The sequence below is a fragment of the Haliotis cracherodii genome, unplaced genomic scaffold, assembly GCF_022045235.1.
Source record: "Haliotis cracherodii isolate W230 unplaced genomic scaffold, xgHalCrac1.p SCAF_11, whole genome shotgun sequence".
Taxonomy (NCBI): domain Eukaryota; kingdom Metazoa; phylum Mollusca; class Gastropoda; order Lepetellida; family Haliotidae; genus Haliotis; species Haliotis cracherodii.
Window position 1 is genome coordinate 22,283,972 of NW_027266266.1, and position 144,179 is coordinate 22,428,150.

The following is a 144,179-nucleotide window of genomic DNA, read 5'->3' on the forward strand; positions in this document are numbered from 1 at the left end:
AAACTTATTTAACAATCGATTAATTGACTCAAGTGCTTACCAATAGCAATATATCGATATTTCAGTTTATCGTGACAACCCTAATGAATACCCCTGTCAGACACATGTACTATTTTATTATTCCCTTATTCCACTCTCCTGGCAGAGGGTCTATCCACTAGACTACGGAAGCAGTCAGCCTAAACGGTTAATTGGATGAATTTTATTTTACAGATTTTCAATGTGCCTTTGTTTTGATCAGTGACAGAGAAAAGTACAAATTACGTTATACGCTCGGATGAGCCATACTGAAGTTGCTCTCGCGTGTAAACAAACACACAAGAAGCATTTATGAACAAACTAACAAAAATAGAAATCCTTGTAAATTCACGATGACACCATGTCTTCGCGAAACTGATGACTATTTCCTGCACTAGCGAGAGTACACGACGTCACGACAGAAGCTACGATGCAATATGCTTACGTCTAGTTTTCATGCTTAGGAACAATAACCTTAAACTGTTTCGTTGTAGGCACCAAGTGATCCTCCATGTGAGGGAACTAACGGGATCGGGTGGCCAGACTCACGACCTTGGTTAATGAATGTCCCGACTGTGTAGCTCAATACGCATGATAATAATCGCTGGATTGTCTGATCCTGACTCGATTATTTACAGACCGCCGTCATATAGCGGGCATATTGTTGAGTGCCACATAGAACAGCAAACACAAACGAATATATCTATGTACCTATAACTAAGACCAGATATAGCAATGCCAACAGTGACCTTACATTACATGCACGATCACAATGTTCCCATCGTGGTTAAATTACGTCGCAGAGTGACAGAGACACTATTCTGGAAGTCGGTTTTAGCATTCAATACACGCATTAGTGACATAATAGCGTCGCATCAACAACATGGACAATGCCCTGTTCCATAAAGATGTCTACGACTGTCCTCGATTTTGTTCAAGTATGGGTGAGGTGAAATGGGGTTTAACGTCGCGTTCAAGATTATCGAATCATACAGCGACATGCATGTGTGTGTGCGTGTGCGTGTGTATGTGCATGCGTGTGTGTTCGTGTGAGTGTGCGTGCGTGCGCGTGACTGCCTGTACTAGTCCTGTCCTATGCCGATTTAAGGGGGCACGGGTGGCCCAGTCGTCTCAGGCGCCGCGATTCGCTGTGTGGAGTTAAGTCCCTTGGGCACGCCAGAAACCTATGATTGTGGGTTCGAATCCCGGTTCGCCCCGATTATGTTTCTAGGTTTGTCAGCACCATACCCGTGCTCGTGGGTTTCACAGAAGTGGTAAACGTCTCATACCTGCATCACTTCGGGTTTCCTCCCACATAAAGCTGACACGCCGTGATATAACTGGAATACTGTTAAAAGCGGCGCTAAACCCAACTGACTCACTATGCCGATTTAATAATGCTAGGCCAATGAAATGACATGACGCAGTTTAACATGGATACCCCTCTCAGTATACTGACTCTGTGCCGGCTTGTTCAAGCGCCATACAGAGTAACAAGTACCATATTTTACTGTCTAAACCAGGGTATCGAACCACCGACCTTCCGCTCTCCGGGCAGACACTCTATCGTACAGTAAGGGTGTTCGCTTGGAGAAACAGGGTCACAACTATCTGACAGTGCACTTTTATACCAATTGTACAATGACGTTAAATGTAACTTTACATATTAAGTCGGTAAGAGACAATTTCAGTCTAATTTTCATGTCTTCCAAGGGCAATGCTATTTTCGAGTGCAATATCATTTCAGAAGCTTTAGGTCTGCCATTAACTGCCCCACATAGAACATCAGGGCAGGTCTTTTTCGGTGCTTTGAGGTACAAATGTAAATTATAGAAAATTCGCTTCGTCATGAGTGTCGCGTGGTGACAAAAATGATCTTAATGTTATATTTTCTGTTTATACTTGACATAAAAAAACGTGTATAAAAGTTCTTTGTTTAAAACGTTAAGCCGACAGGGTTTGTACGTCCACGAGCTTCACAAACTGTCATCGGAGGGATTCCAACATGCACCTTTAGGACCCATAAAAGATACATAAATCTTTCATTTAGTGTATTACGAGTACAGTATGAGGTTAAATATGTCAAGGCATTTGAACACCATTTCCGTTCATATTGTAGGTACCAAATCCACCTATAGGCGCTATTTTAATTTTTTGGGTTACGATTCAGCAACTAAAAATATAACAATTTTGAAATATAAGTTCTCAATAATGACTAATGTCCCAAGGTTCAGTAAAGAAACCATTTGACTTGTCATGAAGTAGTGTTTCTTTTGTATCTGATAAGGTACGCAGTGTCAGTATCTCATTTAACAAGTTATGTTGTACTTATTTCCCGTATGACGAGTGTTCATTTGTCTTTATATCAAGTTCCGTTGTTTTCATTTTCTTTCTGACAAGTTACTTTGTGTTCACTTCTAAAAAGATGAGTTGCGTTGTGTTCATTTCCTACATAACAAGTTATGTTCCTCCATATTAACAATTTACATTCTTTTCATTTTCTTTGAGACACGTTACTGTGTTCACATCTTAAAAAAATGAGCAACAGAGTGTTCAATTCCTGCATAACAAGTTACACGTGTTGACATCTTACAAAATGAGTTACAGAGTGTTCAATTCCTGCATAACAAATTACACGTGTTCATATATTAAAAATTGAGTTACAGTGTTCAATTCATGCATAACAAGCTACACGTGTTAACATCTTAAAAATGAGTTTCAGAGTGTTCAATTCCTACATGACAAGTTACTATATGTTAACATCTTTAAAAATGAGTAACAGAGTGTTCAATTTCTACATGACATTTTTCGATGTGTTCACAACTTTAAAAATGAGTTACATAGTGTTCACTTTCTACATGACAAGTTATGTTGTGCCCAATTCCTACATGACAAGTTACTGTGATCACATCTTACAAAAATGAGTTACAGAGTGTTCACTTCCCACATGACAAGTTACGTTGAGTTTTTTGAATTCCCATATTGCACCACAGATGTCAAAGTTCCTTTAGACAATCTCATTGTTCAACACATGAAAGACAATACCTACAGGCGTTGATCTTAGTTCGATGACTGGCCCTTATTTTTTGTGTACGGACACATGAATGTATGCGCGCTGAATGCCAAAGTCCCGCGGATGATGGTTGTTATGGTGAGGTGAGGTGAATGTGTGTGTGTGTGTGTGTGTGTGTGTGTGTGTGTGTGTGTGTGTGTGTGTGTGTGTGTGTGTGTGTGTGTGTGTGTGTGTGTGTGTGTGTGTGGATTTTATAGTGCTAGCCCATTGAGGTACCATGCCATGCCGTGTGTGTCTGCTTGTTATAGCCCGTATAATGTATACTGACTCCAAGCCGACCTTGTTTTAGCCCCTTAATGCCGACTGGGTCACAACAAGTACAATCGTTTAACGTCTTTTGGAATGAAGCAGGCGGACGCTTTACCATTAGACCACGGTTGCATGTTATGGTATAAACTATAAACAAATGGCACGTACAGTGTAGATGTACACGTTTAAGTTTCTTTCTTCATGTTGCCTTTACAGGTACTTCATTTGGCGCAGATGTGTATGTTTGCGCAGGTTCAACATAAGTAAAATAAACCTATATAGACCGTTACAAATTTGACTGAAAAAGTAGACAAGGCGCATCAGTATAAATGATTTTAATTTCATAGCAAATGACAATTTGTTTCAAGAAACTTTACCACAAAACACGATACCATCGGGTATTATTTGAGTGGGTAGATTAGTCTGCCATTGCAGCTACTGACCACAGTGAGTTTAACGCCGCTTTTAACAGTATTCCAGTTATATCATGGCGTGTCAGCTTAATGTGGGAGGAAAGCCCGAAGTGATGCAGGTCTCAGACATGTACCAGTTCGATGAAACACACGAGTATGGCGCTGCCAAACCTAGAAACATAATCGGGATGAACCAGGATTCGAACCCACAATCATAGGTTTCTGGCGTGCCCAAGGGACTTAACTCTGCACAGCGAATCGCGGCGCCTTTCCCGTGTCCCCCTACTGACCATATGTGACCATGTACGTTGTTAAACAGTCACACAAATGCCCTTCATGTGCATCTGACATGACACAAAAGGTCATAATCCGGGTCCTGGGTAGAATATGTCCCCAGCACTTTATTGCTTGGCGACTAAACTGGATCAGTTGGTCAGGTTTATTGCCTTGGTCAAGTGTTTGGGACGATGCTCACAACATCAACCTCTTGTTTCTTTGGCCCTGACTCATTTACTTACAGACCGCTATAATATATAAGAAAATTGCAGACTTTGGCAACACATGAAGATAAACAAATAACATGAAACAATTTTTAACGTAAGTACACATGTAGGGTCATTTCTGTGTTAAGAAAGAAAGGCATTTTGATCAAACGTGTTGATTTTTTCCCCTTTATTAGTGTCAAGCAAAAAAAAAAAAAGATATTGTATGCAGAATCACAAATCACGTTTACACAATTATTTAAATTATAACGAAGTCATGAATCATTTCCTTGTCATTCGCCTTTAATATATATTTTAAGCGCGATCTTAAATCAACATGACATGTCCGTAATGATATTTGCGATAGAAGATGTTGATAGAAAAATCATGAAAAAGTAATTAATTGTGAATATATTAATTGGCAAAGAAACATTATCTGGGAAACATGTATGTGCTTCAATACATCCATTTTCATCATCCCGCACTAAATGTTAGTGAAATTTATTCACTGCTGAGCTGTTGCAGAATTGCCTTGCAGAAGTCAGGGAGGTCCTGTGGTATTCTCGAGGTGATTAAATTCCCATCAACCACAACTGGTGAGTCCTCGTACACAGCGCTGAAATGACAGACAGGACATGCAGAATGTATTGTAAAGATTTCCATGTCTTCTCATGTCATACGACTGATTTAATCGCAGAGAGCCGTGAGAGGACATGACCACTTGTTAGTGAGTTTGATTTACGGTCATTTGGTTGAGGCATCGCAGTTAATTCAAGGTGGTGAGGTGAAATGGGGTTTAGCGTCGCGTCCACGGATGCGGTCAGTTACTTCAAGGTCTGTCACGAGGAGGGGTTGAGGTTTGTCCCTTGGTGAAACCTTCAAGAGCCCAGTGGCGACTCCGGGAAAGAACATCTGTCCCCAGAAACCCATGCTTGCCGAAAGAGGCGACCACATGGACCGGGTCAGGCTCGGCTTAGTTGATTGCATGTCATGGTATCCAAATTCCGTAAATCGAAGCTCATAGTGTCAATCACTAGAATTTCTGGTCTGGTCTCGATTATCAACAGTCATACAGCTAGAATATTGTTGAGTGAGACGCAAAGACCAACCAGACACGAAAGCTACAAGAATAGGTGGTTCCGTCAAACCATGCGTTACGCTGCGTTATCTTAAGTTGATTATTATCATGATTATCATGGCTTTCAATGTTATTACAATGTGTATGACTGACCAGTGCTGATGCGACGGTAAATGTGAACTTACACTTCAAAGCGTGGATCATCACAAGATTTTATTTCAGCAATAAAATTAAAATTGCACACCTTTGCTTTGCTTGTATGTTGTTTAACGCCGCACTCAGCAATATTCCAGCTTACGACGGCGGTCTGTAAATAATCGAGTCCGGACCAGACAATCCAGCGATTAGATTAGATCACAGGCCGCGTCATACCAAAGATGGTACTTGTTTTTTCCCTGTCTGACGCTCGGCATTAAGGGAATAAACAATGACTGGTCGGCTCGGAGTATACTGTCTGATTGAGTTATTCATGTTCAACTGCGGCATGGGATCTCAGTGGGCTAGCACTATAAAATCGGCATCAGTCCGGTCTTGTACACTGAATATGTGCGACGTTAAACCCCATTTTACATCACCTTGTAACGTTTAGCGTGTAATGTATCTCGGGGCTCGCGTGCTACAAACCATTAAACATAAATTCCAGCTGACGGGAACACGTATCATCTCCACTTTGAGTGCTTTGACCGTGTCTAATGTTACCTCCTTAAAGGAACAACTGGCCCAAGACTCAACATAATGTTCTAATGACTGAAGAGTAAACACTCGAGATAGTATATCCGGGTCTGCACAACTGGTCGACTTAAACAGCATATATGCCATTTATAGTTTGAATGGACATTATGAAACATACACATGTCATAGCAATACAATAACACATAGCTTGGACATAAAGCTTAGTTAGGGCTGTGCCGTTACACTGGTGTAAGGTTCATGCATGTATGTACTGACTGGTCCTCAATCACATATTGCTTGTGAAGTGGTGAGTGGAGAGAGGTTTATGTCAGTTAAGAAACATAATTACCTATGGCTGTAGACGTTAATGGGCAATATAGGTGACTTTGAACAAGACAATTCAGTGATTGATATGAGCAGTTGGTGCTCACACTTTCTACCCATTTTGGGAATCGAACCAGGTCTTCGGTTTGAGCCAATGATTAAACCACCAATAGGCCTTCAGCAACCTATGATTGTCGTAAAAGGCGACTATGCCTGACGTAAAAGGCGACTAACGTGATCGGGTGGACAGGCTCACTGACTTGGTTGAAGCATGTGATCGTATACCAATTGGGTGAATCGATGCTCCTGATGTCAATCACTGGATTGTTTGGCCCAGACTCGATTATTTACAGACCGCCGTCATATAGCTGGAATATTTCTGTGTGCTAATTTGGTAGACAAGGCTGGAAAAACATGACAGCATGTCATTTGACTGTGGACCGCCCCCGTGGTCTAGTGGTAGAGCCTCCGCCCGGAGAGCGGAAGGTCCGGGGTTCGATCCCCGACCGCCTCATACCAACAAACGTTAAAAGATGGTACTTGTTGTTACCCTGTATGGCGCTCGGCATTAAGGGGCTAAAACAAGGACTGGTCGGCTTGGAGTCAGTATACTGTGTCTGAGTGGGGTATTCATGTTAGACTGCGGCATGGTATCTCAGTGAGCTAGCACTAAAAATCGGCATCAGTCCGGACTAGTACAAGCAGCCACACACACACACACGTACATGCACGTCGCTATGTAAGTGCAATAATCTTGGACGCGACGTTAAACCCCATTTCACCTCACCTCATTCTACTGTGTCTAAAACCAAGTGTTCCCTTTTTTATTTCCATCAGTATATGTCAGCCGTTCCAGTTACGAAACACGGGGATGAAAAGAACTTATCAGAACACATTTATGACCTTAGCTTGTACTGTGATGACACGGAGTAATACATCATTCATGAAGTGAAATGTCAAAATATTAAATATGAACTTTCATTAGAACAGAGCAAGACACTTTGTACTACACCTGGATACACCCCTGACGTGACTTATAAAGCTGAGAACAAGTATGTATGTATGTCAGTCTAAATGAAATATACCTCGTTTGTGAACTTCTGGGGTCCTTGTTCTTGTATCTTCCTATACGTATTCGCGGCAGGTGGAAATGTGTATTTTTGAGGATTGGGTACGAGGGAGGAATACAGACGAATTAATATGCCACATTTTAATGTTAGGTCCCCGTTCAACAAAACCTGTATTGAGGGGAGCACATTGTTTACGGGAGAGGGGGTAATACGAAATATTGGAAAGGGGGTGGGGGAGGGGGAGCGCGGGGGGGTCATACAACGAGTATTGTTTACGAGAGAAAGAGAAGACGAGTATTGTGTACGAGGGAAGGAAAAAACGAGTATTGTTTACGAGGGAAGGAGAACACGAGTATTGTTTACGAGGGAAGGAGAAAACGAGTATTGTTTACGAGGGAGGGAGAAAACGGGTATTGTTTACGAGGGAAGGGGAAAAAGGGTATTTCGTGCACGAGGGAAGGGGAAAGCGAGTATTGTTTACGAGGGAAGGAGAAAACGAGTATTGTTTACAAGGGAAGGAGAAAACGGGTATTGTTTACGAGGGAAGGGGAAAACGGGTATTTCGTGCACGAGGGAAGGGGAAAGCCAGTATTGTTTACGAGGGAGGGAGAAAACGGGTATTGTTTACGAGGGAAGGGGAAAAAGGGTATTTCGTGCACGAGGGAAGGGGAAAGCGAGTATTGTTTACGAGGGAAGGAGAAAACGAGTATTGTTTACAAGGGAAGGAGAAAACGGGTATTGTTTACGAGGGAAGGAGAAAACGGGTATTTCGTGCACGAGGGAAGGGGAAAGCGAGTATTGTTTACGAGGGAAGGAGAAAGCGAGTATTGTTTACGAGGGAAGGGGAAAACAAGTATTGTTTACGAGGGAAGGAGAAAACGGGTATTTCGTGCACGAGGGAAGGGGAAAGCGAGTATTGTTTACGAGGGAAGGAGAAAACCAGTATTGTTTACAAGGGAAGGAGAAAACGGGTATTGTTTACGAGGGAAGGAGAAAACGGGTATTTCGTGCACGAGGGAAGGGGAAAGCCAGTATTGTTTACGAGGGAGGGAGAAAACGGGTATTGTTTACGAGCGAAGGGGAAAAAGGGTATTTCGTGCACGAGGGAAGGGGAAAGCGAGTATTGTTTACGAGGGAAGGAGAAAACGAGTATTGTTTACGAGGGAAGGAGAAAACGGGTATTGTTTACGAGGGAAGGAGAAAACGGGTATTTCGTGCATGAGGGAAGGGGAAAGCGAGTATTGTTTACGAGGGAAGGAGAAAGCGAGTATTGTTTACGAGGGAAGGGGAAAACGAGTATTGTTTACGAGGGAAGGAGAAAACGGGTATTTCGTGCACGAGGGAAGGGGAAAGCGAGTATTGTTTACGAGGGAAGGAGAAAACCAGTATTGTTTACGAGGGAAGGAGAAAACGGGTATTTCGTGCACGAAGGAAGGGGAAAGCGAGTATTGTTTACGAGGGAAGGAGAAAGCAAGTATTGTTTACGAGGGAAGGGGAAAACGAGTATTGTTTACGAGGGAAGGAGAAAACGGGTATTTCGTGCACGAGGGAAGGGGAAAGCGAGTATTGTTTACGAGGGAAGGGGAAAACGGGTATTGTTTACGAGGGAAGGACAAGACGAGTATTGTTTACGAGGGAAGGAGAAAACGAGTATTGTTTACGAGGGAAGGGGAAAACGAGTATTGTTTACGAGGGAAGGAGAAAACGAGTATTGTTTGCGAGGGAAGGAGAAAACGAGTATTGTTTGCGAGGGAAGGAGAAAATGGGTATTTCATGCACGAGGGAAGGAGAAAACGAGTATTGTTTACGAGGGAAGGGGAAAACGAGTATTGTTTACAAGGGAAGGAGAAAACGAGTATTGTTTGCGAGGGAAGGAGAAAACGAGTATTGTTTGCGAGGGAAGGAGAAAATGGGTATTTCATGCACGAGGGAAGGGGAAAACGAGTATTGTTTACGAGGGAAGGAGAAAACGGGTATTGTTTACGAGGGAAGGAACAGACGAGTATTGTTTACGAGGGAAGGAGAAAACGAGTATTGTTTACGAGGGAAGGGGAAAACGAGTATTGTTTACGAGGGAAGGAGAAAACAAGTATTGTTTACGAGGGAAGGAGAAAACGAGTATTGTTTACGAGGGAAGGGGAAAACGAGTATTGTTTATGAGGGAAGGAGAAAACGGGTATTTCGTGCACGCGGGAAGGGGAAAGCGAATATTGTTTACGAGGGAAGGTGCAAAAGGTGAAGCATATTGCTTATGAGGGTCAGCCCATTGTTTGCGAGGGGTAGCACACACGGACTATTGTTTAGGAGGGGGCACAAACAAGTATCATTTACGGGTGAGGAGCACACAACGAGGACTGTTTACAAGGAGTGGGAGGTGGGGGGGAGAGTCCATTTTGACGTCTGGCCCCGGTTCAACAAAACGAGTTGTGTTTACAAGGGGGTGTACAAAATGAGTAAGCGACTTACAAGAACAGTAAGCACACTTCACTTTCTGTAAGGTGAGCTTATAACACCATAGTAGATCGAAGGCAACAAGATTTACAAGTCTCACCCAGCATTCTCCACGTCGTCTTTGATAGCATGGAAGCAAGTTGCTCGTTTCCCTTTCAAGATCTTGGCCGAGCAGAACATCCAGGCACCGTGACATATGGATGCCACTGGCCTCCCTGGCAAAGAGAAATAGATTTATTAATAATCTGTGCCGGATTCGAACAATGACAAGCGGATCCTATGGCGTTAAGAAATATAACTCTAATCAGCGACAACTTCGCATAAGTCCACTTGACACTCATTTTCTTTTTCAGTTTGAGTAAATACGCGACACGACTTTTTTGGCATAGAATAATGCATACACACTGTTTGTTTGTTTGTTTGTCGTTTAACGCCGCACTAACAATATTCCAGCTATATGACGGCGGTCTGTAAATAATCGAGTCTGGGCAAGACAATCCAGGGATTGATATCATGAGCATACATCAACCCAATTGGGATACGATGACATGCATCAACAACGTTAGGGAGCCAGACCACCCGATCCCGTTAGTCTTACGACAAGCAAAGTTGCCCTTTACGCAGGCATGGGTTGCTGAAGACCTATTCTACCCCGGATCTTCAGGGGTCTGTGCACATATAAAACAATAGTCTATACAGGTATAGGGAAGTATATTTTCAAACTGGTGGGAATTCCTGGTAAGAATTTAGATCCCAAGCAACTATGCTTGTCGCAAGAGGCGACTGAACGGATCGGAGGGTCATGTCGGCTTCGTGCTTTTAACACAAGGCGCACTTTTGACACTATATCTGTCATCACACGGCTAGACCACATATGGGTCGCGTGGTCAGGCTCGTTGATTTGTTAATGATGTCAATAACTGAGTTGTATCCTATAAAGCCTTAAAAAGGCCGCTTTATGTTGTCAGAAAGTTGATTAAATGTGAAATTACTACACACAATAGGTCCCTTTTCTGTAAAATATTACTTAATCTTGATAAGTAGCTCTTAGATAAGCTGAGAAAACTTGTCCCCTTTGTAGACACCATGTACCAAGTACAATAGCATGGATCAAGGGCCATAACTCTGTAAAAAATAATTTACAGCACTTATTTTCGAACTCAGTCTTGACAAGTTTCTCTTACATAAGTATGCACACTTTCATTCATGCAAAGTCAGTTTAGTTTGTTTGTATGTTGTTTAACGCCGCACTCAGCAATATTCCAGCAATATGGCGGCGGTCTGTAAATAATCGAGTCTGGACCAGACAATCCAGTGATTGACAACATGAGCATCGATCCATGCAGCTGGGATCGATGACATGCATCAACCAATTCAGCGAGCCTGACCACCCGATCCCGATAGTCGCCTTTTGCGGCAAGCATGGGTTGCTGAAGACCTATTCTACCCCGGATCTTAACGGGTCTGCAACGTCAGTAGTTTCTGTGAAAAGTTGTCCCCATTTTACACGGTGTGCACTTAACTGAAAAGCATGGAGCAAGGGCCATACCTCTGACAAAAATGAATGTACACCATCAATTTTCGACCTCAAGTTGAAAAGCAATGAGCAAGGGCAATAACCCCGCACAAAAAAATATTTGGATTTTCGAACTCAGTCCTGAGAAGTATCTCTTACATAAGCATGAAAACTTTCATTCAGGGAACTTCAGTAGTTTCTGAGCCAATGTCCCCTGTAGTTTTCATTTAGCTTCTAAAGGGGTATATTCATTTTTCGTTTCTTTTAAGTTTGCAATTTGTAATATTCCCTTTTCGTTTAAAGTTCTAAAAGTTGTATTAACTGGTCTTAAGCTACCCTTCCAAATATATAACAAGGAGAGGTAAATGCTCTGGAGTCAGGTTTCCAAGCCATGTGGTCTGAGAAGGCATATGTCCAAGACACCAAGTCACCAAGTCAAAATGTATTGTCTAAAACAATGGTAAGCCAGTTTAACAATTTCACACCAAGCCTCAAGCTATTAAAGTAAATGCAATGTTACATTACATATATTATGCTAAACTTTAAGTTATTCTCTGCTGTGTAGAACTGATAATTGTTTCACCGTGTGTGTGTTAGTTCATCTGTAGAAGCTCGCCTTATCATACTTGCCCATGAAGTTCAAATGTGAGCCTAGTTCTCTTTAAGTTAATTATCGTTTAAAACGTATAGACATGCAACTGTTTTTTTTGTTAAGCACTGACACATCTTCTCATCTGTTTCAGTCAATCTGTATTGTGTAAAAGAGCAAAATGAAAACAGATAAGAAAGAATGAAAGAAACCAGAATAAAGAATTAAGAGCGCAGTGTGCACTAAACTGAAAAGCATGGAGCAAGGGCTATACCTCTGCAAAAAAATGAATGTACGCCACCAACCTTTGACCTCATTTGAGATCGTGAACAGTAACATCAGAGTGTAAAATTATTTCGAGGGAACAACAGTTAAAAGGTTTTTAAAGATATATTTATTCAAAAGCAAGGAGCAGGTTAAAACAGCAACGACATGCACTAAATTTCATCATTCTTGTTAAAAAAATTCATATCCGTCGAAAACAGTTCCCGTTTGCCGAAGAAGGCGACAACGACATTTGTCAAGTTCAACTGAAAACCCCCCAACTTTCTTATACAACAAAAACCGTGTGACAGATGAGGTATGCCCTCTTGTTAAAATATAGGACACCTGTCCGTCTAGGTCCGCCTCAAAGAGATTGTTTATTCATTTCGGGACACAGTCTAAGGGACAATTTGGTTAGCTTATGAAATAATTTAGCACTGAAAACGAGGTGTTGCCATAATCTGGACAGGAGGATGGGCTTTTACAACTGTACCAATGAGGGGAATCGAACTTGGGTCCTCGGTTTATCAATCACTCGTCCCTGGGCCATTTGTTGGAGATTTTCTCGGAGATCGCTAAAAAGACGTACTTCTTGTATGTGGTGGAAGGGGTCGACCAAAGAGAATGTGTTCAAATGGATTTTAACTAAAATTGGGTCTTTCCTTGAGTGAGTGAGTGAGTTGGGTTTAACGCCGCTTTTAACAGAATTCCAGTTATATCGCGGCGTGTCAGCTTTATGTGGGAGGAAAGCCCGAAGTGATGCAGGTCTCAGACGTTTACCACTTCGGTGAAACCCACGAGCACGGGTATGGTGCTGACAAACCTAGAAACATAATCGGGGCGAACCGGGATTCGAACCCACAATCATAGGTTTCTGGCGTGCCCAAGGGACGCAACTCTGCACAGCGAATCGCGGCGCCTTAGACGACTGGGGCACCCGTGCCCACGTCTTTCCTTGAACCATGACTGACGTCAGCTGCACCACGTCGGCCTGCAACTACAAGACGGCCTGCAACTACACCACGACGGCCAGTAAGTACACCATGAAGGTGTTGAGCAACATTTTGTCGGTCGGCAACTGCATCACGACTGACGTCAACACCACCACGACAGCCGCCTGTCAGTACACCTCGACGGACTACAACTGAACCACGATGGTCTGTCACAACATCACGACGTTATGTAACTCTATAATTACCGTATGCAACTACATCACGATGGATTGCAACTACATCATGACGGCTTGCAACTTGGGTCCTCGGTTTATTAATCATTCATCCCTGGGCTATTTGTTGGCGGGGATGTCTTCTCGGAGACCGCTTCAGAAGACGTAGTTCTTGTCCGTGGGAGGAGTTGACCAATGGGAGCGAGTTCAAATGGATTTACTGAAATGGGGTGTTTCCCTGAACCACAACTGATGTCAACTTCCCCACGACGTACTACAGCTGCACCACGACGGCCAGTAACTACATCATGACGGTCTGCAACTACACCACGCAGTCTGCAACTGCACCACGACTGACGTCAACTACGCCGCGACGGATTGCAACTGAACCACGATGGTCTGTAACGTCATAATGACGTTCTGTAACTCCATAATGACCGTATGCAACTACACCACGATGAATTGCAACTACATCACGACGGCTTGCAACTGTGCCATGGAAGCCAAGAACTGCACCACGACTGACGTCAACTACACCGCGACGAACTACAACTAAACCACGATGGTCTGTAACTCCACAATGACCGTATGCAACTACACCACGATGCATTGCAACTACATCACGGCGGCTTGCAACTGTGCCATGGCAGCCAAGAACTGCACCACGACTGACGTCAACTACGCCGCGACAGTCTGTAACATCATCATGACGTTCTGTAACTCCACAATGACCGTATGCAACTACACCACGATGCATTGCAACTACATCACGACGGCTTGCAATTGTGCCACGACAGCCAAGAACTGCACCACGACTGGCGTCAACTACATGTACATCACGACTTCCTGCATAAAAGAGTACCACGGATTTTCCGACACTATAAACAGTTGGGACCTGAAGAAGACAATGAATTATTGTTTGATCTGTTGTCTGTTTTTCCATAGATCATTAGATTACTAATACAGTCTGATAAGGTATATATCCCGTTCTTCCTTTACTCTGACACAATGTTAAATCGTCCTTGCACCTATATCATGAGACTTGTCTTGAAAACTTACTGCCCGGAATGTTCTTTATATTTTGTGAGATCAAAGCCGAGTTCCCTAAATATTAGTGAGTGGGTGAGTTGGGTTTAACACCGCATTTTAACATTATTCCAGTTATATCACGGTGTGTCAGCTTAATGTGGGAAGAAAGCCCGAAGTGACTCAGGTCTCAGACGTTTACCGCTTCGGTGAAACCCACGAGCACGGATATGGTGCTGAAAAACCTAGAATCATAATCGGGGCGAACAGCCACAACTTCATACAGTCAATATTTCACTATCACCAACCATTGACACGTGCGAACTAGTTATTTGGTAAGTCCTCAAAGAATATTGAATTCACTCATAGATGTGCGCGTGATAATTATGGACATTGCACAATAGGAGCCTAGAAACACAATCACACGTGCGCCCCATATGTGCACGTGCATAATGAAATTGACAAGATGTCTCATCTTTTTTTGTTATCAAAATGATTTATTAAAACATCTACACTGTACTTCTGTTGCCCTGCTATGCTCTGTAAATATTTCTTTTGACGCTGGTAACATTAATGACGACAATTTGAATTTAATATCATCTCTTCTTTTTCACCGACAGCATCAAACACTGAGTAACAGCTGACACGAGACTGCGCGTGAATGGTGACAACGTGTGTGAATACGCGTGCAGCACGCGCTTTGCTTTGTGATGATAATGATATGATTTCGAACAGTTGACGCGCGTGCAGTACGTGTTTATTCTGTTGTTCCGTCGTGACAATGACAGACATTCGATACTGTGTTTTCTCAATGTAAAAAAATACGGGATATATTAGATTCCTATTCTGTTAAATTAAATTGAACTAGGTTCTGTTAATTAAGACAAGCACGGGCATTGTGGCACATGGGAATATATTAGGTTCGTGCGAGTGCAACGCTCACGCGCACTCGAACAAGCCGGACCAATGTTTTTGTCTCGCATATCATACAGTTAGGGGACAACCATTTGATTTTCAGTGAGTGAGTGAGTGAGTGAGTGAGTGGGAGAGTGGGAGAGAGGGCGAGAGGGAGGCAGTGGTGGTGGTGGTAAAATGGGCTTTAACGTCGCGTTCAAGATTATTGCACTTATATCGTGACGTGCAGGCGCGCGTGCGTTGTTGCGTGCGTGCGTGCGAGTGTGGCTACGTGTACAACAGTCCGTTTGGCTCCAAATGAGGACGATGAATTGCACAACAACTCAAAATCGGGAATAGTATATTAAATGTCAATATGGCACACGGCAATAAATACCCCGTACCCAACAGCGCAAACACGTACTGCACGTGCTACACAACGGTACAGGGAATGGCAGCATAAGAGGGTTCGTCTCGTGATAATTTTAATGTCACAGCCCTCGTCGTCCGAATAGCTTGTGTCACGACAGTCACTTGCTTTAGCCCACCACTTGACCAGAAGCTTGACTATATCTCGCTGCTATGTTTCTTTCTACCTTTACCACTGGTGTTATGGTCAACCATATACGAGGGGTCAGGTTTGTTAGATTTGATGATTTCACTGAGCTCTGGTTTTGCCGACCTGAAAGCAAAGGTCATATTCATCCGTTGCGGCCACGTCACACTCCTTGTAGACAGGGCCTTGTTTTCTGGATCCTGCAATTTGTGATATGATGCATTGTTCATGATAATAAGGGTCTTAGCAGGCACAGTAGGGACCAATGTGACGTTCACCTACTCCAGAAGTACCTTGCCGTTCATTTCTGTGTATTAGTCCCTATTGTCCTTGGCCTGGGAGAACACCCTGACGAACACAACCAGCATGGGGAACGATAAGTCTTTCACCTTTCCCATTGGTAACTTTCTCCCAGACTCCTTCCAGTTCCCACTGGGTACCCACTGAGTGCTGGCTATGTGAGGGGCACATAATTTACCCACGTCTCATCAAGGAAAACATGCTCATATCCTTCATCTAGGTTTCTGCTTGATAGTTAGAAGATGTCAGATCCTTATCTTTCTGTATCTGTATCCAAATGTATGCAAACGTTGCCATAGCTTGTATTTTGTCACAATTAAATCATGTTTCAAGGTATTGTCTTAGTGAAAAGTGAGTCTTAGTGACATGTACTTATTTTCTGAATGCAGTTTAACAATTGATTAAGTTAAATTGATTAATTGCACGTCTGACTTGATTTTTCTGAAAACTCTCTAATTTATCCACCCAACATGGTTTTGATATGTTCCCGCACTGCTTCGGCCATCTGCTTCGAGTCCTGTTGACAGATAACATTTTTCAGCTTGTCAGGAGACATACCAAGAGCTTTAGAAGTTTGTTTCAAGTATTTATCAATGGCATACAATGGTGTTCCATACACCTTAAAAATCAACTGTTTCACATCAGCTGAGAAGCGCATCTTGTCAGTCAACAACGACAATTACTGTGTAGCACGTGCAGTACGTGTTTGCGCCGTTCCTCCGTTCAAGGTGTCAACGTGTGCACGTAGCACATGATAGTGTCTTAAAGAACTTTCTCCAGTGATGGGAATAAAAATGACAAACAGCGGATATAGTCGAGTACAGAGTATTCATTGTCGTTTACCGTATTGACACATAATAGACTTTCCCCAATTGTTTAGTTATTTTGTAATTGATCATTTCATTTGGAGTCAAACGGACAGAATACCGATTTTATAGTACTAGCCCACTGAGATACCATGCCACAGTTCAACATGAATACCCTATTCAGACACGGTATACTGACTCCGAACCGACCAGTTCTAGCTTTAGCCCCTTAATGACGAGCGCCAGGCAAGGTATCAAGTACTATCTGTTAACGTTTTTTGGCATGACGCGGCCGAGGATATCCGCGCTATATGACGGCGGTCTGTAAATAATCGAGTCTGAGCCAGACAATCCAGTCATTGACATCATGAGGATCGATCCACGCAAATGGGATACGATGACATGCATCAACCAAGTCAGCGAGCCTGACCACCCGATCCCGTTTGTGTGTAGTCCTGTGCCATGACAGTGGAATATTTTACTAAAAGCCTTGGCAAGTCTTGATTAAACTAAACCAAATCTACTTTAATTGACTCAACAAACAGCAGAAGAGGAAAGGTTCTTTTGAACTAAAATAATTATAGTTATTTAAAAGAAATGTTTTCATAGACTAAGAAAATCAACCCAAATAGCATGTTAAATGCGCTTCGGGAATTATGTGCCCCCCGACTTTTTAAAAGCCGCCTCCGACCTTGGTGACATTAACGAACTGTCGACGATCTGAATCGAGACGAATCATGGATTCGAGCCCTCGACATTCGAATGCTTGCTAGTAAGGGAAGGGAAGCAACTCTTAATGTTGCGCATTTGATCACGTGACCATATGCCTCCGCATACATAAGAAGTGCTTAGTGCACATGACTTGGTGAGCAGTTTTCTTTTCCTCCTGGAATATTAACAAGAATCAGTATCGGGACTATTTTAGGATTCAAACCCACGATCCCAGGATTCTGGCGCGCCTACGGGACGCAACTCTGCACTTGAGTTGTGTCGTTTTAGATGACTGGAACAGCCGTGACCCAACATTTTTCCAAGGTTTAATGACCTCATTGGGTAGGTGTCACGAGTCGTCATTATCAGTCACGCAACTTATGGAATGAACGCCGTCATATAGCTGGAATATTGCTGAGTGCGGGGTTAAACAGCAAACAAACAAAGTTAATGGAACGTCTGGGCACACCCTTCGTTCACATGGGACATTTTGATGTATTGAGTGAGTGAGTTTTACTCCGCTCCAGAGGGGGGGGGGGGGGGGGGGAATGTGCTTCACACGGTGTAATCACGCGGCAACCCCCGAAATAAAGTCTGTATCAGGGTTAAAAAAAAGGTCATTATGGAGCTGCAAAGAAGATGAGCACAGGATGCTGGGGATGAGGAAGGTTGGTTGCTGGTTGGTTTACTGTTTAGCGTCGCACTCAGGAATATTCCAGCTATATGACGGCGGTCTGTAAATAATCGAGTCTGGACCAGACAATCCAGTGATTAATATCATGAGCATGGATCCACGCAATTGGGATACGATGACAAGCTTTAACGAAGTCAACGAGCCTGACCACCCGATCCCGTTAGTCGGATGAGTAAGAGATGAAAATAACGTGGAGTGATTATTTCATAAAATATATGCTTCTTTGCTTCGGACGCGACCACCTGTGGAGGTGCCCTCGGATCTTAACACAGAGAGGCATCGTATCGGAGTCACTGTTTTAATGAGATTGCAAGTCACAGAGATCCCCAGCCTCTTCCACCCCTAGTTGTTACGAGATACCAACCTCTGCAACAGTTCACATCTATGTATAGTCCGTCACCACTTCAAGACATACCAGTAGTTGTTCGAGTTGTTTGTGAATATCCAGTGGACAATATTTTGTGACTGTAAAACCGGAGGCAAAACGAATTATTAAAACGTCAAAACCTCCAATCCCTCAAAACATGATACCAAATGGTCGGTCATTCACATGCTCTTTATCTGAGACCGCCTCCGTGGTCTTGTGGTAGAGATTCCATCCAGGGAGCGGAAGGACCGGGGTTCGATCACCGGCCGCGTCATACCAAAAGACAATACTTGTTGTTACTCTGTCTGACGCTTGGCATTAAGGGGCTAAAACAAGAACTGGTTGGCTCGGAGTCAGTATACTGTGTCCGAGTGGGGTATTCATGTTAAACTGCGGCATGGTATCGCAGAGGGTTAGCACTATACATCGGCATCAGTCCGGACTAGTACAAGCAGCCACCAAACACACACACAGACACACACAGACACAGACACAGACACACAGACACAGACACACACACACACGTGCATGCACGTCGCTACATTAAACTCCATTTCACCTCACCTATTCATCTTAACTTCATCTACACATTATGAGGGGCAGTGCACATTAATACTGTTCACTGAAGAGCCTTAAACACAGATCATGTCTAAAGTGATAAACACAAATTGAATGTAAGGCATAATGTGGTAATATTCCAATTCGATCTGAGTGCTAACAACAATTTGACCACACAGTAACCCACAACCAACACCAACCATTTCACTAAAACATGTTGGTAGAAAGAAAATAACGAGATACGGATAATATAAGAAGCAATGAACTGCATGAAATCATCCTTGAACGCCCCGTGAAGATCCGGGTTAGAATAGGTCTTCAGCAACCCATGCTTGCCGAAAGAGGATATGCTTGTTGTTGGGAGGCGACAAACGGGATCGTGTGGTCAAGCTCGCTGACTTGGTTGATGCATGTCATCGTAACCCAATTGCGTGGATGGATGCTCATGAAATCAATGACTGGATTGTCTGGTCCAGACTCGATTATTTACAGACCGCCGTCATATAGCTTACGTATTGCTCAGCTACACAACAAACACACAAACATACGTGAAGAGTATCAACAGGAGGCCTTGTGGGTTCACATTAGGTTCCCAGCACCCGTGACGGTCGTCTTCAAAGGGTGGACGGGCTCTGTAACTGTCTGACACTGTGTCCCGATGGCGTGGTGAAATGATTATGCTTACAGCCCACTCACTAAGTATGAAGGTTATTCACCTTCAGGGGTTTTCTGTTTTTAGTTTGTAATGATACCTGTTAAATCAACGATAAAGCACTTAAGTCCCTTATAAACATCCCAAAATAATGATACGCATAGTTTAAACGAATGTAATCAGATAAAGATATTGGATTAGTACGTATGGTTTCAGGCCTCGTTTAGCACTATTCCAACAATAGCATGAGAAGGAACACCAGAAATTGGCCCTATAGATAATAATATATATAAAACGTCAAAGACAGAGACTGTCTCTCTGACGAAATAGATTCCACTTGGCGTTTAAGGCAAAATAGCAATGCAAATTATATGAATGGATCACTGAAAATCAGTGATGACACCAGGTGTTCGGGAAAAGGGTAAGCATGCTCTGTCTTACCGGTAGAACCCGCCACTCACACAATAAATAAAAATAGATTACAGGGTGAGCAGGTCTTAGACGTTTACAACTTCCATGAAACCCGCCGATGGTGCTGTCAAACCTGGAAATGTCATCAGGGCGAATCTGGCTTTTGAACCGAAGTTAGGTTTGTTGGACGCTTTTGTTACTGTATCTGCACCCACACTGCGGCGCCTCAAACGGCTGGGCCACCTGTGACAGTAGCGTACCTAATCAACTGATGACACACAATGTACATACAGACCAGCCTAATTTGGAAGTTTACTCAACTTCAGAGTGTTTTTTATTTGGCTTGGGATACCTCTTGAGTTAACGATAATCCCGTATAAACATCTAAAAAAACCCTCATCTGATAAAGATAGTGAGTGAATATGATTTTACGCCGCTTTTAGCAATATTCCGACTATACAACGGAAACGAGCCTTTCAGACTCCATTGGAAATGGGCCCTTACAGCCAAAGACATGAAATATGCAGCTACGCCGTTCTAATGAGAACTCAAATCGTTTTACAAACGGCATCAAATTACCGTAAATATACCTGCATGGCTGCCATCTATTCACAACACGGTGTCACAGTGCCCTAAGTGACCTACTTGGGATGTTTACCCAACCAGGAAACCAAGGTATAAATAGTTCCTATATCGCAGTGATCAAAGTTGACGTAAAAGGAAAGCCAGTACAGCGCGTGTACATCGGTTGCACGCCCATGTACGTCACAGACAGATGCAGCTGTGGCATGCCAATTGCATTCACTGTCAATGTCAAAGGGAAGAGCATTGTACAAACCGATAAAACTTGCGAAGTCATCCCTTGAAATGTGATTGAAATCTGAGAGGGTTTCTTTCTGTGGCCTTTTTCGGTCATTGTGTCTCCGCATTCAAATCACGCACACACAATATAGGCCCATGGCAACGTGCACGTTGTTCAGTTATTTTCTGTGTACATTTTTAATTGGCTTCACTGAGGTTTCTTGTGGTGAGTCATTAAGTTTGAAAACTCACAAGTCTTATTTAAAGGGGAAGGGAAGTAGTCCCTTCACGACTTTCTTCCCTTTTACACTGCAGTTGTGGATGCTGTACTAAAGTGCATTGTAGACACAAACATAAACCAAAATACACCTGAATTGAAATAGTGAGTGAGTGAGTGAGTTGGGTTTAACGCCGCTTTAAACATTATTCCAGTTATATCATGGCGTGTCAGCTTGATGTTGCAGGAAAGCCCGAAGTGATGCAGGTCTCAGACATTTACCACTTCAGTGAAACCAACGAGAACGGGTATGGTGCTGACAAATCTAGAAACATAAATGGGGCGAACCGGGCACTAACTCTGCACAGCGAATCGCGGCGCCTTAGACGACTGGGCCACACGTGCCCCTTTGAATTGAAATAAATCAAGGTTTAAAATGTACTGAAATACCAATAAAGGGACTTCCGACGAAGACACATCTGGATACTTTAGTGGTCACATGGAAACATGTAAACGCACGCACGTACGCACGCTTTTCTACCAGACTTCGCACGCACAAAGCGACGTTAGCCTTAACACCATCGTAACTCACATACTTTACCATAGACGTCCAATAGTCTTAGCCATAAGTATGCATTTTGCAAGTGAGATTGTTGCTTGCTCCTAAGTAAGTTGGGTTTAGCGCCGTATCGAACAGTATTTCAATGTTGGAGTAAGACCAAAATGATGCAGGCATCCAGGTTGTACACGTTTACCAGTTTGTGTCAACCGACGAAAACGTCTGTGGTGCTGATAAACAAACGATTCCTCCATATGGCGAATCTTGGATTCAAACCAACGATCCGAGGGTTCTGACACGCCACCGGGACATGTAGGAACCATGTACATCGAGGTGCGTCGCCTGTGACAACTGGAATACCCGTGACCCGCATAGCTCGAGTGTTAATCATGAATGAGTCAGTTGTGTGGGTGTTGCGAGGCGTTGTAATCAGGTGCAACTGAATCACAATGTGATGAAAGTGGACCAGACCGTACCGGGTGAGACCATATCAGTTCAGGTCACATTAGAGTCACGAGATAAAGGAATGTGAGGGTACACCCTGCGTTCTTACCTATAGGATATGTTACTGTATTATTTATTTGTTTGTTGTTTAACGCCGAACTCAGCAATATTTCATCTATAAAATGGCGGTCTGTTACAAATGAGTCTGGACCAGACAATCAAGTTATTGACATCATGAGCATCGATCCACATAAATTGGAATACATTTTATCCATCAACCAATACAGCGAGTCTGACCACCCGATCCCTTTGGTCGCCTCTTACGACAAGCTGAGTCGTCTTTAACGGCAAGCTTGGATTGCTGAAGACCTATTCTAACACGGATCTTCACGGGTCACTTTCGCAATGTTCGGGGTTCGATCCCCGGCCGCGTCATACCAAAAAGCGTGAAAAGAAGGTCCTTGTTGTTACCCTGTCTAGCATTTGGCATTATGGGCTAAAACAAGTTCTGGTCTGTTCGGAGTTAGTATACTGCGTCTGAGTTAAGTATTCACGTTAAACTGCGGCATGGTATCTCAGTGGTCGGGCACTATCAATCTGCTTTAGTCCGGACACACACACACACGCACGCGCGCGCGCATGCACATCGCTATAAGTGCAATAATCGTGGACGCGACATTAAACCCCATTTCACCTCACCTCACCTTGTGGGTAAATATTAGGTTCCCAGCAACCATAACGGTCGTAAGAGCCAACGACTGCAAAGGAGATTGGGTGGACGGGCTCTGTGGCTGTGTGACACTGTGCCCCGATGGTGTGGCGAAATGATCGTGCTTGTTCAATAAATCAGTCAAAGACTACATGTTCTTGAATTTGAAATTGCAAACATGGGGATTGATGCCTTTAATGTGAGTGACAGACGACAAAAGTTTCCCAAAATGACCCACAATATTTCAAATTTCAGGAACCACCAATAATTTCATTTCTTATACGAACGCCATTTCATCCAGATTGTTTGATTATGGGAACGTGTTGCAGAATGTTCACTTGGCAGCTCATGGCAAAAATCCACTATTTGTGGCCGCCAAGGCTCATCATCCTGCTATCAACCCCAAGGTCATATAACAACAGGTGACTTCTCTATTGTTGACAGGAACAGCCTTCGTCAGTTATTCAAATATGGACCAAAATAAAGAGAGCAGCCTCCAACCAATTAGGCTGAGTGAGTGAGTATGGTTTTACGCCGCTTTTAGCAATATTCCAGCAATATCACGGCGGGGACACCAGAAATGGGCTTCACACATGGTACCCATGTCGGGAATCGAACCCGGGTCTCGGCGTGACGAGCGAACGCTTTAACCACTAGGCTACCCGACCGCATCCCAACCAATTAGGATCACAGCTTAAAATGATTATGGATGCTGTCGAAACATATGCAAAAAAGTAGCCCAAAAGAGAAGAGGAGCCTGTTGAATGTCTTTCAGAATTGGATTCGTCATTGTGTGATGTTGTCATTGACAGAATTCACGAACTAAAAATATTGTGAAACGGAATTGGAATAAGCCCACTCTGTCCCAGCCAGCTGTCATCCAGAGTCTGGCTGCCCTACATGAAAGGTTGGTAGTTGTTCCCACTGACAGACACCATAACCATTATATGTTAGCATCACCACATTAATTGTTTCATCAAAGAACTTGGCATAAATGACATATCAAATAATGCCACATATGTTAACTGGGGACGAAATCTGACAAACTTAAGGAAACACTTCATTCCTTGATCCATGAGGCTTTTGTTACAAAACGTGGTGAACACGGATACAGTTACTTACCTATTTCCAGAGCTCGAGGTTCAGGACAATTTGTAAAGAATGAAAGCAAATGTTATCTGAATTTTACTGAAAAACAATATGTGAAATGTTGGACTTCCTCAATGATAACATCTATGTACATTCTGGGTGTAAGACATTTAGGCAAGCAGTAAGCATCCCTATAGATACCAACTGTACTGTGCTCCCTTGCGGATCTGTTTTTTTATGCATATGAATCAGAATTTCTGCTCGGATTGGCAAAGTGAAAAAAAAGGCAATTTGGCCAAGAAGTTTAAATTAAGCTTAAGGTTTTTCTATGATCTAACATCTTTCAATAATCATCAAATAGCCAATTCCATTCCACTGATTTTCCCACCTCAACTAGAAATAAAGGAGACCAATGAGTGAGTAAGTATGGTTTTACGCCGCTTTTAGCAATATTCCAGCAATATCACGGCGGGGGACACCAGAAATGGGCTTCACACATTGTACCCATGTCGGGAATCGAACCCGGGTCTTCGGCGCGACGAGCGAACGCTTTAACCACTAGGCTACCCGACCGCCACAGGAGACTAATGAGACCGCCTCTGTTTAATATTTAGCTCTATGCACAAAGATTCAGAGTGAAAACACACACTCCCCACAAGACTGTTTGTCAAGGGGGATGACTTTAACTGTCCAAAAGTCAAGCCTTATGTCGAGCAATATTCCAGTAGCTCCAGACATCGGTGTTTATATTTCACAACATTTGAGATACAATCGAGCATGATCTTTCTACCACGATTTCAAAGAACGTTATACAACTCTTTCTCACAAGTTGTTTGATGAACGTTACAACATTCAAGGCCTCAGAAAAGCTTTCAAAATGTTTTATGGTGGACATGTGGATGCATCAGTGACAAAAATGATGCAATTCCCTATTTTGACTTGTACCATATGTTTCAGTGGGTTTTTTTCAGGTGAACAATTGACTTGCCGTTGCATGTGTTAATGACGTGTGACCCCGATTGGGGCAGGACAGGGTCACCTTTTCGCGAACAACTGGTTGATAAACACTATTTGATAAACACATGCTCATGATATAGTCGGATTCGTACAATCGACTTTTCCCCCATTTACTTGTCAGCGATATACAGTGAAACATCGTTAACCTGGACGATCATCGAAAATATGTCGAGGTATCGGTAGTTCGAGACAAGCGAGTATTGGTTCAAGGACGCAAGTTAACCCTTCGTAGATCGGACCTGCCTCACCTTTTAGCGAACACCTGGTATCATCACTATTTGATAGTGATTCATAAACACATGCTCGTGCAATCAACTCTACTTTTAGAAGAGATTTCTATTGAATATGGAAAGGGGTTTTGCGTTTTACAGCTGGAATATAGTGCGGCGTTAAACAACAAACAAACAAACAAACAAACGAACGAACAAACAAACAGGTGAACATTATCAACAGTAGCTAGGCGGCATTGTGTGTATGAGGTCCCTAGCATCTTTAACGGTTGTCAGAGCCGACTGCAAAGGAGATTTATATATTGGGTGAACGGGCTCTGTAACTGTGCCTCTATGGCGTGGTGAAACGACCATGCTTACAGTCCACGCACCCACTAGCCCCTTATGTATGTCGTTTATAGTATTCCAGATGTTTTAATAAAGAAATTTATCAAAGTTCGAGTTATATCAAGACTATTTCAACTGCAATTCCATTAGCAATTCCATGTTAAAAAAACGCCACGATCAGTCTCGATTATCCACCCAAACAGATTCCACTGGAAGGAAGTGGCAAAATAGCAATGCAAATTATATGAATGGATCACTGAAAATCATAGATGACACCAGATGTTCGCGAAAAGGGTAGGCATGACAAGCCCTACCTGAAGCACCCGCAACACTCAATTTGGGGAAAAGAAATACAGGGTGAGCAGGTCTTAAGACGTTTACCACTTCGGTGAAAGTCACCGATGGTGCTGACAAACATGGAAATGTCACCAGGGCGAATCTGGCATTGGAACAGACGTTCAATCAATGATGACACCGGGTATCCGTGAAAAAGGTAAGTATGCCGAGCCACCCAATAGCGCAAGCCATACAAACAAATTCCATGACGGTGAAACTCGCAGATGGTGTTGACAAACCTGAAATGTAATCAGGGCGAGTCTGGATGTTTTTATTCGAACGGACGTTCGTGGGGTTTATTGCACGCTTAAAGGACTGCCTACACCCGTGCCTCTGGCGTATCTAATCAAATCATAACATATAATGTAAACACACAGCAAGACATCACTTCAACCCTCATAAACAATTTATTGTTTTCAAAATACTAGTTTAAACGGATGTAGTCATTTAAAGACATTGAGTGAGTACGGTTTCACGCCGCTTTTAGCACTATTCCGGCAATATCACGACAGGGAACACCAGAAATGGGCTTATGAGTGAGTGAGTTGGGTTTAACGCTGCTTTTAACAGCATTCCAGTTATATCATGGTGTGTCAGCTTCATGTGTGAGGAAAGCCCGAAGTGATGTACATGTAGGTCTCAGACGTTTACCACTTCAGTGAAACCCACGAGCACGGGTATGGTGCTGACAAACCTAGAAACATAATCGGGACGAACCGGGATTCGAACCCACAATCATAGGTTTTTGGCGTGCCCAAGGGACGATGAAAGAATCGCGGCGCCTCAGACGACTGGGCCATCCGTGACGCCCGGCTTCACAGGTGAACACACGAATGTGAACCTCGGCCGCTCTCATGAAAACGAGTCTTTTTTAACAACCGCGTCACATTACCCTATATATACCTGCTGGCATCGATTCAAACACCCTTTGTGACCTACCTGGGGTGTTTACTCGCACATCGCCTGCACCACACCCATGTACAGTCACGGACAGATGCAGCAATGGTATGTCAATTGAATTCTTTGTCAATGTCAAAACCACCAGACAAGATTTCAAAGGAAAGAGCATTGCACAAACCGATAAAACTTGCGAAGTCATCCCTTGAAATGTGATTGAAACCTGAGCGGGTTTCTTTCTGTAGCCTTTTTCGGTCATTGTGTTTCCGCATTCAAATCACGCACACACAATATAGGCCCATGGCAACGTGCACGTTGTTCAGTTATTTTCTCTGTGTACATTTCTAACTGGCTTAATGAGAGTTCACTTAGGTTTCTTGTGGTGATTCATCAAGTTTGAAAACTCACAATTCTTAATTTAAAGTGGAAGGGAGGATGCCTCATCACGCCCTTTCTCTCTTCTACACTGCAGGTGTGGTTGCTGTACCTAAAGATCATTGTTGACCCAACCATATACCCAAGTACACGTCTTCCGACATACATACACACACACACACACACACACACACACACACACACACACACACACACACACACACAGCCGCCTTCTCCCGGCTATATATATATATATATATGGGCTTATATATATATATATATATAAACACACACACACACGTGTGTGTGTTTGTATGCGTGCGTGCGTGCGTGCCTCCGTGCGTGCGTGCGTGCGTGTGAGTGTGTGTGATACAAACCATTGACTTGTGGCTTCAACAACGACATGCGCCATTTGGGAAGGAAAAGACAGTCATTAATTTCTGAAACTACACAGCGATATTTCAATCGACTTGTTGCGCAAACTTACCACTTCATCTGAAACTCTACGACTAAAAGATAATCTATTTAAATCCCACTCGAGAGTGAAGTGTTGTGTTTCATCTGATATAGTCGCTGTGTGACTGTCAATCAATGTCATCAGTCGTATGCATTAGGTACGCATACGTCATGGGCGGACAGATATAACATCCGATAACTTCTTCATGTCACGTAGACATGTACATGTGCTTTCAACGTGTCACTCAAATTAAAACTAACAAACTGTCCTGTGGTTTAGGAAATAATTAAACTTTCCTTGTGTTCATTGAAATACCTTCATTCTGATCAGCTGAACTGGTCACGTGTTATTGCATTCATTTCGCAATGAATACAAAAACATAAGCGACTACTCTTATAGTGAGTGAGTTTGGTTTTACGCCGTTTTTAGCAATATTCCAGCAATATCACGGCGGGGGACACCAGAAATGGGCTTCACACATTGTACCCATGTCGGGAATCGAACCCGGGTCTTCGGCATGACGAGCTAACGCTTTAACCACTAGGCTACCCGACCGCCCCGGCTACTCTTATAAGTACGGGATGTCGGGGAGTCGCAATATTACAGTCGAGGGAATTCTCTTTCTGCTCAAGTGTATCGCCATGCACAGGGCATTTAGCGACATTCATGCATATTCATTTTCCTACCCTTTGAAACCGAAGGCCGAGCTAACATGCGGGCTCGCTCGCCTCTTGTTTTCCCGCTCGCATCGGTTCCACATTAATTTTCAAGTCTTCGGGTTTCATTTCTGACTAGCATTTTTTTGTGTCTTCCCGTTCTCAGGGAACTAATGTTCGAATCTGGCGGTAACTGACTAGATGTCATTTGAAACAGCCGCCTTCTCCCGGCCATATTTGTTCTGGCTCGTTACAGTCTGACTGTTGCAGTTCTTCTCGCCTCTTCCTTGATTGGCAGGTCCTATGAACTTCGTTTTGATCCTACTCTCTGTTGATTGGCTACTGACTTTGTGGGCGTGTCAAGTTATGTGCAATTAAAAAATCACTCGATTCATGTCACGCCACGGTAAGTATTCCTCACCTGGAATGTTTATTAATCTCGTCATTTTTGTCTTGACAACTGGCCAATTCTTAATTGAGTTAATTGGGTTTAACGCTGCTTTCATCAGTATATAAATTATACGGCGTATCTGCTTAATATTGGAGGAGGGTCCAAAGTGACGTTTACCACTTTGACATTTGACACAATTATTGCACATGAAAGGTGTTGGGTTAATAAGAATTGAAAAAAGACGAAATTTTCTGAACCATGTTTCATAATGTGACCTCTTGTGAACTTGACCTTATATAGAGGTTGCCCAAAAGGTGACGCCAACCAGACTTGGCCTTAGAGATTATGATCAAGTTTAGGTTTCGTCAAATTCCATTCATCAATACAAAACTTATCTTGTTCTCAAGCTAAACATTCCAGCCAAACAAGTGCTCTGACAGACCTTGACCATCAATATCATCCAAACACCAACAAGAATTTTGCTGATTGCGAAGGGCTGGTGTAACAAATATGAAGTGTCCATATCATACTGAGACACCTTACATGCCATTTCGAAACTGAATTAAGTTTTGTTTGTTTGTTTTTTAACACCACACTCAGCAAGATTCCAGCTCTACGATGGCGGCCTCAAATTAATCGAGTCTGGACCGGACAATCCTTTGATCAATAAGCCAGTCTGACCGCCCGATCTCGTTAGTCGCCTCTTGCGACAAGCATGGGTTGCTGAAGACCTATACCTACCCAATCTCAATAAATTAGATCTTAGGTCCCTCTATAGCTAAACAAAGATCTGAGGACATCCCATTACGGGTCACGTCAGAACGACCTTTCATGCGACCAATCAAAGCGTCGCTTACCAGATCGTGAAAGTGACAGTCGGAATGTGTTTTCTAATCATGCAACCTCGAAAACGTTAACACGGGGTATTCCGAACGACAGTTACGACCCGTACGACTAATTCCGTCAAAATTATCGTCTGTCTCTCGTTTCCGTGGGATGAACATTTGAACGTAGGAGGCGTTTGCTCTGTACGTGGGAAGCACTGCCATACAATCTCAACCATATGTTTAGACATTCTGTAATGTTCCTTTGTTCAGTTTTTGAAAATCTCAATCAAGAACTGTGTAAACATATTTTTCAAGCGTAGTCTGAAATGGAAGTCGCCTGGTTGAAACGAGTGCCGTGAAGCTCGAGAAAGCTGCCTTCTAATTGGCTGATGTCGACTTCTTGTTAGTCATTTCAGTTGTCGGTCAAAGTTCGCGAAAGGTCGTTCTGACGTGACCCGTAATAAGATGTCCTCAGATCTTTGTTTAGCGGCAGCAAGAACCTTGATCTGATTTTAATGATTGCTTCCAACCCGGACCTTCACGGAGAAACATTCAAAATGGCGGTGGTTCAAATTTGACCAACCAGAAGGGGCTGCTGAGTAATCCACACCGCCACGTGTACACAGTCAGCTTGTAACAGGTCACACATTGTAAGCACCCGATCATCATATTCGGTCGCTCATCCGACAAGTTTGGGTACTGGGGATCAATTCTCCCCGGGAACCGATAACCACCACGCGCTAACATCTGCAACTTCAGATTAAATTACAAATGTATCAAACGTTGGGATTCGAGTTAGATTTGTTTGTTTGTCTTTTGTTTCACGCCACACTCAGCAATATTTCAGCTATGTGACTCCGGTCTGTAATAAATCGAGTCTGGACCAGACAATCCAGTGGTTGATATCATGAGCATCGATCTACGCAATTGGGATACGATGACATGCATCAACCAAGTCAGCGATCCCAACAAGCATAGTCGACTGTTACGGCAAGCATGGGTTGAGGAAGACCTATTCTAACCCGGATCTTCGGGATCGGGTGGTCGGGCTCGGTGACTTGGTTGATAGCGCCTGCCCACTGAGATACCATGCCGCAGTGTAACATGAATACCCCACTCAGACACAGTATACTGACTCCGAGCCGACCAGTCCTTGTTTTCAGCACCTTAATGCCGAACGCCAGACAGGTTAACAACAAGTACATTCTTTTAATGTCTTTTGGTATGACGCGGCCGGGGATCGAACCCCAGACCTTCCGCTCTCCGGGCGGACGCTCTACCATGAAAAAAATATAATAATAATAAATAAAACAACAACAATTTCCGGACAAGTGTTTTTTGACATTTTGCCCAGGGTTAGGAAATGTCCCTAGCAACAGGCAAGTAAATGGATTCCATCGTCAGGTGCGTTGACTTAGTTGATTGTGCGCCCACGAAACTAGACGTCGTAAGGCGTTGCTCATTACATCAAACTCTGGTTTTCTGGTCCGGTATCGAATATTTACAGACCGCCGTACATGTATAAAGCTTGAAGGGAGAGCAAAAAACAAACAACCGAATTCTAAATCATAGACGTCCATGGATCTCCGCGCCATGTTAGTGCCGTTAAAAGGCTTTGTTGCATGACCGGTAACTTTTATGACAAACCCTACTTATTATTACCACAGCTGACAGACCAAAGTATGAACAAACCTATAACACTGTCAGGTCACGATAAGATAACCACAGAGTAAGCCTCGCGACAGACATCAGATGTTTTAATTGCCGACGGAAGTTTAAGTACACTCGACAAGCATGCCGTGATCTAACCTTGTGGTTATGATCTCGCCAGGTGAAGCGTTCTAGCGTCATTGTGGGGAACACCCTATACTGAGATGCAAGGCTTCGCCAAACTGGCAATTTGAAACATGTGGAGAGAGCCCTTTGGCTATCATCATCGATCACACAGTGTATCATGCATGTACCTCAACACATACCACTCGCTACCATAGCTTTGTTGTAGGCCTCATTCGATGACACAAGGCTGAAAATGGTATTCCAAGCAAGCAACAGTCAAAAGCGAAAGAAGCTGTCTTCGTTAAAGATAGGCGATAGGCGACTTTGCTTGTAGCTGGAATATTGCTGAGTGCATCGTTAAACAACAAACAAACAAACAAACAAACAAAGCTATAAGCCGGCAAGTCTGGATAAGCCAATCCAGTGATTGGCACCATGAAATTCGATTCACGCAAGTGGGATACAATGATATGCAATCAACCAAGTCAGCGAGCCTGACCACCCGATCCCGTTAGTCGCCTCTTACGACAAGAATGGGTTGCTGAAGACCTATTCTACCCCGGATCTTCACGGGTCGCGGGTTAAGTTAGAGATGACAGCGATGGAGGTGGTGACTACACATACGAAACGATGTTGTGGTGGGATTGGGTCAAGCATCATCATAATATAATGGAGATATAATGCACTGAATAATCGAGGATGTTTGGTCGTTAGATAACTCAAATTTAATTATCAAAATCTGTCTAGCAGTTAGTGAATATGAGTCTTGCAGTTAAAGGACGTTGTCGTGACTTTCTCACACGGCATATATTACAACAGCTTTAGTCAAAGTGATTGGCTTTGAAACGTATGTCTGATAAGATCATATAATCAGACCCGTTAAGACCCGGGGTAGAATAGCTCTTCAGCAACCCATGTTTGCCGTAAAAGGTGACTATGCTTCTCGTAAAAGACTCGATTATTTACAGACCGCCGTCATATATTGCTGAGTGCGGCGTTAAACAACAAACAAACGAACAAATCATATAATCAATAGGAAATGAATCCTAACAGGGGCAATATCATCATACTCAGCAGCAGCAGCATCCTTCTTATTATTATTATTTCAATCACATGATGCACACCAGCGAAACCTCTTTTAGTCGAAATCCGTAACTCGAAATATCGTTTAAGACGTTGAACCAGATATACCCCTTTTCAGCACAATGGACCCCTGAAGATCCGGAGTAGAATAGGTCTTCAGCAACCCATGCTTGCCGTAAATGATTGTAAGAGGCGACTAATGGGATCGGGTGGTCAGGCTCGCTGAATTGGTTGATGCATGTAATCGTATCCCAATTGCGTGGATCGATGCTCATGATGCCAATCACTGGATTGTCTGGTCCAGGCTCGAATATTTATAGACCGGCGTCATGCAGCTGGAATATTGCAGAGTGAGACGTTAAACAACAACAAAAATTAAAAATCAGCACAAAGGCCAAATCCGTGCTCCGCTTGTCTCGAAGAACGGATAAAGCGATCTATGATATGGTTTTTAGGCAGACGAAACAGCAGTTCTTCACACGTTCATGCGAAGAAAAATGTACACATGTAACGATAGCATGATACCAATTGAAGTAGAAAAAGGATTCCACCGAGAAAAACAAGTCCGACCTAACAAGGGTTAACTTCGTCCTTGAACCAATATCCCCTTGACATGTCTCCGATGATCGTTCGTGTAAACGATGTCTCACTGTATATTATTGACAAATAAACGGGACAAAAATGTTTCCATAATTATAACAAATGTCTACAAAAAGAGGATACCATTGTACGATTCCGACTATATCAAAAGCAATTGCTTATGAACCATCAAATAGTGATGTTCCAGTTGTTAACGTGAGGTGAGCGGATCCTGCCCCGCCAGTGGCTACATTAACAAACACATGCAAGGGCAAATGCTGTTTCCTCATATGTCTTCAGATAACGCTGACGCTCTTTCCGTATCTGTATGGCCCACATGTGAGGCCACTGGCTCAGTACAAGGTCTCCCTTTATCTGCGGAACAAAATAGCTATATATTTGGGGTACTCCCACTCGGCAGTGAAGCCCCGACATGTGACACAGTCATCACATGATTAGACCCGTCAGTGTCGTCAATTTCAACATGGCGACCAAAAGCTATACCGACAAGGTATACACAGTGAAGGCGGTGTTGATTGGGGATTTAGGTGTCGGCAAAACCACATTTCTTCACACGTTCATGGAAGGTAGATTTACACGTGTAAGGCCATCATTTGATACCCAAGGATTCAAGCAGAAAAACATTATCTACCAAGACAAGCAGATCCGACTGCAGATGTGGGATACGGCGGGTAAGTACACCCTGACCAATGCTGGATGGCCTTGTGATAATATGCCTTATCACGGCCTGTGATGAATACGATACGGCCCTGGTCGAGTTTAAGCACTCTCATTTCGAAATAGAGCGTGTCAGTTTGGAAACTTTACTGTGATGATTTTGACAAGTGTGGCTATTTCCAGATATCGTTGAAATTTATCTGTCAAGCAACCCCTATTGTATACCTCGTTGAGTTCGTCCCTCCAACATTAAGCCTGACTGTAGTAGAGTATAATTTAATCAGCAATCTGTAGCTAGGACTAACATTAATTACTAGAAATAGATTATTATTTACAAATATATATCTACAAAATAAAAAATCAAATCATATGAAACCCAGACCGATGCTTAATTTCTCGGCCAATCTAGACTTGCCAAACCATTCTAGACTTGAGTTGGATATATTCGTAATTTATTCGCCTGGGTCTGTGAGACTGTGTAGCTGAGTCACAGCGGCCTGAGCACCCTGTGCATCATATCGAGTCTGGATCGTCAACTGTGTAAACCGTATCCCGCTCCGAGGGACCCGTGAAGATCCGGGGTAGAATAGGTCTTCAGCAACTCATGCTTGCCGTAAAAGGCGACTATTCTTGTCGTAAGAGGCGACTGACGGGATCGGGTGGTCAGGCTCGCTGAATTGGCTGAAGCATGTCATCTTATCCCAGTTGCGTGGATCGAAGCTCATGATATCAATTACTGGATTGTCTGGTCCAGACTCGATTATTTACAGATCGCTGTCATGTAGCTGGAATATTCCTGAGTGCGGCGTTAAACAACAAACCAACCAACAAACCGTTTCGAAGAGTTTGGGACATGTATAAAACTCTAAACTCAAAACAGGTGCACCAAAACCTACCACCTTCTGGCTACATATTAGCCGTTAATTATACATCATGTAATTGTCACCGTACCCTTGGCCACAGCAATATGCTATATGGAACGCCATACTACCAAATTATCAGTATGACATCAGCAATAGTTTTAGTGCGTCGTTTGGGTCGTGTGTGTAAATGTACGTGCTGTGTGTGTGTGTGTGTGTGCGTGAGTCACTGCTGCGAGAACATTTTACCAGGACATCCAGCCTATCGGCGAACAATTTTTTTAAGATGGGGTTTAGTTGTTTTTATTTACCACAGAAAGCGCACTAAGCCACTGAAATTTAAACGGTCCCCTAACTTTTATATATTTGCTGTGTCGATCTCTCGTTACTAAGAATGTACACCAGACAAAACAGATGCGATCCCGATAACGCTTGCGGGTGTTGCTAAAATGTTTATCTTAAAAGTTTACAAATACATGCGCACTCAAAATGGGTTAGTTATAATTAACTTCACACGCCTGAGCTGAATTAACACATTCTGCCACCAAAGCGTGACTGTGCACGAAGATGGACTTGAAATTTGAAAACAGAAATACCCACATACATGCATGATTGCTCACAACACATTCAGTGACAGTTGCATACACACTCTAATGTGCCCCCAACCGAATCAATGCAAAACTAGGTCAAAGCAACATACAGTAAGCCCTTGCAGGACTTTGTAGTCGATAAACATCTGTGATATCGATATCGAACACTGAAATAGACCGGGGCCGCTATTTCATATTTGTTATCAACCATAAGTTATATTTAAAATGTCCATGACATCCATACCAATTCATGAGAAACGTCAACGCCTTTGTTTATGTCAGTCTGAACGACAAAATAAATATTCATAACTAAAACAAAATATAAAACGCCAATGTCTCAAAACTGAATAAAACATTTGTTGTGGCTTGAAAACAAATCGTTCGGCCCTACCTTTGAGAGAGTGGCGAGTGAGTGAGTTGGGTTTAACGCCGCTTTTAACAGTATTCCGGTTATATCGCGGCCCTTTGAGAGAGGTGAGGTGAGGTGAAATTGGGTATAACGTCGCGTCCAAGATTATTGCGCTCATATAGCGACGTGCATGTACGAGTGTGTTTGTGTGGCTGCTTGTACTAGTCCGGACTGATGCCGATTTATAGTGCTAGCTCACTGAGATACCATGCCGCAGTTTAACATGAATACCCCACTCAGACAAAGTATACTGACCCCGAACCATCTTTTAACGTCTTTTGGTATGACGCGGCCGGGGATCGAACCCGGCAACTTCCGCTCTACGGGCGGACGCTCTACCACTAAACTCTTTGAGAGAGAAATGGCGACAGAACAAATAATACGTATCACACAATAGAATGTTTACTGTAAACAAAAAAAACGTCTACGATAGAGAATAAACAAAACGTCAACGATAGAGAATAAACAGTCTCGACTATTCGACGAAACACATTCCATTAGACGTAAAAGGCAACATGGCGGTGAAATTCCTATGAACAGAACACTGAAAATCAGTGATGACACCAGGTGTTCGCGAAAAGGGTAAGCATGTAACCATCCTTGTAGAAAAAGGCAAACTCAAATTCAAATTCAACATTAAATTGTTAATATACAATGGATGTATAAATTCAGCGCCAGCTGCTTTATACAATCAAGGCCCGCTGGTATTTCGTCTGTGTGCTAAGTACGGCTGAATAGAGGTTCAGCTGGGTCAATATAGTCACGAGATCTTGATGCGGTATTTGTATTGTTCTCGTGACCACGTGATGTCTGCAAGAGTTAAGGTCAAGGGCCACAAAGCTTGACGATCTTGCAATATCAAAATAACACTTGATGCTTGTTATATGTCTTTTTCATAACGAGATACATTATATAATTACCATGAAAATAAACCACGTCGATCAGAACACAAAGAAGGAAAACACTTTGATGTGAGGCAAAGAATGTGACACACTGTATTAAGAAGCACTGTGAAATGTCATTTGATTATTAAGAAGCATTGTGAAATGTCATTTGATTATTAAGAAGCATTGTGAAATGTCATTTGATTATTAAGTAGTATTGTGAAATGTCATTTGATAATTAAGAAGTATTGTGAAATGTCATTTGATGGCGGTGGTATATATTACGGTTCATTGTGTATGGGTAATAAAGCCCGTGACAAGGATTGATAGTGAGTTGAGTTACTGAGTAAAAGGCAGTTTACAGGCCCTTTACGTGCAAATTGCAGGCAATCTGAAGGCAGTATATGGACAGCCTACGGGCAATATACAGGCAGTTTATGGACAGTCTACGGACAGTCTACAGGCAGTTTATAGACAGTATATGGACAGTCTACGGACAGTCTACAGGCAGTTTATGGACAGTCTACGGACAGTCTACAGGCAGTTTACAGGCAGTATATGGACAGTCTTCGGACAGTCTACAGGCAGTATATGGACAGTCTACGGACAGTCTACAGGCAGATGACAGGCAGTAAACAGACAGTCTATGGACAGTCTACGGACAGTCTATAGGCAGATTACAGGCAGTAAACAGACAGTCTATGGACAGTCTACAGACAGTCTACAGGCAGTTTACAGGCAGTATATGGACAGTCTACGGACAGTCTACAGGCAGTATATGGACAGTCTACGGACAGTCTACAGGCAGTTTATGGACAGTCTACGGACAGTCTACAGGCAGTTTACAGGCAGTATATGGACAGTCTACGGACAGTCTACAGGCAGTTTACAGGCAGTATATGGACAGTCTACGGACAGTCTACAGGCAGTATATGGACAGTATATGGACAGTCTATGGACAGTCTACAGGCAGTTTACAGGCAGTATATGGACAGTCTACGGACAGTCTACAGGCAGTTTACAGGCAGTATATGGACAGTTTACAGACAGTTTACAGGCAGTATATGGACAGTCTACGGACAGTCTACAGGCAGTATATGGACAGTCTACAGGCAGTTTACAGGCAGTATACGGACAGTCTGCGGACAGTCTACAGGTAGTATATGGACAGTCTACGGACAGTTTACAGGCAGTATATGGACAGTCTACAGGCAGTTTACAGGCAGTATACGGACAGTCTATGGACAGTCTACGGACAGTCTACAGGCAGTTTACAGGAAGTATATGGACAGTTTATGGGCAGTTTACAGGCACTATACGGACAGTCTATGGACAGTCTACGGACTGTCTACAGGCAGTATTTGGACAGTCTACGGACAGTTTACAGGCAGTATATGGACAGTCTACGGACAGTCTACAGGCAGTTTATAGGCAGTATATGGACAGTCTACGGACCGTCTACAGGCAGTTTACAGGCAGTATATGGACAGTCTACGGACAGTCTACAGGCAGTCTACAGGCAGTATATGGACAGTATACTGGCAGGCTACGGACAATCAACTGGCAGTCTATGGACAATCAACGGACAATGTACGGGCGGCTTACCAACAGTCTGCAGACAGTCTTGGAGCAGTCTGCAGACAGTCTTGTAGAATCTATGAGAAGTGACGCAGTCTTGTGGTAGCTCATCGGTAGTGGACAGATAGATATAAGTAGCTTCAAACTGGCGAGCAATGCTTACAGACAAACAGTATCTGAAATACTAGATGTAACTAGCCATCCTTGAAAGTTGTAGGCTCTTATTTGGATTGGGATTTGTTGTATTGAAAGCAGATATTTTGTCAGCTACAGATGCAAAATCATTATATTTTGTGAATTTCAATGTTACCAGCCTTGAGATTGCGGACCGGCGGATATTATGGGAACTACAGTCAAAATAACTGATAAAACCCAGTGGAACATGTTCGGAATCTTATGTGAGGCTTTGTACTATATAGGCCATTCGAACAGTAGGCAATTCCCCGTACATAGAATGCTTTGAATATCCTTCTAAGGAACCGAATCGAGGATATTGTCATATGAGTCATTTTATAGTTTTTGCATTTGGACAGATATAGGACAAGGTATGACAAGGACCCTTTTTGGTCCACAGTATCAGAATAAGAAATGAGCAAAACTTGCATCTATATCTTTATGAATGTTATCGCATGTATTGGTATGAATGATAATTAAACTTTGTTCATTCCATCAATTACAATTTGGTACTTTCACCACAAAATGCATAGGTACATGTAAGGTACATAATTTGTCAGAAACGCTGATTTTATTTTTGGATATGAGAAAATCTTTAAATAAACTGATTTTCTTGAAAGGTATAGCAATATTTGTGCTCTTGATGATGTCCAAAACTTTCAAGTGTACAAAAAAGGACACCACCCATTTGAATACGCCTGACAAGTCTCATACCAACATGTCATTGATTATTGTAATTGTAAAGTTTGACTTTTCCAGTGGACGAAATAGTGCCCTCTTCCAAACAGTTGTCATTAAATATTCATAAATCACGCACATAAAATAGCAATGTACCCCAAGCAGACCTCCTCACATCAGACAGACACAAACAGTGGGATCCCAGTTTTATGCCAGATTGACTACCGTTGAAATTTTAGATATTTAATAGAGATAAAAATTATATATATCAAAAGAAGTGAAAGAACAACCGATCTATTTCAATTTATAATATGATGACTATAGTCATAAGAAACATTCGGAGGTTCTTTAACTTCTTTTGAGTAATTTATCATAATTCAGTATCTAAAATCATGAGATATGAACTATTATAAGGGTAACGCTATTTTTCAGGGCATTATCATTGGCAGAAGCCCGAGGTCTTCCATTAACTGCCCGACGAAGGAGGGCGGTTGAAAAGACCTCGGGCTTCTGCGAATGATAATGCCCTGAAAAATAGCGTTACCCTCATTATAGCTAAAATTGATGGAAATTGCTGTAAGATAAAAAGAAACAATATCGGTTTGGAAACATTTACTGCAATCAACACGAATGTCACTGACCCACTTTTACAAATATGGAAACGTCAGAGAACAAACCAGATGACGTCACTATTGAACGTCACCTAACAACGGTCGTGATAATGGCCCGTCGTAAAGCAATATGAGGGCATTATCAAGTTACAGTGGCCCGCTCATTTCTGATAACATGCGGGCGGTTTAATGATAATTCTATCCATTTTAGCTATAACATAAGGGTAACGCTATTTTTCAGGGCATTATCATTTACAGAAGGCCGACGACTCCCATAACTCATAGAACAAACCTGATGACGTCACTATTGAACGTGACGTCACCCAACCCTATCCCTATGACGTCATCTAACAACGGGAGTGATAATGACCCGTCGCCAAGCAATATGAGGGCATTATCAAGTTACAGTGGCCCGCTCATTTCAGATAACAGGCGGGCGGTTTAATGATAATTCTATCCATTTTAGCTATAATGTCATATAACAAAATCAGGTGTTTATATAAACCTGAATATTCAATATCTAAAAGTACACCGTATCTGTGAAACCAAATTTCACGACCTTTCGCCAAAGTCATTAGACGTAACCTTTATACAGTTAGCTCATTGAATATGTAAGTGAACCGCTTTTCGTTACATCAGGTCAACGACCACTGATCAATGTGTCGTTTGTGTAAACAATGTTGACATGTAGACTTAAACGATAGACTTTCACCTCCTTGCTAGACAAGGTTTCACCATCGGTTACTGCTAATTGTGTCTCCTGTTTCCGTGTTTGGCTACTTATCTTCATCTCTAATCACGATACACACAATAACATTCTACGGCGCTTAATATAACGTTGTGGTTGACCATGATTGGATTTATGAGCTAAAACTGTGTTTAAGATTTGCCTGATGTGAAATAAATGTGAAAATGTTTTTTGCAGACTCAGTTGAGAAAAAAACCGCAATCCTTAAAAACAAACATGCTTAAAATACAAAAGTTATCGGTTTTCTGGAAAGCAACAACGTCACCTGGGAACTTAAACAATGTGGTATCAATTTCGCAAAGCCACTTCGGACACGTCGGATATGTCCATTTATGAACGGGGGACGGGAGGGAGGCGAAGTTGGGCATTTAACGGATATAATTACAATTTTCACGGGGGATTTTATGTACCTTTTCCCCTCATACAGATTGCCATATCTCGCCCGCTTTCGGATCCGATCGTTCGGCCATGGCGTTTTTCTCTGAGGAAGAACTCACAACACACTTCCCCCTCACACATAATATCGTCCAATCTACGACGTCATCAAGTTGCGAGCGCATGTTCGAATCTCCAGAAATGACGTCATAGAACAAAGTTTTATCGTGAAATAAACAACGCTTCGTTCTTCATTGTTCGGGGACATGGGTGGCCCAGTTGTCTAAGGCGCCGCGATTCGCTGTGCAGAGTTGCTTCCCTTGGGCACGCCAGAAACCTATGATTGTGGATCGAATCCCGGTTCGCCCCGATTATGTTTCTAGTTTTGTCAGCACCATACCCGTGCTCGTGGGCTTCACCGAAATGGTAAACGTCTGAGACCTGCATCACTTCAGGCTTTCCTCCCACATTAAGCTGAAACACCGCGATATAACTGTAATACTGTTAAAAGCGGCCTTAAACCCAACTTACTCACTCACACATTCACTCTTCATTGTTCTTTGCGACTTTGTTGCGTAGTTATAACATATGTGAAAATACAACAAACACGATGTCAACGGTTACAATACGTTTACCACTTTGGTGCTGACAAAACAGGGATTATATTTAGGGACAAACTTCCGGTTTGAACCAACAATCTCAAAGTTCATGGATGACCATTAAAAAAAAGGGAAGCATTTGAGGCGCCGTAAACGAAATGGCCGACATGTGTCGTGTTGTGTCGTTGTTTGCGTGTTGTCGTGTAGTCTTGTCGTGTCGTGTCGTGTCCTGTCGTGTCGTGGCTCTGTCGTGTCGTGTCGTGTCGTGTCGTGTAGTCTTGTCGTGTCGTGTCGCGTAGCCTTGTCGTGTCGTGGCGTCTGTTTGGGGCAAATTGAGTTATTTGATTGGTTGCAATTTCATTTCTTTAATCACTTAATCTCGTAATCTTCATCTCCGTGAAACAGATAGTAAATAGGAAATGAAAGTGAAAGTATGGTTTTACGTAGCTCTTAACATTATCCAGCTGTTTCATTGTGGGGGGTATCAACGAATGACCTTCACACATTGTACACATATGGAGAATCAACCATGGTAATTCGGAGGGCCTACAGAACGCTTTAACCACAAGCGATAGGCAGAGTATCCATCGGCGCTAAAAATGTTATAGATATAAAGTACAGTGTCCTAGAATAACAAGTATACTTTGGATGAATAATATTGAAGTGGCTAAGCAGAAAAAGGGTAAAATCCTAAAAAGAAAAACTAAAAAGAGAATCCTTGCAGTCCTTTTAAATTTCGTGCATGTTATTGTGCGAATGTTTCACGAACGTAAATGCCCTTACAAAGCTAGCTTGTATTCGAAATCAACTCGGATTGTGATGTGCGAGCACGGTCAACGTCCCAGACCTTCTTAAAGTTTAAGCTCAGTTCATATCATTAAAAAAAATGCAACATGTAAATAATAAAAATACACAAAGGCAATCGCATTATTAAATCCTTGAATCTGCAAGAATCAGTTTCCGTTAAAGAACAACATGAGTCAGTGCATGTAGACAGATATGACATCAGCTGAATTTTCAAAAACGTAAGACAAGCGACAAACATTATTACAGACACGCAAAAAGCTAGATCCGAGTAAATCCCTGATGTTATACTTGAATTCATGACATCACGTTTTGAAATAGATCTCACTTTTACTAGTTCTTGGATCAACCCATTCTCCGAGAATCGCGATCGTAAAATGACAGGTGCGTAAGATTTACAGCCACAACAAGGGCGTCAAGATACCGTTGCATAAATTGAATGACATCACCTGGTGAAATAAGTCTCAGTCTTACATGGATTCCGGAGAATCGTTGAAAATACTCGTGTCGGGGTCAGTGTTATCGCACAACCCACTCACATAGAGGATTGCCACATGTTTTGCAAATGATGTTGGAACAAAGAGTGATTCATTATCACCAGAAGCATACCAGAAGTGATTTCATCATATCAACACATACGTTGTCGTAATTTCTGACACATGAGTCACTGATATGAATGTAGATAGGTGCAGTTTTTTCTATTTCAATTCTTTATTAATGTACATGTGAAGGCCATCGGCCCATGGTTTTTTCTATTAAAAAGACTACTCAGAATTCACACGTGTCCCTTCCACTAAGTTACCTATCTGAACTAGAATTATAAGAGACCAGTGAAACTGCCTCATGTTTAATATTTATCTACGCATAAAGTGAGTGAGTGAGTTGGGTTTAACGCCGCTTTTAACAGTATTCTAGTTATATCACAGCGTGTCAGCATAATGTTGGAGTGATGCAGGTCTCAGACGTTTACCACTTCAGTGAAACCACGAGCACGGGTATGGTGCTGAAAAACCTAGAAACATAGTCGGGGCGAACCGGGATTCGAACCCACAATCCTAGGTTTCTGGCGTGCCCAAGGGGCGCAACTCTGCACAGCGAATCGCGGCGCCTTAGACAAGTGGGCCACCCATGCGCCCCTACGCATAAAGTGACAAAAAACTCGCCAGAAGACTATGAAAACTGGGATGACTTCAACATTCTAACAGACAACTTTTTTGACGTGCAATATTCCAGCAGTTATTCATTTGGTGTCTACAGTTCACGACTTTTGAGGTACAATCGAGCACTCTCTTTCTGTGAGTGAGTATGATTTTACGCCGCTTTTAGCAATATTACAGCAAAATCAGGGCGGGGGACACCAGAAATGGGATTCACACATTGTACCCATTTGGGGATCGCGGGTCTTCGGCGATTTCAAAGAGCCTCCTCATTCGACTCTTGCTCGGAATTTGGCTACAATATTCAAGGCCTCACCAATTCAAGGCCTCAGTAAAGCTTTCAAACGTGTTTTTTTTATAGTAGACATGTAAAGGACATTAAACGCATCAGTGACCAAATTTATGTCCGATGCATTTCCCATTTCCCTATTTTGACTTGCCTTTCCGTGTGTTTGTGACGGGTGCCACCGGTGTGACAGGATACGCTCACTTTTTCACGAACACCTGGTGTCATCACTATTTGATAGTGATTCATTAACACATGGTCATGATATACACGGAATCGTACCGTCGACTCTGCTTTTAGCAAATATTTCTTATCAATATGGAAAGGAGTATTGTAACCTTTATTTACATTAGGGGGTGAGGTGCACCGGAGTTGAACGTCGCGTTCAGGATTACTTCACTTATATAGCGACGTGTTTGTACGTGTGTGGGGCTGCTTGTATTAGTCCCAACTTATGCCAGTTGTAGTGTTAGCCCACTAAGACACCACGCCACAGTTTAACACCCCACTCAGACATAGAGACTCCGTGCCGATCAATCCTTGTTTTATCCCTTAACGCCGAGCGCCTGGCGGGGTAACAACAAGTACCATCTTTAAACGCATTTGGTATGATCAGGCAATCGAACCACCGATCAGACTGTGCAGACGCTCTATCTAATTCACATTTTAACTATAGGAGATAAACTGAATGTGGTTCCTGAGATCAGATATGTTGATAAACGTTGTTTTGATGACCGAAGCGCGGACATTATCTTGACGAGTGCGGATATTGTGCTGACAGCCCGGGAAAGATAATGAGGACACACCTGAGGTCATAGGTTTCAGGTACGCCTAAGGGACGCAACCCTGCACAGTTAATTGTGGCGCTCAGGCGACTGACGACTCTAACCCAACCCTGTGTTCCCCTCGGTGTCAGCCAAACCAAAATTGATATTTAGGAGGAAAATGCTCTTGGCGTTGCCAGGACCAGTAAGGACTGACACGGGATTTGGCACTCCTGGTACTAGGCAAATAAAACGAGAACAAAGGAGTATCCCTAATCAATTTTAATATAGTATTTATGCATTAATATAACGATTGTTTACAATGTACATATTCATATTACTTTTCAATCCCGGTTAAGAAGTTCCGAGAAGTTAATGTTTAATTAATGCTTTGTATGTTAAAATGTATAAAAAGTTCAAAATGTACATACTGTATGCTGCTTTTTCCATCTCAAATGGTTCAGCAGGATGTGTGTGGGGAAGTCGATAACTCTGAATAACTCGTTTATATCATAAAGTGTATTTCGACTAATGTATTTCGTTATGCCTCGTTTATACTAGTATAAAACGGTACGCAATCACGGTTCATCGCACTCACGGGAATTCCGTCGATTTTGGCACTACCGGAACCAACAGCAGACTTTCTCGATTTATCAATTATCTGAGATTCAGATTTGGCGTTCAAGGCCTATAATCTTCCCCTCAGTGGCCCACGGATGACCCAACCTCTTGATAATTTTAACCGGACAAGGGTATTGACCTATCCCTTTACATCCTCCTATTTTCAGCTGCTGACTTAGCACATGACTCCGCATGGGTTACAAACTGACACATACTTGACACAATTCGTACTTTGCCTTGGCCGCAGTACATTGCCCCGTGTTACATCGAGATTACATACGTGATGGAAGAGGAAGATGTTTGATATCTAAAGCAACATCGACTGCATACTGTGTACTTTTATAATCGTACGATCATCTACGTGCTGGGACAAATGCTGTAGTATTCTCTTGCTACGAGTGAACCACTGTGTTTTCACCGTCATATACATCCTATACCCAGTTCATTCTTATTCCCTGAGGTGTCGAGAAGGATGATGGAAGTCTTCATGTATTTTAAATATATTCGTGGTGACAAAAAAAATGGTTAAAACCTACTCGCATTCCGGAAACTACCGAACGTTCATAAGCAGAGTTGTCACCACGCGACGTGACGTCATAGTGGAGAGTTCAATTGTATGAATCGTTTTTGATGAATCGTGTTTGGAAGATTACTAGAGCTCACATTTCATCACCTGACAATGCCGTTGATGAAAAAGTTGTATTTCGTTCAGTGACCTTACACGTATTCATCCATATGGATATGAGCCGGCAGCGAGGAAGATTTACCGAGTGAAGACCATCAGTCTGATGTCAACCCGGAAAGGACAGGCAACACAATCTGGTGTCAAATACTGTCCTGGCATTTCTGAATAAAGTGAATGTTTGTCGATAAAAAAATATTTCGTGTGACAGTTTTACTTGTATAAAATGTAAATGGACTACCATATATTAGAGAGACATATAAACGAAGAATGAAATAATTTTAATAAATGACCTAAAATTGACAATATCACACGAAACCATAATATAATTATAAATAATATAATAATTTCTCTTAAAACGTAACCAAATTAACACTTATCTAACCTGAAACAGTTTCTTGTCAAGCAATAACATATCCCAGATTTAGACAGAAAATGATAGAAATAATCGTCTAAAGCACCCCGAACCCGACTCATTTTGAAATCCAAAACCAGTAAAAACTTCCCTCCCCAACAAGTGTAAAACAATTCGTTTGAGAAAATCGGAATCCGTCTCTTCTTATTAATAGTCGATAATAAACATATATTATCCGATAAAACTGAAAATACAAAAATACCTTTTTTTCACATTGACATTTATAGTTAAATCATTCCCGAGGCAAATGCACGTTCTTGATATTTTTGTATTTTTCATTTATCATGACGAACACATCTGATTTATATTATCTATCATGTTTGCAAATAAAAAGGTACATGTTTATATAATGTAGGTGGTTTTCAGTATTAACATGTTTTATATTCTTTAAGTGAGGACTTAAATAATTTCAGGGATCACTGATACTATGCATACAGATTCTCAACTTCATGTCTAGTTTATTAGAGACGTCCCAAAAATAAGTCTGCCAACACCCTTCAGGTACGCGGGATTCATGAGTCTATTTAGAGGGTATTCGGTACTTAGCGACGTGGTACGCTGGAACATGGACCTATATAATCTGGATGGGATTGATAAGTCCGTGGCGGGACTCAGCCATGCAGATTCATCATTAATACAAATTTAATGGTGTACGCGAACGTTTCCTTTATATAGTTTCTATTTTCGATATTTTTCAGTTATTTTACATGAAATCGAATCCTTTTCTCAATGCTTTTGTGATTTGTGTTGGGTAGTATTCTCGTTTTAGGGGTGAGAAATGAGATGGTATTCGGGATTCAGAGGAGGAATGGGTTTGCACCCTAAAAAATGTAGAAAAGTTCATCCTGCATGTTTTGTGAATGAAATAAGAGAGACTTTTCCGGCAGAATCAGACGAGGATTTCAAGTACGCAAGACCATGAACTGAGTATGTGAATTTATGAATTGTGCAAATACATAACTTTAGCATGTAATCTGATCAATGTGCATGGTCCTTTGTAATTGTTGTTCGAGGGTAGTTAGTCATGGATTCTGTGTAACAATGAATGGTGGGGGCGAAGTGAATGCAGGTCTTAGACGTTTACCAAGCTCCAGGTTCATCATCTCCTGTGATAATTTACGTCGTTTTGAGGCAGACTAAGCAGTTTTTGTTGAACAATTTGTAACCATAAGGATAAGTGCTAGGTGCAGCACTATCAGTACAAGACAACTGTCAAAGCAGTGGTAACATCTAACGTTTCCTCGTCCAAATAAGGCCAAGTCTGTTCCATCAGCTGGTAAGGTGATGGTTTACGTTTTCTATCGATGCAGCGTAAACAAAAGACACGAGCATCGGCCGTTAGTGTGAACAGGTTGTCAAAACCAACAATCTAATCTGCTGATAAATTGACATTTGAGGATAAGACGCCCTCCGTCAGACAGTCTGCAGATATAATGACAGTTGGCGTCTTATCAAAAGGCAAACTATAAACTGTGTACTCTTCAATATAATACACTCTTGATTGAGTGACTGAATAGGCTTAGTTTAATTTGTTGTTCAACACGGCATTCAGCAATAATCCAAACATATTAGGGCGGTCTGTAAATAATTGAGTCTTGACCAGGCAATCCAGTGACTGAAGTGATCAACGGCAGTGGGTTAGTTTCAAGACTTGTTGCGCAATGCAGTCGATTAGTTTTAATTCGTGAAGTGTTTTGATGCATAAGATCCCGGATATAATCTTAATTGTTTTGTTTTTTTGTTGTTTTTTTATGAATGTAAGGGTCATGGTTTATCAAGAACTGCTTTGGACATGCTTACCCTTTACGCGAACACCTGATGTCATATAATTTTCACCGCTATTTTGCCTTTTAGGCCAAGGGGACACAGGTGGCCCACTCGTCTAAGGCGCCGCGATTCGATATGCAGAGTTGCGTCCCTTGGGCACGCGAGAAACCTAGGATTGTGGGTTCGAATCCCGATTCGCCCCTATTACGTTTCTAGGTTTGTCAGCACCATAACAGTGCTCGTGGGTTTAACCGAAGTGGTAAACGTCTGAGATCTGCATCACTTCGGGCTTTCCTCCCACAGTAAGCTGACACGCCGTGATATAACTGGAATACTGTTAAAAGCGGCGTTAAACCCAACTCACTCACTTTTAGGCCCAAAGGAATCTGTTTCGGCGGATAATCGAGACTGGTTGTACTCTGTCGTTGACATAAAATATTTTCAGTAAAACATGCTTATGTAAGAAGCATTTTATTCTTTGAAATGAGTAACCCAACAACGTGTTTGGGAAACACAAAAATTAAGTTTCAAGACTTCTGGAAAATCCAGTGAATAATTACATTTTTGTAAAACCAGCGGCAAAACATTTTCCCAGCATTTTCGGAAACTAAATATTTTTCGAAAATGTCTTCCGCCCGTCCAGGGTATTGAAACCTCGACCCTAACAGTTGATGCATGTACATGATTTACTAGACGATGCTAGCTCCTCCGCGATATCTTCCACACTCATCATCATCAACATTAATACACTCCATATAGCAGAACATCGTCTTAATCAAGCTCTGTCAGCGACGCCACATGTCGATCATACATCCACGGACATTGTTATCGTAGTACATGTGTCCGAGATAAGGTTTTGATATGTCAGTGGTGTGATATACGTTAACTTGTTTACTACCAGCAAGTGTTCGAAATAAGCGCCTGCCCGTAGCCCCGTGGCAGGTAGATCTTGTGTCGGGACCGTAGTTTTAAAAACCCGTGATCAGGTCTTCTGCAACTCATGTTTGTCGTAAAAGGCGACTATGCTTGCCGTAAAAGGCGACTATGCTTGCCGTAAAAGGCGAGTATGCTTGCCGTAAGAAGCGACTAACGGGATTGGGCGGTCAGTTGGTTGGTTGGTTGACTTGAGTTGATGTTCCATTTGCGTGGATCGATGCTCATAATGTCAATCACTGGATTGTAGGGTCCAGATTCGGTTATTTACAAACCGCCGTCATGTAGCTGGAATATTGCTGAGTGCAACGTCAACAAACGAACAAATAAACAAATAAACAAACAAACAAACAACGACTAAAGATAAACCCCGCTTGGGAACAATGAGTGAGTGAGTGAGTGAGTTTGATTTTACGCCGCTTTTAGCAATATTCCAGCAATATCACGGCGGGGGACACCAGAAATGAGTTTCACACATTGTACCCATGTCGGGAATCGAACCCGGGTCTTCGGCGTGTCGAGCGAACGCTTTAACCACTAGGCTACCCGACCGCCCCTGGGGAACAATGAGCAATTAAAAGAATGTGATGGTTGTATCGTGTTTAAACATTGGTTCATGTTGTCAGGCCTGAGTGTCGCACTTAAATATGATTATTACCATAAGATAATTGTTTCTTCGTACTTTCAGGTTAGTCTTTTATGGAACACAGATATTCATTTTAACACGGAACATCTTTTTTATCATCATATGTCTCTTAAACAACATCCTGGAGAATTATAACACATATTCCCATTTTAAAAATGTAATAAAAAAGATACAGAACAAAATGTAGAACAGCGCGTTATCTTGTAAAGCTGTGAATGATTAGTGCTTGACGGCGACTATAAATTTGTTGTAAATTGTCAACATCTTTAATCTATGGAGATAAATATATTCCTCACATTTTCATCACTGCCCCTTCCGTCACAAAACGTCACGACTGTCAGTTACGATTGTCCCGAATCTAAAAAAATGTCTCGCCTTTCATTTGAAATGAAATATATATAATTGAAATAAATTGTTACGCGCCAAATAAAGATCTTATCGTATGGAAATAAATCGATATGAATATATATCAGTTTGTATAAAGTCCCCAATTACGTACACTTCTATCTGTAGTTCAGAGGCCTATATTTCTGACATACGAATCCAAGATTTATGCCGTATGTCTTCAAGCCGCTATGAAATATGACTCCCAGACTGGCAAGATGAACGGTTTATATTCATGCCAGCTCGTCGGAACAATTTCGGCCCGTAACCCCTGATTCAAATTTTGTCTGGGTTAGGGTAATGTAACCCTAACCCTTAACCCAAGATATATGATTGTTAATACTCCTAGCCAGGGACAATGATATTTAACGAAATCTAGGCAGGGGTTACGAGAGGAAGCTTCACCAAGCTCGACTTCAAAACTAATATGACACTTATATAGTAAGCGCATACTCCATATTCGAGTATGCCCAGTACTCGATGTCGTTCAGGACATATTCCCAACGTAACCCATTATTTTGAATGCCCACAATCTCGAAGGTTTCCTAAAATAATATCTATGATTTGTGTTCTAATTCAGTCAACTGTGTACTGAATATTGTTAAGTATGAGACATGGGTTTTTCCACATTGAGCGTTGTACCGAGCAGACATTAGTAACGCATTTGGTTTCAAGGTAGGCGTAGTCGAACGGTGACTGTTACACCATCAACTCTCTCATGACCGTTGAGGCATCACTAGCTGTGACTGGTATCCCATCAACTCTCTCATGGCTATTGAGGCACCACAAGCTGTGACTGGTATCCCATCAACTCTCTCATGGCCGTTGAGGCACCACTAGCTGTGACTGGTATCCCATCAACTCTCTCATGGCCGTTGAGGCATCACTAGCTGTGACTGGTACCCCATCAACACTCTCATGGCCGTTGAGGCATCACCAGCTATGACTGGAACACCATCAACTCTCTCATGGCCGTTGAGGCACCGCTAGCTATGATTGGAACACCATCAACTCTCTCATGGCCGTTGAGGCATCACCAGCTATGACTGTTACACAATCAACTCTCTCATGGCCGTTGAGGCACCACCAGCTATGACTATTACACAATCAACTCTCTCATGGCCGTTCAGGCATCACTAGCTATGACTGGAACCCCATCAACTCTCTCATGGCTGCCGAGGCACCCCTAGCTATGACTGTTACATCATTAAGTCGCGCATGGCCACAAAGGCACCAATAAGCTGTGACTCCATCAACGTGATTATGGCCACCCATAACGACTGCTAAAATGTCCTCAGTTTCAGGGAAGGCAAGGTTCCATCATCTTCCTGAGGCAAAGGAGTGAACAGACTGTAAATGTCCCGTTTCCACCCTTGCCGAACAAGGCCGTAATTTCTGGGCCCGATCGTACCGCCACCAGTTGCTATTACGAGTTATGTCCCTTCTATGTCCCTCCTGTTGACCAACCAAATGCCATCTCTTATACCAAGTGCATTACTACAAACAAAATGGACGCGCCCAGTCAAGACGATCTGATCGATAATCAGAAATCACATATATATTGTGATAAAACGGGTCTTACTTCGCGAAGTGTATCAAACCACGTGAGCACTTTGACTAAAACATGAAACATTCAAACATTAAAACATGAAAAGATTTGGAAAATATCTGTTGACGTCGAGTTGGCGGTACACATGCTTTGCAAATACTGCAACGAACCGAATGTCGATTTCGTTACGCGTTTTTGATTGGACAATACATAGACTCGTTTGTCCAGCCAAAATATAACTCCATAATTCCACCCTAGTTCGGCAAGAGTGGAAACTGGACTATTATATTTAGTTAACCTCCTTACCACAGGGTCCATGCGCTATGACTGTCACGCTATCATTTCCCTCACTTTATGCATTGGCATCAGTTGACACCATCGGGGCACGATGGCACTCAGTAAGCCAAGTCACAGAGTCTGACTACCCTATACACTAAACTACGGTTATAACGAATACGCCTATGACGAACGGACCGATATAACGAACTTATTTTTAGTCCCGGTCATTTGATGTATATATTCTGTATATATGCTGTATATGTGCTTATAACGAACTAAAATTAGTGGTCCCTTTGAGTTCGTTATAACCGTAGTTTACTGTACATTTCAGTCAACTCGTACGAAAAGAATGGACTGTTTGGAACCAACTGTACCTAGAAATCAACACCGTGTTTAAGTTATGATTGTTATACATCTGTTGCAGGGCAAGAGAAATACCGCAGTCTCACAGCATCGTACTACAGAGGAGCTAACGGATGCATAATCATGTTTGACGTCACCGACAAAGAATCCTTCGAACACGTCCACAGATGGTGAGTGAGGGAATTACCGAGTTTACGTCAGGCTACATGTATACAAAAGGGTGTGTGCGAGTGAGTGAGTGAATTTAGGCTTCTAGCAATATTCCAGCAATATCACGGCTGGCGACACCAGAAATGGGCTTCACACACTGTATCTTAGTGGGGAATCGAACCCCGGCCTACGGTGTAACCAGCCAACGCTTTACCACTAGGCTACCCCTGTGCATAAGGAGTGAGTGAGTTTGGTTAACGCCACTTGTAACAGTCAAGTTAATGTGGGAGGAAAGCCCGACCCGATGCAGGTCTAAGACGTTTACCACTGTGGCGAAACCCACGAACACGAGTATGGTGCTGACAAACCTAGAAACATAATCGGGTCGAACCGGATTAGCACCCACAATCATAGGTTTCTGGTGTGCCCAAGGGAAGCAACTCTGCAAAGCGAATTGTGAAGCCTTAGACGACTGGGTCAGTATCCATATTAATGCCATACCTTTGCAGCAAGTATCTTTTACGCCACAGTCAGCAATATGCCCGCTATATCACATCGGCCTGTAATTTATAGTCTGGGACAGAACGAACCAGTGATGAAAAGTATGAGCACCGTCCCACGCCGTCGGGTCACGGTGACACGCAATTAACCACGTCACCGAGCCAGGCCAGTCCATCCATTAACTGTTAATCTTATTAAGAAGCAAAGGCTACTTGGGATCTTAACAAACCCGGTTTCCCACGGAGGTCGACCCGTGAAGCTCCGGGGTAAAATAGGTCTTCAGCAACCCATGCTTGCCTAAAAGGCGACTATGCTTGTCGTAGAAGGCGACTAACGGGATCGGGTGGTCATGCTCGCTGACTTGGTTGATGCATGTCATCGATCCCAACTACGTGGATCGATGCTCATGATGTCAATCACTGGATTGTCTGGTCCAGACTCGATTATTTACAGACCGCCGTCATAAAGCTGTAATATTGCTAAGTGCGGCGTTAAATAACAAACCAACCAACCAACCCACGGAGGTCATGGAAATGAATCTTGTTTGATTTTACAAACGGTTCAAGCTCTTAAATGTCGACACATGATCATCCCTATCTGAGATTGTTTACCGACAGCTACTCGCGAACAGCCGTTTGCACAATAAGTTTCTATCTTATACCAGAACAACTTCCTATTAGCGATCAATGTCGACGTCACTAGTTATTGTCAACATCCCTGAATGACATGGTGACACTATTTTCGATTTGTTTTCCCATATCAATTAGAGCTACGATAAATAAGTAACGACAAGTTATAGTTTCATTTAAGGCAATGACAATCACATCACCTTTCCCCTTTCTCCAGGTTCGACGACATAAAAGAACATGCTTCCCAGAAGGAAATCGCAGTTGTGCTTGTCGGCACGAAGTGTCACGAACATGACCGAGAAGTGGAGAGCGCGAGAGCGAGCAGCTTCGCGGATGAACACAATATTCCCTATCTTGAAGTCAGCGCTGAGAGAGACATAGACAGCGTAAATAATGTATTTGATAAGTTAGTGGAAAAAGTACTAGAAAACATGCCTCGAAACTCCACAATGTCCCAGTCTTCTGATCGATCTGAAGTCAATAAGTTGTCCGGAAACCAGAAGAAGAAAAAGTCCTGGTGCTCTTGTTGAAGGCGTTGTTGAATACCTTTGTGAAGACGCTATTGATGACTGGAATAACGAACATCTGACAAAAGCCCTAACGGCTTTATCAGATACTGATGAATATGCCACATTTAGGGGGGGGGGGGGCTAATGCCTTGACCAATGCCGCACAAAAGTTGTAGCTGTAGATGTTAATATTATTTCGACAATTTTTTTTATGGAAATGGTACATAATTGGCCATATGGTGCATATTAGAATATGTAGTGTGCATAGGCTGAACCTTAAAACATGCTATTGGTCGTTTCTGCATATGCAGTACAGAAATTTGCACTCTGATGCAGTAGGTCTTATTAAAAAGTCAAATGTTCTATTTATTGTGTACACGTATTTCATAATGTATTCTCATTTCAGTGTCACTGAAAGAGACTGTAACTAGTTTCGACCAATCTGTTATTTCACTCGAGACCAAATATCCATTGTATTGGTTAAGATGATAATAGTATTTTGTTACAAAATACATGCGGACTTGAATGGTTTTATTTCACTCGTTAAGTAACAGAAAACCACTATGTAAATAATCGCGACGAAAAACCTTTCATATTCATAAGCAATCTCCGCTAATAACAGATTCACGATTCCAACTTTATCATGAGCATGGGTTTATGAATCACTATCAAATAGTGATGATACCAGGTGTTCGTTAAAAAGTGAGCGTATCCTGCCCAACCTGTAGCATCCTTCACAAACACATGAAAATACAAGTCAATTGTTCACCTGAAAAAAACACGGGAACATATGGTACAAGCCAAAATAGGGAATTGCGTCGGACACAATTGATTTGTTAATGACGCGTCAAATTTGGAAATGTCTTCCACGTGTCTAACATAAAACTTTTTTAAAGTTTTCCTAAGGCCTTGAATGTTGTAACGTTGATAAAACAACTTCTGAGCCAGAGTCGTATTACGCTCTTTGAAATCCTGAAAGTCTGTTCAAGGCGAATCGGATCTGTCTGTCCAAATAGCAAATGTATGTTACCTATGAACTGAAGTTGAAATAGAGGGATTCGAGTTATCGTGACTGTCAACTCGTTCGGTCGGTCATCGGAGTCAGCGGACTTGTTTAAGCAACATGATCATGAGATGAACAGATGGTGCTGTTGGAGGACTTATGTGATGTGATTTTGAATATTCATCAAAAGATTGGTTGGTTGGTTTGTTGTTTTACGCCGCACTCAGCAATATTCCAGCTATATGACGGCGATCTGTAATTAATCGAGTCTGGATCAGACAATCCAGTGATTAATGTCATGAGCATCGATCCACGCAATTGGGATCGATGACATGCATCAACCAAGTCAGCGAGTCTGACCACCCGTTAGTCGCCTTTTACGGCAAGCATGGGTTGCTGAAGACCTATTCTACCCTGGAATCTTCACGGGTCTATTCATCAAAAGAACATTGAGCAGTGTAAATATCATTATCAGACATCTCATCAAATCACCAGACAAATTGAACATGTATGATATGGGACCGTTCTAGACAACTGAAAGCGTTAAATTTACGTGTGACGGAAAACTTTAAAATAGTTTAAGAAATGTTTGTTCGTATGACTGGAAACTAGCCCTTCTTCTTTCTTACATTTGCAAGTTTTGGAATTGCAAAAAACGCGCAAGGACATATTTTTTAGCTTCCCCGTTTGCAAATATGACACTTCGAACCTTATTGTACAAACTGTCTTGGCCCTACTCCAAGAAATATAGCCGGGGTCAAAGATTAGACATGGCTTCATCACATGCAACTAAGAACGTTTAATACAGTTTGTGTTACTAAGTAGAAAACATAACATAAGTGTTGAATAGATCTGGCAAGATTAATACCGATACTAGGATAACTATGATAGGAGTTAAGAGGTTACATTAACACCTGGGATAAGAGTGAGTCAGTTACAAATATACCTGGGGAAGGAGTTCCTCGGTTGAAGCCCTGTGAAGGCACAGTTCTTCATTGATAACGTCAAAACAATAGGATCACTTTAGTTCACTATTTTTTCAGTTTCCCACTTTAGATTTCAATGAGTAATAGACAGAATAACGTCCCTGAAGAATGAATACAGTCCCCCGCCAACGATTCGGGATTAAAACCATTCATTCACTCGGGTCAGACAATTCGTAATTTCTGGAAGCACGTTGGTTATTCTCTCATTATTACACTTGTTCACTGTATGTATTGTTTACTCACTTGTCCTGAACCATGTGGATAATAAACATGAAATACGTGTTTCATGCTCTGGATACTATTTCACCTTGTCTATGAACCATGGTTTGCTTGTTTGTTTGTTGTTTATAGGGCATTGAAGTAAACCCACTCGTGATGTTAGTTGTACAGTGGACACAGTTGGGGACAACTTTGGAGAACAACATCGGCTTTGTCATAACTTCGAATTTGTTTGTTGTGTAACGCAGCACTTAACAATATTTCAGCTTTATGACGGCGGTTTGTAAATATTCGAGTCTGGACCATGAAATCCAGTGATTGATATCATTAGTATAGATCCACGCAATTGGGATACAATGCCACGCCTCAAGTCCATCTTCTGAACAGAGGTTAAGTTTGGTATTTCCTGAATGCTAGTATTCTCATGACGATTGTCTGTACCTTTTCTACCAACAAAGATTGGCATGTCTCGCCTGATTTTTGATTCGATCGTTCGTCCATTGCGTTTATCCCAGTTGCTCAGCTGCATCTGAGGGGAACAACACATTACTCTTTCACAAATAACGTCGTCCAATTTACGACGTCATCGTGTTGCAAGCGTATGTTCTTATCTCCAGAAATGACGTCATGATATGAGAATTTATTATATACTTAAGTGTAAAAAACTGAGTTCTCCGCAGTTGAGATAAGTGATATTTTCATTGCAGTGAAGATAACACTTGATATTTCACTGCTGTGAAAATGACACTTTGAAGGACTTGTGTCATACAAAAGTGACCTCCCCTCAAATTGTCTCCCTTTATCGTAAGTGTCTAGCCCATACACAAACTGTTGACTTCCTTTTTACGTTCGTTCCACATGGACAAGGCAAAATAATAACAGATGGTCATTTATGGGGTTAATATCGCTTCAGCCTGTTTGTTATTCGCTTGAAAAAATTTCGTTATACACTGTAAATTCCTCATGTGACTGAATCGAGACTGTTCGTTTCGCAAAGCGCCATATTTGTTACGTGACTAGGGTGTATTCATTCGCTTCCAACAGCGGTTTGATAGTCTTCAAGTATATTTTGTTTATAATCATATCTATATGTATGATACAGAATTTTCGTGTCCCTAATTAATTTTTGTTACTTTTGTGTATATATTTTTAAGATTTTGCAAACACGAAACTACTTTTTAGTCGCAAATACAAGGGATGGAGAACCGTCCCTGTGCTAGGTAGGGAAAATTTACGTTTCAAGGTTTTACATTTGTAATGGAATTATAACATTTCCGGAAGACAACTGCACAAAAAATATATAATAAATAGGATGTTCCATGTGTCTCGTGAACTCTCATTTCGTGAGGGATGGAAAGGGAGTCATTTTCACTGGTACGCCACTCGTGCAAATATCTCCTTTTCGGGAGCATGGATGGTTCGGTCGTCTAACGCGCCGCAACTCGCTATGCAATGTCCAAGATTCGCCCTGGTTATGTTTATGTCACAAGGTTTGTCAGCACCACACCAGTGCTCGTCTAAGACCTGCATCACTTTTGTTTTCTCACATCAAGTTGACACGCCGTGATGTAACTAAAATAATGTTCAAAGCGGTTTTCAACCAAAGTCACTCACTGCAATCATGAATGCCAATGAACATGACATACAAGAGAAATGAGCTCAAGCCAAGAATAGAAATGACATAGACCGCACGTTTAAAGATAATTTTTATAAGCTTAGATTAGATATAAGTGTCTGTTAAACTTCTTTACGGGAGGCACGGCGTGAAAATCAGGTCGCTAAAAGTTTCGTAATTAGTGAGGTGAGGTGAAATCGGGAATAACGTCGCGTTCAAGATTTTTGCACTCATATAGCGACGTGTGTGTGTGTGTGCTTGAACGAGTTCGGACTAATGCCGATTGTACACTGCAAGCCCCTTGAGATTCCATGCTTCAGTTTAACATGAAAAACCAATATCTGACACAGTAAACAGCCTCCGAGCCGACCAATCCTTGTTTAGCCCTTAATGCCAATCGCAAGACAGGTAGCAACAAGTACCATCTTTAAGCGCCTTTGGTAGGATGCGAACGGGATCTAACCTCGATCCTTTCGCTCTCCGGGCGGACGCTCTACCACTAGACCACGGAGGCGGTCGTTTCGTCATTGGCAAAGATCGAGAGAGCATAAGGTGACGCAGGTCGTTGATGTTGACCACGTTTCACTTTGGGCAAACCGTCGGTGCCATCATTAGCATCGATCCACGCAATTGGGATACGATGACATGCGAGCCTGACCCCCTGATCCCGTCAGTCGCCTCTTACAAGTATTACGGCAAGCATGCGTTGCTGAAGACCTATTCTACCTCAGATCTTCACGCGTCGACTCGAACTCACGACATGCGGATCCGGGCTATGGTACGTATTAAGTGTAACAACGAGGGTGCACACAATATCAGACATTCGGCTCTGTGTATGTCCTTTTATGTTTGTAAAACGAATGTACTTAACAAAACACAATCAGTTCTAGATTCCGCGAGGACCCTTAGGATATGACATCATTTCAATATTTTTTTTTACGTACTGCTTCAGAGGTTCATGATGGATATGTCTAAATTTCAGTCCTATCTTATCCAGTCTAAGGTCATGACTGGGAGTATGTTTGTACGCCCCTTTCGAACATTATTCCACATCTATCACAGTGTATCATCTTAAATCCAAACGTGTCGCAGCACCGAGAAGTTAATTTGTTGAAACCCACGACCCCCAAAATGGGTGCCTACAAACAAAGGGTACTAATCGGGGCAAAACTTGAATTTAAACCCACGGACATCGGATCCTGTCACGATTAGAGGAGCAACTATCTCATAAAAGTTTACAAGTTATGGATCCGCCTCTATTTTGTAACACTACAATAAAACGACAGACGACGGCCATAAAGTGCAGTGCACCGCCATTTAAACTCTAGTTTAATACAGGTACACTCAAAAAGTCGTGTTTACATACATGCACGCGACAGTGAGTGCTAAGTGATTCAATGAGGGGGTCGACAAGTAAGATGGTTTATTTCCTTTGATTTGCTTAAAAAAATTCAGCAGTTTTTCAGAAGCATTAAAACCGCACCGAAAAGTGCGAAATCCGCATAAAAAAGGACATAAAGTACAGCCAGGAACCATTAACCACAGTCAGTTTCAACTTGCTACAGACACTTTATGAATAACTTTCATTAACTTACGCCGACTGGATTTCAGTTACATTGCAATGATTCGTTTGATTTGTGTCGCAAACAGTCTTTGGTCACGATCTGATTCCTCACACAGCATTACGCCTTTCATAACATAGAAAGGGGTGTCAACAAGGTTCTTCTTTCTCCCTGTGTCTATCAATGTATATTACAGAGTTTATGCGCCACGCATTTCCCTCTGGGTGGAGGAGACCTTAAAACAGAGTAGTTGACAATTTAGTATTTCGACAGGCAACATGCCGTGTTTTGGTAAGAATATATTGTACCGTGTCGGGATTCCGGGTTGGATTTGGTCCAAGCAACCTATTATGGTCGTAGGAGAAGCCTGAATGAATCGGGAAGACAGATTCAGTGCTAGCGTTGCTTGGAGAAAGACGAGCTTTAGCACCTCTCGCATCTCTCCATAATCTACATTCGCTTGTGTCGAGCAGGCAAAGTCAAACAAAGATTGTAAAAATGGTTACGTGCGCTAGCAGGTGACTTGTGGCTGAATGCACTTGAAACATGGTCCATAAATCTTATTTTAGATAGTATAAAATTATATGTTATTTCTTTATGCGTTATTCGTGTATAATATAAATCACTTTAGATTGTATAAAATACGACGGCATATATATCAGCGTGAGTCACACGTAACATCCTGGACGAGTGCAAGCACACCATACAGTTGGCACATCATATCATGTTCTATAGTGAATAGAATCATGTTCTTCGTGAAGATGTAACCATCACACTCGGAAAGATTATTATCGTTACAGAAAGCACATATATAATATCGGGCCATTTGGTCATTACCGATGATGATGATGATGATGATGATGATGATGATGATGACGATGAGGCCGTCAGTAGTATGATATATCATTATATGCATAAGAACCAATCACTAACTGATTGCTCAAAGCGCCTGTCATTTTACCCTGGGAAACGGATAAGTGCGCATACCAATTGCATTCACCTTTCCCTAGGGAGTATCTCTTCAATTCTCATGAATATTCTCATCGTGTCCATGAACATGTAACCACACCATGCAAGACAGTGTTCCTCCTCGCTACCAACGTTAATCATCATTCATCCCTTGACGACGTTTATTACCAAGAGGTTGTTGTCCTGGACACGGTTGACATCTAAAGTGCCACATAAAGATATCATTCTAAACTGAACTTAAAGAATAAGGAAATCTTTTGGAAATTCTATTACACTAAAAGAAAAGAATCACATGCCCTTATGTTTGTTTGTTTGTTTGTTTGTTTGTTCAACGCTGCACTCAGCAATAGATGACGGCAGTCTATAAATAATCGATCCACGCAATTGGGATAAGATGACATGCATCAACCATGTCAGCGTGCCTGACCACCCGATCCTGTTAATCGCCTCTTACGACAAGCATAGTTGCCTTTTACAGCAAGCATGGGTTGCTGAAGGCCCCGGTCTTACTGGGTGCAGGCCTAAATGGATGATTATGTGAGAAACTGCGTTCTAATGCCGAGGACAGCAATGTACCAGGGTAAGTTTTATCAAGGCCTGTAACACATCGAGTCTGGACTCGAGAAACGAGTGACTGAAAGCATAAGCAGCGATCCACATCATCAGGATACAATGACAATATGCAATCAGCACAGGCGGACCAGCCCATCCTTCTGTGAGCCTCCTACAGAGCTTTAGGCACTGGAGGACTATATGACCTGAACTCCCTAAGGGTGAATCATATAAAAGCAATTGAAACGTCCTTACCTGAAGTATACATGTTTCGGACCAGGTCCACCATTCTCTTGTCCCGACGAAGGTAATCAGGGCAGAAACCGCCCGGTATGATCAGGGCAGAAAGGTCCTGTTGAAAGGGTGAATGTGTGAGTTGCGTTTAAAGCTGCTTTGATTTGTATGTTTGGTTGGCTAAGCCACACTCAGTCTATGAACATTCGAGTCTAGACTAGACAAACCCAGTTATGATAGTGTGAGCAACGTCCCATTCCGTCGTTATGAACCAAGTTACTGAGCCCCACCACCCGATAATTAAGCTGCTTCTTACGACACACGTTACTTGGGACCTATTCTAACCGAATCCCCATGGGTGGTCAGAAAGGGAGTAACAGAGTCTATGTCAGGAAACATGTATGCGCTGGGCAGTCATACCAAGGTGATATGGACACGTTCGTTGGTGATTAACACCCTTCAGCATCCAGACACACAGAAGAAACTAGTGATGGATATTATGAGCAACGTCCCACGTTGTCAGGGTACCATGCCAAGTAATCAAACACATCAGCGAGTCTGACCACCCGATCCATTTGGCCACCTCTTACAACCAGCATAGATTTAGATTTAGTGTGTGTAATGGTTTTAGTGTGTGTTTTTGTGTGTGTGTGTGTGGGGGGGGGGGGGGGGGGTGCAATTGTATATCAGAAACTTTGCGGGGGTAAGGTATAGGTGTATCAGGTAGGTCCGTGATCTTGTTTAAGGCCTGGATTTGCCCCATCTACATGTGCGCTTATATGATTAGTTCTACCTGAAGGCGACATGGCGACATAGCGACCTTGCCAACGTTGCCATAAACACCAAATGGTGTTTCTGTGGACGTTAATTTGTCTTGCAACATCACATTGACTCGATCCTGCTTCAAGCATACCAATGGCTCGCAGACGCTCATTTTCGGACAGGCGTGGCATTTCGAAATGTTGGATAATTGCGTAATTTGGTTGTTTTTCTGAGTGGTTGGTGTCAGCACAATGCTAAACAATGCATATGGAATCCCGTTAACGCACATGTTTTTATACCCATTCTTGGGTAGTGAAATGCATGGGGCTTGAATAAAAGTCAACTTTTGCATGGAATGTATGCTTTTCTGTAGCAGTTGCGTTTTTGTGACTTGATTCCAAACATGTACTACAATATTGAAAAACAAACTTGTTTGAAAAATACACTAAAATATTGGTGTCACAGGAACTTTTGTTGTTGATTATACAACAGTATTCGGGACACACATGCAAACTATACTGAACCGCAAAAGAAACGTCCCCATGGATAGATATATGAGAAACCTTATTTGCCCAAACACTGTAAACATACTTTGAGACATATTAAAAAGATGAAACTTTGTAAAACTGATTATCAAGGTCGGAATTAAAATGTCAAATATCCTTAAAGTGAAACACAACACTAGTCTCTGAAAAAATGACATCACAAGTCAGTATATTGTGTATCCGCCATGTGCATTGATGACTGCCGTGCAACATTGATACATGGAATGGATGAGGTGGTTGATGAAGGCCATCGGCACTTGAGCCCACACTCTGAGGAACGCCTGACGCAGTTCAGCTGCAGTTGTCAGCCTTGGTCGGAGGCTGAGGGCAGGCCACTGCATGGTTCTGATGCCATTCTGCTGGAGGAAGTCTCTTGTTGCTCTCACAGTGTGGGCACGGGTGTTATCATGCTGAAACTCATGGTTGCGGTGACGTACCAAATGAGGTATGGCATGTGGTCTCAAGACATGATCAATGTACCGAGCTGCTGTTGCTCTCTCTCTGCCATCTGCTGTTGAGATACAGTAATGGCTCTTGTCTGAGAAGAGGATTCTTCTCCACTGCTGGTGGCGCCAATGCTGTTGCTGTATTGCCCACTGAAGACGGTCCCGGCGATGACGTGGTGCTAGAATGGGTCCTTGCTGTGGCCTGTGACAGTGAAGGTGTCTGCTCGTCAATCGTTGATGCACAGTGTCCGCACTAATGTGTCGCTGGTGTGTCCCCATGGTCTGTCGAGCAGTTTCCGCAGCAGTAACAAAGTGATCTTGAAGATGCTGTCGCACAATCTGATGATCATGACGTCGGGTGGTGACCCTTGGTCTTCAACTGCGTGGTCAGTCATCTGTAGTGTTGCTGGTCTGGTACCGTTGCTGGAGCCTGTATATGGTCCTTACGTGGACTACAAATGCATTGGCTTCTTGCCGCGTGGTTTGTCCAGCTTGCAATCGTCCAAGGACTTGGTGTCGCTGATTTCTTGTCAATCTTCACATGTGGTAGCAATTCAATAAGGAATGAATGTTATCCGATCTGGGTGGATTTTAATAGGGCAAGAAATGGGGGAACGCATGTGCAATTCAATTTGAATGGACCTCACGTGCATCGAGTTACCATGGCTGTTGCCATGATGTGTTTGGGTGATCGGTTTTATTTTCACCAAATTTTATTTTTCTGGACAAGGCAATGTTAAATTTTAGAAACTTTGACAAAAATTACCCAGATATTTGAATGACAACTTTTCTTGCAATGTTACTTTGGGTGATGTTTCTTTTGCGGTTCAGTATAATACACAACCATGCTTATTGTACAGCATTCATACACTATATCGGGAGATTTGAATTTGAATAGGATTTTCAGTGAACGTGGCAGGCAAATATTCCAAATTACAACTGCATATCTAGCTTATGGTGACATATTCACCCACACGAGGAAGGATCCAAAGTATTCTTCTTGTTGTCACAATTATATTTGAAAGGGTATACCTCAACATTTTTGTGAGTGCCCTGTGGCACACTTGAAAAGCAACTTATCTATTCCTGCAGCATCTGAAGGCACAAGCAAACGATGTAGTCATTGATGACGCTTAATCAGCCAAGTCACCAAGCCTGAATACATGTTCGTCCTTAAAAAAATATATATTAAATTAGGGGTAGGGTACAATAAAAAAAAAAGATGTTTATTACAAAAAGCCTTACCTCCACTGAAACATTTTCAATGGCTTCGTCCGACACACATGGGTAGCCATGTTTGCTTGTGTACTTCTTTCCTTTCTCTCCAGATATTGTAATCACAGTATACCCGGCCTCTCGTAGTCGCAGCAGGGGGTACCACAACTACAACATCATCAACATCTGATATTTATACAGGACTAGTCGCAGCTGATGATTCTACAACTACAACATCATCCAAATCTAATGTTTATACAGGACTAGTCGCAGGAGAGGACTCTACAACTACAACATCATCCAAATCTAATGTTTATACAGGACTAGTCGCAGGAGAGGATTCGACAAATTTAACATCATCAACATCAGATGTTTATACAGGAGGACTAGTCGCAGGAGAGGATTCCACAGAATAAAATCATCAACATCTCATGTTTAGACAGGAAGACTAGTGGCAGCAGAGGGTACATCTACAACATCATCCACATCTGAGGTTTAGACAGGAAGACTAGTCGCAGGAGAGGGTACCACAACTACAACATCATCAACATCTGAGGTTTAGACAGGAAGACTAGTCGCAGGAGAGGGTACCACATCTACAACATCATCAACATCTGAGGTTTAGACAGGAAGACTAGTCGCAGGAGAGGGTACCACATCTACAACATCATCAACATCTGAGGTTTATACAGGAAGACTAGTCGCAGGAGAGGGTACCACAACTACAACATCATCAACATCTGAGGTTTAGACAGGAAGACTAGTCGCAGGAGAGGGTACCACAACTACAACATCATCAACATCTGAGGTTTAGACAGGAAGACTAGTCGCAGGAGAGGGTACCACAACTACAACATCATCAACATCTGAGGTTTAGACAGGAAGACTAGTCGCAGGAGAGGGTACCACATCTACAACATCATCAACATCTAAGGTTTAGACAGGAAGACTAGTCGCAGGAGAGGGTACCACAACTACAACATCATCAACATCTGAGGTTTAGACAGGAAGAATAGTCGCAGGAGAGGGTACCACAACTACAACATCATCAACATCTGAGGTTTAGACAGGAAGACTAGTGGCAGCAGAGGGTACCACAACTACAACATCATCAACATCTGAGGTTTAGACAGGAAGACTAGTCGCAGGAGAGGGTACCACAACTACAACATCATCAACATCTGAGGTTTAGACAGGAAGACTAGTCGCAGCAGAGGGTACCACAACTACAACATCATCAACATCTGAGGTTTAGACAGGAAGACTAGTCGCAGGAGAGGGTACCACATCTACAACATCATCAAACATCTGAGGTTTAGACAGGAAGACTAGTCACAGGAGAGGGTACCACAACTACAACATCATCAACATCTGAGGTTTAGACAGGAAGACTAGTCGCAGGAGAGGGTACCACAACTACAACATCATCAACATCTGAGGTTTAGACAGGAAGACTAGTCGCAGGAGAGGGTACCACAACTACAACATCATCAACATCTGAGGTTTAGACAGGAAGACTAGTCGCAGCAGAGGGTACCACAACTACAACATCATCAACATCTGAGGTTTAGACAGGAAGACTAGTCGCAGGAGAGGGTACCACATCTACAACATCATCAAACATCTGAGGTTTAGACAGGAAGACTAGTCGCAGGAGAGGGTACCACAACTACAACATCATCAACATCTGAGGTTTAGACAGGAAGACTAGTCGCAGAAGAGGGTACCACAACTACAACATCATCAACATCTGAGGTTTAGACAGGAAGACTAGTCGCAGGAGAGGGTACCACAACTACAACATCATCAACATCTGAGGTTTAGACAGGAAGACTAGTCGCAGCAGAGGGTACCACAACTACAACATCATCAACATCTGAGGTTTAGACAGGAAGACTAGTCGCAGGAGAGGGTACCACATCTACAACATCATCAAACATCTGAGGTTTAGACAGGAAGACTAGTCGCAGGAGAGGGTCCCACAACTACAACATCATCAACATCTGAGGTTTAGACAGGAAGACTAGTCGCAGGAGAGGGTACCACAACTACAACATCATCAACATCTGAGGTTTAGACAGGAAGACTAGTCGCAGAAGAGGGTACCACATCTACAACATCTGAGGTTTAGACAGGAAGACTAGTCGCAGGAGAGGGTACCACAACTACAACATCATCAACATCAGATGTTTATACAGGACTAGTCGTAGGAGAGGACTCTACAACTACAACATCATCAACATCAGATGTTAAAAACAGGACTAGTCGCAGCAGAGGATTCTACAACTACAACATCATCAACATCAGATGTTTATACAGGACTAGTCGCAGGAGTTGATTCTACAACTACAACATCATCCAAATCTAATGTTTATACAGGACTAGTCGCAGGAGAGGACTCTACAACTACAACATCATCCAAATCTAATGTTTATACAGGACTAGTCGCAGGAGAGGATTCGACAAATTTAACATCATCAACATCAGATGTTTATACAGGAGGACTAGTCGCAGGAGAGGATTCCACAAAATAAAATCATCAACATCTCATGTTTATACAGGAAGACTAGTGGCAGCAGAGGGTACATCTACAACATCATCCACATCTGAGGTTTAGACAGGAAGACTAGTCGCAGGAGAGGGTACCACAACTACAACATCATCAACATCTGAGGTTTAGACAGGAAGATTAGTCGCAGGAGAGGGTACCACATCTACAACATCATCAACATCTGAGGTTTAGACAGGAAGACTAGTCGCAGGAGAGGGTACCACATCTACAACATCATCAACATCTGAGGTTTAGACAGGAAGACTAGTCGCAGGAGAGGGTACCACAACTACAACATCATCAACATCTGAGGTTTAGACAGGAAGACTAGTCGCAGCAGAGGGTACCACAACTACAACATCATCAACATCTGAGGTTTATACAGGAAGACTAGTGGCAGCAGAAGGTACCACAACTACAACATCATCAACATCTGAGGTTTAGACAGGAAGACTAGTCGCAGGAGAGGGTACCACATCTACAACATCATCAAACATCTGAGGTTTAGACAGGAAGAATAGTCGCAGGAGAGGGTACCACATCTACAACATCATCAACATCTGAGGTTTAGACAGGAAGAATAGTCGCAGGAGAGGGTACCACAACTACAACATCATCAACATCTGAGGTTTAGACAGGAAGACTAGTCGCAGAAGAGGGTACCACAACTACAACATCATCAACATCTGAGGTTTAGACAGGAAGACTAGTCGCAGGAGAGGGTACCACAACTACAACATCATCAACATCTGAGGTTTAGACAGGAAGACTAGTCGCAGCAGAGGGTACCACAACTACAACATCATCAACATCTGAGGTTTAGACAGGAAGACTAGTCGCAGGAGAGGGTACCACATCTACAACATCATCAAACATCTGAGGTTTAGACAGGAAGACTAGTCACAGGAGAGGGTACCACAACTACAACATCATCAACATCTGAGGTTTAGACAGGAAGACTAGTCGCAGGAGAGGGTACCACATCTACAACATCATCAACATCTGAGGTTTAGACAGGAAGACTAGTCGCAGGAGAGGGTACCACAACTACAACATCATCAACATCTGAGGTTTAGACAGGAAGACTAGTCGCAGGAGAGGGTACCACAACTACAACATCATCAACATCTGAGGTTTATACAGGAAGACTAGTGGCAGCAGAGGGTACCACAACTACAACATCATCAACATCTGAGGTTTAGACAGGAAGACTAGTCGCAGGAGAGGGTACCACATCTACAAAATCATCAAACATCTGAGGTTTAGACAGGAAGACTAGTCGCAGGAGAGGGTACCACAACTACAACATCATCAACATCTGAGGTTTAGACAGGAAGACTAGTCGCAGAAGAGGGTACCACAACTACAACATCATCAACATCTGAGGTTTAGACAGGAAGACTAGTCGCAGGAGAGGGTACCACAACTACAACATCATCAACATCTGAGGTTTAGACAGGAAGACTAGTCGCAGCAGAGGGTACCACAACTACAACATCATCAACATCTGAGGTTTAGACAGGAAGACTAGTCGCAGGAGAGGGTACCACATCTACAACATCATCAAACATCTGAGGTTTAGACAGGAAGACTAGTCGCAGGAGAGGGTACCACAACTACAACATCATCAACATCTGAGGTTTAGACAGGAAGACTAGTCGCAGGAGAGGGTACCACAACTACAACATCATCAACATCTGAGGTTTAGACAGGAAGACTAGTCGCAGGAGAGGGTACCACATCTACAACATCATCAACATCTGAGGTTTAGACAGGAAGACTAGTCGCAGGAGAGGGTACCACAACTACAACATCATCAACATCTGAGGTTTATACAGGGGTGCTAATTGGCATTCCTATCACCTTACACTCAAGACATTAAAACACAGATTTACCTGTATGACAACTCAAATCTTTAATGTTTAACAGTCTAGCAGGAAGTGCAAAATCTAATTATACAGATACAATTCTTCCTCTTCACACTTAGCAATATGTCTACATTGTCTACAATGCAAGCATTGTCCTTTATATGATGGAAGAGAGCTGGCATGTCTGAGAGGACACCTCCCTCAACAGCTATATTCAAAACTAACTGGAGGCACTGATCAGCCATACAGCTGGTTGGTATTCTTTTGATGAAGGCGTTTTATTTAAAGTTGTGGTTTTTTTTACCTGGTGACCTGACTGCATACATGAATTTTACCCTTCAATAAACTTTTGAAAAGTCAATATTATTTTCGACCACTGATTTATACATTTATACAGTTTATTATTAGGGCGGGGACGGGTAACTCGGGTACCCGGGTCGGGTGGGTACTGAGTAGGACTCGGGTACCCAGAGGATTAACCGGACCCGCGTTATTCACGTGATATATTGTTAATGACAAAAATTATCTTGAACTCTATGCTTACACTACAAGTCACTAATGTTCGCATTACTTTCTGACCATGCACCCATTCCTTCTGACTTTCATTAGGTTGAATGAAGATATAATTTGATTCAACTTCAGTGTATGAAGGACCAGATTGTTCAATACATGTATCTAAATACGTTTTGCCAGGGCAATGCAAACAATGTTCCCAATCTGACATTTTGAGACACCCCCTGAGGCCTACAGTGGGTACCCAGGTAGGGTCGGATGATAGGGGGTTGGGTACCCGGGTAGTAAATTTGGACTCGTCCCAGCCCTATCTATTATACTACGAGGACGAGTTCAGTCTAAACTCAGTGAACAGCCTCTGCCGTCTAGTGGATATTGTCTCTGCTTGGGAAGTGAAAGTCGGTGGTTAGATCCTCTGGCTATGTCATACCAAATATAAACGTAAACAGATGTTACTTCTTGTTATCACGTCTGGCGTTCGGTATGAGAAGATAATAGAAAGGTCAGTATAATATGTCTGAGTGGGGTATCTATGTTAAACTGTGGGCATGGTATCTCAGTGGGCTAGCACTATAAAACCGACAGAATTCCGGACCAGTTCGAGTACGATTGCGATCATCATCATCATCATCATCATCATCATCCAGTACAAGCAGCCAAACACACGTACATGCAAGTTGCTAAATACTTGAAATAATCATAACCCTGTTGCACCCCACCTCACTTCTTAACTCAGTTTACCGATCATCATCATCATCATCATCATCATCATCACAGTCCAGTACAAGCAAGCAAAACACACGTGCATGCAGGTTGCTAAATATGTGCAATAATCCTAACCCTGTTGCACCCCACCTCACTTCTAAACTCAGTTTAGCGATCATCATCATCATCATCATCATAGTCCAGTACAAGCAGCCAAACACACGTGCATGCAGGATCTAAACTCAGTGAAGCGTTTCTTGATAAAATAGCCAGGAGTAAGTGAAAAAAGCGCTAGTAAAATATACGCGTACTTTCTGTTCCGTATAACGAAAATAGGGTACGTTTACAAAGAAAACAGTCAAGAGTCGCTTCCAAACAAAGGAAGAGTTACCGACAGATAAATATCCTAAAAACGTCACATTTACGTTTATGTATTGTCAGTAAATAAACGCGCAATCATTGAGATATTTCTGTAACGACAACAAAAATTACCCAAGTGGAGTCAGCACTATCATGTCTTTAGAGTCGACACCAGGGCAACAGACGCCATTCCCGAGAAGGCAATTGTCTCTCAATTCTTAATGAATGAACTATTAATGGGGTTGAATTTACCGCTTTTCATACCTCTAAATCTTCATAGTTAAATTCCACTAATATTCCAACTTTTTTGGTTGAGGCCATTTTCATGAACAGACACCAACAACAACACGTGTGTATTGCGTTCAGTCAAAGGGAAGTAACTCACCACAGTATTGATATGTTTATTACTGTGATATTTGGGCACGGGTTCGAGGCTGTACAGTGATTTTGTTTTGTTTTTAATAATAGCGAGATACTTTTATTTTATGGATGCAGATATAATTCATTTATCGCGGATATACTTAAAATGTATCGTCAATACTTCACGGTCTTGTATATACTACTTTTTGCTGTTGGATCAGAGTTGTGTTGGCAAAACAAAAAAACAAGTTTCAGATTTTATTATTTTATATGACGTGTGAAGGCAATTTCTGGTGTCCCCCGCCGTGATATTACTCGAAGATTGCTAAAAGCGGTGTAAAACCATACTCGCTCACTTATTATTTCAATGTAAGGGATATTCGAAAACTATATAAAATCCCTTCTGACAAGAGTTGTGTCCCTTCCACCACGTTCCTTCATCAGATTATATTTTATGATAATCACACATCGCTGTTGAAATGCAAAATTCTACGATTTGTGTATGAATATTCTGTATACCCTTACTGTATTCCAACATGTCATTTTGAGGATGTCAACATGTTTGTCAGGGACTTAAAGCGAGACGTTCTCCTCCACCCTGGAGGTACCAGAATCCGATTGTTCTTGGTTCGAATCCCAGATTTCCTCAGCCTATGATTCTTGTTCTGTCAACACCATACCGAAGTCGTGGGTTTCACCAGAGCGGCACGTCCAAGACATGCTTCATTTTCTTTTCCTCCAACATAAAGTTGAATTGACACCAGTGATATAACTGAAATACTGTTCAAATCAGCATTATCAACTATATGTAGGGGAAGATATTATACCTAAGGGCTGTTTTAGGGATATCAGTTTCTTATTACTTACATGGACATTCGTGACCAACTCGTGTTATTCCGAGACAAGCCGAATAGCATGTTGCAGGTTATGGAAACAGACGAGTGGTGAAGAATGAAACACGGAAAGCAACTAGGTTGAACTTTATTTCTTTTTGGGTGAGAGGACATTATTTTACGTCATAGTCAGCAATAGAACAGAAGCCGTCACATGCGGTAAATGTAGAACAGAAGCCGGCATATGTGATACATGTAGAACAGAAGCCGTCACATGCGGTAAATGTAGAACAGAAGCCGGCATATGTGATACATGTAGAACAGAAGCCGTCACATGCGGTAAATGTAGAACAGAATCCGGCATATGTGATACATGTAGAACAGAAGCCGTCACATGCGGTAAATGTAGAACAGAAGCCGGCATATGTAATACATGTAGAACAGAAGCCGTCACATGTGGTAAATGTGGAAGAGAAGCATGCATATGTGATAATGTAGAACAGAAGCCGTCACATGCGGTAAATGTAGAACAGAAGCCGGCATATGTAATACATGTAGAACAGAAGCCGTCACATGTGGTAAATGTGGAAGAGAAGCATGCATATGTGATAATGTAGAACAGAAGCCGTCACATGCGGTAAATGTAGAACAGAAGCCTGTATATGTGATACATGTAGAAAAGAGGCCGGCATATGTGATAAACGTAGGACAGGTGCCGTCACATGTGGTAAATGTAGAACAGGTGCCGTCACATGTGATACATGTAGAACAGAAGCCGTCAGTCACATGGGGTAAATGTAGAACAGGTGCCGTCACATGTGGTAAATGTAGAACAGGTGCCGTCACATGCGGTAAATGTAGAACAGAAGCCGGCATATGTAATACATGTAGAACAGAAGCCGTCACATGTGGTAAATGTGGAAGAGAAGCATGCATATGTGATAAATGTAGAACAGAAGCCGTCACATGGGGTAAATGTAGAACAGAAGCCTGCATATGTGATAAATGTAAAACAGAGGCCGGCATATGTGATAAATGTAGAACAGGTGCCGTCACATGTGGTAAATGTAGAACAGGTGCCGTCACATGTGGTAAATGTAGAACAGACGCCGTCACATGCGGTAAATGTAGAACAGGTGCCGTCACTGGCGGTAGATATAGAACAGATGCCGTCACATGGGGTAAATGTAGAACAGAAGCCGTCACATGGGGTAAATGTAGAACAGACGCCGTCACATGTGGTAAATGTAGAACAGATGCCGTCACATGTGGCAAATATAGAACAGGTGCCGTCACATGGGGTAAATGTAGAACAGGTGCCGTCACATGTGGTAAATGTAGAACAGGTGCCGTCACATGTGGTAAATATAGAACAGGTGCCGTCACATGTGGTAAATATAGAACAGGTGCCGTCACATGTGGTAAATGTAGAACAGGTGCCGTGACATGTGGTAAAGATAGAGAAGGTGCCGTGACATGTGGTAAATGTAGAACAGATGCCGTCACATGTGGTAAATGTAGAACAGAAGCCGTCACATGTGGTAAATGTAGAACAGGTGCCGTCACATGTGGTAAATGTAGAACAGGTGCCGTCACATGTGGTAAATGTAGAACAGACGCCGTCACATGGGGTAAATGTAGAACAGGTGCCGCCACATGTGGCAAATGTAGAACAGGTGCTGTCGCATGCGGTAAATGTAGAACAGGTGCCGTCACATGCGGTATATGTAGAACAGGTGCCGCCACATGTGGCAAATGTAGAACAGGTGCTGTCACACGCGTTAAATGTAGAACACGTGCCGTCACATGCGGTATATGTAGAACAGACGGCGTCATATAACGTCATACGTTGTGCCTTATGCAGTGTATCCTATCAGTCATGTAATGATACAAGTGTGACATGCACGAAGATATGTAAGTTGTATTACTGAATATGTCTCTTTAACATGAGACGTCGAGTTCCCCTGCAGCGCCACACGTAAACCTGACTATCATGTCGTGACAAAGGGGTATAGTTAAATCCTTCCAGGGCTCTTTTCACTGACATGACCCTGCGCAGAAATGACTTCCATGTACTCTTACGTCCTTGACATGCTTTTTGTCATGGAAACACGAGCCTTGTATTATTTCAAACTAATTTATGCTCGTATAAATCAGTGTACATGCTGTATAATGGCACAGTTGATTGATCTTGGTGCAGGTGTGCACCTCCACGGCTATTTTACTTTCTCTATTGGGTGCCTTCCTGACATGCATTTTCGGATTTTCTATTAGCAGGTAAGCAAATGTACTGTGTATGTCAGTGACATACATTCGACATTGATACCCAAGTAGCAAATAGTTTCAACTGAAAAAGTCACGCCATGCCAACATTTCAATACACGAGTCCCGCTCATTATCGTCGCAACGGAGAAACGCGAGACCAGCTATGCAGGCTATCACGTGCTATCGGCAACCCCCATTGGGATCTTTCAAAGTAAATGGCTACACGATACCCACAAGCTCAAGCAATACAAAGCATAAACTAGGACACGAGATGCACGCATGGCTACCCCAAAGGACCCCAAGAGGTATGAGTAAACAATCAGGCCCTGGTCTCAAAGTATGACATTTTCCAGTCATTGCATCTTAACCCTTTACGTGCTGCCCGGGGTATATATTACGCTCTGACTTGACCTTCATTGAAATGATGTTAGTTCTGATTAACCCTCCGAGTCGTAATGTGTTTATGTGGCCAAATGACTACAACTTGATTCGCTGGACTCGTGTTAACTCATGAACAAGAGTTTGCATCAGAATAAATCTGTGATCTGATGTCGCCGATTTTAGCAATATTCCAGCCATATCAGAGGACAACATAAATAAGAGGCAACATACATGTGACTTGAACCGGATTATTACGCTTCACGGATCATTACGCATCACGACGCTTTACTCTTTTGTGCGTGCGTGCGTACATTTATTTAAACAAACATGAAGAATTATCTTTAATAACTTGAATATTGCTGAGTGCAGCATTAAACAACAAACAAACAAACCAAATTGAAACGCAAAATTTAACCAAGAAATCGTGTGTGTGGCTGTTTATCATATAGTCGGTATCGTACGAAGGACTCTGCTTTTAACTGAGTTTTCTGAGGGTTATGATAAGAGTTTTTTTGGGTTTTTTTGGAACAGCTGTATTTCCTGACCAAAGTGGTTGGTTGGTTGGTTTGTTGTTTAACGCCGCACTCAGCAATATTCCAGCTATATGACGGCGATCTGTAAATAATCGAGTCTGGACCAGACAATCCATTGATTGATATCATGCCCATCGATCCACGCAATTGGGATCGATGACATGTATCAACCAAGTCAGCGAGCCTGACCACCCGATCCCGTTAGTCGCCTTTTACGACAAGCACAGTCGCCTTTTACGGCAAGCATGGGTTGCTGAAGACCTATTCTACCCCGGAATCTTCACGGGTTCTGACGAAAGTGGATTTTTTGCTTGGAGCAGTGGTACATAGTGCTCTTGTTGCAATATCGCGAAGTATATTGTGAACAGCGGTATTTTGTAACCCTTGTTGTGATCAAGTGATGTTTATTTGGAAGCGACAAAACCTTTCCCATAATCACAAGTAATGTCTGCTAAAAGCAGAGTGCATTGTACGATTCCGACTTTATCATAAGGTGAGCGCTGTCTCCCCCACATGTGGCCCCCTTCAATTCTTTTTTCTGTTCTATTGTGGATGAAGTGGCGTGTGTTTGGAACAGAGATATTTCGTGCTCTTGTTCGAATACAAGAATTTCTGTTTTAGAACGGTGGTATATGTTGAATGTTGCGAGTAATATTTTGAACTTTGGTATTTCATACTCTTGTCCCGATCTAGAGAGTTTTGTTTTGGAACAGAAGAATCTCTGGCTCTTGTGGCCTTCCTGATCTTGTGATGATAGAGGAATGTGTATGTTAGTTTACAACCGATGTTTTCAAGTACTTTTTGCTGGCGGGTGATGTTTGTTTGGAGCAACGATATCTCTTGCTTTTGTTGCGATCGAGGATTGTTTGTTTTGAACAGGGGTATTTTATGCTCGTGTGGCTTCACTATCGATAGGAAACACAGCTGTGTACAGAGCTTGCTTTTTTGTTGGTGATAGTGTGTTCTTTCACTGATTGAAGAAATGGAATTGTTTTCTTCGAAATGAGGTGCCGACCAAAAGTATAATTTCTAATTTACACATGTCAATTTCATTGTAAAACTTGTGTAGACAATATTTTTTTCAGTACTCTCTAAAACAAAATATGTCTTGAAAAGTTGTTAACGACAATGACCTGTGTCACTTTGGGCTTTCCTCTCGTTTTAAGTTGGTCCGATGTAAAGTTCAAAGTCACGATAAACCCCATTTAAGCACTGGCCCCTTTCTCTATCAGTATTGGCAGTGATATTCCATGCGGCCGGCATCCGAATATATGTTTATATTAATATGGTAAATCCAAAGGGATCCTAAAGGAAGGTCAAGAACACCTTCAACACACAGGGGGGCACTCGTGAAGAGCAACCTCCCCGTGATGAGTGCTGGGTAATGCTAATAGCTCTTCCCCCATGTGGACCCGGGGTAGAATGTGTCCTCAGCATCCCATTGCTGGTCGTAAACGGCGACCAAATTAGGCAACCTGTTTGCCGTGGGTTGCGCCCCTGTGTTGGGCACTGGTTCCAGGAACAGTGTTCCTTTGCCCAACACACTACTTTGATCCTTACACGGGATGGGCCCGGTCTTATCAATCGGCTGGTCATGCCAAGCCCGGTGTATTGTACAAACTTATTTCAAAATTATTTCAAAATTTCAACAGTTTCTATGAATCTGTTTTTGTCTTGGAACAACGTTATATTCATTGAATTTGAAATGTATTATTTACAAGGATGTACTTTGCTTAGAGTCGTATGCCCAGAAGGCGGTGGCTCATGGGCCAGTCTGGTGGAATGATTACTTGTTTAATTAATTTGCTTGAGTATATCATCCCAGTATCCTTGGTGCTGCAAGTAAAAAAACAACTTGTTTATAGCACTGTCTATATGACACTCCGTGGAGGGTGGGGAGCTGGGATGATGAAACATTATACATACCAACATGGATTTTGAAATCCCTTTGAAAAAGAACCGTCAGCTTGATAATGATCCAAGTACCATTGATAGTCATCGACCTCCAAAACAAGTTGACTGCTGGCTAAGGTTTTTGGTTGTTGAGTCTCCGGATAAGGAACCAATTAAACTCAACCTGTTTGCTATTTCAAAAGGAGTGTATGGATAGCAGGTGATGTCAAGAATATCAAACGCATGAGATCTGGATCACTTCTCATAGAATACTGCAATCAACTAACTTGCTATCTACCGACACCTTGGCTGGAATTCCTGTTTCAGTATCTGCCCATAGGACCCTCAGTTCAAGTAAAGGAATTGTTAGAGATCGAGATAATATTTTAGAGGATTTGACAGAGTTTGACATACTCTGAGAGCTGAAAGATCAAGGCGTCACAAAGGTGAAACGGTTCTCCAGGCGTCAGAACTCTCAAGTGATTCAAACCAACACATACCTGTCTTTGTTTGTCTCTCCAACTGCACCAAAATCCAGCAAAGCAGAACAATCACATGTGGCAGAAGATTGCAACAGCAACTTAAAAAATGTGTCAACTGCGCGGGTCAGCATTCATCTTCATCAAAAGAGTGCCCAGTATGGAAAAGGGAAATGGAAATCAATAAAATAAAATATACTCAGAACATTGGTTACACTGATGCCAAGAAACTCGTTCCACCCTTCCACCAAAATGAATAATATGCCTCTGTTACCAAAAGACCATCTGTGACAACGGCTTCTATTGAATGTCAAACAGACCTAACATGGACAAAATCCACCAACCCTGAACTTGTCTGACGTGAAGATATGGTACCTCATGGAGAGTTTGCTACACCAACTGCTGAATTGCTACCAGCTTGTTTACTGCCATCTCAATCTTCCACTACCTATTTTTTCACAGAAGGAATCCTCATCTCACATACAATCTGGTCTCGGAAAACATAAAAATACAACTGCTCAATATCATCTCAAAACAGATTCTTTGCCAACGCAACACTCACAAAGTGTACATGAAACTCATGTCAAGCAACCTGTGAAAATAAATTAAAAGTTAAATAGGATCAATCAAAGCGATAGGTTCGCTAAGCGTTCAAAAGATCAAATCCAGCTTTACAATAAGTTTGGATCCCTCGAAGATATGTGTCTGAACACATCTATCATCGAACAGGAAGTTTATCATTCTAGGCATGGTAGATCACCAATAAATGCATCCAAATCATAACTCATTCACAAAATATAATACAGTGGAATTGTAGAGGTTTTAGGGCTAATTTTAATGAACTTGGGCTTCTTCAGCAGGACTTCAATCCCGCAGCATTTTGTCTCGAGGAAACATTCCTGAAGGAAAGCGATAGAGTAGATTTCCGTAGGTATGATAATCATCAAAGCTTTTCCTCAAACACAGAGAAAGCATCGGGTGGTGTGTCCGTGATGATTCGTCAAAACATACTTCAAAGTCCAGTGCCACTCAAAACTGATCTTCAAGCAGTTGCGGTACGAATAACTGCACATGTTGCAATTACACGATACTCCTTATATGTACCACGTTCATCTTCTCCTCAACTTCTGACATTTCAGAATTTAATTGATCAGCTTCCCAGTCCCTTCATTATAATGGGCAATTTGAATGGACAGAGTCACCTGTGGGGCAGCACTACGTTGAACACCAAAGGTAAAACAATAAAACAATTACTTATAAAAAATAATCTGTGTTTTTGTAATGATGACTCCAATACATACCTGCATCCGGCTACTGGGACATATTCAGCCCTCGATCTTACCATTGCAGATCCTTCACTTTTTAATAGACAGTACATGTACATGATGATCTTTGTATGAGTGATCACTTTCCAACGCTCCTTATAAACATTACACCAAACAAAGAGATTCCAGTTTCCAGATGGAATTTCAATAAAGCTTATTGGACTCTATACCAGGAGTTATGTACCGACAACCTTTTAGCTACATCGTATCGGAACGTAGATGATCCTATTGAATCTTTTCCAGGGTCTCACTAATATCGCTACGAACAGTATTCGTAAATCCTCCATGGTTCCCCGTATTAGAAAGCCATGGTTCAGTGATAAATGCAGACAAGCTACAATGGAAAAAAAGCACACAAACGTTTTAATGTAAATGTTATGAGCAAAAGCTCGTAGGACTATGAAATGAACTAAACGTTTTTCATGGAGAACATTTGTCTCTTAAATAAATACTCGAACGCATCTTAATAAGGTGTGGAACATGATCCAGAAAATTAAGGGTAAGGGATCTCGACAGTATGCATCATCTCAAGGTGCATGATAATAGGTGCAAGTAAACAGTACATCGCAAGCAAATAAGGGGAAACAATACCAAATAGTTCTTCTTCTTCTAATTACACTCCTGGATTTCAAAAATATAAAACTAAGAAGGAGCAGAGGCATATCAATTTTTCCTCCGATAATTCGGAAAATTATTATGAATCATTTTATCTTGATGAACTCTCTGCAGCTCTTGATAAATCCCATGACACTGCAACTGGGCCTGATGCGACCCATTACCATTTGTTGAATCACCCTCATAAATCGTTGTTAGTGCTTCTTAGTATATTTAATAACATATGGGAACAAGGTACATTCCCAGATTCCTGTCACTAAGCAATCATCATTCCTATTCCTAAGCCAGGCAAAGATAATACCAATCGAACAAATTACCGTTCAATTGCCTTGACTAGCTGTGTTTGTTAAACATTGGAAAGAATGATTAACTTGAATGATTAACAAGAATGATAGACATGTTTGGAATCTTGAATCTAATGACTTAATAACAGATATCTAATGTGGATTCAGACGTCATAGAAGAACAGTTGATCATCTTGTTCGACTTGAGTCATTTGTTCGTAATGACTTCGTTAATAAGCAACATGCAGTTTCATTATTCTTTGATTTAGTGAAGGCCTATGATACCAATTGAAATTATGGTATATTGAATTACCTCTATAATATGGGATTCCGTTGACGCATGTCTGCTTTCATTTCCCAATTCCTTAATAATAGACAATTCCAGGTTCGTGTGGCATCGACTCTGTCAGATATTTTTTATCAAGAAATGGGCGTTTTGTTGGGGAGTATTCTATCTAGTATCCTTGTTTAGCATCAAGGTCAACAGTCTCGCCAAAGTGCTAAATGAACACACTGATGGTTCCTTGTTTGCTGACGACTTTAATGTGTCTTGTCGCGGAACTAACATGCATACTATTGAGAAACAGCCGCAATGTGTCTCAACGAAATTCATAAGTGGTCTCAGGAGAATGATTTTAAGTTTTCACTGAACAAGACATGTTTTCTCATTTCTGTAATAAGAGGAAAATACATAATGATCCTGAATTGTTCTTGAATACTACACCGATCAAAATAGTTAAAGAGACGCAGTTTTTAGGTATTACATTTGATAGCAAACTGTCGTTTATTCCCCATATTAAAACTTCAGACCAAATGTCTAAAGGCACTTGATATTCTTAAAGTTGTGTCAAATGCACATTGGGGTGGGGATAAAGAAACACTTCCTGCATTTCCACAGAGCGTTAGTTCGATCTAAGCTGGACTATGTCGTATTCATGGTTCAGCCCGTCAATCATATTTACGGGAACTAGATAGTTTTCACCATCGGGGACTGAGCTTGTGCTTAGGTGCGTTCAGAACCTCTCCCATCGAAAGTCTGTATGTTGAAGCCAAAGAACCATGTCTCAAATTAAGACGGATTAAGCTTGCTCTTCAATATATCACAAAACTTAAATCGAATCCTTCTAATCCAGCCTTTGACAATGTTTTTAAACCTCTGTATGTGGGTTTGTATGCCAAAAAGTGTAACGCAATACCGCCATAAGGCATTCGCATGAAACCTCACATGATAGATGCTAATTAAGAATCTTATGTCTATTGCCAGGTTGCAAATGTCAGATATACCTCCATGGCAGTCTATACATCCTGTGGTCAATCTTGAAATAACAAGGCTGAAAAAGGCCAATACAAATGTATTACAATATCAACAAGCCTTTCTAGAAGTTAGAGATGAATACCCCTCTTACACATGCATTTACACAGATGGCTCAAAAGAAGGGGAGAAAGTATCTGCTGCTGCAGTTACAACTGATGGTACGTTTTGGCTTAGACTGACTAATGACAGTTCCATTTTCACTGCAGAGGCAAAGGCTATTGTGTTAGCTTTGCAGAATATAAAGCACTCGCCGAACAGACAATTTATCATTTTTTCTGATAGTTTATCCTGCTTGCAAGCGATAAATGGTCGGAAATCTGATCATCATTATTTGGCTGAAATTTTGGAACGAATCTGAATTTATCAGTAGCCGATAATAATATTGTCTTTTGTTGGCTTCCAAGCCATGATGGAATAAAAGGTAACAACAAAGCTGATGCAGCAGCAAAAGCTGCTATTGAACAAACAGTAACATAGACTAAATTCCCTTATACTAATTGTAAACCAGTTATTAGGCAAAATGTTAATAAATGTTGGCAGTCAAATTGGGATACTCAAACCACTAACAAGCTGCACAATATTCAACCACTTGTCATAACAATATCAGTGTTGGTTGTCGTAGAAATGACATTTTGTTAAGACTATGCCGTCTTGGACATTCACATTTTACTCATGCTTTCCTTTTAAAGGGAGAAGATGCTCCCTTGTGTATTCCTTGTCAATGTCAAATAACTATGAAACACATACTTTTAGACTGTGTGGATATTGATTTAATACGTGCGACATATTTTAAGATTTCTACTTTGAAACAACTTTTTACTCAAGTTCATAGCCATAAAATTATAGCATTTTTGAAAGAAATCCATCTCTATGAGAAGATATAGGTTTTAACCCGAATAGACAGTTTTTTTCCATTTGTCTGTGATAGATGACTGATATTTTATGTGATCTTTGATATCATACTTTTATGATTGTTCTTTATTAGTACATGTTAGAAATTTTAACTGGTTCTCGCCGTGAATAGCTGGAAAATTGCTGTGGCGTAAAACAATATCCATTCATTTCTTCATTGAACACAGAGGCGGTCGGGTTGCCTAGTGGTTAAAGCCTTCGGTCGTCACGCCAAAGACCCGGGTTCGATTCCCGATATGGGTACAATGTGTGAAGCCCATTTCTGGTGTCCCCACCGTGATGGTGCTGGAATATTGCTTAAAGCAGCGTAAAACCTCACTCACTCACCTTCAGTAACACAGTTTGTTGTTTAAAGCCGCACCCCGGACCAGACAATCCAGTGATCATCATAACCATCGATCCACGCAAATGGTTGAGGTTTGTTGCCGCACTCAGCAATATTCCAGCTATATGACAGCGGTCTGTACATAATCGAGTCTGGATCAGACAATCCAGTGATTAGCTGGAAAATTGCTGTGGCGTAAAACAATATCCATTTATTTCTTCATTGAACACAGGGGCGGTCGGGTTGCCTAGTGGTTAAAGCCTTCGCTCGTCACGCCAAAGACCCGGGTTCGATTCCCGATATGGGTTCAATGTGTGAAGCCCATTTCTGGTGTCCCCACCGTGATGGTGCTGGAATATTGCTAAAAGCAGCGTAAAACCTCACTCACTCACCTTCAGTAACACAGTTTGTTGTTTAAAGCCGCACCCCGGACCAGACAATCCAGTGATCATCATAACCATCGATCCACGCAATTGGTTGAGGTTTGTTGCCGCACTCAGCAATATTCCAGCTATATGACAGCGGTCTGTTAATAATCGAGTCTGGATCAGACAATCCAGTGATTTCGGTGACATGCATCAACCAAGTCAGCGAGCCTGACCAACCGATCCCGTTAGTCGCCTCTTACGACAAGCAAAGTCGCCTTTTACGGCAAGCATGGGTTGCTGAAGACCTATTCTACCCCGGATCTTCACGGATCCCCAGAAAGAGGACGGAGCTATTGCTTTAACGATGTTTGATTACATGCTATTCCATGTTCTTTTAATCGATAGCTAACGATTCCAATTTTCCTTCCGATATTGATGCTAAAAGTGAACATATACTGGTAGTGGAATAAACATTATCATAAATATGTGCTATTCAAATGTAGGTAACTGCTTGACGTAGAATTACCACATACAGAAACATTCTCTAATCACGCCTTGTCTCTGAAATATGTATCATATATGTATATGAAACAGGACTTAGAGTTTGGGCGTTTGTATTATCGCCCTGATCATGTTTCTAGGTTTGTCAGCACCATGTTCGAAATTTCGGTTATCCCTTTTTCGTTTTTATTTCTGCGGGCTTTGTTCCCATATTCAGCTGAAATACCATCATACAACTGACATACTATTCAAAGGGTGTTAAATCGAATTCTCTCTCTCTCTCTCTCACACACACACACACACACAGAGTGTGTAGTTTAATTGCGAAGCTGAAGTCTTTATTATCATTTTGACTAGTATGGAATTAAAACCTGCAAATTTGCCTTTTTAATGCACCTTAATCCACGTTACGACTCTAGACAGTGAACAAAATGTCACGTTGTTAGAAACGCACTCGTTGTGTATGATATATGACGACCTGACCCTGTTCCGACGTATGCATTGAGGACTGTCACCACGAACACGGTATATATATATCAACTTCACGTTTGCAGTTCTGGGGTCCTGTTCCCTCTTGTTGTAGCTATTGCAATGTTGTGAGGAGATATGAGACAGTCACCAAGGCAGCATTAAAGTCCTTAGTAACTCCTTATCAGAATATGTCTTCCTTTGTAACACGTGGCAGCGCTGTCAGCTGCAACGTAAATGATCTACCTGTACAACTGACCTTTCCATGCTCCCCAATCGTGCTTATCACGACAGACGCGGCTGATGGTTTGGCTAGGGACCAAAGTCAGGTCAGGTTTCTTTTGTCCACGAAGCATATCAGTTATTGAGAGATATTTACGAGAGGCCCCCCTCTATTGCAATTATCTTTAGAATGTTGTGTGTAACTGTGTTGACTTGAGAAGAAATTAGACTCTTATTTGTGTCTTATGCATATTCCTTTATTGGCTCTGGATGGCCATGAACTCAATCCATTTCTTTGATATTGATGGTTGGTTGGTTGTTTAACGCCGCACTCAGCAAAATTTCCAGCTTTATGACGGCAGTCTGTAAATAAACGAGTCTGGATCAGACAATCCAGAGATTGATATCATGAGCATCGATCCACCCAATTGGGATCGTTGACATACATCAACCAAGTTAGTGAACCTGACCACCCGATCCCGTAAGTCGCCTCTTACGACAAGTATAGTCGCCGTTTACGGCAGGTATGGGTTGATGAACACCTATTCTACCCCGGTATTGTACTGTATTGATAATGAGCTACATTATATGTACAATGCTTGATTCCCTGCAGATCGGACGGAGTTTGGCCAGTTTCGTTAAGAATGCATTGATGTTTGGGTTTATTTGGAGTGAAATATCAATCCGTTATGTAGTGTTTGTTTGGTATTTTTTCGTTGTTTGCTGCTGCACTCAGCAATATTCCAGCGAGATGACTGACGGCCGTCGGTAAATAATCAATTCTGGACCAGACAACACAGTCATTGACATCAAGAGCATCGATCTACGCAGTTGGTACACGATGGTTGGTTGGGTTTAGTTTTGGTTTGGTTTGTTGTTTTACGCCGCACTCAGCAATATTCCAGCTAAATGACGGCAGTCTGTAAAAAATCGTGCCTGGACAAGACAATCCAGTGATTGACGGCATGAACATCGATCCACGCAATTTGGATCGATGACATGTATCAACCAAGTCAGCGAGCCTGACCCCCCGATCCCGTTAGTCGCCTTTTACGACAAGCATAGTCGCCATTTACGGCAAGTATGGGTTGCTGAAGACCTATTCTACACCGGAATCTTCACGGGTCTGGATGGTTGGGCAGTTTGTTGTTTAACGCAGACAATCCAGTGATTGACATCATAACCATCGATCCACGCAATTGGTTGAGGTTTGTTGTTTAACGCCGCACTCAGCAATATTCCAGCTATATGACAGCGGTCTGTAAAAATCGAGTCTGGACCAGACAGTCCGGTGATTGATATCATGAGCATCAATCACAAACTTTTACATAATTTGAGCCGAGTAAAGTACAACAATAAACCCCAACATATTCTTTTTCTAGGAGCTTCTGAATGTGGGGACATGTAGTAAGTAGCCCAGGACTAATCAGAAATGGAGAAAACTTATCACTTACCAAACCTTGAATTTCGAGTTTGAATTCTTGTAAATTGTGTTCAATGAGTGAAACCTGTTGAATTTGATGAGTTAAATTGATGTTAATGAAGTAAACGCTTCCTTTAATGTGTTCATGAATTGTTTGTGTTCCAGTTGGTTTGTTGGATGGCTTCATGATTTAGTTTGATGCCACTGAAAGCATTTTGAAACCTGTGGTCCATTTATGCCATATATGATGAAATGTGGGAGAAAATATTTTGGGGTGTTGGCTACTCGGATGTCGGAGAGTGAGGGCATTGGTGTATCTGGGAATCACATTGACTGTCCATTGTGACAGCTCCTAAGAGTGATTTGGACAATGTCCCAATTAATCCTTGGATAGCTCGTTTGGATCATCCTTTGGATGGATATGTCACTCGTGGAATGAGTTTGACAATCTGCTGAATTGTTAAATGCACCATGGTTGCCGTCGTAGTCTTGTTAGAATTCAGATTGGCCAGCATCAAGATGGCCAAAGCCCATAGCTGAGGAGGCATCAGTTGTTGAGATGAATGGCTTATCAAAATTCGGATACACTAGGACAGGTGGCATTGCATTTGTGAGTGTACTGAAGTCCACTTGATATTTGAATCTTTTTGCAAGAGTTTATTTAATGGTGTTTTGACGAATTTCCAATAATAACCTGCAAGACCCAGGGATCAGTGAACATTTTGTTATTTTGGGTGAGGAACTAACACAACTGCATCAATTCTGAGAGGGTCTGCCTTAACATCTTCCTTGGTAAAGAAATGGCGTAAAGAAATAACTTCCTTTGCTGCAAATATTCATTTACTTGGCCTGAGATTGAGACCTGTCTCCTGAAGATTTTGAAACAGATTTTAGATAGCCCTAATGTTTTACTGAAGACAATGATGTCATCAACATAGATTAGCACTATTTTCCAATTAAGTGTTGCTAAGGCTTTTGCAATGGTGGCTTTGGGATGCCACTGGAGCCATGGGAACCTATTCCACTCACTAATACCTTCTGGACAAATGAAAGCACTTAAGTTTTGTTGTGTGACCCAGAAAAAAGCTGAGCATGTGATGGGATTGAGCTTTCTGTCATCTGTGGCAAATATGAAAGTACCATCTCTTTTTCTTACCACTACTACAGGTGACCTCCAGTCAGACTGGCTTGGTTCAATGAATCCGGTGTCCAGCATTTCCTAAACTTGTTTGACTGTGTCATTGCGAACTTGCACAGAGTGTCTGTAGAATGGCATGCAAACAGTGCACCACCAGTATGATTTTTATGATTATGCTAATTCGTCTTGCCAAATTCGGTCTAATCTTTAGCAAAAAAAACCCGATGTGACTTGAAGAAATACTGGAGTTGATCCTTTTGCTCTTAAATTAAATCGGATTCAGGAAGATCAAATGATAGATCAGAATTGTCAAATACGTCTTGAGATGAAGTGCTATCAGCACTTGACTGGGTTATGTCATCCACTGATTATACTTGTCCTCCTTCCAGGTAAGATGCAGTAGACAGCACTTCTTTTTGAGGAACAGAGACTGGTTGATCTGTACAGTTGAAGATCCTCATGGTTGACCTGGTATCTTTGTTCAGAGAATATTGATCTTTGAGAGTTGGGATCTGCAATAGCACTTGATTGTTCATGACACATGAGAGTGTGTAGAGAGGATATTACTTTTCGTTTTAGGAGGAATTACCTCATACCTGGTGACGTAACGTAACGTAACGTAAGTTAGTTTCAACTAAATTAACATGAATTTCACCATCATAAGATTGAACTAAACGCCGACTTTGTGGTCTGTGATGAAGTCGATACCAAGGATTAGTGAATAGTGCAAAGACATGAAATGTGTGATGCGGTGACCTCCAGAGATTAGTAATTTAATACAACCTAAAACAGGGACATGAACACCACCTACACCTATACGTTTGGTAATAGAAATGTCAGCTTTTTGGAGAACCTTCTTGGTGATTCATGAAATACCTGCACCTGTATCATCTGAGGCACTTTTTTGGTTTTGCTTATACTTTATGTATTTAATATTTATGGTGTTCTCAGTCAAAGAGACACATAGACTGGTGATTTCAAGAATTGATAAATCAATTGATTCAGGGAAATTTTGAGATTGGGTTCTGTTTGAATGACAAATGATTTTGACCTAGCATTGACTAGATTTGCCGATTTTGATGCAGTTATTAAATGTGTTGTGTTGGGTACCTGGCCTTACAAATAGACACGTGATTTTTGTATTTTGTATCTGTTGACCTAGGAACTTCTGCCATTGCTGTAAGGGTTGTTGTTGGCATTGTCTGGAAGGCCAACTGGAGTGTTGCTGGTTGGGATACTGTTGTTGATTGTAGTGTTGGTATCGCTGCTAGTACGGACACTGTTGGTGGTTGAAGGGCTGGACCAGTGGCTGTCGAGGATATTCCTCTGCTTGCATGACAGGGCTATGTATCTCTGCTAGCAGTTGTTTCAGCAAGGTCTCCATCGAAGACTCTGCTATTGTGCTTGCTTGGAGTGTAGGTGCTGAAAGACAGGTCTTCAGTGAGTTGATAAAATCTTCAAATATTCAATAGAGTCTTGGGCTCACGATTGCCCACTGTTTGCTGTGTTGTTGGTTTGAGTTCTTCAGAGCAATCTTCACCTTGATAGGATCAGGTACGTCTTGTCCTACCATTATTGACTGGAATTGATCCATTTAGTCTTGAATCCTCGCCGACTCCATTTGGGCTACAGAGTAAAGAGCTGTGTTAAAGGCTAAGGATCCAAATCTCTCTCTTAGTCACTCTAGCTGGTCATTGATGGTTGTGTCTACTGGAAGTACTTGTGAATTCAAATACTGCTTGGCTATTCCTTCCAAAAACATAGGCAGGTATTGACTTTGTTGGTCTTCATTTAGTTTATATAGCTGGAATCTATTCTCTAGGTGGTCAATCAATAGGTTGCCATTGTCCTGACCATCAAACCTGTCGACTCCTAGGTGTTTGATGCTGTGACCATTGTGTGGAACGTGTGGAACAGCTTGTGGGATAGTAATGGGTCTGTTATTTGCCACTTGCTCTGTTGATGGGGGGTGGTCGGGTAGCCTATTGGTTAAAGCGTTCGCTCGTCACGCTGAAGACCCAGGTTTGATTCCTGACATGGGTACACTGTGTGAAGCCCATTTCTGGTGTTCCCTGCCGTGATATTGCTGGAATATTGCTAAAAGCGGTGTAAAACCATACTCACTCACTCACTCACTGTGAATGGAGTCGCTTTATGGCTGGAATAATGCCGATGCTATGTTACATTTTAACTCTGGATGGAAGTTGTGCAATGGTTGGTCGGGGAGTATTCGGTCTGTCGTCTTCACTGGCTCTCTAACTTGACTTTGTTCTGGTTGGGAGTTTGTAGGTGTTGAAGGAAGGGGTTGGTAACGTTCCTTTTTGTTTTGGCTGTGAGGGTTTTTTGGGAAACCCATTTCCACCACATGTTATCCCGTTTCTTATTGGGATAACAATTTGTAATCTTAACCTTAAGGTAGAAGAGGTCAGTCAAAGAAATGTTTCAGTATTTATTGTGAGGGCCATAAATAATCAATAATATTCTTATACATACGTCACATTTCGATGGGGGACTCAGCATGTCAAAAGGTAGTTTGTTTACATAATAACACTTATAATATTTAATTCTTGCAACATAATATTGGATAATAATTATTATAATCATAATAATGATAATAATACAGAAATCATTCATACAATTACTTATTTGTTTATTTGCATGGATACCCTCACCTGTTTGCCAACCACTAGTGTCATCACTATTTGATAGTGATTCATAAACACAAGCTCATGATATAGTCGGAATCGTAGAAATGACTCTGTTTTTAGCAGGGGAGGTTAGGTGAAATGGAGTTTAACTTCGCGTCCAAGATTATTGCACTTATATAGCACCGTGCATTCACGTGTGTGTATGTGTGTGTGGATGGGGGGGGGGGGGGGGGGGGGGGGGGGGGGGGGCTGTCTGTACTAGTCCGGACTGATGCAGATTTATAGAGCTAGCCGAGATACCATTCCACTGTTCTTATATGAATACCCCACTCAGACACAGTATACTGACTCCGAGCAGACCAGTCCTTGTTTTAGTCCCTTAATGCCGAGCGTCAGGCAGGGTAACAGCAAGTACCATCTTTAAACGTCTTTTGGTGTGACGCGGCAGGAGATTGAACCCCGGACCTTCCATGATGATAGTTGCATTAAATACATCATATCAATTATCGATTGTTTTTACAGCTTCTGGCTGGATGAGTTTTTTTAGAGCTGATGTCATGTGGCCATGACTGAACTGAACAGAACTTTTATTTACACTCGGGCCGCTATCAGCGACTTGTTGAAACAAATTTGTACCTCTCAAGTATATATATATATATATATATATATATATATATATATATATATATATATATATATGGATATGATTAAAAAACAACAACTTTGCCGAGCATGCATGCATATTGATACAGATTCACTAGGGTAGCAATATATGTGCAATTCAATAAGGGAGTTAAGGTTTAAACAATGACATGATGATTTTACAAAATTTGGAAATTTTCTTCATATTCCAAAACGTGAATTATTGAAAAGAAAATTAATTTTATGCTTATTGGGTTTGATGTAGTGGAATCTGTGTCAAAATTGTTTCTTTCGTTTTATTAAAATAAACAAATTGTGGAATGTATCACCTATATCAGATAGTTTACAATGTGTACATTTCCTTTCGGTTAAAGGTTTTTATCTCCATCTCCCAGTTTCAATAGGTAGAATATGGTTACAAGTTCTAAACTTAAGTAAGACTCGCCAAACGTTCTCCCGCGGTTCGTTTAAGTAATATTCAAAATTCAGTCAATCATTTTTTCGCATCCGTAGAGAACTGGTATAACCACACTGTCAAGGAGCCTGCAGTTAACAATAAAGTGATAAATTTAACTTCTGTCGTTGGCATAAAGCATAGAACATAGCTTTCGTTGCCTGTTCTGTTAACGTATTCTTTGTTAAAGTGAATTTTGAATTTATTTTGAAGGTAACAACTTTTTCCATGACATCATGACCAATGTTGAAATTATGTCTATAATCAATTATGTTTATCATGTCAATTACATATTGTGGATGTCTATGCAATGGTGATTTATAATTTACAGGTAAAGAAAATAGATTGGACACTTCCAACAGCATATGATTGATTTTAATTAACTTTGCTTGGCCTTTGGCATGAAGAATAATTAAAGAGATATTTCAATATTAGTAACTTCATGGAAATATATAAAAGACATACATTATTAAACATCGCATTAATATCAACAATAAGACGGCCTCACTTCACATTTTGAATAACAGAAATACCAACTCAGGCCAAAAACAAACAACTTTATATTCACTGTTTATTGAGCAGAGGTTGTAACAAGTATATAACATTGTCATTCAAACACTAATTACATCCTGTGAATTGTCACTGCTGGGGTTAAGACAAGAGTTCCACTCACGTCTGTCATCACTGATCACACCTGCAAGTCCAGACAGACGCCACCCTCGCAACACGGTGACTTTCTTCTTTGCGACTACGTCAAAGGCCGACATGGCCCAGCGCGCATGGACAGGCTTCATCACAATCTTTCCTCAGATCGATAGCCTTTGTCTTGTCACCATCCTTCAAGTTTGTTGAGGCTTTCTCCGCATACCAATGAGTGAACTGTTGTTTCATCACGGTTTTGAATTCGCCATTAACGGAAAAGCCCATTGGCTGTAACTCGCCAGTGCATCCAGCTGGGACAAATCATACTTCGAAATTACCGTTTTCTCAGTAGCTCAAGGAAGGACTGGCACTTATCTGCGGCAAAAAACTTCGAAGGTTGCAAGAGATTTCTGCCGTGTAGAACACTAAAACTGTGTGGACATATTCCAACATCGTTTCTGAATAACTCCTAGGATTGGCCGAGCAGGTCACGTGCCAGTCGTCAGGGAAGTTGTACGTGGGGTGGCATTTCTCAGTCAGTCCTTGGCAGATCTTTTTTTTTGGAGGGGGGGGGTCATGTTGATTTCCCGTTTGTCCTCAACGCCAGCCACGTCGATTTGCTTTGCACCTTAACTCGCTTGTGTCAAATTGGAAACTGGGACGATTTTAATACCAATTTGGTCAAAGTTAATGATTAAGTCAGATTGGTGCGATTTTGACGCAACTGTCTCCCCCACACTCGAAATGAATTCGTATCAAGTCAGATGGTATTTTCGAAGCAGCTTTTGTAGCTTTCCTTTTAACAAATCGGTAACTGATGAGGAAGGAATCTGACCCTGTGTTATTTAGTAGGTATGTGCCACCATTTTCATCAAGAAGAGATGTGTTTTCATGTACCACAATGCCACGTGCAGTAGCAGTTACAATATGCCGATGTAAGCTGCCAAAATTTACCCTCCGCCCCCCCCCCCCCCCCCCCCCTTCAGAGTATACCCGGGTAGAAACCAGACAGGTAGTGAAGTGACCACCAGTGGTTGGGTTGTCATGGAAGGCCCCCAGTACTCCCTTAAATCTGCGCTGTGGCAACACTTCCTTAGCGTGTTGGAACGGGGTTCCATTCTGTGTTGTGTAAGGCTTGGCAACTTGTCTGAACTTGGACTTGGCATTGGTACGAAGATCACCCTTGAGCTTGTAGATCTCCTCTGGATAGCTGTGGTCAGATTTGGTCAGGTACCTCAAAACATCATCTTAAACTTGATCATCAATAATTTAAAGTGGATAAAATCGGTACTTTTGCATTTATATATACTTGTGCATAACCTGTTCAAATGAGTCACATATTCATCTCACATGTGAGACTTCTTTAATTATGAATACTGTTGGGAAAAACTGGTGCTCCCACCTCTGTCTTCCCATTTTAAATAACAGGGTATGCATGTTTTAAAATTATTAGATGTGTACTGAATAGGCATTTATGTTCACTTAATCAGATGACAATATTCTTACAGCAGTTGACCAGAATAGATTAAGACTGACTTAGATGCATCCCAAAAAGAAACCTTCATGTACGTTCAAAAATAAAAATGCTTAAATCAAACAGGGCTTGAGTAGATTCTGGGAGCTCTTAGGTTATAGTTATAACCCGGTGTAGATTCTGGGAGCTCCAGATTATACCCTGGGGTAGATTCTGGGAACTTCCAGAGTACATCCCCGGGGGGTTGGTTCTGGGATAGGGGGGTATATTCTGTGAGCTCCCAGAATCTACCCCAACACTCCAGAGGAAACTTTTAACTTGAGTCTGTTAAATTCTTACATTTCCTTTGAACTTCCTTCATGCCAGTCAACAGAATACACTCAAAAATGATCTGTTGTTTTCAGAAAACACTATGTATTGGTTTATATATTGTGTACTGCTACAGTATAATACAGCATTTTTATATAATAAACGACCGTTTTGTAAAACACCTTGTGTAGCAAAAGCCCAGTGTTCACTTTCTTCAAATTGATAGAAAACTGGTGAACACTGGACGCACAACAGCTGGAGGAATATACTGATCAATTACTAATATTGTGGATGATAAAATATAAAGCATAACTTTTGATGTAAACTGATGAACAAAAGAAATGTTACCAAACTGAAATTTGGACACGTTGGAAGCCAAGCCTGAACAGTGTTTCAAAATTGTTTGCTGATTAATGCGGGTGCTGCAGTACCCAGATCAGATGAAATTAAAAGTGCTTCTGTATGTGCAGCATGACATCCAATAAAGATTAAAGAACGAAAGGAATGATGGACTGTTCATTCACACTCAAACCACTGGACAGTAACAAGGAGCATGTTAAGATTAAGGCTACAATAGAATGAACAAGCCTTTGGTGTGATATATCAAGGAGCAATGCATAACCATGTCGCAACAGTTTTGTCTGAAGCCGACGACCGTAACCAGGCTCATGGCCTGTAATTAGAAGCCAGCAGCGGGAGATGAGAGACAGACCTGTCACCACCACTCAGGAATCGTATCTTCGGAATCATATTATCATAGATGTCATCAGCGGCGATATTCCAGAGGACTGCATCAATACAGTATCAGAGCTTACAGACCACTACCAGACATAACACTGAACACAGACATGAAAGACATCGACTGGCTCGAACACTGCAATAATGCAACATAGATTCCAGACTGTCGACGAGGGGAACAGCATGTTGTTGCATTCAAGATGTCAAACCATGTGGAAATGGTGGCATTATGGTTTGGGGCCCCAAATGTGGCCAAATAAAGACGGATCTGGTGATTTTGGAAGGAACCATCACTGGACAGCGTTTCACTGATCAATCTCTCCACTCTGCTGTACTACCATATCATATGATGTGCAGACCTTGTCATCCTACTTGCATTTTCAGAACTCTCGGGCCCGTGCAAGCCCCTGCGGCATCACCAGACTTCTGTCACCGGATCATGAAAACCAGGTCCTCATGGTCCAGTGATCACAGGGTCATCCTTCTCCTTACGGCCTAGCCATCAGATGCTCGGCTTCGGTTCTTTGACTTTGCGAATGATGAGGCTATCTCTAGAGAATTGGTTGTCTGTAAATTTCATTCTCTAGTATTTTAATATGGTCGTATATTGTTTTGACCTCCTATGTGTATGCAAGCATATTCACATGTTGAAAGTGTTTTAGTATCTTTGCTTTTCATGTAATTTTTAACACCTTACTAATTGTACATATCTGGCTGTTAATGTTTAATAGTGCCTCATGGTAGCTCATGTTCAGCCTCCAATATTGGCTTAGTAATTAGCTGCCTGTTCGTGTTTTCCCTACTTTAGAAAGCACAATTCTGTGTGCTCATGAGGTTAGATCATTCCTACAGTTAGCTACGGGTGACTGGCTTCTCCGAAATCCGCACCTCATCCTTAAATAGCTCAGCACTACTGAATGTAGTGATTGCCCGGAATCATGAGACCTTGACAGGTCGCTCTGCTACTGTGTGATCGTTTTAACGTAGTTTAGTTTATGGGGCAGTTTTGACAGTATATATGGACTTACTGCTGGTGTTACTGCACTACGCTCGGTAGTATATTGTATTTAGTTAATATACCCCCCTCCCTTCATCTATTAATCCATGAATAAATCATTTAACTCAGCATTATCTAGCTTCGGGCAAGCAGCTTTTCATTGTAGGAAGTGGGGAACTTCTGTAGGTCAAATACCTGTATAATCTTGAAGTCAAGTATTTCCTTTTCAGTCTAAGAGAATTTAGTCTATGAGAATAGATTTTAATTTAGGCAAATCCGACAATCAATTAGTGCACCAGGGACCTTTTAGGGATAGGTCCACAGTGTCCTTTTCTCCCCATCAATCAAAGTCAAGATTATTCACTCTTTAGAATGTGCGGCATGTCTGGGATGGCTCTTGTTTATGATTAGAGGGTTCTTATTGCTCTTTGGCCAAACCCAGTTTTGTGGTTAAATTTGCAGGATTTGTTGTTCACAGTTGGTAACATGGCATAATCAGGTGGACCTTCCGTAGCTATAATTAAGAAAGTTTCTGAGAATGCGTTGGTGTAGTTGACTGGTAATTATCAAGTTGTTTTAGCCTGGCTTAAGCATTCGGGAAATTAGAGAGGCGTTGATCTCAGAATTATGCTTGGATCCTAATGAGGCAGAGGAGAAATCAGGGCGAGGTTGTAATTGTAATAACGCAGGTCTCTTCTTTGCAGCACACTTAGACTTGAGGAAACTAGAATTAGAGGAAAAAAGATAGAGGCTCAAATCAAAGAAAGAAGCTAAGAACATGAGCTTAAGTTAAAGGAGTAAGTAGTAAGACAAGTAAGTAGTCAGGACAGTTCTTCTGATAGAGTGAATATTGGCATATAACCTGGCAGTCTAAGTTTAAAGACAAGGCCACTGTAGCATAATGGTCTTTGGATGACGAACTGTCTAGGAGTTGTCAGCAGGTGAAGTCACCAGCTCTCAGGGCTAATGAGGTGACAAGTCTCCAAAGGCCAGGCTCTGAAATGTATGCTGACTTTTTTTTGCTAAGAAGAGCAACTTGTTGGATAATCGGACTAATCTGGAGTCTATTAAGGAGCTTAGAGATTTAAAGGTGTTGCACAAAGTCAAGGATAGTATGCTGTCTGGTTTGAAAATCCTCTTGTCAGATCCGAGAGTGGCGAAGATGTCCGGAAATTTACCTGACATGCATCACTACTAGATCTAAAGTCCAAAGTCAGGAAGTTTGATATGGTAATTGATTTTTATCATCCAAAAACTGGCTCCCACAGGAGATATCGCTTGGATGAGATCAAGCGATATCTATACTGTAGCTATCGCTTCAATGAAAGTACATCACAATGCTTTGCAGACCATTGTGACGTCACTGGTAACCATGACGTCACAATCAAATGACATTGCTAATGGCTCTGCTACTGAAGTTGTTTGCAGTACTTTTTACACTGAAGACACTGTCTAATTACTGTCTACAAATTGAAAAAGTTGGAAGAATGATATTGGATGATAAATAAAATCTCTCCCTCGAGTCTTTTGATATCAAATATACCAACACTCGTTGATAAAAGTGGCAAAAATCCTCGACAAGCCTCGGAATGTTTCCTCCTTTATCAACTCCTGTTGATATATTTGATATCAAAAGACACTTAGGTGAGATTCTCTATATCCGACACCAGTGTATCAGCTGTATTTGACGAGGCAGTTAATGACAGTGTTAATCTGGAAATCACGCAGGATCGTATTGATAAGGATGAGGTGGATACGGATATTGATGTTCATTTTACGGTCGGTCAGGAGAATGTAGCCACGCCCAAAACAATAGGACGGCTATTGATCGGGGTAAGTCAGGTGTTGTTCAGGTCATTATGATTCATGAGTCGTTGTGTAGGCCCAGAAGGCAGATGATTCATCGAGGGCTTTAGGGTGTGACGTGTCGTCAGGTTATGTGGGCAGAATGAAGGATTGGCTCTGGCAAGCTACCAATGGAGCTAAGCAAGACTTGCTTGTGCTAGACAATTATAGCCAGTGACCAAGTGTTTCTCTATCTTCCCATCCAAAGTCCTCCCTCAAAGCTTAATCCTTTTGCTCTTACACAGTTAAATGTCAGTTTAATGATGTAGGCTATATTACCAGCCTGGTAACGTACTGAGCGAGACGTGCCACGCAGCCAGTCAAAGAAGTAACCAACAAAGAAGATGATGGTCAAGGGGAAGTTATGGAAACCAACTTCCATTTCAGTGAAGTCCTGGCTGACCTAGGGATCAAGCTGAAGCATCTTCCTGATTTATAGAAGACTTGTAGACTGTGATCACTGATCACGTTGAAATTCCTGGAATTTTATTGAAAACAATAAATATTCCCAGAAAAAAATTGCACAATAAATGTATGCTTCAGACTTGAAAAATAACAAATTGCCTGCCACAAATATACTGAACCAAATTAAAAACTTCACAATCTTGAAGTTTTAACATTTTTGTCCAGTTATCATTGTGGGCCCTTCTTGTGTATTTAAACAGTAATGGCCACGTATTGTCTTCAGATAACACCCGTTTTTGTGCAGGTGAATCGATCAAAATTATGTGCACAGCACTATAGTGGCAAAAGTGTTTTTCACGTGCAACTGGTCACGTGGCCACAATACCGCACGTGTTTTCAGCCATACTTGTTAGCAGTCATTAACAAAAAAAAAGAAAAACACAAGAAAACAAAAGTCTTTACGGCCATTTGTCATGCCACGCCTTTCAAATGTGCAACGTGAACGTGCCATCGGCATGTTGCAGACGGGAACGTCCGTAGCTGAAGTAGCAAGGACGATGGGTTGTAGTCGACGGACTGTTTATGATTTACAGACGCGTCTACAGCAAACGGGTACCACCGCTGATCGCCCTCGGCCAGGTCGACCACGTGTGACGTCACATGAAGAGGATCGTCAGATTGTCTTACGTCACCTCCGTAACCGATTTTTGACGGCTACATCAACAAGAAATGAACTGTTTAGGGGTAGAATGAGTGCGCAAACTGTTGCTCACCTTCAGGCACGACGGCCATACTGCGGGCCGATTCTGACTCAATTACACAGACGTCAACGTCAATTGTGGGCACAGCGACACTTACGATGGACTCCGAGGAATTGGAATCAAGTCGTCTTCAGTGATGAATCCCGATTTAATCTTCGATTTGCTGATGGTAGGGCGGGGGTGTGGAGGCGCCGTCATGAACGTTATGCCCAGTGTTGTATACAGGAAGTTGACTGATTTCGAGGCGGAAGTGTCATGGTGTGAGGTGCTTTCTGTGGCAAGGCACGTTCCAGGCTTCTTGTCATCCGTGACAAACTCAACGCTGCTGCTAACCGCGACCAAGTAATGGCACCAGAACTTCTGCCTTTTATGGCAGCACATGGACCCGGTTTGATCTTCCAACACGACAATGCCAGACCCCACACAGCAATTTTGACAAGGAATTTCCTTCAGAATGCGGGAGTCAACGTCATGGACTGGCCGTCAAGGTCTTCCGACCTCAATCCCATCGAACACGTCTGGGATGCTCTTGGCAGAAGTCTGTGCACTGTCCAGAGCCAACCACAGAATTTGTAAGATTTTGGCACCATTTTGCAGCAACAATGGCGTCGTCTTCCCAATCATGTGTTCACAAGCATCACAAGGTCCATGCGGTGGCGTTGTGTGGCAGTTGTCAACGCACATGGTGGCCATACACGCTACTGAACTTGTGTGCCATCAGATTCTGGTGCTTGGGACTTATGATTTAAACTGTTGATGTTATTACCGAATACCGTAGGTGCTTGGGACAAATTATGGTTACCACCGTCAATTTAAATCCTTCTTTGGACATTAATGATTAAAAATTACCTTCTCTGATACATTTGTCCGTTGTATATCATATATGGGATTACTTTTAAAAATGTGAAGTTTTTAATTTGACTCAGTATATTATATTGTTGCCACGTGGTTTCCTTATTAAAATTCAGGTTCATTGTTTTGAAATGATATCAAATCTCCATGCTAAATCCCAGTTGCCCTAAGAGTATCAAATGGTCAGTCCATAGGTATATACCAGTGACTGGCTTCCCCGTAGTCCACATGGCCTAAATAGCTTGGTTGGATGGTTGGTTGGTTGGTTGGTTGGTTGTTTAACGCCGCACTCAGCAATATTCCAGCTATATGACGGCGGTCTGAAATAATCGAGTCTGGACCAGACAATCCAGTGATTAATATCATGAGCATCGATCCACGCAATTGAGATCGATGACATGTATCAACCAAGTCAGCGAGCCTGACCACCCGATCCCGTTAGTCGCCTTTTACGACAAGCACAGTCGCCTTTTACGGCATGCATGGGTTTCTGAAGATCTATTCTACCCCGGATCTTCACGGGTCTTGGTACTATCGTGTGTGGTGATCGCCAAGAATCGTGGGACCTCGATGGTTCGCTCCCCTACTGTGTGATCCTTTGAACTTAGTTTTGCCAGTAGGTAATTATGGGTCAGTTTTGATCTTATACGGACCTACTGCTGGTGTTACTACGGATTACTTATCGGGTAGTGTATTATATATAGATTGTATACCCTACCCCCTCATTATGCAGAGTAACTCCCAGGTGTCTTTTTGGTCACATCCGGTTTAATCTGATGTCTATGTGTCTTGCTGATTGTCTCGTCAGTGTTCACATAGCCATCTTATGTAATTGCTGGTATACAGATGCACATCTAAAAAGCGTGCATATTCGTTCATTGTTGTCTGTGACAACATACGTCAAGCCACTCTCGATTCTCCCTCGTTAATTATATCTGGCTGATAATTATAACACTGTGAACTTTTACCACACTGTCTATCATTTCTCTATTTACTTTTATTAACACCCAAGTCGCAGTACCTCATCTCCGTGACAAAACACTTGTGCGATCACCTTAATTTGAGCTCGCCCAGGGATCAGTTTGGACGCTCCCTCTGAGAAGAATGGCGACGAATCCCATTTCCGGTGATGAGCCGTCTCATATCTTTTGCCCATCGTCGAGTTAGCCATGCATGATACTGACTTACAAGAATGGCATTCTGCAGGTTGATCGAATACTGGCTACATCCACCAACTGGGGACACTATACCTTCCTTAATGTTCTCATTCACAGCTTAATTTTTATGATGTTGTGAATTCATGTCTATTGACAATACCAGTATCTACCTTGACATTGGTGCTTTTCTGTATTTGAGAACAAACAATGTTTCTTTGGCTGGTCAGTTTAGCTTACTACAATAAACTGTTTGTATTTTCATATATGTCTATGTTTTTTCCAAGAAGAATAAATGATGCGTAATGGGCATTTCACATCACAGGGGGGCACGGGTCGACCAGTCGTCTAAGGCGCCGCGATTCGCTGTGCAGAGTTGCGTCCCTTGGGCATGCCAGAAACCTATGATTGTGGGTTCGAATCCCGGTAAACCCCGATTTTGTGTCTAGGTTTGTCACCACCATACCCGTACTCGTAGGTTTCACCTCCCACATTAAGCTCACCCGCCGCGATATAACTGGAATACTGTTAAAAGCGGCGTTAAACCCAACTCACTCACTCACTCACATCACAGTTTGTGGAGTCAGTAACCTTTTCAAAGGATACAGAACAGTGACTTGAATTATATGGCCTCTTGAAATGGAAGAATTGAAATGATTGTTACAGGAATACTGTCTTTCATGCTCGTGTCTCTGTGTGAACTTTTCATTTACACAAAGGGGGCACGGGTGACCCAGTCGTCTAAGGCGCCGCGATTCGCTGTGCAGAGTTGCGTCCCTTAGGCACGCCAGAAACCTATGATTGTGGGTTCGAATCCAGGATCTCGCCGATTGTGTTTCAATGTTTGTCAGCACCATACCCGTGCTCGTGGGTTTCACCGAAGTGGTAAACGTCTGAGACCTGCATCACTTCGGGCTTTCCTCCCACATTAAGCTGACACGCCGTGATATAACTGGAATACTGTTAAAAGCGGCGTTAAATTTAACTCACTCATTCATTTACACAACATATTCTTCTTATGTGATCGGTGTAGGTGGGTTTTCTATAGACACTGGTTTGGATTATGTTGGGGCTCTGGAGACAAGAAGACCTAGAAAGGGTAGTTGCTTATTCATTTCTGTTTCAATGGTGAACTGTACCCGAATGTGTAGTTAGAGTTGGATGTTGTGGTAGCAAGGTTGGGTCTTGGTCTTGTCTTACGATTGCTCTGATTCGGTAATGTTCTTGTGTTCGGAGTAGAGGTCAATGGAGTCTGAGATGAAGGAGGCAGCTGACTTTCGTTAAGGAGCAACGATTCTGATGAAGTGTTGGACTGTGTTATAAAAAGGATGGGGGAGGGGGGTCTTTTGGATTTTCACTGTGGCTCTGGCACAGGGATGTCGGGGGTGGTTCATGGAGAGTTTGTTAGTTTGTTGTGAAGTTGTTTTAGCTCTTAGAGACAGGCTTTGTGTTGGCGTAGGAGTTTGGCAGTTGGGTCTATCTTGATCTGGGAGTAGGGTGTGGGGGTCTTGGTGGGTGTTGTTGTTTAGATAGTGGAAATCTGAATTGTTAATGAAGACTGTGGCTTTGCCAGCAGATGCAATCTTCATGGTCTTGAGAAAGGAGTTCTTGTCTAGAATTATTGGCTTCTGTGGTGATGCGGCCGTCAAATCAGAATCGGGTGGGTTTTTTCCAATTTCATGGTAGAGTAAATTGTTTCACGCTGACTTGGTTGATGGATGTCATCGTATCCAAATTGTTTGGATCGATGCTCATGATGTCAATCACTGGATTGTCCGGTCTAGACTCGATAATGTACAGACCACTGTCATATAGCTGGAATATTGCTGAGTGCAGCGTTAAACAAGGAATAAACAAAACACTGGAAAATCGAGGAGGGCTTAATCACGTCAGACTGTGAAATTTAAATTTGCGCTCGACAATTCGGCGGTTGTGAAGCAACTCACACAGTCGGGCATCGACACACCATCAATCTCACATCGTGACATTATTTTTCGTTCAGTTCATTAGGAATTTGTTTTGTTGACTGGTTCCAAATTTCGCCCGTTTTAACCGAAACCAAGTTGGTTTTGTGCTTATGTTCCTTGATATTGCTGATTAATGCCAGTAGCAGCAGCTGTTGGCTAAACGTGATCATAAACCTTCCGTAGCCATGCACACGCAACATATTTAGGTCACTAGGTGCATATCTATGTCCATAACGCATTAGTAACATCGCAAGGCATATGAATCCTGAACTCATTAACCAATAGGCATCCCACCTGTACAATATATACGTAATCCTGTTTGAAAGGATTCCTCATCACGTGTTTAATCCATGTTGCAACAGTAGGTATTCTTTTCCATGTTCGTTATTTAGTCTTTCCTTAACTGTATAAGGATCTATTCCGATACGTCGCTATTACAGTAAACAAAATAAGTTGTTATCTATAAATTGTGTCTTCTTATCATCCGTCTCCTTCTAAGAAATACCTATCATTAATCGCAATATACAATAAAATAACTACAATACCGACACGCAAAATAGTTGTGTACCATGTCCTGTTGTCTCAACATTATTAATAAAAAAATGTTAACAAATCTTGGCTGGAAAGATAGTCAAGGCTACAATCTAAAGTCTGATCAGCTGGTGATGATGGTTGTTTTATCGTTACTAAATCGGTGATTATAGTGTCATTAGAATTTCAAGAAAATAATTGTATCTTCATATTTTTCATTGCAATGGATTTCCTCCAATATACCACCTGTGAAGATCCGGGGTAGAATAGATCTTCAGCAACATATGCTTGCCGTAAAAGGCGACTATTCTTGTCGAATGAGACGACTAACGGGATCGGGTGGTCAAGCTCGCTGAATGCATGTCATCGTATCCCAATTGCGTAGATCGATGCTCATAGTGTCAATCACTGGATTGCCTGGCCCAGACTCGAGTATTTACAGACGGTCGTAATATAGCTGGAGTATTGCTGCGTGCGGCGTTAATCAAAAACAAAAATAAATTTAAACCTTCAATATACGTTAAAACACCAAGAGAAACATGAATTTAAGCATGTAAAATCATGCCACTTTCATGGGCTCCGTCGTGTATATGATACATATTTTGTTATAAGGGACTTGTCCTTATTTTGTTAAAAAAACAACCTCATTCTATGAAAGGTTTTTCTCCCCTTACACGTGTTTTTTCATGACACACTCCCCCTCCCAAGATAAATGACCAGTCCCTATATCATATGTCCAAAGTTACTTCCTGTTCTAAACATATAGAAGATATATAGGATTTAGTGCACAACGTGGGGGTGGGCGACTGTACTTCCATTATCCCGTAAAGGTTTACGTCCGAGAATGAGGTCTTTGTGAGAGGAGCAAGGCCTGAGGGGGTAGGGCAAAAAGTAAGACCGTCAGCCGTTATGCCCGTGTTGTTACTTTAAGACCTATCCCTTGAGGCCTTATTATTCACCAAGACCGAATTCGAGGTCGTTCGAGGTCGTGAACTCACTTATAAACCGACATCCTCTCCGAATATGTTGTATTTATTTGATGCCGTTATCCCTGTCTAATGGAGTCGTCTGACGCTCAATAATGTGCATGCACTTGCAGCAATGACATTGCACGTGCACCAACCGGTGTTGGCGCACGCTGTCATAAACCATGTATTCAGTGAACCTTTGCTTCAACACCTGCCCCGATGGCTTAGTACGAAAACGCTGAGTTACAACAAAAAATATGGTATATGTGGTTGCAGTTTTCATGTGAAATAAAGCCTTGTCGTTTAGTCAGTAAAAAAATCAACATTAGATAAATGGTTCAAAGTAAAACCTTAGGTCTTGCTTGAAAAAAGTAAAACCTCAAAGCAGATCTTATAGAGAAAGTAAAACCTTAAAGTAGGTCTTCCCGGGAAAGTAAAACCTTAAAGCAATTCTTCCTGGGAAATAAGCATCAAAGCAAGTTATACTTAGGAAAGTAAAACCTTAAAGCATGTCTTGCTGGGAAAGTAAAACCTTAAAGCATGTCTTGCTGGGAAAGTAAAACCTCAAAGAAGGTCTTCCTGGGAAATGAGAGCACCAAAGCAGGTCTTCCTGGTAAATAAGCATCGACGCAGGTCACACTAGGAAAGTAAAACCTTAAAGTAGGTCTTGCAGGGAAAGTAAAACATTAAAGCAGGTCTTGCTGGGAAATAAGCATCAAAGCAGGTCTTGCTGGGAAAGTAAAACTTTAAAGCAGGTCTTGTTGGTAAAGTAAAACCTCAAAGCAGGTCGTACAGGGCAGTAAAACATCAAAGCAGGTCTTCCTGGGAAAGGAAAGCGTCTAAGCAGATATTGCTGGGAAAGGAAAGCATCAAAGCAGATTTTACAGGGCAATAAACCTTAAAGCAGGTCTTGCTGGGAAAGTGAAGCACCAAAGCAGGTCTTGCTGGGAAAGGAACGTATCAAAGCAGGTCTTGCTGGTAAATTAAAGCATCAACGCAGGTCTTCCTGGGAAAGTAAAGCATCAAAGCAGATTTAACAGGGCAATAAACCTTAAAGCAGGTCTTGCTGGGAAAGGAAAGCATCAAAACAGGTCTCCTTGGGCAAGAAAGGAAAGCATTAAAGCAGGTCTTCCTGGTAAAGTAAAACATCAAAGCAGGTCGTCCAGGGCAGTAAAACCTTAAAGCAAGTCTTCCTGAGAAAGTAAAGCGTCAAAGCAGGTCTTCCTGAGAAGTAAAACCTTAAAGCAGGTTTGGCTTGGAAAGGAAAGCATCAAAGCAGGTCTTACAGGGCAAGAAAATCCTTAAAGCAAGTCTTCCTAAGATAGTAAAGCGTCAAAGCAGGTCTTAAAGGGCAGTAAATCCATAAAGCAAGTCTTCCTGAGAAAGTAAAGCGTCAAAGCAGGTCTTGCTGGGAATGATAAACATCAGAGCAGGTCTTACTGGGAATATGTTATATCCAATGTAGTCGCTCCCAACTTGACTGTGTCGAAGTTCCTGCTGAAAGCAGATAACCCTGAAAAGAACAATGGAGTGACGTCACCTGAGGTTTATGATTCGTGTTTCCAAGTTTTACAAGCCTCCCTCAATGGATCGTCAATAATTGTTGACTAGGTAACGCGATTGTTTTACTAGGTGACCTAGGCAAGTTGACAAGGTTATATCTATCAGTGGCAGCATGTGTTTATGAATAACCATCCCATAACAATATCAAGCATATGTTGCCGGGGGAGTATTTTATACCGGAATCGCAACGGGGAGGAGGATCGGGGGTGGTGGGTAGTGTGGTTTGAGGTGTTTTGTGAGGGGGTGTCATTCATTATATCAGATAAAGAAAGGGTTCATACTAAGTGAAAAACGTCATCTGTCATACGTTGTGTGTGTGTTTACATTTCACTTGATATAATCACGTTTTCTTTAAATGTCATTCGGTGCAACACGCACCGGCCCTTCATCCTTCCCATGTCTTTCATGGAAAGTAAAATCTTGGCCTTGTCACGAATATATGATCCGGTACAGGGTGACAGGGGTTACTTAACCTCTTACAAATGGTATATATCTTTGACGTTAACTCTGTTAAATGTTAGTTTCCCACACAAGTACAATGTGCGAAACCCATTTCTTGTGTCCACCGCCCTGATATTACTGGAATTTCGCAAACGGTGCCGTACAACCATACTCACCCAGGTAAATGACCGTGAGTCAGCTAAATGAAGGAATGTTCAAGATGAGGCAGGTGTAGTCTGCCTTTACGTCATATTCATAGATGGTCTAAGGGAGATAACTCCCAGCAACCTAATTCCTTTGGTAACTCTGTAGCTAGTGGAGAGTAGGGAAGATGTCTTCCAATATTTCTGCCTTCATGTAGACCATGTGCTCATAGCTAGAAATAAACTCTATTGCCCACTACACTTCTGATTCCATTGTATATCAAGTTCATAGAGGATCCTACCACGATCACATCCACGAGAACGGACTTGTTGCTGACAAACCAAGGTTCATAATCGGAGAGTATGTCAGATCCGAACCCACATCAAGATTCCTGGTACGGGTAAAGGATTCAACTTGGCACGGCGGGTTTCGTTGACACAGACCATTGCTCAAACCACGATACTATTTTCATTTATAACCAGTGTACATAAGACCTCACTCGACAACAATATCAAATGTGATTCCTATGTGGTTAAAAAGACTCAATACGGACTTTAATCTTCGGTATAAATATGGTGGCATTATGAAAGGTGAAAGGCTCTCATTTCAACATATTTGATTTCTGTACATATTAAATAGAGCTTATTAGCTAATAGTAAAGTTTAAGAGTATGCTGTAATAAGTAACTGTAAATTATTAATACCATGATCAATTTCTGACAATGTTTACTGGTATCACAAGCCAAGGTTTTACCGTTAGCAAAACGCCCATGCTTAGACGTTGTAATTGTGACGGGTGCCAACCGAGGGGTGGGATATAGGACCACCTTTTCGTGAACACCTGGTATTATCACAATAGTGATTTGGGAAACGTAGAATTGACTCTGATTTCTGATGAATATGAAAAGGGCTTTGTCGCTTGTTTTTACAAATCAAACGCTTTGCATTGAAACGGCACTGACTACTTCGTTATTTTACAGTTCTTGGTTCACGGTTCCATCGACCCTAAACATGAGGAATGTAAAAATAAAATATGAGCTTAAAGCTTTCTTGTGCTCGCCGAGTCGGATAAGCGCACTAACTTAAACTAAATTGCCAAATTGCTCAATGACCCCTAATTTTTCAGTTAAAGTATCATATGTATAATACTATTATAACTGCACACTTACTCCGACCAGTGTGTGACTTTGTTCCTACGCGTAAGTTTAAAACAAAATACCTAATGAAACATAAAGAATAATATTTATATTTCTCATCCGAGTGAACGTATTCATATACACACAAAAACTAAAAAGTGATTTTTCGAATCTTGATCTTTAATTCTACTTGGATCACAGATCAACGGGTTTCACAAGAAAATTCATAACTAATGAGATAAAGTACCTTTTAAGGTTTTTATTAAAGTATACGACCTCGATAGTTTGTTTGCAGCGATGTTAATTGATGTGTTTGAAGTTATCATCAGTCAATGTATCGGGTACCTTTTGTATTATCTTATGACACACCCTAAAACTTAAAAGAAAAGGACATCCATTTTATATATAATATGTTGATGGCTTTAAATTACACGACCTTGCCGAGTTGTTTTTTATTTGTTTGTTGTTTAACGCCGCACTCAACAATATTCCAGCTATATGACGGCCGTCTGTAAATAATCGAGTTTGGACAATACAATCCAGTGATTGACATCATGAGCATCGACGCACACATTTGGGATCGATGACATGTATCAACCAAGTCAGCGAGCCTGACCACCTTATGACAAGCATAGTCGCCTTATACGGAAAGCATGGGTTGCTGAAGACCCTTTCTAACCCGAAATCTTCACGGGTTCCCTATTGCCGTGATGTACATGACCTTTTGACTTATATTCAAAGGTGTATCACTGAGCCACAGTCGACAAACAAGTCCAGAACTCAAGCATATCATTGGAAAAGTCATCTGCACACTGCAGCTAACTACAACTGCCTGTAAGGAATGTATGGTGTTGTTAAGTAGTCGTACAATAACCGATAGTGAAATGACTTGACTACTAAAGAATATGTATCAAAAATTAACCTCGCAATAATGTGTAAATATTTTATGCAACAAGATGCTACGTTAAATCAACATGATAATATTTCACCCTCGAGGAATCTGTTCCTGCAAGAAGACACATATTTGCTTCAGTATCTTGAGGGTATACGCAACGCTGAAGGTGTTATAATGGAGGATCCGATTCAGTAGTTTCCAAATCTTATGGAAGCTTAATGGGAAGATATTTCACTAGTTCCTTTTTATTAAACGAAATAATGTGATTCACACCATACACAAAGTGAATGCCATAATTTTAGCATTAATACTTTCTTTTCGCCAGACGAGCTAAGTGAGATCGCTATGCATAGAGGAACATGTCGTAATGTTGTGCTGAGAAATGTGCACTCAATGGATAATGTGTGAAGCCCATTTCTGGTGTCCCCCGCCGTGATATTGCTTGAATATTGCTAAAAGCGGAGTAAAACCGTACTCACTCAGTCTATGCATAAGGGGCCTAAGGTATTACTTTTCACAAAGGTGACAATATGTACTGACGAAAGTGGGTCAAGTTTCGTACACCCACAGGAATCTGAAGTAGACAAAAATAATGAAATGTAATGCCATTTCTCTCCTACAGTTTTCTAAATGAGAGGGTCTTCGATAGTTCAACCTTCATCCATCCCGTCATCTCCTACCTCCGACAAGGCTCCTTCAAGTCATCTCAACGAAATTCCACCCGTCAGTTAATAAGCTGCCATTGGGATATTCGAATAAGTTAATCCTGGAGTACTGTCTACAGTTTCATGTGGCAACATTTGTTTAATTAGTACTTGAATCCTTTCGAAACCAAATATACATCAATATACATATATCATACAAATTCATCTTTTCTGCACCTATTCTATTTTCATCATAAAACTATTTTTATATAATGTCATTTCAGAGTGCGTGAATGTTGTATGTAAATATATAGACATCAACGAGAAAAACCAGTCACCATTATCCGCCGAAACAGATTCCGTTGCACGTAAAAGGCGACTATTAGTATTCCAATATAATTTAACACTTTTTAAAGTGTGATTTCGTGATCAAAATGTGAGTATTAATAGATTTCTCAAGAATGCTTTAAATATCATGGATGTAACCATGATGCAATGTAGATAACTATGACCTTTGTTATGATTGGTTCATATCAAGATATCTATCCAACTCGCACTTATGTTTGAAAACGATAAAAAGAAAGAACTCTTTGTCGTTTGCTTTTAAACGTTGAATTTTTTTTCTTAATTTAATTTAGAGTTAAGATCAGAGTGCATTGCGTATATGTCATACGTACATATAGATGGATCACATCCATGACAATGTCTTCCGGAATAACTTTACTTACTGAACACAAGTGAGCTTCTGTACCTGGCGAATAATGCATGTACATGTTGTCTCTACACGATACACAGTTCAACCTAGATGTCAAGTTAATGTGTTTTGAAGCGGCACTTAACCTCTGTTAACAACATTCTTTGAATACCTTGTAACAGAGCTGTTTTATGACAAAGGATATCAGTCATTATGATGTCATTGTACTGAAATTCTCATAACCTCTTCATCAGTTTCAGCCGTTAGTTTTATATACACGCCTAGAATAACAGACGAATTTTTGTGACATTCTAGGCATAACTGTCTCTGAAATAAAGACTCATGTAACATCACCTGGTGAACATGATTCTCTGCAATCAAGGGTTTAAGTATATATCTGTAAATGTAAGCGTATACGTTTCGAACCAACACGTTTTCAGCAAACCCAATACAATGAAATGGGTCTTTTCATTTTCTTACGGCTTAAGCACTTTACATGTGACGTCGATAAGATATATAATGTTTCAGCAGGCGAAACCTATTTAAGTTTTTGAAGATACAGTTATAAAGAACAATGATAATCTGGCTACGCTTAAAGATGGTACATGGCATTCGTATTATATTGATTACCGCATACTGAATGCTCCTAGAAGTTGTGACACTTGTATCTCTATGTAAGTTATATAGCACTTCATTTTCTGACTGTAAACATTTGTTGAATCTCCGTTGGAAACATCCTCCTTCAGCATAGCGTAACATTATTGTACCGCCATCGATAACGTACTAGCATGCACCTTAACCAGACACAAACGTGTTCGTAAATAGCAAAATACACACTTCTATCTGTGTAACCACGACGGTTTGAGGGACTGTAATGGCTAAGTATTGATTTACAGGCTGGATGTTTTCAATCCTCTACAAGATGAAATTATAAACATGCATTGAAGTCCCGTGTAAACATCCAGTTTCATAGCCAATGTGTGCCATTGAGTCGTTGTGTCTTTCCGTAGTGTTTTCCAATAGTACGCCTGATGCCATTTATTCAACATAGGACGAAATGTGAAGACATACAACTTGTATATGTTACAATCTATGTGTCGATTTTGCACATAATCTCAAATATAGACATTGTCAATATCTGGACAAAATAAAAAATCCATATTATACAAGAATGTTTAGACTAAACTATAAGTCAGAGTCAACCTGCACCCATAATTGCATCTTTAGATATCTCTGTATATAAATAGAAACGGGAGATGATTTACATTTGTAATTTTGTTTAGGTATTAACTGATCCATTCATTCATTCAGTGTTGTTGTTTTGCGCAGCACTCAGCAATATTCCAGCAGTAAGACATTGGTCTGTAAGTAATCGAACATATGCCAGACAATCCAGTGATTGATAGTATGATTTTTTTGTCGTTGTTTAGCGACGCACCCTACAATATTACAACTATATGACTGCGGACCAGACGATCCAGTGATTGACGTCATGAGCATCGATCCACGCAATTTGGTTTGTTTGTTGTTTAACGCCGCACTTAGCAATATTCCAACTATATGACTATATGGTATGTAATTAATCGAGTGACAATCCATTAATTAATATCATGAGCATCGATCAACGTAATTGGGATCGATGACATGTATCAACAAAGTCAGCGAGCCTGACCACCCGATCCCGTTAGTCGCCTCTTATGACAAGCATAGTCGCCTTATACGGCAAACATGGGTTGCTGAAGACCTATTCTACCCCGGATCTTCCCGGGACCATTGATTGATAATAGTATGAGCATCTACGCAATGGGGATACAATGACATACTTAAACATGTTCTGTTTCAGAACACAAACAATGAAGTACAACACATTCACACTAATCACTGCGTCAGGGCCACATATTCGTCGGTCGCACAAATGTCTCAGTCTCTCACGTGTCGTCTGCAGCTAAAAACGACAATCTTCACTCATACTTTAGGATGGTTCCGTTGGCAATGAGGATGTGCCAGCAGGCACCTGTAGATCATCACGTTAATGTAAGCATAATTACAGATCATCTGCCTTCATGCAATTTGTGAACAGCACCGTCTTCGTGAACAACTTTTTGGGGGCAGCTGTTGACTGTGAAGAGTAATGGAAGTACCCTTATTTTTTGGGCCTTTATTTTACACTTTTGTGGTCACCATCAATGCCCCACGGTATTTATATAATCCTACACATGTGTGTGTCATCATAAACCCGATGCTCAGTTTATGACTATTGGAAGTGTTTGTTTGTTTGTTTGTTTGTTTGTTTGCTCCTTGTTAAACGCCGCATTCAACAATATCAAACTATATGACGGCGGTCTGTAGATAATCGATTCTGGATCAAACAATCAAGTGAATGACATCATGAGCATCGATCCACGCAATTTAGATACGATGACATGCATCAAGCAAGTTAGCGAGCCTGAAAACCCGATCCCGTTACTCGTCTCTTCGGACATGCATAGGTGCTTTTTAACGGCAAGCATGGGTTGCTGAAGACCTATTCTACACCTGATCTTCACGGGTCGCATGTTATGCAACATACACATGTGATCCGCAGCAGGGGAGGACTGATCAGCTAAGGTACAGTTGACTGAAATTTATAACAGTTACTTTGAAATGCTTTCATACATTTGCATACCTACACATGAAACGTACGGTGGACCAGCTGTTATCAGATAACTATAGACAAGAGTATGTGAGTGAGTGAGTGAGTGAGTTATCCGGGTTTCACACGTTTATTACTTTGGTAAAAGAGCAATGGTGTATGGGCCAGACATTACAAGTGAAAGGATCAGAGTAAATTATAGCTGTGAGGATGTTCCCAGTATCGCTTTGCACGTGTGTATCCCTTGTCAGCAGGTTAGCATATATGTGTGTGCGTGTGTGTGGATGGCACTGTTATTACTTTATCTCACTCACTCACTCACTCATGTAGAAGTTGGTTTGGATACAGTCCAGATATGATAGTAATATATAAAAAGCATACACATTGAGGCTCCGACTGTAGCACTTTAAACATAGACTACTTATCTGCTATCAAATATTATGAAAGCTCGCAAAGATGGACTTGGATGGGAGACCGCCAGGAATATCTGCCAAGGGCCCGTTTAAACAACTGACGCGAAAAGTCAAAGTTACGTTTAAATAATTTATATAGCTTGTATATCTTGTATATTTTTGGAAATAACTTCTTTTCTCTCCGTGCATTCCGATAAAGCATTAATGTCAATCTCTATCAAGCGCTCGTTTAAACAACTGAAGCGAAAAACATCCAACTCAGAGTAACGTTTAAATTATGTATAAAGTTTCTATTTCTTGGACAATTTTGGAAATAACTACCATTTTTACCCGATAAAGCGAAAATGTCAATTCTTTGTATTTGATAAGAAGTCCATTTTGTTATTTTTCACACATTAAATTTATATGTATTCTCACTCACAAAGGCTACAACCCTACACAGTTTACTGACTCAGAGCCGACTATTCCTTGTTTCTTCCCCCGACTGCCGAGCGCAGAACCATATTTCAACTTCTTTGGATATGACGCGTCTGACATGAACCACCGACCTTCCGCTCTCCGGGAAGGCGCCCTATACACTTGACCACAGAAGCGGTCCAGTACTAGGTACATAGGCGTTTCATCTCATTTGTTCATTCAACTTCAAAACTAACGTCCGGTAAATACGGTGATTTTAAGATTGCGAACAAGATCCAATCGTAATACGATGGTGGTAAAAACTCTACGGCTCATGACCGGTTAGACGTATCAATCCCGAAAAGGGTACTATATACAAATCCCATTCAGTGTGTCCTAAAACATGATATTCCTGCATCAGCAACATATGAAGGTGTGGATCGTTGTGGCCCGATTGCAAAACGTTCTGGTCGCGATCGAATCAGGTTCGGTTCGCGCGCGACTCGCGAACGTCTCGCGACCGGCTTGCGATGAGATGGCGATCACTTTTGGGGACGGGATCGTGAACAAGGAGGCGTTGTTATATTTAGTGCCGTGTATCTTCTTGATTATGTTGACCACGTGGCTGTCAAAAACAACACACTATAGTGACAGGCATGTATGTTGACTTGGGCGTCACGTCGCATGTTGATTGATCAATGAGCTGGCAGTAGTGAGTATCTGTAGCGCTCTCCACATTATCAGGAGCCTCACTGTGAAGTCACAGGACTGACGAAGGTGAAGTTAAAATTTCCAGCAATGCCACTTGTTTAAATTGAGTTTGAAATGAGGACCTTAGTCACCAATAAGGTTTTAAATAGTTTCACTAAATTCAAAATGAATTTATTTCATGTGATATTTTGGCTGTTCTGTGAGTGCAGATATGATAAATGAACTTCGAAGTCAGAAGAAAGGCATTGTTCCTCACTATACATACCTGAAACCACCTCACCACACGCAGCCTGACAGCGAATGGGACTTCACAAGTGCTGTGTTACAACCCTTAATGTAAATAGTACTCTTAATGTAAAAATAAAAAACATTAAGGGTCACGTGTTAACTCTTAATGTAAAAAAATGTTACATTAACAGTAACAACCCAAATACAGCAGATTTAACCAACAAACTATCCGATGTTGGTTTTGTTTCTTTTGTATCTCAACATGACATTGTTGCTTCACAGGAAACATAGTCATTGAAAAACACTTTAGTGACAATTTTCGAGAATATAAATTTTGTTGTTTACCAGCCACAAAAAGGTTCGGGAGGTGTACTAGTTTTGATAACATATTCACTGGTAAAATATGTTATTGATGTTCGATACAGAGAAAATGCTATTACTATTCTGTTGGTTTCAGTAGAGATACATTATGTGTGTTTACATATATCCAATCGGAGAATTTGCTGTATTTGAATACACAGGGAGAGTACCCATCTATTTCTCTCATTGCACTTGGATTTGTTTGTTTGTTTGTTGGTTGTTTCATGGCCCACTCAGCAATATTCCAGCTATATGACGGCGGTCTGTGAATAATCTTGTCTGGACCAGACAATCCAGTGATGAACATAATGAACATCGATACACGCATTTGGGATACGATGACATGCATCAACCAAGTCAGCGAGCCTGACCATCCGACAAGCATAGCATGGGTTGCTGAAGACCTATTCTACCCGGGATCTTCACGGGCACATTGTACTTGGAGACATGAACAGTAGAACCTGTGTGACGTTGGACTATACGGAAAATAATGTTATTCACCATTTGGAGGGTAATGATTACTCAGCAGATTATTTTACACAATTTGAGATGGTCAGATAACCATGTGATAAATTACTATATAACTTTGAATGGACGATTTGGAATTCCCTGAATGTTGGGCTACTGGGATAATTATCCCATGGTATAAGAAAGGGGACGCCTCTGTTCCTGATAATTTTAGGGCTATAAGACTCCTGAGTATCCTTAGTAAAGTTTTTACATCTATTTTAAACAGAAGACTAGTTTATTGGGCTGCAACACTTGATAAAATATCTGAATGTCAGTCGGGGTTTTGAAAAGGTTATTCAACTATTGATAACAGTTTTGTTTTAAACTCTGTCATTCAGCGTTATCTTTTACGTAAATGAGGTAAATTATATGTAGCATTTATTGATTTTTATTCTATTCTATTTTTATTCGACTACACTCAGCGTCATCTGTGGAAGCTATTGTACAAAAATTATTTGAGTGCTAAATGGGTAAAATGTTACAATCCATCTACATTTATGTAAAGGCTTGAGTTCTTTCAAGATCAGGTTTGTTTGCCTGGATACATTTGAGGCTGTAAATGGGCCTATTCCAAAGAATTTTGTATATATCATTGTCCATGACGCCCTCTACATATTCCGGGTCACACCATGGGTGGTCCTCTGTGTCAAAACCACAAGCATGGCGAAGAAAGTAATAAAATGATCGAGCTAATCCAGTGATGTACATCATGAACATCGATCCACGCAATTGGGATCGATGACATGCATCAACCAAGTCAGCGAGCCTGACCACCCGATCCCGTTACGACAATGAAATATGAAGTGGAAATGTCAAATCTTCTTTTTGTTATTTTCACATAATTAATTTATATGTTTTCTATATGACAAAGGCTACAACTATAGCTACATCTTTACCTTTAACAAATCAATTGAAATGTCAGTGATCACGTATCATAATATCACTGAACAAAATAATATTTGAAAACAGATTTGGCTCAAGTGTCTTTTTTAGTGTGCATGAAATCAATTACAATTACACTTAAACATTTCCTGGAACTATTATTCAGCAAAGACCTAGTCTAAATTTGCGGATTTCAACAATCAAATTGCAGAAGCTTTTTCGTTGACGTCAAAACAAATTGCAATCTCTAATATAGTGGTAAAAAACAAATATTATTGTTCATGTTCGTTTTAACAACTTACTGCACATCTGGAAGAGACCCGTGAAGATCCGGGGTAGAATAGGTCTCCAGCAACCCATACTTGCAGTAAGAGGCGACTGTGTTTGTCGTAAGAGGCGACTAACGGGATCGGGGGGTTAGGCCCGCTAACCTGGTTGATGCATGTCATTGATCCCAATTGCATGGATCGATCTCATGATGTCAATCACTGGATTGTCTGGTCCAGACTCGATTATTTACAGACCGCCTTCATATAACTGGAATATTGCTGAGTGCGGCGTTAAACAACAATTCTACATTGAATTTGGAATTTACTCGATTCTGATTGGTCCATTAAACTGTCTTCAGTCAATTTTTTGGTCAATCTTGCCCCATTAGTATTTCTTGTCTTTACTGTTGAAAATAAATAACATGTATACTGCATACTCGACATGCGTTTCTTTTCCGTGTGAGTATATTTAGCCGCAACGTTATCAGCATATATGTTTCGAATGAGTCTCCATAGAACCTTATTGTTTCCACAGATATTTGTCTCCAAGTTAAGTTATTGGCATGCCAAATATAATGGCCCGTGCCAAACAGAAAGATTTCGAAAATAATGCAAGAGGAAAGTTACGAAGAATATTAACTTTAGTCATGTATTCCCTGATCTTCTAGAAGGTTGATATACAATTCCGAAAATTCTGAAATACAATTCTGAACTTAATTCAATTAAAGATCTCTTTTATAGCTCATCACCCATAATTGATCCCATTTTGGGATTCCCGATCGTACACCAGTGATGATCCGGGTGATAATTGATCTTCAGTGAGTGAGTGAGTGAGTGAGTGAGTTTGGTTTAACGCCGCTTTTTAACAGTATTCCAGTTATATCACGGCGTGTCAGCTTAATGTGGGAGGAAAGTCCGAAGTGATGCAGGCCTCAGACGTTTACCACTTCGGTGAAACCCACGAGCACGGGTATTGTGCTGACAAACCTAGAAACATAATTGGGGCAAACCGGGATTCGAACCCACATTCATGGGTTTCTGGCGTGCCCGAGGGGCGCTACTCTGCACAGAGAATCGCGGCGCCTTAGACGACTGGGCCACCCGTGTCCCCCTGATCTTCAGCAGTCCATGCTTGCCGAAAGAGACGGCAAACAGAATCCGGTTGAAGCTTGTCATCGTATTCCAATGGATGATCATGATGTCAATCACTGGATTGTCTGGTCTGTCTGATAAACAACAAACAGCTTCTGTTGGTTGGTTGGTTGGTTGGTTGTTTTACGCCGCACTCAGCAATATTCCAGCTATATGACGGCGGTCTGTAAGTAACCGAGTCTGTACCAGACAAACCTAGGAACATAATCGGGGCGAACCGGGATTCGAACCCAAAATCATAGGTTTCTGGCGTGCCCAAGGGACGCAACTCTGCACAGCAAATCACGGCGCCTTAGACTACCGGGCCACCCGTGCTCGCTTTTGTTTGCTTAAAAAGAACATGATTAATTGTCAGGGATAAGTGAACATTGAATACAAAAGCTAGCGCCGAACGGCCATCTTCGGCCTAGGTATACCAGCGTTGTATGTATGAACATAAAAAAGTTGTATATGTCTGTCAAACAGTACATTTACATAACATAGTGCGTTTTATTGGATTAGTTTTACCTCGGAAGTATTTGCTAAGCTTTCAGGGTTTGGCAGTTTCGGTGCTACAGTGTCATATATCACTTCAAAATCTCTTGACAATTAAACGGACCGAGCGATTTATTGCCCTTATCTTATCGTACGAAGTAACGTCAATAAAAGGTGGAAATGTAAACCAGGCTTTTGACAGTCTGACAATCATCTGTCCACTTTCCAAACAATTCTCTGCGTTATAATTTGCACCGGTAATTGGGGATTGGGTTGTACACGGAACACATTGTCTTAAATGTTGGTGTTTTTGGTTCAAAATTCAAATTAAACTTTCAAAATTTCAAGTTGAAACTAAAACTGGGCGTCTATTTGAACAAGGTATTGTGAAATGTCCAGTTATTTCAATTTTCAATTTAACTAAATGTTAACTTTCACGTACGTAGTAAAAGAGATAAATGTGGTTTCTTTCCGACTCATTGAAAGCTAAAGATAAGCTAGAATGGATAGAATAATGTTAGGACGAGTTCAAAGATGTAATTTTACCCTTGACAAAGTCGGTTTTTATCGAAATATTGAATACTTATGTATCATTGTTAAAAAAAAATAAAATAGCAGAACGTTTATTTCATTCCACATAAGCATACAGGTCCCCAGCAACCCATGATTGCATCAGGCGACTAAATGGATTGGGTGATCAGTTTCGGTGACTTGCTTGTTTGCATTTAAATTTGTTTGTTGTTTAACGCCGCACTCAGCTGTACATGTATTCCAGCTAAATGCCGGCGGTCTCAAAATAATCGAGTTTGGACCAGACAATCTAGTGATTGACATCATGAGCATCGATCCACGCGATTGGGATACGATGACATGTATCAACCATCCAGCGAGCCTGATCATCCGATCCCGTTAGTTGCCTCTTACGACAAGCATAGTCGCCTTTTTACGTCAAGCATAAAAGCGACAAGACCCTTATCATAATCGCAAGAAACCCTCATTGTAAACTATACCATAAGAATGTGTTTATGAATCAAGATCAACTAGTGATGGTACCACGTGTCATCGTTTCCCATTTACGTGGATCAATCACTGGATAGTCTGGTCCTGACCCGATTATTTACATATACAGTATAGTTGGAATATTGCTCTGTGCGTCTTTAAATAACAAATATGTTGTGTGATCTTGAATGTCGATGTGACACATATATGCAGTAAATGAAAAAAAAGTTAAAATTAACGCAAACAGGAGGGAAAAAGAGACTATTTGAAAACTGAAGTTTCATTGACTCAATCTCATTGCCAACGGAACGAAGTAACGCTGTTTGTATCTGCAGACGAGTCGACATTGTACAAACGACACGAGAGAGTCGAAACTGCTTATTGAGGTATTTAACATGTTCTTGTTCAGATTTGCATAATACCCTGACATCATCTGCTATTCCATCTGTGACATGGCAGTGTTCTTGGATTTGGATTGCGTTCCTGAAAAACGTCATGACTTAAGTAAAGTCCAAAGGGTAGCCTGAGGAATCTTTACCGACTAAACGGGATGTTTGTTTGATTCCTCGTCGAATGTGTTGGACAAATACCCATGCCAGACATATATCTTGGAGTATACAATTGCTCTTGTGTATTTGTGTGTCACATTGTGGAGAGTGTGACTTTAGTACAGGGGTCTCTCGATTGCCTTGTTTTTGTACTGAAGACCCTCTTGGTTGCCTACTGTAGATTTGATAACCAGTCTGTAAGCTCAGTCAACTATTTATGATTTCAATAGTCTCCATTTCTTCAAGATCTGCCTTTATATAATCCTTCAGATGTATTGGCCATCTTCTTGGTGCGTGTACCAATGTTGGAACGGTAGAGTCTCTTTAATTGTCCAATGCCTTTTAACCTCTCCAGGTTTCCCAAGTTATTCTTCATGTAATTCTAATGTGCTGATGTCAATAATCAATTGCTCCATAAGTCATTTGAGCTGAATTTGAATTTAAAAGTTTGTAATTGGCATCGTTTCATGAAGTTGTCCACCGATTTATTGTTTTTCTGTGTAAACTCTTATCTCAATAGACACTTGGTTCAAAGCGTTCTTCACATGAACGCATTGAACGCATGAATCCCCCATCACCAGTGAATAAAGGTTTGTTGTGTACTTTCTTCGCTTCTTTGAAAAAAAACGGAATGTTCCCGCTAAATCTTGTCTAATGTAAGAGTGCATGCAGAAACAGTTTCAAACATATGATTTATCTTGTATCATGCGCAAATGTTTTTATTCGTGTAACTTACTCGCAGTTGCTTCACTGTGTGTTTTCGATTGTGGTAGCTGTTATCTTTGTCTCATAATATACAATATACTCCGCGTACATACCGTTTCTGGCAGAGCGATAGGTCATTTCGTCCGCTGCTACAATGTTATGTTGTTGTTGAATAAAGATCAACTTCTTTTCTTCATGCATGCGGACATAGAAACTGTAGTTCCCTGTATTGCTACCCTATGTATAACGTACTTGAGGTAGTACATGGTTAAAGTTACGAGATATGCTACGGAATATAGTTTCATTATATCACGAATACAGGATTTTATGTGTTTATCAGCTCATTCAGTTTACTGAGAAAACAATATGTGAAACGATGGACAATGATAACAACTGTGTGAAATAAGTCAAGAAGAAGACACTCCCATTGGCATCGAAATGTGCTGCTCTCCTTGCTGATATATTTATTAATTCATACAAATCGGAATTTCTGCTCGTATTGACCACATCAAAAAGCAGGAATTTGGCCAGAAGTTTAACTTAATTGCGTAGTGGTATGTGCCATTCGAGATATGTGTCACTTTTATTGACTGGGGTGGTATCTTAACAATGTACTTATAACTTGTTTGCTTCAGATCTTAAACGTTCACATGGAATATTGATATGTTCCAAGCTAGCAACGTCAAAAAATGATAAAAATGATATTCTGAAGGTGTGGTTTTGGTATAACATTGAAGTTTCTGCTAACATAACAACTTACTTACGTTGTTGTTTACGCCATATAAATATATTTATGACAACATCTGGACTTACACTATACTAATATAAAGTTTGGAATGTCTCCTTGACCCAGACATGTGACATTGATAGGAAAATATTAATTGTGATGCTTTCTACCACAATGGTTGTTTTCGCTATGAGTATTGGTTGATGACAACATCTGGTGTGGGCTGTGTAAAGAACAGCTTACTTGTTTGGGCAAAGGATACTTGTATGTTGTGATTGTTATGCTGACATTTCATGTTTGACGAACGCGCAGTTTTCTTCCGCTAGGTATAATATATTTTCTCTGTAGCTTCAGATAAGATTATATGGCAAATGAAAAACATATATGAAAAGATATGTATGCCACGGATGATATGAAACCCATTGTTCCATGAGTAATGGAAAATTAAATTGATCATTAACGAAAACACATTGCAAACTAAATCACGTTACGTATCACAACAACATGTCCACACATTCTTGTGAATACCAGCCTAAATGTGAGGTGAGGTGAGCTGAAATTGGATTTAACGTCGCGTCCAAGATTATTGCGCTTATATAGCGACGTGTGTGTGTGTGTGTGTGTGTGTGTGTGTGTGTGTGTGTGTGTGTGTGTGTGTGTGTGTGTGTGTGTGTGGCTGCTTGTACTTGTCCGGACTGATGCCGATGTATAGTGCTAGCACACTGAGAAACCATGCCGCAGTTTAACATGAATACCCCACTCAGACACAATATACTGACTTCGACCCGACCAGTCCTTGTTTGCCGCACGACAGACAGGGTAACAACAAGTACCATCTTTTAACGTCTTTTGGTATGACGCGGCCGGGGTTCGTCTCCGGGCAGACGCTCTACCACTAGACCAGGGAGGCGGTAACCCAGTCTGAATGTTATAGTGATACCAAGTCTGTTACAGATTGAATATATTATTAATTTGACAAATATTCCCTAAATATAGCTTTTAGCTCTCCATGAGAATTATTAAATGGAATACGTGTCTCCCTAGAACTTGGTGCACATGCACCATGTGAGCTATTGCGTCGATGCATTATTCACCTAAATGTCGGAGGTGGTAGACGTTGACCACTTAGAGGAAATTATCGAACGTGGATTAAGGTGTGTATAACCATCTCATATTAGAAATAAACGACTCATGGCCGTTGTTTATCGTACAATAAAACACTATAGAAAACATAAACCACTCCCCCTCGTCGTTTATTTCTGAAATGGTGGATGTGCATTGTTTCCCCGTTTCAGATACGAATACTAGTGTTTTTTTCTGAGGGATAAGGTGACATTTCAATTGCCTGAATGTACTTTTTCTTATCAAATTTATCACCACTTTGAAAATGTTTTGGGAATGCGTTGAAGGACAAAATAAATATAAAACACTTTTAGTATGAAAACAACTAATGACATCTTCAATGTTGATACTAGTAAGGCGTAAATTGACATGAATTGTAGACACTGTAGTCAAACTGATGAGGAGACAGGAAAAGCCCAGCAATGAATTTTAACGAGTTCAAATTTTAGTGTCACATCGTGATGAACGAAGGCGCGTGTATCAAATACAGGAGAACGTCAGGTCTGGGCCTGTGTTGTGGATCTGAATGTTTTTGGTGGTGACTTTGTAATGGTGAGGTGAGGGACCACTGACTGGAACCGTACCCCACTCGTTGTCCACGGAAACTTGACCGGTGTTGTGTATAGAGAACCATAACCTGTCTCATTTCTTCAACGTCATGGAACCGTTGTTGCTTTGCATCAGGACAATGCATGGCCACAGTCTGCAACAGTCGGACAGCAGTATACAACACATTTCCCTTGTCGTCGGTGTTCTCTGAACTCTCCCATCGAATAGGTATTGAATAACATGATGCTACGGCTTCGACGTCATTCTTCATACATTTGAATGTATTTTTCCGCACTTTTCCAATATGATCTTACTATGATATCTCAGGACCGGTCATCAGAGACTAGATTAAACATAATTCAAATAGGGACTAGGGATATTTCAAATGAGGGTTCACATTTCTTATCTTGCACACTCAAAATAGCACACATGTGTGAGTGAACACGTATTTAAATGCTTCAAAGAGATGACGGAATACTTTGGCATCGTATCAGAATTAAAGCTTAAATATTATTAGGTTCAATATAAAAAATATCGTTGACTGTGGTGTTAAATGTGGTTGGCATTTTAACTGTGTAGAAGAGAACGTTTTCACTACATATCAAGGACCCCTGATATGGTCTGACTGGACTGATGCTGTTTTTGCATAATAAGTAATTATTTGTATATTGAATATAGAACACGTCATTATTTTTATATTGTATTCAATTCCACATAGTGCTGAACACAACATGTATCTATTTTTGACGTATACGACGGCTACTTGGGCCTTTTAGAAGCAATTCGCGTCTTACATGAAAGCAAGCATAACGGTAACCATCAACGTTTGTTTGTTAACCATTTGTGTTTAATAAAAGATATTTTATATTAAAAATTCTTACTCAATCTGACTTGCTCAAATGTGTGGACCATTCAATGTTTTATAGCAAACAAAAAGTCTGGTGTAACACAATGGGTTGTTATCAGCCAATACTTTGGTCGAAAACAACCATTGTTGTAGCAAGTTCCACAAACAGATTTTCCCTCTGGTGAAATTACGAACTCAGCACTTGTTCTATGACAGCTGGGTCCTTGTCAATATCCAATGTGTAAAATTCTGTTCAATTTACGTGCACGCAGAACGCATTAACAAAGAGTATTGATATTGGGACCGGTTTCGGCACAAGAAGTAGACTTTTGAATTCGATTAATGCACACAAAGTAGTTTCATTTCTCTCTCTCTTTGTTTGAAGGGTGGTCGGGTAGCCTAGTGTTCGCTCGTCACGCCGAAGATGCGGGTTCGATTCCCGATGCGGGTTCGATTCCCGACATGGGTACAATGTGTGAAGCCCATTTCTGGTGTCCCCCGCCGTGATATTGCTGGAATATTGCTAAAAGCGACGTAAAACCATATTCACTCACTCACTCAATTCAAATTGAGACGTGTCATTTACAATTGTCACAGTTAATGTTAATCATTTCCTAATTAAATGCATTTTGTTCTTATCATAATAACAAAATGTAAATCCTAGTTTCAAACAAAATATATGAATATGTAATGTATAAATTATTTTAAAAATCTGATCAATAACCGGTGCTATATAGGTCACAACTCGATGCGATGTCAATATATGTCAGTGACACACACACAACAGCATATATCACAAAGTATATTAGTAATGGTTTCATTAGTAATGAATAATGTGATCCTTGTGTTGGATGAGGCACCGTCTTTTACAGAATTTAATTCCTGTCATATTTTGAGCAATAAATTCAGACTGACTATCTACGAGTGAATATTAGCCTCCTCTATTTTTTTATCCTGGGGATGATTCTCCCTAGTGAATTTGAACCCCTACCAGTGTGTTTAATCCTATCCAATACTAAACTCTAGAGTAAAACTTTCCCGGGGATAATATTTAGGTAGGATATAATCCTGCACTTTTATCACATAATATCAACCCAGCATAAATACAACCACAGGGAATGGTACCATATATCTTACAATTGTTTTCATGTAGAAATATAATAGTAAAGACTAAAACAATAAAACTAGTCGTGAAAGTAATACGCATAATTGTTCATGTTTTATATATAACGAATTGAACGACAAAACCCTTTCCATAGTCATTGTAAATCTCTGCTTAACATAGTGCATGGTTCAAGAAGCTCTAACACACTTCTTTTAAGTAAATTGAACCAAACCCTTTCCCTTATCAAACAAAATCGATTGTATGATTCGGACTTTATCATTAGGATGTGCTCATGATTCACTAATAAACAATGATGATACCAGGTGTTTGCAAACCAGCGATGCCCGTCACAAACCAATGCAAAGACAAATCAAATGTTCACCTGAAAAAACACGGTGACATAAGGGACAAGTAAAAACAGAGAATTGCATCGGACATCATTTTCTGTCAGTAATGCATCAAATTTGGAAATGTCCTGCACGTGTCTACCATAAAAGGTTTTGAAAGCATAACTTTTGAATGCTGTAATCGTGATCAAACAACCTTTGGGCGAGTGTCGTACATTGTCTGACCGTCTTTGAAATGGTCGTAGAAAGAGCATGCTAGATTGTACCTCCAAAGTTGTGAAATGTATTCAGCAAAGAATAGAGCTTGTGGAATGTTGCTCAACATAAAAAAAATTGATTATCAGAAAATTGAAGTCATCGCTCTTGTCATTCAATCTAGTGAAGGTACTCAGGAAGAACAACCTCCATTTGGTGAGTGCTGGGCAATGCTAATCGCTGTTCCCCCGTGTGGACCTCGGGAAGAATGTGTCCTCAACACCCCATTGCTTGTCATAAAAGGCCAGGGAATTGGGCAACCCGTTTGCCGTTGGTTCTGGCCCTGTGTCGGTGAAGGACGGGATCATGGTGGTTGAGGGAACTGGAGCCAGAAACCGGTGTTCCTTTTGCCCAACACACCACTTTGACCTTTACTTCAGCCATACGGTTGGTAGGATGGGCCCGATCCTATCAATCGGCTGGTCATGCCAAGCCATGTGCATGATATTGTGAATGCAGACGTGTGATTTCTCCATATGTATTATTTGGTTTATGCATAACTACAAATTATTTATGTTATAAATTGCCAGCTCTGGCTTATGCCATAAGCCGGTGGCTCGTTGGCCAAACAAGTCTGGCATAAAGTTGGTAGATAAATATAGCTGTTCGTGTCATATTCCCTGGAGTATAACATCCATGTATCCTTGGGGTCAGCATCCTGGATATCTGGAGCAATTTGACACCGTCCTTGTTGTCACACGGTAGTGGATGGGGAGCAAGGGTGCGGAATAATTTCTTTCATCATGTCACTACAACAATCTGGTTCATCTCGGAATGAAAAAAGGATATTAAGGATATAGATCTCTCAACTGGAAATAATTATCCAAGCTCTGATTCTTGGGCTCGATTCCTGGTTATTGACGCTGGTGATCAACTATGTATCAAACTGAACACGTTTGCTATCACGGATCAAAGTCTTGTAAGCGCTTTAACTGTCATGGTCCACATCCTGATCCTGCCCTGTGTGGCAAAGAGAATAAAACATTATGAAAATTACATGTGAAAAAAACCATATCTAACTTAGATGCCAAGAAACTGTTTACAAATCAGACCTCAACTCCTTCCCACTTTACATACTCTGATGCAGTCACTCGTTCTGTATCAAAACCCTCTAATTCATGTCAGACTGACTTGACATGGGTTAGGTCTGAACAACCAGTTGACACAGCTTCAATCAATCAGCCGATTTTCCTAGTCACTCAGCCCAGTGCTGGATCTCAGACAGAGAGTTAAACCAAGAAACAATCACCAACGTCTGTTTCACAACCATCTGCCGTTCCTTTGATAAGAAAAAAAGGAAAAAGATTAAATAGAATACAAACACCGACCGTCCCTACACCTTCAGAGGTTCATCCACAGAAATTGTTTAGACCTCTGGATATGAAGGTCACGCTGTCCTCACAGGACAGGCGGAGGAGTGGCTCCTCCTCATACTCACATGAAAGATCTCCAATTGAACCAGCATGACTCAATTGTCGTATCTAATACAATGGAATTGTGGAGGATTTAGACATAATTTCAATGAGATCCATTTATTGATACAGGATTTACAGCCGTCAGCCACTGGCCACTGGAGGTTCTTCAATCATTGTGAGACATGATGTTAACCATAGCCCTGTTACACTTGAAAACTCATCTCCAATACGTTGCAGATTGAATTACTTTGAATGTAGACTTTGATCATTGTTTATTCCGCCTTCATCAGGTCTCCAGCAGTCTGAAATTCAAGCTCTCTATGATTTACTCCTTAAGCCCTGTGTAATCATGGGTGATCTTAAGGGACACAACCCACTATGGGGTGGTACAAACTCTAACAATAAAGGTAAAATAATTGAGGATTTCCTCTCTTATAATGAAATGTGCATATTTAGTGATGATTCAAACACTTACCTACATCCTGCAACTGTCCCCTACTCTTCTCTAGATTTGTCAATAACTCACTACAATCTACTCAACGCATTTGAATGATCAGTCCACAATGACCTCTGTGGAAGAGACCATTTTCAAACTATCATTAAAGCAATCAATCCATCTGATAATACACATTCAACCAGAAGAATTTTTACAAAAGGCTAAGTGGACTTTATTTAAATCATTATCAACAAATAAGCTAATTCCTGAGTGTTTCAGTGATGCTGCTGATCCTATTCAGTTTTTTCTGACGTTTTAAAAGAAATTGCTGATGAATGTTTACCCAAATCCTCTAGAAATCCACATATACGTAAACCATGGTTTAACAACGATTGTCAACAAGCTAGGAAAGCTAGGAAAAAGGCAAAGAGGTATTTCTGCCATCACCCAACTGTCCATAATTTAAATATATAAAAGGTAGAGGTTCAAATCTAGTGTTCATCATCTTAAAGACGGTAACACATAACTAAATGATAAATCTGATGTAGACAATAAATTAGGAGGAGAAACATGAGCTAAACATTCTTCATCATCTAATTATGTACCAAAATTTCAGAAATTACTAGACCAACAAGAAAGAATGGAAATTAATTTTAACTCTGATAGTGGTGGAGATTATAATGAGGTTTTATCATTTATGAGCTAAATACTGCCTTTGGGCAAGCTCATGATAGTGCTAAAGGTGCTGATAATATCCACTATCAGTTACTTAAACATTTACCTGAATTTAGAAAAAGCGTGCGATACAACCTGGAAACATGGAATTTCAAGGGATCTTCGTGAGATGGGGTGGAGAGGCCGTTTGCCTCTTTTTATATCACAGTTTTTAACAGATAGGGATTTCCAGGTACGTGTGGGTTCCACCTTTTCTGGATTGTTCGATCAATATCAGGGTGTGCCCCTAGGTAGCATCTTGTCAGTAGCATTGTTTAGTATAAAGATTAATATTTTATTTAAGGTTTTGAATGACTCTCTGAATGGGTCGTTATCTGTTGACGAGTTTAGTATATCATGTCTAGGTAAAGATATGCACACGATTGAGAGACAGTTACAACTTTGTTTGAATAAGATCAATGTTTGGACAGAACAGAACAGCTTCAGATTTTCAAAATCTAAAAGTAATTGGATTCATTTCTGTCAAAAATATTAATCACATATTGTCCCAGACTAGCGGGCACCCCCATTAAAGTAGTAAAAGAAACCAAATTTTTACCATAATCTTACATTCTTGCCTCATATAAAATAAAGCAAAATGCTGGGTCTATTAAAAATTGTTTCCAATTCCAAGTGGGGAGGGGACCAATCAATCCTTCTCCATTTGTACAGATCACTAATTCGTTCTTAACTCGACTATGGCTCCATCATCTATTGTGGAGCCTGTAAAAGCAACTTTAAACTTTTAGATTCAATCCACCACCAAGGTCTGACACTCTGGCTTGGAGGCACTCATGAAGAGCAACCTCCCCGTGGTGAGTGCTGGGTAACGCTAATAGCTCTTTCCCCATGTGGACGGGGGTAGAATGTGTCCTCAGCACCCCATTGCTTGTCGTAAAAGGTGACCGAATTGGGCAACCTGTTCGCCGTGGGGTGCACCCCTGTGTCGGTGGAGGACGGAATTCTGGTGGTTGAGGCCATTGGACTGGTGTTCCTTTTGCCCATCACACCACTTTGACCCTAACTTCACCTAGATGGGTGGTAGAATTGGCCCGATTCTATCAATCGGCTGGTCATGCCATGCCCTGTGCATGGAAAAGTACCACCTCAGATAAATATCATATTATCAATGTTTTATGATGTAATATGATACTCCAACTTATGCCAATATAATTATTGAGGCATGTCAACCTCCGAATTCTATATGTCTCCAATAATCTGTCAAGTGCCGAAACAGCTGGGCATTTCTTTTTGGTAGACAAATGTAGCCATTCGTGTTGTATTTGCTGGAGTGTACCACCCCTGTATCCCTGGTTTGTAGACTGGCTTCTGCTGCAGCATTGTTCTTTTTTACACTCGATGGTGGGTGGGGATCAGGGGTGGGGATCAGGGGTGGGGATCAGGGGTGTGGATCAGGGGTGCGGAAAATGCTATTAACACACCATGTCTCAAGACCAAACTTCTGGTTCATTGAAAGCAAATATACGCCGTGATGTGGACTCTTTGTCGTCTGATGAAGATGTCTCTCCAGACGTTGTTAATTCTTAGCCTAGGTTCATAGTTATCTCATCTACTTATGGAAGCCCTCTCAAACTAAATCCTTTTGCTGTCTCCAAGGGCATGCAGAGTGCCAGACGAGAAATAAAAAAACCTAACCCGTCTCCGAAATGGTTCGCTTCTTGTGGAATGTGCACAGAGACTACAATCTGTTGGTCTGCTTGGTCTCCAGCAGTTTGTTAACACCCAGGTTGTTGTTTCAGTGCACAAATCTCTGAACTCCTGTCGAGGAATTGTTCGAGACTGAGCAAAGTGTCTGTCTGACATGACAGAAGAAGAAATTACAGCAGCATTAACAAATCAAGGCGTTACCTCTGTGAAACGTTTCACAAACAAGACAACAATATTATCAAAACAAATACCTACCTGTTTACTTTCAGACTCTCTACACTCCCCAAAACAATTAAAGCAGGCTACTTTAACATCGATGTGGAGGTATTTATATCTAACCCACTCCGATGTTTTAAATGTCAACAGATTGGCCATGGTACCAAGACCTGCACTCACAAAACTGTCTGCATTCGTTGCAGTGGTGCTAATGATAGCCCTGAGTGCACAAATATAATGAAGTGTGCCAATTGTGATGGACCACATTTGGCATCATCAAAATCCTGCACAAAATTTGAACATCAGTCACAAATACTCAAAATTACATACACCAACAATATCTCTTTTTTTTAAGCAAAGAAATTAGTTCCTATTCAATCTTCACCTCATACTTATACGTATTCTGCTGCAGTTTCTTCTCCTGTTCTTGTTCCAACTGCTCCCAAGGTTACAACAACTTCTATATCATGTCAAACAGACATATCTTGGGTGACAGATCCACAGGTCACACTTGAAATGCAAAATAGACAGCCTCTCAGACAGAGAATGTACTACTAGATCCATCTGAGCCAACATCTGACTATGAAATTGAGACAGAACCCATGACAAGTAAGAAAAAGAGACAGTAGAGGAAAAAGGTCAGGGCACTCCAGCAATGTGGAGGTGCCTCCTATTTTGGAAACCCTAGTAACGGTTCACAATCCGTTTGAACCACTTGATATGGACGTCACTCCATCACACCCTGTAAGTGGTAGTGGCCATTCCACACTAGATCCCCAGTTGAGCTTCCATGAGTGGCTCCTTAAAATTGATTCAGTGGAATTGCAGAGGACTCGGGATGAATTTTAGTGAGATACAATTGTTGGTACAAGATTTGAGACCATCTGCACTAAGTCTCCAGGAGATAATCTTAAGGAATTCATTATTTTTTTTTCACACCCGCTGTCCTGTCTTCAGGCAATAAAAATACTTCCTGTCAACATCCAGTTTTACTTAACATCATTGAATTACACAAAGATCTTGCTACTGGCCAATATGACATCGTCTTTTGTTTGGTTACCCAGCCATGTTGCGATCGTTAGTAACACAATGACTGTTGCTGCTGCTAAGGCAGCACTCAACAAATCTGTGAAACCACTTCTTATACCATACGGTGATTATAAACCTGTAATTAGATGTTACACCAGAGATGAAATGCAACAGAAATGGGGCACCCAAGTGGGTATAAATAAATCATATGCAATAACACCAAATATCGGTTACACCAACTTGGGTTGTCTGTCCCGATTTGTAGAGGTCATTATGTGATGATGTCATATTGGCCATTCTCGTTACTTTTGGAAAGGTGAGGATCCTCCATTCTGTATCCCTTGTGATGAAAGAATCACGGTCAAGCATGTCCTGCTTGACTGTATTGATTTTTCCTTCACAAGAGATAAGTATTTCAAAGTTTCAGCCAGTAAGGATCTTTTTAATCAGATAAGTACTCATTTAATTTTTTTTTTTTTTAAAGGAAACAGAATTGATTCATAAGTTTTGATTGATATGTTTTGTAACTAACAATACACTTTAACAAATGGTAGAATAAATAGTAACTGTGAGTGAGTGAGTTAACACTGAGTTACATCGGCAGTATTTCAGCCATATCGTGACTATCAATAGTTAAACATAATACATATATTGAAACTTGTATAAAAACCTGTCAACGAAGGACAGTAAAATTACTAGATTCATCACAGAAAAAGATATAAAACTAGTACGGAATTATAAAAGAGAATAGCACTATACATAACGATACAAGATAAAAACAGGCTATAGATCGCCAGCAGCTGAAGGTAGACCACCATGCTAGGGTCCATGGGGACTTACAGTACTTTTGCTACCTGCATTGTGAGTAAATCAGTAACTGAGATTGTTAGTGGCTATATCCTCAAAGAGGGTTATGAGCAGTGTAGGGTGCATGGGTGGCCCAGTCGTTTAAGGCGCCGCGATTCGCTGTGCAGAGTTGCGTCCCTTGGACACGCCAGAAACTTATGATTGTTGGTTCGAATCCCGGTTCGCCGCGATTATGTTTCTAGGTTTGTCAGCACCATACCCGTGCTCGTGGGTTTCACCGAAGTGGTAAACGTCTTAGACGTGCATCACTTCGGGCTTTCCTCCAACATTAAGCTGACACGCAGTGATATAACTGGAATACTGTTAAAAGTGGCGTTAAACCAAACTCACTCACTCACTATATGCAGTGTAAAATTATTGTCCCCCTGAGAGGATATGTAAGACCACGTCTTTCAAAGTATATATATTTCTTCCACGTTTTTAATTGTAGCATATGTGTTGTCTTAATTTTTGGCTAAATTTGTCAGCCATCGCCAACAACTGAAGGGAACTGTAAGTCCCCATCGTCCCTAGCGTGGTGGTCCACCTTCAGTTGGTGGCGATCTATAACCCATTTTTATCTTGTGTTGTTGAATGGTAATTTATTTCTACATGCTTTGAAACTGGTTTTACGTAAATCTGTGATATTTTAGTTTTTATACTGTCCTTTGATTACCAATTTTTATATAGTTTAAATATAAATTATTAATGTCAAATTTTGTCTCGTAACGATATGGCTGTAATATTGCCGATGTGACGTTAAACATAACTAACTCACTCACTCACAAGTTTACTTTAAGACAATACGATGATTATCATTCCTTTTCTTTTCCGGGATATAAAGCAACGGGAGGCTCTACTATCTTGGTGCATTAGGTAATCACACATAGCCCTGTCCCTCCAAATACAAATCTTCAAACTGGTGCTGTTCGTCTGACTATGTACATTACTTTTACGCTGTGCTCCTTGTATATCTCCTTCCTTTGACCTTCAACGGTGTGATCTGTATGATCAACTTCCAAAGCTCAGCATTATCATGGGTGATCTGAATGGACACAACTCGCTTTGGGGAAGTACTGATGCTAATAATAAAAGAAAAATCATTGAGGAATTTCCTTCTGACAATACCTTATGTATCTTTAATGATGATTCCAACACTTATTTACATCCAGCCCTCGATCTGTCACTCACAGACTCAAACTTGTATAATGAATTTGCATAATCAGTCCATGATAACCTCTGCGGGAGTGATCATTTTCCTACTATTAAAACTGTTAACCCTACTTATGAGCCACCATCATCCAGGTGGAACATTACCAAGGCTAACTGGTCCTTATATGAGGCATTGTGTACTGACAACATAAAACATGACATCTTCAAGAAAAGTCCAGATCCGATAGAGTTGTTTTCGAACTCACTGTGAATCCCCTATATTCGTAAACCATGGTTTACTAATGAATGTAAACAGGCCAGGAAGTGTAGGAAGAAAGCAGAAAAATATTTTCGCTGACATCCTACAGTCCATAATTTAAGTAGATTAATATTACAAATGCCAAGGCACTACGTGCTTTCCAACAAAATAAGCAACAATCTTTGAGGAACTATGTCTCCAAAATTAAATTCCCGTACACCCATGTCCAAGGTGTGAAGAGTGAAGATGAGATTGTTTTAGAATCGAAAAAAACAAGGTGTTGCTGCTGTGAAACGTTTCACAGAAAACAAAATGGCAATATCATCAAGACCAATACATATCTCTTTACTTTTTTCACTTTCCGAAATTCCCGAATCAATCAAAGCTGGATAATTTTACATCGGAGTGGAGGTTTATGTACCAAACTCACTGCAGTGGCTTACCTGATAATACTGAGTGCATAAATGCTATTAAATGTGCAAATTGCGATGGGAACCGCTTGGCCTCATCCAAGCTTTGTCCACATTTTGTCCTACAATTTAAAAAAACTGCAAATATAACACACGAATAATGTCTCTTTTCGTGGTACTAAAAAATAAGTTGAATCTCAATCACCAATCACTTCTACTAAATCCTACTCAGCAGCAGTAACTTCCACTTCTATTGTCAATGTTGCTACAACATCTACAGGATGCCAAAGAACCATCTCATGGATCTACAATTACAACAGGCTTCACGTGAAACGACAGAACCAGAATCAACACTTCAAGAAGATATCCATTTAACAAACAAAAAATAAAAATGAAAAAACGGTCAGGTCCCTCCAACACTTTGAGGTGCGTTCTTCACAGTCCACGACTCTTAAGGTTCAAAATCAATTTGAACCTTTGGCGATGGAGGTCACTCGTTCTAAAACATGCCGTGGGAGTACATTATTTTAATGATTTGCAGCTGTCAACACAAGATTTGAAGGCATCAGGCTTTTGTCTCAATATCATTACGACCATTTCTTTTCACCTCCACGGGCTAAGGTAACTGGAGGTTCTCCAATCTTGGTTAGGCAGGGTGTTATTCATAGCCGTGTTCCTCGCAATACCCCTGTACAAGCTACTGCAGTTCGTATCACCATGCACATTGTTTTTACTCTGTGCTCTCTTTGCATTCCTCCATCTACATCTCTTCAGCAAACCAACCTTCAAGCTCTCAATGACCTGCTTCCTAAGCCCTGTATCATAATGGACGATATAAACGGACATAATTCACTTTGGGTTAGTGATCATAAAGGCAAGATCCTAGAAGATTTTATCTCCAATAATACTCTATGCCTTTTAATGATAATTCAAAAACATATTTACATCCTGGTACAGGCACATATTCTTTTCTGGATTTGTCTGTTACCGATTCCAACCTGCTGAATGAATTTGAGTGGTCAGTCCACGATGACCTTTTTGGAAGTGACCCCTTTCCAACCATTTGATGTTCCTCCATCATCTCGATCGAACTTTACTAAAGCCAAGTGGCCTCTATAGGACATTCCCTGTACACCTTATCGCTTTACTGACGTTCCTGACCCAACACAATGCTTTTCTGATGAACTCAGCAAAATGTAGAATGTGTTCCAAAGTCCTCTGAAATCCCAACATACGTAAACCATGGTTTACCGATGACTACAGGCGAGTTTATAATCTTAAACGCAAAAGTATGACGTACATTTAAACAAAGTATGCGCCAATCTTGGCGAAATTATGTTTCAAAAATAAATTCAAGAACGCTTATGTGCCAGGTGTGGAACATGATCCAAAACATCAAAGGTAAGGGCACTAAATCTAGCATACATCATCTTAAAAATGGGGACCATGTACTTGCTCATAAATCAGATATTGCAAATACACTTGGTGAAACTTTAACTGAACACTCTTCATCATCTAACTAAGTACTTCAATTCAAACATGCAGTGTCTATCTTTTGCGATCTAGAAAAAGCTACATGCAAGCATGGTATTTTAAAAGATTTACCCGATTTTGGATAGCGAGGCCGTTTGCCTCAATTCATATCCGAGTTTTTAACCAACAGGCAATTTCAAGTCCACGTGGGTTCTACCCTGTCTGATCACTATAATCAGGACCAGGGTGTCCCACAAGGCAGTAATTTGTCTGTCACATTATTTAGTATTAAGATAAATAGCTTATCTGAAGTTTTAATTGATTCAATTGATGGATCGCTCTTTGTGGATGATTTTAATATTGCAAAATATGCAAAAGCATGAATACTATTGGAAGGCAACTGCAGCTGTGTTTGAATAAAATCCATAAATGGTCTTTAGAATATGGTTTTAAATTCTCAAAATCTAAAACAAACTGTATTCATTTTTGTAGAACATATAAACCTCACAAAGACCCAGAACTAATATTAGATAAAACCCCTATTAAAGTTGTACAAGAAGCCAATTTTGTTTATCATCATTTGACTTTTCTGCCCCACATTAACTACTTAAAGAATAAATGTCTGAAGGCCCTACATTTATCAAAGTTGTCTCTAATTCCAATTTGGGAGGGGATCAGATACCCTCCTTCAACTTTACAGAACACTGATCCGGTCATAACTTGATTACAGCTCCACCGTCCATGGCGGAGCCTGCAAAAGTAATTTAAAAATAAAGATACAATTCAAGATCAAGGCCTGAGGCTTCGCCTTGGTGCTTTTAGAACTTCACCCATTAATAATCTTACGTAGAGGCTGATGAGCCATCCCTACAACAACGCTGCAAAATCTATCATTACAATAAACTATAAAACTTTTATTCTAATCACTCTAATCCAGTTTATGACTGCGTTTTTAATCATCTGTATGAGGATCTGTATCATGAGAAACAATCCCTTATTTCACCCCTTGGATTAAGAATCAAACCTGACCTTTCTGCTGCCAAAATTAAACTCAATGGCATATCTCACACCTCAATTATGACGACTCCTCCCTGGCAACTGTTTAAGCCACTAGTAGATCTCATGTTAACTGAACTAAATAAATCAGTGAAATGAAATAATGAACGAGCAAGAATGTAATCAATTAAGAAACAATTAATATACATAAAACTCCAAGGGTGGTGACGCAGTTGCTAGCGCCACTGTCATTGGATCCAGATTACCAAATGACAGTTAAATTTTTACAGCAGAATCGAAGGCAATATTAACAGCTGTCAAATATATAAATAATCAATCTTAGCATAAGTAATTCATTATATTTTCTGATTCCCTTTCCTGTCAACACCCACTTATATGTGACATGATAGAACTTTATAACGACCTTGCTACTAACCAGTGCGACATCGTCTTTTGTTGGTTACCGAGCCATGCTGGAATAACTGGTAACACAATGGCTAATGCTGCAGCCAAAGCTGCACTCAACAAATCTGTGACACCACTTCTGATCCCATACACTGATTAAATAGATCTTACATACGTCATCTAATGCAAAAGAAGTGGGACACTCAAGTAGGTATAAATAAATTACATGAAATTAAACCAACTATTGGCTACACCAACTTGGGTTGTCAGTCTTAATACGACGATTTCATGTTAGCAATAGCAGGTATATGGACATGAGCATTTATTGAAAGGTGAAGATCACTTCGAGCCTTACTTCACCTGGACGGGTGGTATAACTTTCCCGATTCCATCAATCGACTGGTCACGCCATGCCCTGTGCATGGACAAATATAATGTTTTAATATTACATCAAATGTTTCTTAACATGTTTACAACATTATTAAATGAATAATTTTGCCTGGAGTTCTACGCCAGAAGGCGGTGGCTCATGTGCCAATCTAGTGATACGGACCTCCTGATTTCTGGTTTTCCAAGAAAAAATGTCATAGGTCGAACCAGCCAGGCATTTTTTCTTTCAGATCTCTTCTCTATATTAGTTTATATTTCTGGAGTATACCACCCATGTAGCCCTCATGTTGCAGACTGGTTTCCGCAGCAACATCGTCCTTGTTGATCCTCGATGACGGTTGGGGAGCAAGGTTGCTGAAACGTATGACTACCATGACTCATAACTTACACTCTGGTTCTTTGAAAGCTAATAACGAAGACATATTTCTTCTTCATCAGACGAAGAAGTGTCTCCATCACATTCTGAATCCTGGCCAAATTCTTGGTTAGGAAGCTGCAGACGGTTGTCCTTTCAAACTTGACCCATCTGTTGTCTCCAAGGGGCATCCAAGTTGTCTGCGGAGAGTATACAAATGTCGCTTGACTCAAAGGTGGTTCACATTTAGTGGAATGTGTAAAGGGACTGCAATCCGTCAATACGCTGGGTCTACAGCAGTTTGTAACACCCACGTTGTTGTCTAAGTGAACTGGTCACTTTGTGTTTCTGGTATGCTGTGAAACGTTTTACCAGGAAACAAGATTCAGACAGAGTGAAAACCAATGACAGCTCTTCCCTAATCTATGAAAGCCTGTTACTGCAACATTGGAATGGATGTATGTACATCAAATGCACTTCGTTCTTTTAAATGCCAAAAGTTTGGACATGGTGCTAAGTCTTGTCGAGATGATACAGATCCATCTAACTATCGAACAATTTTGCAAACTAGCTGCGTATGTTAAACCATAGAATGCATGGCCATTTATTGAGAAGTATGTTGTTGTTGTTTTTAAAATAATGACGTAATTGCTTATATTCAATGTTTTTTTCCGCAAAAATAGAAGTACTATTTACCATTTGGTTCATTTCATAATAACAAGCATGATGTTTAGATCTTTTTGACGTAGAGAAAGCCTATGATACATGGAAGCAGGGTATTTTATATTTACATGACTGGTTTGAGAGACCGTTTGCTTCATTTTATGTCTGATCGTTATAGTCATGGTCAGGGGTCTCCACAAGGCAGTATTGTGTCTGTCACACTATTTAGTATAAAAATCAATAGTCTATCAACAGTAGTAATTAATTCAATTGATGGTTCATTGATGAGGATGATTTTAATACTCCGTGTCATGGTGAAATTATGCATACCATTGAAAGACAGTTGTGGCTCATTGAAATTCATAAATGGTCACTTGCGAATGACTTAGCAGGACCATTTGAATACATTTCTGAAAATATATACCACGTAAAGATTATTTTTAGATGACACTCCAATTTGGGTTTAATGTTCGACTATCATTTGACGTTTTTGGCACACGTTAAATTTCTAAAGACAAAATGCCCGAAGGCCCTTGATTTGTTGAAAGTCATCTCAGATTCTCGTTATTGGTCATTTTCGTTATACACATATTTACTTAAAGGTGATGATCCTCCATCCTCTATCCCTTGTGATGAAAGAATCATAGTCACGCATGTCCTTCTTGACTGTTTTGCTTTTTCCATCAGAAGGGATAAATATTTCAAAGATTCATCAATAAAAGATATTTTTTATCAGTTAAGTAGTCATTTTTTAAAACTTATTGATGGAGAAAGTTAGTATTTTATAAATTGGTCGTATGTAATTTTTAACTGAGACTGTTTGTGGCTTGGCCCTTGATGGGGGTTGAAGTAGCGTAAATATATTGTCCGTCTGAGGGGGTATGTGAGCCTACTTCTTTCAAAGTATTGATAGGTCTGCCAGTGTATTAGATACAGATTAATTGTTTGTTTTAATCTCCGCCTAAACATTGTCAATAGTCACCAGTGACTTAAGGGATTGTGTAAATCCTGGAAGTTGCAGTACTATAGATGCTACTGTACGATGTACCGGTGTCATCTTAAACTCTCACATTCTCCAACTTACTGTTGCCTGAAGAATTACCAGTGGTGACGCTGGTGACCTGATGTGTACGTGTCAATTGCATAACCGCGTTTGCCTCACCAGACCAATAGCACTGTACTTTAAATGGGGTTATGAGCATTGGTAGTAAGGGTATCAGCATTGTGAAAATAGAGCATCTAAGGCATGTACACGTGTTCCCCTGCCCAAGGAAATGCTATTATAAGACTTGAAAATTTTGACACTGACTATTCCTTTAAGACAAGTCAAGTATATATATATTGGGATATCAACTTCAGAATTCATGATTTGATATTTCAGAACATTCGGACACAGTATTCATGGCAATGGTCCACATATGTTAGAAACAGATATTTAATGTGCAATTGTAATTAAGATGCACATGAACAGCACTTTTAAACAATACCTCAGAAATTCATTCCGTTTTGAGTCTATCGTAGTTTTAAGAGGGAGATTGAAATGCCTCCATGTGTGTGTTTTTTACGCATATATGTATATGGTTCCCTGTATGTATCGTAGGCCGTATGAATAGTTATTGTATATTTTTATGAATTATTTTCATGTCATTAATGTATTATACCTTCTTCTTTAAAAAACAAAAGTGTTTGATCATATATGGGGGTTGATGACAACATATTTCCTCTTGAAACACTAAAAGCAGTGATCATTCCGATCATGGCATAAGCATGTGTTAATGAATCATGTGTATCATATAATTTATAGTTGTCCTGTCTCTTTGACATATTGTCCATTTTGTCGTCCATCAACAATTACGTAGAATGTGACCGTGACAAGTCAGGCCGACATATCGGACGCACGCATCCACACACACGCAAGCGCACACACATACACACAATATTAAATGGTCGATCGCTAAATAGGCTCTATACAATATATGCATCTAAATGAGGTCCAGGCAACATAAACATTCAAAATAATTTATCTGGTTAGGAACAGTCGCACGTGACACATCCTAATAGCGTTCTGATGTTCCATGCTGCATCCCCAAAAAGATCCTGACCGCCTCTGTGATATGGTGGTTGAGCGTCCGCCTGGAGAGTGGAAGGTCGGGCGTTCGATCCCCGGTCATACGAAAAGACGTTAAAAGGTGGTACTTGTTGTTACCCTGCCTGGCAAGCGGCATTAAGGGGCTAAACAAGGACTGGTCGGTTCAGAGTCAGTATGCTGTGTTTGAATGGGTTAACTGCGGCATTGTATCTCAGTGGACTTGTCCGGACTAGTAAAAGCAGCCACACACACACACACACACACACACACACGTGCAATGCACGTCGCTAGACAAGAGTAATACTCTTGGACGCGACGTTTCACCTCTTTTAACCTCTCCGCCAACATCTAAATATATCACGTAAAGAAAAGGCCGTATTTCCAAACTTGGAAAGAACATTTTTAACTCTCGTTCCTCAATAATTTCCAGCTGTGGGTTGCATTGGATAACATTGTACCACAGTGTATCACATCGGATTGGTTTGGATTTTGTAGGTAATTGGTAGAGGACTCGAGACAGTATGTATCCGATTATAAAGGTGCAGTTGCGAGAAGGGTGAGGCGAAGCTTAGAGACAGAGTTCCAACTACTGCTTCCCGATGCAGTGCTATAATAATGGCTCTGTCTGACTGGATCAAATACTCGTACTGAACGAACTGCACGTCTGGGTATGGAGAACAGTTTGTACAAACGTCAGAGTGATGAAGTGTATGAGTGAGTGTGAGTGGATAAGTGGGCGTCAAGTCTACTCTTTATTTTGGAACAACTACAGCACATTTTTCAATCATCTAAGTAGAACTTGATGGGCCCTTTATGATTACTCATATTTCTGATCAAGAAAAGAGTACATTTTCGTTTCTTTTAACGAAATTTGTACTGAACAAAACAAAATGTCCCAATTCATAAACAGATGAAAGTATTGATGTTTGCAAATATATAATTTTTATAACTACTGACATTTATTCCACGTTTTTGTGTCAACTTTCGTTTGCAGTCGGCGTGAACTTTAGAGATTCGAGAAAATCCGACAACACAAGTTTTTCATCAAAGTCAATGGCAGAAGTTCCATCATTATTAAATACTGTTTTCACTTACCCTTCAGGACAATCTCATTCTGTTTATGTGTATTATAGTCATTTTCAAAATGGAATTGTACACATAAGTTAATTGAAAGCTTCATATAATACCAAAACAACTGTCCACTGTCCATAGTATTTCAAATACCAATGGTGACCTGTACTCCTGACTTCGGTTTATCTTTGGCAGCACATTAAAATTGAAGGATTGAGAAAATGTTTCTGTTTATTTAACATTGTATGTTTACATTACTATAAATAAATTACAAGTGATTTAATGGAATTTGATTGGTTACCAAGGCAATTATTTTTCACAAACCGAAAACATATTAGGCCACGCCTACTAACGGATTGTTGCTTCCTGATTGGCTGATAATAGATTCGCCGAGGTTTGTCCTGCATAATTAGCGCTGAATGATGTCACAAATGTCTTCCTGCTGTTCACAGTTGCTTCATGTTTTAATTTTTAAATAAGCATTCTGTGAAATATTTACTGATGTATTTATAAACTTGACTGCAATTAACTTTTAGGTGTATGGAGTTTTAAACATAAAAATTGATGTGCACACTTTGCTTAAATCCGCACGCTTTGCGGATTCACAGACTGTGCACAGCGGGCGTTGCGTTTAAACCTCCACAAACCACCAGAATATTGAAGTCAATTCTTAAATGAGTTATAATAGTACTGACCCTTATAATCCGGAAACCAGGCCTTCCTGGCAATATAATGTTGATACGTTCACAAAACGGTAGTTATGCTTGCATGACGTTTAGAAGATCTGCGTCATATTATAATAGTACAAAGTTCAAGGAAATGGCACGTGGAAAAATGCACCATGTTTGTATTGATATAGGATGAGGGCGGTGTCGTTATATGTGGGATATATCAGTCACATGTATGAAGGCAATGCATGCCTTTGTATCAGCGACAAATAGTATATATGTATATATATATATATATATATCCGTGAACCGTTAACATCCGGAATAGAATAGGTCTACCAATGCTTGCCGAAAAGGCCGGCTGTGCTTGTCGTAAGAGGCGACTAACGGGATCGGGTGGTCAGGCTTGTTGACTTGGTTGATGCATGTCATCGTATCCCAAATGCGTGGACCGATGCCCATGATGTCGATCACTAGATTGTCTGGTCCAGGCTCGATTATTTACAGACCGCCGTCATTTAGCTGGAATATTGCTGAGTGCGGCGTTAAACAACGAACAAACAAACAAATGCATATACCACATAAGTACATGGGCAGCCATGGCGGCCTGTTCTCCAGTCACTATCCCATGTTTTAAAATTACCTCGTGGTCGGACCCGTGAAGATTCCGGGGTAGAATAGGTCTTCAGCAACCCATGCATGCCGTAAAGGGTGACTATGCTTGTCGTAAAAGGCGACAAACGGGATCGGGTGGTCAGGCTCACTGACTTGGTTGATGCATGTCATCGATCCCAATTGCGTGGATCGATGCTCATGATATTAATCACTGGATTGTCTGGTCCAGACTCGATTATTTACAGACCGCCCTCATATAGGTGGAATATTGCTGAGTGCGGCGTTAAACAACAAACCAACCAACCTCGTGGTCGTCGTGCTGAATGTATAGTTGAATAGGCACGCGCCGTTTTCAATGCGTTTACACGTACATGACGTTAAACCCGATTTCAACTCACCCCACCTGACACATGTAAGCTTTGTTGTTACGAAACGGATTGATTTCACCTGCATCATCCAAAATATCGGGCTTGAAGGGATGCAGGTTTGAAACGTTTACTTATTTGCTGAAACCCCATGAACACGGACATAAGTGTTAAAGGGTTAATCGTTTGAAAGTGTTTGTGAGATTGTACGGATGCAGGTTTGAAACGTTTACTTTTTTGCTGAAATCCCATGAACACGGACCTAAGTGTTAAAGGGTTAATCGTTTGAAAGTGTTTGTGAGATTGTACGGACACTATACTATCAGTGAATAAATCTGGCAACAATAAAACAGTTTTAAGTTACAAACCTTATCAGATGAGGAAAAGAGTGAACATTTGTAACACAATAAGAAATTCACTTATATTAAAAAAGAAGGACGAGGAAATGAATTTTGAATAAACCTAGATAGCATTCAAACATTAGCCGTCTATATTTTCCTAATCCGATAACATGCATCTGGTTTTCCTTACTGAATTAACGTGTATGTCCTCACACAGCAATACGAACGGCATTAACTCTTACGTATATGGGTAACCGTTAATAACCCCAAACAGGTTATAAACATCCTGGATTGGGTTCCTAAACATGCGGATATAACTAACAATCGGCCTTAACAAAATATACAGTAAACTACGGTTATAACGAACTCAAAGGGACTACTAATTTTAGTTCGTTATAACCGTAGTTCGTTATAAGTACATATACAGCATGACTACAGCAAGAAGTCGGGACCAAAAGTAAGTTCGTTATATCCGTCAGTTCGTTATAAGCGTGTTCGTTATAACCGTAGTTTACTGTAGTACACAAGTGGAACCATAATTTACATATGGTGGCTAACGTCGGATGTAACGAAATAATGTAAAATGCATCTTATAATTCGTTACACCCGGATATGGGAGAACTAGATAAGATCAAGCTAATTCGTGCTGTGTTACGGTTTGCTATTTTTCTTGAGACGCTTGAAACGAATGTCAACATGGTTTGCGCGAATGAAACAAAAATACTGCTCTTTCATCGGCTCATTTCGATGCAATACTTAAGTCGTCTCGGCTAGCAGTTAAGGAAATCCTTGTTGAAACTGTTTGAAACACTTGACTGTCACGTGACACAACCTAACCTCATCCTCGGTTCAGACCCGTGATGGGCTTCACACATTGTACCCAGCCCCCATATAGCTGGGATTTTGCTGAGTGCGGCGTTAAACAACAAACCAACCAACCAACCATCCTCGGTTCAGGTTAAAATGTGCCTACCACTTTTCTACGATGCATACAAAACCTGTTTTCAAATTCGGACGTATCTTTATATGAACTTGGTGCTGCGGGATTTGGTTGTCCGCGGATTACAAAGAAAAATGTACACACCAATACTACCTAAGCTTGCACACGAATGTAGTGGGGCAAACCGAGTTGATTCGAGTGTTAATCTTAATGATTGAGGCGGTAGTTAGTTGTGCTGGGGTCACAATGAGATATATACATTTATACCACGTGTGCACAAGGTGTTGCATACATAAAGCCCGCTGGATAAACCGAGCTGTCTCAAGTGCTAATCTTTTTGATTGAGGCGGTAGTTAGTTGTTGTATGATAACGAACACGCCTATAACGAACTGGAGGATATAACGAACTAAAATGGACCCGTGTCTATCCGGGTAGAATAGGTCTTCAGCAACCCATGCTTGCCGTAAAAGCCGACTATGCTTGTCGTAAAAGGTTACTAACGGAATCGGGTGGTCAGGGTCGCTGACGTCGTTGATGCATGTCATCGATCCCAATTGCGTGGATCGATGCTCATGATGTCAATCACACGAATGTCTAGTCCGGAATCGGTTATATATACAGACCGCTGTCATATAGCTGGAATATTGCTGCGTGCGGCGTTAAACAAGCAAACAAACAAATCATAGATAGATAGATAGATAGATTAGATAGATTAGATAGATAGATAGATAGATAGATAGATAGATCCAGGAGCCTGGTTTCTCAGTGTGCTAGCCCTATAAATCGGCATCAGTCCGGACGAGTTCAAGCAGCCACACACACACACACACACACACACACACACACAAACACGTGCAAGCACGTCGTTATAGAAGTGCAATAATCTCGGACGCGACGTTAAACCCCATTTCACCTCACCTCACCTGAGAAGACCGTGCATCAAGGCGTCGCTTAGCCATGCCCGATTCTCAGTTTAGATCTCATCAAGGTACACCTCTGAGCCTTCCGTCTCTTCAGGCAAGTGGTCAAGTGTCATCACTGATTATCAGTGATCTATTCATGTAGTTTTCCCCACTGTTTTATCTTTTACGCCCAATAGATTCTGCGTCGCCAGATGTAAAGGATGGTTGTTCTCTGACGTCTACGTTTTGAATATGACGTTCGCAATTGCCCATCATATAGAGATTTTAGAGTTCGAGCTGTAAGAAAACCAAAAGAGATCGTGGAAGCATTACCTAAATCCTTTTAAAGTGTGTCTTGTACATGCATCTTCCCGAGGCAAGGGTGTTAACTGACAACAAAAAAAACAGTTTCCACCCCTGCCGAACTATGCTGGAATGTCATGGTTCGATCAGGGGAAGTTACGAGTTATGTCCCTTCTATGTCCAATCTTTTGACCAATCAAATTCCACCTCTCACATCACTTGCATTTGCCTCAAACAAAATGGCGGCGAATATCTGTCGACGCACAGTTGGCAGTGCAAATGCTTTGCAAGTCCTGTAGTAGATCGAAATCTGTACGTTGAAATCCATGTTGTTTACAAACCGGATGTCTGGTTACGATTGGACTATGCATAGACTCGTTAGTCTAAAATGTGACTCCAGAATTCCAACCTATTTCGGCAGTGGTGGAAACTGGATTTTTACAGTCAGTCAACTCCCTTGCCTCGGGAAGGTGAGTACATGTGACCATTGCCTAAAACGTGTCTAGCATGTGGCAGCACTGTTTAAAAGGTGTCTAGTATACACGTGAATCCCTCCAAGAAGTTCCAGTACAAGCGAATACTGTCTAAAATGTGTCGTGTATACAACAGCACTTTTTTAAAAGTGTCTGGTACATGGGAATGCTTTTAAAATACGACAGAAAAGGCCTCGGCTGTCATCTCGTTGTTGTAAACGTTGATTAACGTGAGGTGAATCCAATAATAACCCTAGGTATTCGGTGACCACAGATGTGTAAAATAAATATCATTTACAGATGGCGCCATTTACACTAAAGCCATCGCTGATAAAAAGTAGAGCGGAAAAGGACATTGTCATGGTGATGTTATTGTACTCATCACAAACAAACAAGTAGTGAGTGAGTGAGTTGGGTTTAACGCCGCTTTTAACAGTATTTCAGTTATATCACGGCGTGTCAGCTTAATGTGGGAGAAAAGCTCGAAGTGATGCAGATCTCAGACGTTTACCACCTCGATGAATCCCACGAGCACGGGTATGGTGCTGACAAACCTAGAAACATAATTGGGGCAAACCGGGATTCGAACCCACAACAATAGGTTTCTTGCGTGCCGAAGGGACGCAACTCTGCACAGCGAATCGCGGCGCCTCACTGGCCCCCGTGAATACAAGTAACGCAAATGCGGCACGTCATAATAAACGTAACCTGTAAAGTTATTGAACCTCATTTGACGTCTTTAAATGGATTCGGTGGCAGCCATGACGAAAGATAGTCTACCTAGTAGCTCTTTGTGAAATATGTAAATATATCAACCGAGGTAATCGCAAATATGGAATTGTCCTATAGTTGAAATATGATGAATAATGCACAATGAATAGCGGATCGGTTAAACTATAACGGTAATGATTCCGCGATACAGCGTCAGAAACAACGAATACCGGAATTTTCACACTATTTGCATAAACGTGTTTGGCATCAGACTGTTATAATCTAATGATAAAGCGAAAATTATGGATGAAAGCCACGTGCATGGCACGCAAACATATTTGATACGATTTAAGCCCAGACATGATGACATAAGGGAAATTGGTCACGTACGAAATATCGTTTATCGTCATCTCACAATTGTTATTAGATTCATCACCAAGATTGCTGTATTTCAAATTTCACAGTGTTAGGGGGACATTTGACTTTATTCCCATACGGCGAACCCATATAAGAGTGAGTGAGTTTGATTGTGTTGGGTTTTTCGCAGGTTGAACAGTATTCGAGTTATATCACGGCATGTCCCTTGATTCCAACAAGGACAGCCCATATATGACACTGTCCAATATGGAGCATTATTATTGATGCTTCAATATGTTGTTGGA

General features: G+C 41.2%; 2 protein-coding genes across 2 annotated transcripts; one reads left to right on the forward strand and one right to left on the reverse strand.

Annotated features, from left to right (window-relative positions):
- Nucleotides 1-3,666: 3,666 nt before the first annotated feature.
- Nucleotides 3,667-70,198, reverse strand: LOC139455574 (putative cysteine protease YraA). Its single transcript, XM_071237125.1, has 5 exons — nt 70,102-70,198; nt 63,871-64,008; nt 60,894-60,990; nt 9,931-10,045; nt 3,667-4,851 (listed from the first exon to the last, which is right to left on the reverse strand). Exons 1-5 carry the CDS (start codon nt 70,162-70,164, stop codon nt 4,737-4,739), a joined length of 528 nt encoding a protein of 175 aa, XP_071093226.1. The 5' UTR covers nt 70,165-70,198; the 3' UTR covers nt 3,667-4,736.
- Nucleotides 33,536-53,860, forward strand: LOC139455573 (uncharacterized). The gene is made up of 3 exons (XM_071237124.1): nt 33,536-33,801; nt 52,005-52,113; nt 53,441-53,860. The coding sequence occupies exons 1-3, from the start codon at nt 33,561-33,563 to the stop codon at nt 53,751-53,753; spliced, it is 663 nt and encodes a 220-aa protein (XP_071093225.1). The 5' UTR covers nt 33,536-33,560; the 3' UTR covers nt 53,754-53,860.
- Nucleotides 70,199-144,179: the final 73,981 nt, after the last annotated feature.

Coding starts and splice junctions, on each gene's coding strand:
- LOC139455574 (XM_071237125.1), bottom strand. CDS start 70,164: ATGAAAATGGCCTCAACCAAAAAAGTTGGAATATTAGTGGAATTTAAC. Junction 60,991..63,870: donor TTGAAAATGTTTCAGTGGAG/GTAAGGCTTTTT, acceptor CCCTTTCAACAG/GACCTTTCTGCCCTGATCAT. Junction 10,046..60,893: donor CCGAAACATGTATACTTCAG/GTAAGGACGTTT, acceptor TCTCTTTGCCAG/GGAGGCCAGTGGCATCCATA.
- LOC139455573 (XM_071237124.1), top strand. CDS start 33,561: ATGATTAGACCCGTCAGTGTCGTCAATTTCAACATGGCGACCAAAAGC. Junction 33,802..52,004: donor GCAGATGTGGGATACGGCGG/GTAAGTACACCC, acceptor CATCTGTTGCAG/GGCAAGAGAAATACCGCAGT. Junction 52,114..53,440: donor TTCGAACACGTCCACAGATG/GTGAGTGAGGGA, acceptor CCCTTTCTCCAG/GTTCGACGACATAAAAGAAC.